Below are 144,179 nucleotides of genomic sequence, written 5' to 3'. Positions count from 1 at the left end.
GGTCTGGCTATAATTACGGTAGTACCATATTCAATCTGTATTGGAAAGCTGGGAATGAATTTTTGGGGGAAAAATACAACCTGAAATGTATTTGCCGCTGATTCATCCCTATAAACTAGGTCTGTTTTGTAAGCTAGAGACATAAAAAGACCCATAACTTTAATGGTAACCTGGTAGCCTATAATGTGCTTTGATTAAATGCTCGCACTCATTTTGTTGCCAGCTTTGACTAATGCAGCAATGTCTCATTTTGGAGTGAACTCTTCAATTATTCAGTCATTACGCTGCCTTACTTGAACCATATCACAATGTGTCCTGGAGCCTGGCGCACATCCATTAGGCTATTTCTCGCTTACACCTCTGTCCTGTTCATATAATGTGAGCATTGTCGAGTCTCAGCACAGCAAAGCCACTCTCCCTCCTGGATGCTTGCTCTTCATGCTTCCAAAGTGTCTAAAAACAGATGGAGAGGGAAAGACAGAGCCAGAGAAGCACTCAGATTTAGTTAGCAGCCTGAAGGCATATATAATGTATAGGAGCCTTACATGGTGCATGAATCATAAAGTGACTCTATGAATTTGTCTGGCTGTAAGCTGCAGACTTTTTTTGATGTAAAGTATTTTTGTGCTCAGCTTGAAATTCATTTGACAACTGTATCATAATGGCAAGATAGACTGTAATCTGTAACATTAATTAATGTAATGTTACATTTAAATTTTAATGAGTTGGAGTAATTACTTTGGGTGATAAGGCTATTCTCTTTTTCCTTATTCATCATATCACTTTTTAGTGAATGTTTTGCATGACTTTGACCAAAGTCAGTCAACATTCTTTCCATTTTACAGTGTTTGCACCACACTGCACCCTGTTTCATTTCACACACAAGTATGATTGTAAATAATGTAATTAATATTTTATTTAATTTCTTCCTGTGTGATCTGATTATACCAACAACTATTCTATTCTATACCTATTCCACTATGTTATCTAACTCAATCTTACTTAGTTAACCCCTTTCTGTTGTTAAAAACACAGTGTAGATCCTAGTATATTAAGTTTTGGCTGTAAGGTTAGATACACACAATATATTGTATGTTTTGTACTACTGTATTTAAGTCTTGGTTATCCCAGCACTTTGTTGTGTCAGTATTTAAGCTGTTTCCATGTGAATAGATTACACATAATAATGCATAGTGTCTCTCTACTGCTAATTGATATAGCACAATAGTGATTCAATTCATAGCCTGTTTCTTAAAAGCATAAATACGTTATGGCTTTTATGTTTCCTGCAAACTACATTAAAAGGGAATGGAAACAAAAATAAGTGAGAGCTTTGGGCATTATTTGATATTATTGATATGATATTGAATGAAATTTGTCACAACAAAGAGCACTGAGCAGCATCAAGGATGTCACAGCACTGGTTTTCCTCTTACCTCCATGTGTTGGTTTCATGACAGTACATTTCTATTGTTTTCAGATTGGTGACACCATCAGAGCCTCCCACAGCCAGCAAGGCCCCATTGAAGACTACAAGGGACATCTGAGGCACAAAACACAAGAGTGAATATAAAAGAATTATATAAAATTACATCAACAAGTGAGTTTAAATGAAATAGATGTGACATATTCTTTTGCCCAATTTTTTCTATAATATTGCAAACCAGCCAAAGCAGTTTCATTAAAGAGTAAAACAATTACACTGCGCCATCATATTTTTGTAACAGCATAATTCAATAGTTTTAGCATACAATGCACAAAATATGTTATCAATTCGCCTTTTAGCATTGCTAGCAGCATGGCTCAATGGATAGCAATATCGATCAGTCGATGCACCATTTTGGTCCAGACTGAAAGATCTCAATAACTATTAGATGGATGACATTTTGTACAGATATTCATGGTGTCCAGAGGATGAATCCTCATGATTTTGGTGATTCTGATCCTGATCCATGTTTTATCCAGCGCCATCATCAGGTCAAAATTCTAGGTAAATAAATACTAGGTTTATGACCAAATCCCTGCAAAACTAATAACATTCGTATCAGCCTCATCTGTACTTCATACTCATCTGTGTTTGGTACTAATTGACAAATGCTAGCATGCTAACATGCTAAACTAAGATAGTGAAGATGTTAAAGATTATCCCTGCCAATCCACCCACGGCATGCCAGAAAAAAACAAGTTACCAGTATTTCCTCCGTTATTGTATTCTTGTGTAGAGAAATCTTTAGACTGCGATCAAAAAATAGTAATAAGACCTTAAAACCTCTACAGAAATATTTTGGGCAATCTTTTAAGGATGTATGTCCTTCCCTCAGTAATGTCAGTTGTATTACTTCTCTCCATCTTTTCTGTTCTTCTCATTTGGATGTAAAAATAAACTGAACCTTAAATCAGAGGGGAGGCCTGACATCTGACGTGTCTTAGTGATCCATTACTCACGTTGTCCCTCTTGCTCCTCATGCGTTTGACAGGAGTCCACCTCATGGTGTCCGGGTTAAACCTCTCAACAGCACAGAGCTCCAAGTTGAGCTCGTCTTTGCCCCCAGCCACATAGATGTGTCCCAGGTAAACGGCGCAGCCGGCATTCTCCCTGGGACTCAGCATGTGGGCGCATATCGACCAGGCACCGTCTACAGGGTTGTATCGCTCCACTGTGGGACATTTAGAGGATAGCAGAAGTCAGAAGATGCCATATATACCATATAATACACAGTATGAGTAACACTACCTTACAGACAGCCAGTGTTTATATTTATATACAAAAATGTCCTGGTTATATTGATCTATAGCAATTTTAGATGTGCATAAAAAGCTTAAAATGTCTGTCAGAAAGCAAGATACAAATGATATGAGTATACTGTCTATTTAAGTCTCTTTAAAATTAGTCCTTGCCTACAAAAATGGTTGAAAATTACATTATTTTCATCCATTTTGTAAGCAAAGACTGTGAACTTGATGGGAACCAAAAAAGGTTGTGGGAATTTTACCGACGTGCACTTCTCACAGACTGAAATAGCCAGTGACAAGTGACAGCACAACATAACCCTTGTTTATCTTTGGCAAGGTCAGGGGGCTTAAGAATGTGTGTGTGTGTGTGTGTGTGTGTCTGTGTGTGTGTGTGTGCGTGTGCGTGTGCATGCGTGTGTGCTACTCATAGAAAATAAAAGGTCAAGCTTGTCGTTATGTGTGACTTAAGTCCTGCCACACGTCAAAAAGCTGTCAAAGGAAGCTGAGATTTTTGCAGATATTTGTGGGAACAAGTCAATTCACAAAATGCCTCCAAGCACAAAATAACAGTTTACTACTTGTAAGTTGCATTCTTCTTTAATTTATTATTCTTTTCAAATGTGTACTACTTTGTATAATTTGTGCCTGCTATAACACCACATTAGCACATAAAAACTCAACAAGTGCTGGCAGACTATTAAAAATAAGTGTATGCAATTAAATTTTAAATTGCGTTTTAAAATGGGAATTCAAAGAAGAAGAGTTTGAAGAAAAATGTATCACCACTAATTCTGAGAATCAATTAATCATTTAAGTCATTTTGATGAATGAATTGACAGATTAATCGATAATAACAACAATCTTTAGTTACAACCTTTAATGAAACATTGGTTGAATTTGTGAGTGCCTGAGGTTTGATGTCAAAGACAGTCTCACCTGAGTTCAGAGCCATATCACCATCATTCCCTCCGATTACATACAAGTGACCCTCCAGCACAGCAGCCGCTGCTCTGGTGCGTCTGGTCAGCATTGGTGCCTGTTTGCTCCATGTGTTCATTTTTGGATCATACCTAGAACAATGAAACACACATTGGCAAGACCAGTTTAACAAATGGTCTGTCACTCAGTCATGATTTTGCATAACTCCATTTGTCATTTCTTTGTTCCTTCCTCTGAGTCAACCACTTCAGACTGCTGTCAAAGTAAAGTGAGATGTCAGGTAATTAAGATCATTATTACTGTCATTCTAGATATATGTAAGATACTCAGCCTACTCATTCCACTTTTATTTTATGTCATGTTATGTTATGTTTCATTGTCAAAGGAATCTTAGCTTAAGCTTTTCTCCTAGTTGGTGGTGAATGAAAGAAAAATGAAAGAGAAAACCAAAAACCAAAAGACAAACCCTTTGACTGCGGGATTAATAATACATAGTAGTGCCACTTAATGTCGATGAGGTGTCTTGAACATTAATTAACAGGATTCACAGTTCATTTTGTAAGACATTGATCTTTTGTACAATCCATGCTACAGTACCTCTCCACAGTATTTATGGCAGCAATGCCGTCATGTCCACCAATAGCGTACAGGTATCCGTCCATCGCCACCAGACACACTCCGCTGCGGGGGCTGCTCAAGGGTGCTACATCTGTACTCCAGCTGTCTGTGTCTGGATTGTACCTGCCGTGATGGAGGTCAAGGAGCAGGGATGTCAAAGTGTTGATGGAAAGTAAAATCTGGTGCTGGTAATAACAGCTTGAGCAGAACCAACACACAAGCTTTTCATAGAAACTTCTGTTTTTCAAGTGTTTTGTATACTTGCAATTGTGTGCTTTTGAGGAACACAGACATACATTCACACTGAGAGGAAGTATTTGAGTTGTGTGGGCATCCGTGTAAACATCTGCCATCTCTCCACCGGAAGGTCATTAAAAATGGTTTTCACTCCATTCAAAGCTATTAGATGAAAACCCACATCCCCCAAAACAACACTTCCCTCTAATTGGCAAATCTTTGCTCGAGTAGAAAGTCTACAATTCTCCCAAAATGTCACAACAGCACTGTAACTGCCCCTCAGAGATTAGGTAACCAAAAAGAGAGCCAGCTGGTTCAGGCCATTAACGGCTGATCAATCTGGAGCAGGTCTTTCCCCACTGGTCTGCAGCCAGCAGGGGATGATCATTATGGGGTAACTGGCATTCAGCTAAGGAGAGTCTGTCTGTGGGAATTGGGAACAGAGCCAGCTCCTTCGAGACATCTGATAGAGGAGGAGGAGAGGAAGTAGGAGAAAATGTGCTATAGGAGAGCAGAGTATGTGTGTGTGTATATGTGTGTGTGTGTGTGTGTGTGTGTGTGTGTGTGTGTGTGTGTGTGTGTGTGAAAGAGAGTTTATTTTTTACTTTCTCGACCTATGAGGAATAGATACCCTGGCAACATGAGAAGATGAGGAAAATCCTGCAAAGTGAGCATTTTGGTCGCTCACTAAAAAGATGGCTTAAGGTTACAATTTAATGTCAAAAGGTCTACATCTAATTTCTGCCTTAATGCTGACCTCTACTGTTCAGTGATGTAAACCACAACAAATATATTATCGCTCTATCCCACACCAAATCTAGTAATCTAAATTTAATATTTTTAAAGAGGTCTGTTTGGCCATTTTGGGTTAAATTTGGGCCTCCTGAATTATGATTTCCCCTGTGTATCTGTAATTCTTCACTGCCAGGAATATGGACATTTTTAATTTGGATATTTTCCTTTATAGTCAGGGTTGATTTACAGTCAAGTGGAAACTCTATCGTGCAGCCAAGTCTTTTGGCCATATAAGTCCATCCTATATGTTTTGTGCCATCATAGTGCTGCTGCTATCTTGGTCAGGACTCTTATGTAAAAAAGATTTTAAAACTCTAGCCCTTTTCTTTTTTAAATACAGTTATATAAACAGTAGGACAGAGGCCTTTCCATGTACAGTAGCACCCCAGATTGAACCATAACCTCAGGTCAAGATTCGTGCCACAGCATATTTACCCCCCCCCCCCCAACCCAGTGTCAGCAATCAGCAACAAGGTCACAAGTCGCTGGCTGAGAGCCCTTTGCTGTCTCCACATGGCATCTACATTACATTTACATGATTTCATCCTCCAGAGAGCAACCTGGGAGGAATCTGTTGAAAGACCCTGACTGTCAGAGCCAGGCAGCTCTTACTTATTAAGAGATGACTGCTATTTCAAGCTGTCACCCCATCTCCAACATGCTTGCTTTCACTTTCTCCCACTGTGATAACCGCTGTGAGGTAATGAAATGTCAGTTTGAAACACCTTATGCCAGGAAATCTACCAAAAGAAACAATTTCAATTATAGCCCCTCATGAAGTCAGCAGTTTGATGTTGCATTTAACCGGAACATGAAATTCAACGGAGCATGTGACAAGACAAACAAAATCTGTACAAATGATGATGTGAGGTTCTTACAGCGAGAAATCCTTCACCTGAAAGAGTGGGGAAATATTTGAACTTATTTCATAGTGTGACATTTTGAGATAAAAAGAGTTGCCAAATTAAGACCACTATGCACAAACTTTTGGTAAAAGACATTTTGAAACTGTACCGTCTCTCACCTCTCCACACTGCTGTAACATCGGACATTATCTTCTCCACCCACTGTGTAGATTTGGCCATCCAGTGTGCCCACAGCCACATTGCCACGATTTTTGACCATGCGTGCTGCTGTTCTCCACTCGTTGTACTCAGGACAGAACTGTTCTACCAAACAGGATGGGTCGTCCTGGGTCCATCCTCCAACTACAATAAACAAAACAGGGCACTCATTATTTCATTACAATTCTCAGTCAAAACATATCTTCTGTCTCCTCTCTGCTGGTGAGCACCAGGCCTATCTCTCTGGTGCTGCCAGAAAAATGTCACTAATGTCAATCCACAACAGACAGTAGCAAAACACGTTTTATGGAAACAAGACAGTAGAAGATGTTTCTTTAACATAACTTCATCGTCTGACTTCTTTTCATCATATGTCACTTTTTGTGTTTCTCTTACATGCAGTAGAAGCAGTAAACAAGGCATGGATCCAATAGTATTGAGCTGTTTTGACTGGTTTCCATGGTGATCCTTGGCAGAAAGAGGTGTGATCCAGTAAAGTGAAATATCACCAAGTGAGCTCAAAATTATAAGTAATTTATAAGACTGCAAAAGCACAGATGGGTGACAAATTAATGGAAAAAAATCAACATTAAGTGTCTTAGCCGCCACGAGCATCCAGAGCAGCTTCGATGCTGTTTAGGCAGAGAAGTAACACGTCTCTGGAGCTCTACTGGAGGGATGAACACCATTCTTCCAAAATATATTTTGTGTTTTGATGATGGTGGTAGAGAGTGCTGTCTAACATGTTGCTCCAAAATCTCCCATTCTTTTTCAGTTGGGCTGAGACGTGCTGATTGCTTAGGCCATATCATTTGATTGACATCATTTTCTACTCATCAAACATTCACTGTTGAGGTTTCTCCTTTAATTTGTCAACTGTCTGTATGTTATTAATGGTCTTTGTTTTATTGAGGGTTCCAAGCATCCCTCCCTTTCTCAGACAAAATGCTCAGCAGCCTTCTTAAATACTATAGATGCTGAATTCAATCACACAGTATGTAGTCCTGTCTTTGCACAGCAGCTTTGTGTGCCCGGTTTCTTGCACCTGAAGGCTGATTCATGCTGCCAGCCTCTGCATGGAGGGGATGTGCAGTTGTTCTGGAGACACTAGATGAAGGTGTAGTTTATACAGAGAGTCACTCTCTGTGTTGTCATGACTGGTTAAGAATTGTTGGTGGTGGTACCTATAATAACTTTCATTATTAACTGTGATGTAGGTAATGATGGAGACCTTTGACAGGAAACTAAAGTTGTGTAAGAATAATACGTTAGCTAGCCGGCCATCCATTAAATATTAACTCTGTAGTACGTGCTGCTGACCGGAACAAACTAGAGCAACTACAGTAAAAGGTGACCACAGTAGTCTCTAGACATTATGGTATACATACAGAGAACATAAGATCCAGCATAAGTTGGTCTTTTAAGACCACGATGTGGTGAAACAGATGCATTCATTTAATGAGCATCGCATACATGTTTACTTAATGAAATGTAGATAAAAATAGGCCTTTTTCACAGAAAACATTCAGTTAAGCTTCCTCAGTTTCACGGACCTGGTATTGTGCACGCTGACTCACTGTCACACTGTCCTGAATTACTGGGACTCTTGAACAGATCCATTGTTATTAGTAACACCTGTGTCTGTTGTGAAAAAGGCCTGTTCCCCAAAGATTTGTAGCAAATCAACTCATTTTAGACCATTTAGTCACAGCAGTTTTAAAGGGTTACTCCAACAATTTTGTATTGGAAGCTTCTAAAAAACACATTAAATTAAGAATGGTCAAAATTGATGCAAAAGAAGCTGAAATATCCCCACTGTAAGCTCCAAACACCCTAGATCCTACAGGTACATTTCCCATGATGCAATTCAATGATACATTTACATGCACACCCATTTTCCACTATTATTCTGAATATGACAATATTCAGAATTTGATATGGGACATGTAAACAGCATATTCTGTTTGGATATTTAGATTTTAGCATTTTCTGATTAAGACGTAGGATATGCTGATAATATTCGAGTTTCAGGAGCATTTTTGGACATGTATACAGCGCATTCAGAATATGCATTTTTACTACAGTTTGCGACGCACGGCCTCAGCTCTGTGAGTGTAAGCACACCAACTAGCCAACAGTTTGCAAGGCTGGTGCTCTTTTTCTGTCCTCACAGAACCAGAACAGCTTCAAATGCAATTCACCAATGCAGCAACTGACCCACAAACATCATGTCATTGAAGACGTCTTTGGGGGGAAGTTTGCTGAGCCGCCTTCGAAGGGAGAGGGGGGTTGCCATACGGCGATGGCGGTGGGACCCTCCTTTGCGCGCTTTGATCAGCATATGGCGGGACTCTGGTTCCTCCAGGGCCGCTCTACAACACACAGTGACAGGGTAGAAATGAACAAATTGCAGTGACTATGAGGTCACGGCTTGCTCCATTCAGCAATTGTTATCATTAAGAAAATATAGAGATACAAAACATGTTCATTATAAGAAATTCTTTTATTTTTAGGTCCCTATCATTATTGACAAAGTACTATAATAATTTGTACTTCTCATTTAGAATTAGCTATTAACTTGAAATAGGATTTGCACAATTCATTATAAAAATATGTGCCACACAGTCATGGTATCACCTCACACTGTGCTAATTATATTGCAGCAATTATACATAGGATGATGCAAAACACGCCTCAAAATCAACTTTACATGTCTGAAATGTACCAGCACAAAGCCTCTGAATCAGGATTAATAATCTTACCCTTGTTCATTGTACACCCCCATGTTTTATCTCCTCAGTACTTTGCTCAGGGTCTGCAGTCGAGATTTGTGCTTCTGCCTCAAAGCAGCACCGTCGTGTCAGACAGGTCTCTGGCCTCCTTTATCAGTACACACCGCTCTGTTCCCTGCAGTCTGTCCTGAAACGTCTAGCTGTCACAGCTTTCTGCTCTGAAGGTTATTGTGCTTGACTGCTCTGAGACATAAAACCTCCTGGCCTTAGCAACACCACCAACCCCCACACAACTTCCCCAAGTGATTCATCCCACCATCCCTGCCGCCTGAAACCCAAGACTCCTCTCACACACCCTAGTTTGAGCTTCCTTTTGACAACTGTCATGCCAAAGGAATTTTAGATTCAAATGAGACTCCATCAGTGTCCTATAAGTGACTTTGTCATCGGTGTAAGTTTAGACCGGGGACAGGCAGCAATGTGTCGAGGAGGGTCAATGGATTGAGGTTTTCCTCCATCAGCACAAGTCTTGTGCTGGTTACTGAGGGTCCCCCCTCTAGTTCATTTGGATGCACCATTAGTGTTGGCAGCAACATGAATCTTCCCCATTTCACATTTTCACCAGAGTCGCTGTCTGACCTCCACCTGTCAGCTGCCTCCTCCAAATCTCTCACCCATTCCATCACTTCTTTCATTTCTCGGAGGTTTGCGTGACTACCTGCTCCAGAATGCTTATATTTATATCTGTGTCCTGTGGAAACACCTCAGATGGTGTAATGATTCATCTCATGTAGGTCAAGGAAGATGGGTCAAAATGCAAATTCTGTGTAGTCACTGCTGTTCTGCTGTCAGTAAATGGCTGCTACAGGGTTGACTAACAATTGTGTTTGGCTCATTAGCATTATGCAGATGACTCAGATAGAAAAGAGAGATTCTTTTAAGACTCTATGTTTACTTAATAAAAGGAGATTAAAAATTCTCAAAAAATGATTTATATAGAATCACCTCATTTTAGACAGTTTAATTAAAGCAAGTGATGGAACATAACTAAGTATTACTCAAGCATTTACTGTACTGAGCATTTCCATGTTATGCTACTTAAGACTTCTACTCCACTAAATTTCAGATGCATACTGTGTGTTGTACTTTTACCAGCAAAAAAGCTTATGAAATATGATGCATTGTTATAGATTAAACGACCCAGCAGTATATGAACTGGTAAAATTAGCTCAACCAACTACAAAATTAAAGTGTGATATTGTTTTAAAGTCACAAATAAGACGGGGAATTTTTGGCTTTACCTTTTTTTTACTTTTGAATTTGGAGTGGTTGCTGGATTTTGTCACATGTTCAACCTTTATTTGTGCAGGAATATCAGGAATAAAATCATAGATAGATAGATAGATAGATAGATAGATAGATAGATAGATAGATAGATAGATAGACGCACCAGGTGAAGCAGCTGCTGTACTCCTACAGGCCTTCAGAGTTAATCCAAGATGAGTCCGAGGTCTTGAGGTATAAAAACAGACAATAGATCCCTCTAATTATCCAGATTTGAGTAGCTGAGACTTCCCCAAAGGCCCTACTGAGATGATTAAAGTTTCCACCTCTGAAAAGTCCTGAGCATATCCATCCAGAATCAACTGCGAGACCCAAACACTTGGCTGGCATTTGGCCACTTTGTAACCTTGGCAGCTTGGTCACACCCGCCCGTCTGGGGCCACTTAAGCCATTCGGCTGTAAAATCCCAAATTTTCAGGAGGTCAAGGGTTTATTTATGTCTGAGAGGATAAAAAAAACTGCTGACAGGCAACCTTCTGGACCATAAACAAGTCCTTCATGTAAAGTGTGACCTCCGTCAACATGGAACATGGAAGAGTGAAAAATATCAGTTCATATGAGTTACTGAACAGAAGATTTCACCTCCTGCAGTGGTCAGAGAGAAGTCATGATGATCTATAGTTAATCTATAGTTAGATAGTTAATCAAAGTATCCTTGTGTTTTGAAAACTGTAATGTAAAATGCTACCCTTTTCAAATAAATAGTCTTGACTCAGAAATCCAAATAAGTAATGGGAGCTGTCGTGAATCAGGATTAATTTGGGCATGGTCAGGTGCAGATGGCATTTAAAATGAGGAGCTGTGTAGAAAAAGAAGTAAAAGAAAGAAAAGTACTTATTCTAAAAGCAATGTATCACATGAAAGTGACAAAGTAGATAGTGAGAGCGAATTAAACTGTTTATTATGCATAAGAGCCAGTGGAAAATAACTGAGGAACAGGTGGTGAGTCAGAATTTTGTCTGCGATCTACTCAGCGTCTATGTCGTGGTAGTGATGAGGTGAAGTCTCAGGCTACACGTGCTCTACACTTCAACATGTTGAAAAATGAGCTTGTTTGCAATCTTGCCCAATTTCTAATAAGAGCATCTATGTCAATTCCATCCTTTGGCAGTCAGTTCTGTACAGAGATACCTCGAGGCCTGGAAGAAATAATTTGTCACCACTTACAAGCTTCATAACTGTGTGTTTCATTCATTTCCTGGGTGTTTAACACATAGAAACAGAAGATGAGATGTTATTTTAAAGCAGGTATGTATAGTAGCTTATACACTGAAGCTATTTCCAGTGAATGCATGCAGTATTTCAAAAGTCCTGTACTCACACTCATAAATCTGAACAAAAGCAAGGTGACTCTCGAATGCCTTGGTGATGAGACTCTGCTGTCTTTGAACTTTGCTATGCGAACACCTCCCGGACTTTACTGGGCGCAGACAGATGATGATGAATTAATGTAAATTTTCCTATTTGATTGTGGGTTTGATGGCACACAAAGCATAATTCTCAGAATGTCTGAGTGTTCCTTTAAGTGAGACATGTATATGGAAGATCTGCCATTTAATCATAAGCCTGGGGCCTTTTTTTATAGGTGTTAATGCAGCTAACATTAAACAAATGTCCCCACCTTTAGTTTTTTGGTTGAGGGAAAAGTTCAGTTCAGGAAGTTCAGAAAATATGTGTAAATGTTGTACTCATCATATAAAGTAGGCATTGATGAAGGTGACCCCTCCGTCATTTCAGTCCGACACGAGTGACCTAGCTTACCGTACAGTACGGTGGTCATGTGTGAGGGAAGACCTCAGTCTTTGGACCTCTCACATGCCAGAGAACCTGTCTGCCACCCAGCCAGCTGATGACACACTAGCCCGCCTGCAGCTGTCTTCACAGACTTCCTGCCAATCACATGTCATAACAATAAGGCGTGTAAGTGATCCATAACCTTAACACGTCACCCCCCCCCACTCCCCCAGTGTGAGAAGATATACTCCTCTGGAATGTGTCTGAGGTGTTCGTGGTGGAACGTGAATGCTGGTTGGGTATCTGTGTTGCTGGGGGAAGATTGTGGTGATCTCAAGATGTTTAATGGAAAAAGGAAGGGATGAGAAAGGTGAGATAAATAGATTTACCTTTTCATCTGGACAGAATGCAAAGAAACTTGCAACCCCATGAATAAATACTGTTTATTGAAGAAAATGGAAAGTCTACTGTCTATGTCAAAGAACAGCTGTCATTTACATCTATGACATAGCACCACCACATAGGTTCTTGTTATGATTTTGGAAGGCCAGGGCCACTAAAAATGAGTGATCTTTTAGTGATTTTATCCTCTGTCATGCTTCAAATGTATACATAGCATCTTCTATTTATATTTCATTTATTTTACTTACTTATTTTTTATTTTATTTGTGCTATTTGCATATACATTACACAACCCATACTGTTCTTTGTTTTGTTTTTTTTATACTGTGTACTTTTTTTTACGCATCTTGTCTTGGACAGTATGTACTGTATATACTGGTTTTATGACAGAAATAAACTAAACCATTAAAGATGAAAAACATATAAAACAACTCAATGACTTGACAGAACAACAACAAAAGGGCAGAAACATCACTGTTTAAGAAAACCCAATTTCACATGAAAGTCCTGGTCACCTGAGGATCAGGCATTCAGTTTATAGGCCAGTTAGTGTGCAGCATTTCAAATGGCACTGTTTACTGCAGATTTTGAAAAGTAGGGTAAGTGCTGACTAAGATAAAGGCCGTGTTTGAGCACTAAAAATATCTTCCTTGATGTAACCTCACATTTAAAGTGGTTGGAGAGGCAGACAACATTTCTCCTGCAGTGCCAATGCAAAAACTATAAGTCTAGACAGGTGAGGTTAGTAAGACATGAAGTGAGAAGGGCCATGGGATCAGTGTATAACCATTCCTGAGACACAATGCTTACTAATGGAAGATAACCTTGTTGCTGTGTGATATATAAAAAATATTTTTAGTCATCATATGCGGTACATGTTTTCTGTCCTTCAGTCCCGTTAAATAAACACAAACTAAGCCAGTGCTGGGGGTGACCATGACCCTGCATGCCAACCATGATCTTTAAAGGCTGTAGAGATGTCACATGTTTTTTGTAGTTGTAAAATAAAAGTGCTGTAGTTGACACAAAAACCTAGTTGAGGGGAAAGTGATATAGAGGTCATGAAATGGACCTCAGGAAGAGGATCCCACAATAAAGTTAACAGCTGCCAGGCTTCACTTGGCGATACCTTTGACAGGGGATCTGGTATGGGCCGTATATATAACATGGAGTATCTTAAAGCGTATTTGTAGATGTTTGGAGCTCCATCACTTATAAACTGTTCCAAGTGGTTGCTAGATATGACAGGCCTAAATATTCCACCATCTGCATGTGTCCTGCTAATTCTTGTTTTTATGGCATTTGACTATATTTGCTGCTAAGGAGACAGAATACCCCAACATTTAAAATTTGGTGATGGTGAATTTTATTTTAGAAAACACTATCATACAATGTAACCACGTGATAGCTTGCCTTTTGAAATTGATTGCAGGTCAAGTCATAAACATTCCTTCATTTTACAAAACTAGTTGAGGATGGAGATAATAACTAACTGAAGTAGTAGCAAGCAGGTTGAGTGGTGCAATGTTTCCTTCAAGATCTTAGATGCTCTGAGGTCTTTTTGACAGTAGTCAAAGTCTTGTCTTTCTCCCAGGCCTGTAGAAAATCATACAGTAAGCCCTGACCTGTTTCAATCACCAGCCTCTGTGACCTACCCATAACCTTCTCATTAAAATATAATAAATGCCCTGAATCTGTTCTCTGCATGTACATATGAATTGCTATTATTAGCACTGAGGAATTATTATTATGGCTATAATCACATTATTGTTAATCCATCAGCAAAAAGCCATCAAGGAAAACCATTACATGACTGTTTAGTGCAGAGTGTGGGCAGCTCTAATGCTGATCAGGAGTTTATTAGTGTATTCCTGAAATACAGGGGCTTAGTAATCAGATTCACGTCTTTATCGACTTCCCAGACAGGTCTCAGAAGAGCCTTAAATCCAGCCCACGTACCACCATAAACCTGCAGAAGGCTCTGCGCAAGTGTTATCTTTAGCACACATTACACGGGTACAATGAGAGAATAAAGTATGTCGTCGATACTTTTACACTATGATATACTGTATCATCAAATTATAATGCAGAATACATGATGAAGCGTTTGCGCCCTCTCGCATACATCCTCCTTCCCAAAATGACCTTTTCTCACCAACAGATAATACCTTGAACTTCAGTGGCACGGCAAATGGGTTGTTCCTGTTGTGAAAAGTCACTGTAGCAGTGTTGCATTCTGGTCTATCAGAGCTGCTGTCAGTCACGAAACTGACATATCTGCCTCATAGACGGTATGATGGGGTTTCTTCCTGTATGTTACACTGTGCTGTCATGTGCCAAAAGAAGAAAATATTAATATTGACTGCGGAGCTGTAGTCTCGATATGTGAAAATTGGACTTCTAGGCCAGCTTAAGTCACAAAAATGAGCGTCTGAGACTTGCATTTGACTGCTGTTAGACTTGACCTACTTGAGATACTCTGTCTGTCTTAAATATTCCAACCACACAGCTTGAAGATTGTTAAAGTTTGCCTGAGGAGTTGTGACTTGACTTGGTCTTGCTCTGACTGACTTGACACTGAATATGACTTAAATGACTTAAGCATCAACCACTTTTTTAGTTGATATGACAGACTTGTTGGCTTACTGAGCAACATTACCATTAATTTGGAGTCATGTTTCCACCAACCTGGCACTGGCATGTAAGCTAAATATTCACTCTCGTTTTGGCTCTGTTTTGGTCTCTTACTCTCTATGTGGCAGTTAAATGCTCCTCTATGTTCACCAGCTAGCTAGTTGCTGAATTAGTCTGTCTGTGGTGTTTGTTGCTGGTCAGATTTTGTATCAAGGGTTCATCAGAGCTTTTTTTTTTTTTTTAAGAAAACAGCTTATAAGAGTGATGAGAGTGAGCTGAAAACTGTAAAGTTGCAGACCATGAAGCCAGAATAATAAGCCAAAACTGCTGAAAGGAACTGCAGAGTCAGATGATTATTCTCTGTGGGCTTGTGGGTATATCTTTCACATTACACATAGTAACTGGTTCCATTGTTAACATAAAAATATTGAATTGTTCAGCTTTAATTGTCGGCATTCAGAGACCCGAAAGACTAACATCTTGACTTGCAAATTGCTTAAGAAGACTTGTTGTCTCAAATGACTTGACACTTTACTCAGACTTAAAAACAGCTCTGCTTGGTGTTTAAGATTGCTAATGTCAAACATATTTAGTGTATTGTAATACTGGAAATATTTGAACATTCATTTGACTGACCAGTTTTAACACTCAACTTAGTATCAATGGATAATCACATGAGTTCACAGCTGGATCAGTGTTAAAACTTAACATATTATAGCCCAAAAAAAAATAATAGCCCTTGAAATGCAAGCTACTTAAAAGCTTGTAGCTATTCCTTCTGTTTTTATTGTTGTTGTCATTGATTTTTCTTGTGTCCCTGATTGCCAGATCTTTCTCTCTTTCATTCAGCCTGTTTGGAAAAAGAAAGAAGATATTTGTTCAGTAAGTACGCTGCTGTGTGATGAATGGAGACACAGACCCGCAGAGGCACACCGTCATGTCAGGCTCACTAATCTCTTGTCTGTAACCCTCCAGCAGGGATTTACCGATGACTCCACTTCACCTTCCATCAGGCAGAAATCATCTGAGAGCTGAAAACAGTTTGCGGGTGTCCTGGCATTACCTGTCTCATGGCTTTTACTCCACCATTTCCATCTTATTTTGGGTTTCAGTTCTGACATGTGAGGATTTGAAACTCTAAATAGGGTTACTGTTTATCTTTTATAGGATATTTTCTAAGGAAAGAATATAAAGAGACTAATGCAACATGCCATTGCATTTATAGCCCAAGCTAATTACAACAACAACAATTGTCCACTGATACATAATGACCTGAAATGCTGATTTAATCATTCAACTTGTAGTCCCTCTTTGGACTCTTTGTACACCTGTAATTAGCGCTCTTATTGTCGTCGCGTTGTCTAAAAGGCCAGTGGATGGTAAGCTACACTATTACCACGGTGGTTTCTCAGGTGTCTTGGAAACTAAGGTCAAACTTACAGTAGTAACACAATCACCCTGCTATTCTTCGTGCAGCTTGGACATCAGTCAATCTCACAATGGTACTGTACAGTATAGTGTTACTAACTCCAACACAGATTTAGAATCTGATATATTGAAGTCATAAAGGTCGTTTCTCAACCGTTTTAGGATAATAACACAGTAAATATAGAATAAAAGTGCAACTGAAGAAACGTATCATATAATGAAACATAAACAAAACACATTTAAGTGTACAACAATAAATACTGTGTGCATTAATATAAGATGGACAGCATGTATATAGCTCTATACGCCAAAGCATTTTGCAATGTGGCTCTCATTAACCCACACACACAGTAAGGTACAGTACTGGCCTGGCCAAAGGGGGTTCAGCGTCAGGGTCTTGCTCAAGGACACCTCGCCATGTGGACAAGACGAGCTGGGGATCGAACCACCAACCCCCAGACGACCGATTCTACCTCCTGAGTCGCAGCTTATGAGATCGCACAGGAAGTTTTATTTAATCCATATAATATATCATATATACAGTATATACATATTTTCCTGTTCCAGGCTCACTGGGGGGACGTAATTATTAATGGAACATAATTCTTGGGGTTAGACAACACTTATTTCCTTTTTTAGCTGGTCTCTCACATGCAGACTGCACCATGTACCGGTCAAGGAGGTGCCAGCTTGCCACATGGCTCTGCACGTCTCCAGCTGGGACCAGGTCCGGCACCCCTGCTGCTCTGCACAGATGGGACGGGCCATCATGCCATCTACTGACACAGTACATGGCTGTTGTGTTAACTTCAGATCCCAGATGGGTGGTATCACATAAGGTCCCACTGTTAAACCTAATGCATGGTGGGCCCAAACACTATTATTATTAGCAGAAGTATATGCACCCAGTGAAGAGACAGCTCTATGCACAACACTAAATGTTTCAGATGATGCAAACTATTTGTTTTTTTATTTTGATTGAAACTGAAAGATTAAGTGCTGCTTTGTCTGAGTCAGCAATCCAACCTTGTTGATACAGCACAATGAAGTCATTATAAACTTGTACATTTGTTCAGGTGCTTTAATTCATGCAGTGATATTAATCTTTGGTACCACCGTATATTAGCCTCATGTTTTCCTAGGAGGTAAAAGGCTGCAGCAGCAGGGTAAAGGTCACCTGTCAGCAAGCAATTCCTAATATGAAAAAATGAAACCTGACAAAGTGCAAAACTGCAAAAGTTGCTGAGAGAGTATATTTGTACATGTCTGTGTGTGTGTGTGTGTGTGTGTGTGTGTGTGTGTGTGTGTGTGCGTGTGTGCTGGCATGCTGAGATTAATTCCTAATGTGTGAAATCAGTGTACACTAAGCACTGCGTCCCCCACCGGCCAATTCCCAGCTTTCAGAAAATATCGTAGCCCTGTGTGATGTGCTGCTGCTTTATGGTATTAAATTAATTTAACCATAACATGAAATTTGATACAGTCTTGCAACCATGCTCAAAAAATGCTCCATCCCAGACTGCCTGGCGACAACAGCAGTGCTTGCTGTAGGTCCAGCATTTTGTGGAAACTCAACTATACCTGCCAGTTAGAAGTTTGAGCGGCCACAATAAGCAGCCTTGAGTTAGTGTTTCTGACAGCAGGAACAGATGATGCAGCACTTCAGACAGAGAGGTAATTAGCCACAGAGGAAAAGCAGACCACCAGGAGAGCTTCAAGAAGAGCTGCCAGCCCACTCTCCTATACATATACAATGTACAATGAAACAAGATGACAGAGGAGGATGTGATGTTCTGATTGGTCTTCTTGCACCCTCAAGTGGTGAAACGCTGACATGACAGGATGAGAGAGAAGACACGGCAGCTGACGTTCATTATGGCAGGACTCTGCTACACATTCAGTACATGTTTTATATTTCGTGACATACCCAACATATATAGTATCACAAAATAAATTGCCGGTCCAACACCACATGGCATGAGAAAGTAAGACATTTGAGAGCTATAGCTTTAAGCCTGAGACATCAAGATGAACGACCTGGCTTATTAATTATGATTAATAATCGATGCTGTTTGAATCTTAGCATCATTTTTCTACTCTCATGTGTTCTTTACTGGAGAGGTTTGTGTATCACCACGAATGAATGAATGTTTTTATTATTGTGTCGTGCACACAACTTGGCCTAGCTAACATTTCCTTACAAGACACCACAACTTCATACAAGTCAGATCTAGAGAGCTGCGTAAACTTCTTAAGAAATACTACGAAAACTGTCCAAAAATAAACAAAAGCAACTCGAATCAAAGAGTTGCTTTCAAAGAATCAAATCCTCAGACCGTCATTGTCTACAACAATATTCATAAATCACAATACTGAGCCATTTCTTGGAAGATTAACTTTGTTAAATCATCATAGCATTTACAATACAGAAGAAAATGGGACTCAGCCCACAGAATCTGTTTCCCTCCTGACTGAATCTCCCAACATCAGCGGCTGGAGGAGGAATACCATTAACAGCACTGCTCTCTTTTTCAGGAAACTTCTGTCTACATTCATACTTGGAAATCTTCCCAGTAAGATATTAGCCACTGAGCAGATCCACACACTCCACTGGGGGTTAAAGGTTTTGCTTATGGGCACCCAGGGTGGCAATGAGGGAGGGGAAACACTGCTCTTTCACTTTCCCCACCCAGATTTGACCTGCTGGTCCAGAAAATGAACCAGGCACTTTTCTAACCTTTAGGCCTGTAATTCCCAACCAGTGTTACTTGTACCCCAGGGTTTGCTTCTGCAGCCACCAGAGGGGGCCTGGAAAGATTGTGGGGTAGCCCAGCTAAGTGGAAAAAGTAGAAATCATAATTTGATAAAAAAAGAAAAACAGATAAATGCTCAGCTTCTGCCACCCCAAGTGGCCATAGTACAACTGCAAACTCACCCAAACAGACTGAAAAAGACCAAGTTTAAATATCGAGATGAATTCCAGGATCATGTACTCACACATGTAGACATGTATGCACCACAGCCACTGTGTTTTATCTCCTTGAATTGCTGTCAAACAACTTCCATGAAGGCCATCCCATCTATCGAAGGGGGTAGGACAATGGGGTACTTGAGCTCATCTGGTTCATTGGTCAAAAAAGTTTGTGAATCTCTGCTTTAGGCCACTGTTGCTTTATTTTGGTTACAAATTATACAATAGGAAGAGTAGGAGGAACTGAAATATATTCTGCTTCTTTGGTTTTCTGGATGAATGGTCAGTAATCTAAACTGTCCCCTGAGAGCAGGAAATTACATAAGCTGTCTATAAAGCACAGTGATATATGGCTTTAACACCACTTATAAACTCCAACATCAACAATCAATTTGGTCGCACAAATTTTCACTGCAGCAACTTATATTTCCACATTGATCGCTGATGACTTTTACAAATCTCGGCCCTCAAAAGATGCTGAGCGGAGGAAAATGATGAATCACCCCTCCCGCAAAGCACCGCTCACATAATGCGTCACATCATGGACGCTGGAGGGTGGAGGTGTGTGGCTCAGCCAATGATAAACTGACACATTGCTTCAGTGAACATGGCAGGAAGCAAATGCTGCACTGCCAAGCCAAACACACTCAGACCCCCTATCAGTTTATGGATGTAACAGATCCAGCAGGCGGACGGAGCCCGTTGGCCTCCAGTGGCCCTTCAGATGTGCCACGGCACATAAGAAACTGCATGGAGCCAGTGTGTGCATGCACGGAGGGTCAGGTTTTCTGAGAGAGCTGAGGCGTGCACACAGTACAGCCATTCAGACAACTCACAGAGGAGAGATGAGGAGAGAATGAGCAGAGTCTTTATGAGGCAACAGCAGGAAAATGTCTGTTATATAACAATAACACCATATGATGGCAAGGACTGCACAGACGCATCAGAAGATGTTGAAGGTCTTCATTTATAGGACAAAACCTTTTTTTTTTCTTCTTCAAAATAATAAGATCGCAATTGTTTTCATATGTTTTCTATATCCTGGAAATACGAATGCGATCACATGTCCGACTTTTCTTAATCCCTCAGATGAATGAGAGGATTCCTTTGGTGTTTTTCCTCAATATGTCTGTCAACCAGCCGTGTACAGTCCAAACTTCCACGGCACTAAATATGGAAATAATCTGCCAATATGTCTGACCAATAGTCAGATTTTAGCCATTTATTTCCTTTTGTTTTTCTAGTCTTGCCTGTTTTGTTTGTTTGTCACTTTCCTTTCCCTTTTTGTGTGTTTTTGCACTGTAACTGTAAAATTTAGTTAGTAAGTCTTTAGCCAGTTCAAAACATTCGACAGTTATATGATTGAGGTCTTCATGAAAACCGGAGAGGGATCTGCTGATGATGACCATGTGATATGGTTGAAACCTCCACAGAAAAAGCTAGTAGGTGGCCCTTGAGTTGGGATTGTTTTACAACCTTCTTTTGGACATATTATCTGTCTCTTTTCATTTTCTTGCTTTCTTTGTGATTGATCTATTTAAATGCAGCAATATGTTCCATAATTTCCCCCATCGGTAGAGTGGGGTGTCCTCATTTATCAGATAGACATGCTGTTTCAGACATTTTTCCGTCATGCAAAACTAAAACTGAATCCCTCAATTTTTGGTGTGAAAGTGGTCAAATATAAAACTGTAGAAAACTGGCACAATGTATAATCTTTTGGCAGATAATTCAGTAATTAAAGATACTAGGCATCTGCATCCGCCTTCCTAAAAAACAAACAAAAGAAGCAGTCAAACCCTTCTTAGGACAGTCAGTATAAGATGCAAGATACTGACACAAAGGTGGAAAGTTCTGGAAAAACTTTGTGGAAAAACGAACGACATCACATGTGGCCGAAGCATGTGGGGTGAAGGTCAGGGAGGATTAAAGATAGATGAGGAACCAGACAGGCGGGGGCGGGGGGGGGGGGGGGGGGGGCTGTGCCAAAGGTGTCGGCTGCTCAGGTGTCACCGGCTGGCCGTGTGAAGAGAGAGCAGAGAACAGAAGATCAACAGCTGTACAGGTATCAGATCACCTGGTGGAAAGACACATTCAGCTCCGTACCTGCACAAGACAACAGGTAAGATCTCCTGTGAGGGTTTGATGGAAAATTAGTGAGCGGGGAAAATAGAAGGAGTTTAAACACCTTATTACAGATACAGACACGAGAAAGAATTACTAAGCACTGTTATTATCAACAAGAGATAAAAAGCAATAACGAAAAACATGAATAACTCCTGTGAACGTTTTGAAGTGATGTACATTTATCTTGTTTGTTTTTTATTAGGTAATTAAACATTGCTTAATGTGATTGCTAAAGAAGAGTATGTGCTTCAGTACAATGTTGAGGTACTTGAGTATTTTCATTTTCTTTGAATGTGTACTCCACTTCATTTCAAAGGGAAATATAGATTTTTTTTCTGACAGCTATAGTAACTGCAGATTAAGATTGTACTTACAAAATATTTAATGTATTTATATGATATGACGCAACAGGTGAAATTACTTCTCTCGATACTTAAAGTATATTTAGCTTATAATACTTTTGTACTTTTACTCAAGTAAAATCTTAATTGCAGGACTTTTAATTGCTTTAAGAAAGGTATTGCTACTTTTTTAAAGTTAAATATACTTAAATATATCAATAGAAATGAAATAGGTGAGGAATACATTTACTGCACTGTATTTTTTGATCACAGGCAGTGAGAAATGACATTTAGATACTTCTGAACACTGTTTTAAGGTTATTAAATGGGCTTAAAACTGAAGAGAGACTAGACTACAGCTCAGGACTATCACATACAGCCATTACATATCACACTGTATGAATCTCTGTTTACTGCTTATTTTCCTGTAGTCTTGTGGCTGATATTCAGGTAGAAAAAGCTAAAGTTAGTTCCCTTTCCAGCCACTAAAGGGCGCAAGAACAGGTATATTAACTGCAGTAAAGTGCTTAAAATTAACATTTCGGGGAGTGACGACAACTTTTAAGCCAATGAGCTGCAATGGCAAAACAGAAGCATACACTTCTTTAGCGCATAAGTTCTATATTTCTTACTATTGACCATCTCAAGCTGAGGTGCACTCATGCATGCATAGGCTGCTAATCTCAGGACATGGCTGTCTGCCTGCTGCCTCCTGTCCCAGAAGCACTCAGCCCAGCAGATGACATGGCCGTGGCTGAGGTGATTAGGTTACAGATAGTGTAAGTCACTGACAAGCTGTGCAGGAAACAGTGGAGGCTTGTTAGCCCTCAGTGACCAGATCAGTGTCATCTTAGTACAGTTTCCCCAAGGTGGATTTATTTAGTTTTCAACATTGGAGGCCCAGGTGGGAAGATTTCATACCTGACTCTATTCATTGACCACAGTGACCTTTCAACTCCAATGAGAAGTAGAGGACACAATCCACTCTCATGTCTGACAGATAGAGGCAGGAGATAATTAGCCTAGCTTAGCATACAGACTAGAGGCAGGGGGAAACCCCAAGGGGAAGCTAGCCTGGCCTAAATAGTTTCAGCGTGAAACTAACCCCCCAAAACCACAAGCTGTTGCTTTTACACTTCAGTATGTAGTCTCATATAAATGAGATATAGCGTGTTAATTAATGGGCTTTAGAGGCGTTGGTAGGCCTGTTTTTAAACTTTGGTCAGAGCCAAGCTAACTGTTTCCCATGCTCACTCCCGTCACTCTTTATGCTAAGCTAGGTCAACCCTAGCTCTAGCTTTGTACTCAATGCACAGACAAAAGCGGTATCAATTTTCTCAACTTACTTTTGGCAAGAGAGCGAATAAGCAGCAATAATCTTTTCATTGTATACTGCACAATGATAATACATTGAATCTGATTGTACCTGGTTATAACCTCTGTTATTACCAAAATATGACCCCATCATTACCTTGTTATTACCAAGTTGTCATGCAAAGTGCTACTGGTCATTGTATGGTCACAAAAACATCAGCAGTACTCTGACATTTGCTTTACCCTAGTTTCATGAATATCATTTTGTGATCTATAAATTGAAGCATTTTTTTTCACTTTAAATGTAAAAATAGATATTTTAAGGACTGCATGTCTATGTGTTGCTGGTTCTGTCTGTGCTGATGGGCAGCTGTATCTGTATCCTGTCCTGTATCAGAAGGAATCAATGAGGAGAATCAGGAGAAACAGCAAGACTCTCCTTCAGGATCTCTTTTATAGGGGAGTCCACGGAGGAGACAGAGACACTCCTGTAAGTCTGTCTGTTTCTGAGCTTTATTAATGGTTATTTAACTGCCCAAAAAACACTTGGCACCTCTTCTAAGCGTATCATTACTGTGAGCACCATTGGTTTTGTAACTGACCATCCTTTTTTTGTGGATAAAAACAATAAGAAAGTTTTTGTTTCTTTTACAGATCCCTGCTCAGCCTGGTAGAGATGCTAAAATGATCCACTCCATCGCCAGTCTGATCAGAGCGAAGAGCAAACTCCTCCTCCTCGAGAATCCTGACACTGTGGAGATCTACAAGGTCAGCATTCGGCTTTTTGAACAGTGTATTAATATCATTGCTGTGAATGATGCTTTAACTTTGTTACAGGTTAAGCGCTCTAATTTAATCTGAAGTATTTCAGATTTCAGTGATGGAGCAGATTTTGTGTTTCTTCTACATATTTCTAAAAGTGGCACTCAAATATTTTCTCCAAAAGTTAACACCTATAGAAATTGGCATGATGTCAACAAGGAACAGAGATTTAGTTTATTTTTACTTGCATATCAGTGAGGAACAGAACAAATACACTTTTTACACAATTCTTTTTTTTCCTGTTAAGCCAACCTCAGGCACCTGACTGACACAAAACGACTGCATACATAATCAGACATGCAAACACACACTTACACGTAAATGTCAAACCAAGAAGGTTGTACATGAAAATTGAGTAGCCATACATGAAGCAAAATGTACACTTAGAAAGCATTAAAATAATTTAAAAAATAATAATAAGGTAAGATCACGCTGAAACGTCAGTGGCAGGTTTGTCAAAAAAAGAAAGAAAATGGCTCCACACTACATAAAGGTTACTCACAGGACTTTTGAGTGGTGTGACACGTTTTAAAAGTTTTGAACATAGCAGATTTGGAGTTTTTTTGAACATCCAAAATAACCTTTGTGCTGAAATGTGTGGCTTCAATGGCCATAAAACAAACCTGCCTCTCTCAGTTAATGGAGCAGCTCCAGGCCCGTGTTGATGCTTCCTCAGCTAGCTCTATATGATCTTAACTTAACAGCATATTAACCCTCAAATTTTGAAAGTATTGAAGTGGTAGCCCTTCCTGTTGTCACAAAAGGTTATATTACAGCAAATGACTCCAGGACCCCAAACAGAACATTAGGGTTAAATGTGATGTAAAATGGATTCACCCTTTAATTATTGCCTGGACCTCATACAGCTGGATGACTCTAGCAGAGCTGGTAGAGACGACGTTTACCTCCCAGCCATCACAACAAAGGTGTCAAGTCTAAGCTCAATGAAAGGGGCTCTGAGTCAGTCCTGCCCTTACCTGTACGACAAAAGAAGAGGATCTTTCTCCTCGGTTGCCTCTCAGAGAACTGGAGGTCACCCTAGAAAACAGGTAATCTGACTTCAGTTTAACTTCCAGTCAAAATGTTTTGAAACATTGTAGGTTTGAAGTCAAACCTTTCTGCTCTTCCCACCGTCCTCTCTCTTCATCTCAGAGCAACCTAAAGGCACAAAAAGAGGCAAAGAAATCCAACGTCACCGTGACAATGACCTACCTGGGACAAGGTCATCGGGGGTCAGGGTTGCGGTCGACTCAGGATGAACTGAAGGTACTCCAGCAAGTCAACGGAGGGGAGAATATCTGTGTCTTCAAAGGCCTGATGACTCCAGGAGGTAGGAGATGTGAAATTTAAAGCTGTTTTGCTAAAATGGCCAAGAATGCGCACAAAAGAGCATTTAACTTTTAAAATACAATTTAAAACACTCTGTCTTTAAATGTCTTTGTTGTTAGAGTAATTTTCAAAAATCTGTTGGAATAATTAAGGTGTTTTCCTGCATTAAACAAGCCAAGAATAATAAGCGAGTGAAATTAAAGGTGTTAGCTCTTTTCCCTCTTCTGCCCTCAAAGCAACATTGTCAAAAGGATGATGAGGACTTTGGCCCGAGGCAGTTCTTGAGTAGAACAAGAATCTAAAGCTGATGTGTGACCTGATACACTACCATCACATAAAAAAGTCAGAAGACTAGACAGGTTATTTCATCTTTAGCAGCTGGTACATGTTGACGCGTACTGTACCGCCGTCACTCCAGGGAGAGAATCACAATGTCAGGCAGAAAAGTACAAGAAAGGAAAGTTATGGATTTCTGCTTGGAACCGCTTACAAAATCTACTGTAGCTGTATGAGTTGAAGGAATAAAACAAAGGAGGAGACAATCTAGAAGCACGTTCCAGTTTTTACATACATACTTTATATTTACTTTTTATTGACTTCTTTTTGATTTTACAATATATTTACTTTTGGAAAGAGATGTTGCTGTGCTGTTTTCAAAATGTATTTATTGATTTATTGTATCGAGGTGGAAACAGAAAGCTTAGAGATAAATAACTTATAAACTGGACAAATAAAACCAAAGCTATCTGTATGGATAGATACGATACCACTCAAGTTAAGCAACAAAATATGCTTTTTGTAATTTAGGTGAATGAGCCCTTTAATCTCTGGACGTATCTGAATTTCTTCTTTTTTCTTTTGATATAACTTCCCAAGACAGTAACAATACCTGGAAATGTTTTTAAAAGGACTAAATATGATGGCAGAGTGACATAACAGCCTTCCTCTCCAGTTGAACTCAGATCTCAAATCTTGCTCTTCCTTAGAGTCTTACCCCACTCGATTGCTCCTAAATGGGATTTGAGAGTCTGATTTTGGTCTTGATATGGTGTAATCAAGTGTGACATGTTGTATGCCAATTGTTCCTAACTACAAAATTACAGACTGCTACACGAACAAAATCTTTGATTTTAAAAAGAAAATACAGAATAATTTCACCTCTTCAGGCCTCGATTGAAATAAAACAATCCTAGAAGACAACGTCACTCTCTTGTTGTTGTGCTTACAGCTCATTGACATAATGCAATACAGCTGTTCTGTACATGTATGAACGAATCGCCAAGCTGAACTGACAATTCTGGATCATCTTTTTCACTGACCGAATCAGTAGCTTTTAGCATCAGAGCTCCCCTCACTGGTGACTGAAACTGCCATTGTCAGGTTAACACTGAAATACAGTATGTTGATGCCTGGTTAAAAGCTTGCTGAAAGACTGAAACAATCTGGATGTGATAACTATGTTTCAAATAGGTGGGTGTGGAGCTATTAACCTTATAATCACAGTTTATAGGCCTGGTTTTGTACTGAACTGGTCAGCAACAGACTGAATTTACTAGTAAACTGAAGACAGAAGCAGCGCCTCCTAAAGTCACAGCATTATGATGAGGTGAACGGAATTAAACAATTCAAATCAACAAAGTGATTTCCACCTCTAATATAAACACTGCTTGGCTATCAAGGCTCACAAGCCAAAAACATGAAGAACCACTGCTGTATGCTACTTCCTGGATGCTGCCACCCCAAGTGTCTCACAGCACCATGAGCATAGTACACAAGGAAAGCCATCCCTGAACCTGTTGACCTTCGCGGCAGATAACCCTGCTGAATCATTTCTCCTTGTATCTTTCAGAGCAGTTCCAGTTTGTGTCTCAGAGACACAGAGGTTACCCCTTCAGTGCTACCTTGTACGTTAACGGCATCATGGTGGCCAGAATCAGTTCCTGCTGCGAGTACCGCTACGCTCCCGGCTTCCAGCAGGGCAGGAAGAGCTGCTTCAGGTTGACTTGGCTGGCTGGTGGGATACCCTGTTACAGGTCAGAGCTCACCCTCTGGCAGACGGACAGCGTAGCATTGGCAGAAAATGAGAAATTAGCAGCAGTCAAAACACATTGGTTAAACCCATTGCTCTGCAGGTATAATGTATTGAGGAGGAAAAAGGATGCATATTGCATGACACAAGGGAATGTTGTTGATGTTGGTGGTGGTACAGGGGAGGAAATATGAGTCACGATGAAAGCATATTTTTCATCTTTTTCAGATGTACAAGTCTCCGAAACAAATACAGCTCCTGCCAGCAGCTGAACAACAGCACAAAGGAGAACTTAATTCTCCCTCTAGAGCAGAGCCCTGGCAACGGTACAAAGCCTGGAAATGAGTGTCTCAATTTTCCATTACTTCCTAAAGCTTATTCATCAACATTTTTTTGACATTAGGCCCAGTCCTTGATTTCAATGGTCTAGTTTAAAGACAAAATGTACCACAAAGCATTTTTTTTCTCTCTTTCATTTTCTCTCTAATGTCTCCAATGGCAGGCACCGTCGAGTCATGTCCATCATCCCCTCTGTTTATCCCAGCCAAACCAGAGAAGGAATCAGTGAGGGGGACAAGAAAACACATCAAGGAAGGCGGCGGAGGATCTACAGACAGCGAAGACCCTGCTGTAGCTGGGATTAAAGAGACCTCCAAGAAGAAGCGACGCAAGGGTCAAACTAATCAGAGAGAGAGCAAAGGCAAGACAGCTGGAAATAAGAAGGAAGAGGGACAAGACAGCAAGGGCTCGGAGGTCTCGAGGAGGCCAACAGTGACAGAAAAATATGAAGACCAGGCATCATCTACCAGACAAGAGCAGAAACAGCAGAAAACAACCCGCGATGTCACAGCACCGCGGACAGAGCAGCCGCCGTCGAACAAGACAAGCAAAGTTCTCGGTGAGCACGCTGACTCATTTTAGCTGGTTTCGTTCCTGTAAGAGAAGACGGAAAAATAAAATAAAATCTTCCACGCTTTCAAGTGGAGATATGGATGACCTTCAGTCCATCTGCATGTGGTATTTCCATTTAATATTCTTTGTGGGGGGAAAAAAAATGGGAAAGAACAAGAGTGTTTCTTTTTAAAGATTCATTGCAGGATGAGGAAGCACTGACTAAGCAGAATGGAGAGAAACAGAAGGCCCTGGGATCAAATGGGAAAAACAGAGATGGGGAAAGACTGAAGGACTTCTATGAAGAATGTGTGGAAATGAGCGCCGCGTTGGAGCAGGGCCCAAACAAACACAACTGGTTCAAGGCAAACAGTGAGTAAAGAAACCGCAGAACAGTAGGAACGAACTGGAATCCCCCTGGAGTGCTGTAACTGATTTACATAATACACTTAAGGATAAAGGTTGAATTTGCAATAAAATGATGCATTGAACAATGTCTGCTTGAAAGTAAGATGGATGACGTGTGGGAGAGGTTATGCAGACATTGTTCACATAGACACACACACACACACACACACACACACACACACACACACACGTCTGCATGCATAAATCTCACTGCAGTAGACCTGTTTTCTCTATTGAACACGAATCCTCAAACTGAATTTTAGATTTCATTACTTGCATTCTCACATCAACAGTGGGTATCAATATCACTGTGTGCACTTGGCTTTTGGAGAGACAGCTTTATTGCACCTGAGTTGTTTTGTTTTTTTGTTCTCTTTGTATGCCAAGTCCTGGAGAGGTGCCGGCTCCAGAAGAGGCTGTCATCGTGCCCCAAAGCTCCAGGCTCAGATGTGGAGCTCAGTGCAGAAAGTGACACCGTCCTGCAGCCTGATGGAGAGCCAGAGGGAGAAGAGGACACGGACAGCCACAGCGCTGGCAAAGAAGAGCCCGTTAAAGAACAAGACCTGCAGGCGCAGGTGTGTGTACAACACAAATTACTGTGGTGAATCTGTGTTTTTGCCAGACACACTCTGGGCAGTAAATCTCTGGCCTTGAAATAATCACATCCCTGCATTATGCAGTGTGCATTCATTTGTGTTAGGACTGGTAATTTATCGCCAAATAATACAATAGTGTTAATAATAGTTTAAAAATAGTTTGTCCTTACATTTCCTGTTAATATAGGTATTTAGTTTTCGGCCTTAACAGGTAAATTTTAAGTTTTCCACAATGGAGCAACAGAAATAATAAAAATAAAAAGTGAAAATTCAAGTCGCGAATGTCATCCGTTCACATGTTAGGATTTAAATAAGATGCAGTTTAAAAGGGATGAATATGTATTTCAGCGTCAGTGTGTTTACACTTTACAATGTTACATATAAAATTGAAAATATAAAAATATAAAATCTACTACAATATCAGGGGAAGGGGCAGTATGTCATTGGTATGCAACATTCATGTGAGTTATAAAAAATTTATTCATTAACAAAAAATGAACTCTGACTTTTCCATTATCGGGAGGTTAATACACAAACGATTGTAACAAATGGTCAGAGAGTTTTTATCTGGGACAGGCAGGCGTTTGGCCCGGTCGTACCCATCATGATGAAAAAGCTTCCAATGCTGCCTGAAAAATTCCTCAAGGTCTAGCAAAGTGGCACAGTGGACGTGGCCGACAGCCAGACCATATGTCTTTCTGGACTCTCACCCCGTCTCTGTGTTTAGAAAACCTCCAGCACCTGTCTCGCTCACTCCTCATTCCCAGCAAACAACACATTTTGGAACTCTGCTGCTCTCACACACAAACAGTAAATACTTAATGTTCGCAATGCTCTATTCTCAGGGCTGTGATGCAAAATGTATGTCTGTATGAGGGGAAAAAATGATCCATCTGTGCTACAAAATGGGATTCCCGTCCTTTATGAAAACTTGCCGTCTGGCGATTGAGGTGAACTAGAAGTTAGATGAGATATTACTACTTGTATCATTTCTTTGTACGGTCTTGCATCCTCATGTGGGAGATTTTATAGTATAGAAATAGAAAATAAGGAATAGAATAGGAATAAAATAAATAAATGTATTGGTGTTGTTGTAAAATGTTTCTAACCCCAACAACATTTTTTCATAGTTCTGTAACCCTTGGCCTTATGAAATCTTTCCGAACTCTCAGATGCAAACCCATCATTTTTTTTCAGTGATAAGACGACTTTTTGGAAATGAAAGTTCCTACTGACGTTTTGCACCAAGCCAAACTGACTCCAAAAATAACTGCAGAAATCAAACACTTCCTTTCTTTTGGTTTGCAACTTCAGCTCGATGCCATGATGATGGTGCTAAGCACATCCGATGAGGTGGAGCAGCTGGTTCTGAGGAACACGGACCTGACAGACGACCTTCTGCTGAGCCTGGCGGGGGCCCTGAAGAGCAGCCTGTCCGAGGTCACTCTACTCAACCTCAACCTCAACCTCATTGGCCCATATGGCGCTCACATCCTGCTGGACGCTCTGAGAGTGAAGCCTCAGGTCAAAGGCTTACAGTAAGTCCCACTGGTCCACGTTACATCAAAATCTGAGGAAGAATAACAATGGAATTCGTAAAAAAAAAAAAACTCTGAATAACAAGCAGATCCAGGAACATCAGCATTTTAAAAGTGTTGTAATATGACTTTGGAAAAGAACATAATAAAACTGAAGAGACAGTAAAAAGATGCAGCTAATCCAAGGACAGCCTCGCAGTATAAAAATCTTAGCATTTCACTGTTGAATTATTACTTTTATGTGAACAAGAAATGCCTCCAGTGCCTTATATTTCTGAGTTATTTTCTTTTGCCCCACAAAATCCAATAAATGTGCAAGAGCTTTCTTTGTGACATTGACTCAGACATATTGACAGATGTAGAGACTTACAGTGCATGCTGACATGTGTGAGATACGTCATGTACAGGACAAAAGAGTAGTGTGTGGCTTAAAGGAGTAGTTTGACATTCTGTATATGCTTCATTGCTTTCTGGTGGAGAGTTACATGAGAAGATTAATACCACTCTCTTGTCTGTCCATTAAATATAGGGTCAGTAGCAATTAGCTTAGCTTAGCACAACTGCTCTGAGCAGTTTCCAGGCAACCAATTGTTAAACTCAGCAGACCTTCATTTGAATAAAGAGACCAAATATGTCCGACTCAATAACAGGGAAATGTGCATAAAAACCACCCATAAGACATGCAGAGATGTAATGGTCCTAAAGCTGCAGAACATGCAGATGCAAAGCATAAACATGACGTTGTCATACAGTGTCTCACTTACATGTTGCATAAGGGAACACTTACTGTCAGGGTACAAGCCCTTTGAAGTGAGCAGTTTATGGAGGAATCGAAATATATCTCCATGGTTACCACTTTTTTTCTCTCTGTACAGCTTGTTTGGAAACAAACTGCGTGACCATGGATTGCTGACCCTGTTGAATGGAATAGCTGAGCTGCAGGAGCAAACAGCGAGAGCCACTGCTGCCATCCAACAGGCAATGCTTTTCCCATCGGAGCAGAATATGCTTCTGCAACTCCCCACTGGATGGAGCTCTTTCAGGGTTTTCGCGCTTTTAGAACTGGATATTGGGGGAAATGGCTTGAGCAGCGACGGAGTAAAGCTGTTAGCATCATATATGAGGCACCACTCGTATCTTCAGTACTTAGGGCTGGCGCAGACCAGCGGCGCCGATCTGGCGGCGTGGAAGGAGCTTTTCGACAGCCTCAAAGGAAACAGCTCACTGAATCAGATCATCCTCGACGAGAACAACTTGGGAGACCCAGGGGTCAGGCTGCTGGCCGACATGCTGAAAGAGAACATGAGTCTGCGGCAGGTAGATCTGGACAGGAACGGCATCAGCGACGTGGGAGGAAACGACATCATGGGGGCATTGCTTTGCAGGACGCAGTTCCCGCTGAGGCATCTGAGCCTTCAGGAGAACAACATCAGTGCTGGACTAATGAGTAGGATACAGGAGGAGGTAAAATGAATCCTGCAGAAGTGGAAAAATACACTTGCAAACCATGAGAACCTATGTAACATTACAAACAAAGCACTGACTTGAGAGCTCATAAGATTCTTTGTGTACATTTTGAGGTCAGAGAGGAAAGAAACTGACTCATTTGACATGTTTGACCTTCGAACACACACACAAAGATCTCTTCCTTCCTAGAAGTGGGTGGCCCCGCTAACAAATACTGCATCTGAGTTTAGCCCAGGCAGGTAGTGTAGGAGGCATGTTTGCTTTAGGGCTGCACTGTGGTCTGGATGCATTTTCAAAGAGATCTCAATAAACTGAACCTTTCTTCTTTGTGGTGAGGTTACATCTTCACCTTGGGTTTTTTCTCTTCTTCCCACCAACGTTACCCCTCATGACTCCACACCTCCTACTTTGCTAAAACCAACTCCAGCACAAGGCTCACTGATCCCTCTGTCATTTTATTGAATAATTTGCTGCCTCCTGACAAAAAAGAAACCACAGTGATTCATTCCACCCACAGTATTTACAGGTCATGGATGACTTACCCACGACTTATTTTTTCCCCCCTAGAACATTTCAGTAGCCATCATCAGATCCCCTTTCTCCACTTCTACAAATCAAATGAGAGTTATGGACAGCTAAGCCATGCCACGTCAACTACCCTCATTTTGTCATTCTTGTCCCTTCATGTGCTAGACAGAGCTTCTATTCAGAATCTAAGCATAAGGGGGAAGAAAAACTAGGGCAAATTCATCTGAATTTCGGGGCCGTCATCTCATTGTTCTATCAACACCGACATTCTGAGAATAACTGTACCTGTGATCAAAGCTTGTCAAAGTGGTAATTATCTCCTCCTCTCAGGGCTGCCAGTAGTGATTCTGCTGAAACCAATCCCTCTATATTTCATCTGCTGTCTTTGCGAAATTCCTTTCTGTGGAACCCCGATAAAGACGCTCTCCGAAACCCCGAGAGGATGACAGATAAATGAGACTGGCGCACCTGAAGATTACATCTGCAGAAGTCATCCTGCTCTACCGTATCAGATTGAATAAGCTTCTATTTGTGGTGTTGTGGCGGCGTACATTTGAAACTCTGTGCTGCAAAGAAAAGATGTCTAGTTTAGGGCGTCTTATTTTTTAAGGTAAATTCTTAGTATCTAAAGTTTTGCAGGTGACACAGATAAGATCTTGTTATCAGCACTTAAAAGAGTCCTAGTTTCTTTTTCTTATTTGACTGTTGATCTTCTAAGATCTCAAGAGCCACATTTGTAGTAGATTGAACACAAAACTAAGTGGTACACCATCATGCCTGGCTGAGCATGAGCTGGCAAACAAGAGCCCCACTGTAATTCACCGACTCCTTTGATAAGGCCTTCGTGCGTCTCTGTTACAAGTAAAACTCAGATCAGTGACCCCATTGTCCGTCCGCTAATGTTATCTGTATTTGGCCTGAAACAAATCCTGCAGTGTTACAAGCTTCTTTCAACTGCTCTTCCAAAAACAAGGCCTTCAATCATAGAAGCTCAATCTGTTAGGAATTTACAGGTTTGCTAGAGAAACAGTTTCCCCTTTCAGGCCTTTGTAGGTTACTGTATCGTATCTCTTGGTGCTTTAGCTGTACAGTCGTATTAGACCTTGCTAGTTCTGCAGTATCTACTGTTGTACAGGCAAGAAATAATCAAGTTAAACACATCATTCATCGATGTTTTGCTGATAAGAAAAGACCTATAAGACTAATAGGTGAATTACTCTTGTACAGCTGAATAGTAGCATAGAAACATCTGATACAATACTGTGCTGTGGGGGAAAAGGAGAGTGGAAAGTCTCGGGAAATGAGTTTCTCGTGACTTAGGGCAAAGGTAAAACAAATGAAGTGAACAGTGGTTACATACCCTCATGGGAAGTTCACTCACTCAGTTTCCCGGGCAGGATGATGCCATTTATTTCCACTTGCAGCATATGAGGGGTCAGTGTCTCTTTGGAGGGCCTTTCAATTTTGATGTCTTTATAATCATACACCTCTGGATACACACAGGTAGGTACAACTTTTTAGCCTTTTTAACCATGCTAGCAGCATGGTTCTAGTGATGTCATTGTCTGTCTGTTTGTAAATTGGTCCACCATTTTGGTCCAGACTATAATAACTTGATGGATTGCCATGAAATGAGGATGAAGCCTAATGACTTTAGTGATGAGGTTGACATCTGTGGTTAATACTAAAATATCTCCAACTATGGGATGGATTGCCATGAAATTTGGTACAGACATTCAAAATCCACAGAGGATGAATTTGAATTACTTTAGTGATCCCCTGACTTTCCATCTAGCGCTACCACCTGGTCAAAGGTTTTCACTTATCCAGTGAATCTATCTCAATATCTACTTGATTGATTGGCACTGCGTTTTGTACAGACATCCATGGTAGCCTAATGACTTTGGTGATTCCCCTAACTTCTTCTCTAGCACCACCATTAGTTTCACATTTGTGGTTTTGAGCAAAATGTCTCAACAACTATTGGGTGGACTAGAATGAAATTTGGTACAGACATTCATGTTCCCCTCATGATAGTAGTCACATTGGTCGTCCCCTGACTTTTCATCTAGCACCATCATCAGGTCAAAAATGTATTAAGCAAGCACTTCTGAAGAAGCATACTGGTAGTCTTGTTACATTTGTATGTGTGCATTAAAATGAATAATAAAAACTACTTCTAAATGATATCTGGGACAAAACAGCCTTTATTGAGACAGTGTTGACAAGGCTGTATTTTAATGCATTTCCAAACAGAGAACACCAGCACATTGAAGTTTCCATACTGCGTCATTTCCACCACCACCAAAATTAACACCAAAGCGTGTAGGGACTGGCTGCATCCACTTGGAGCGTTTGTGCTGTGAGAACAGTCTGAGTCAGTGTGTGACACGAGGGAATGGATGGGCAGGGGTTTGTTTGTGTACATTGGGCCTGTTTTCGGCCTACATTTAGAAACCCAGGTGGAGTTTTTGTGTTTACGGAAGCCCCGGGGGCGGTGGACCTCTGTCGGAACAACAAACTCTCTGTTTGCTCCATTTTAGTCCGTTCTATACTGACCGCAGACACTCACAAATTTGTTTTGTCTAGTCTCGTCCAAATCAGATGTTACTTGTGTAGCTTGACCAATTGGAGGCTGTTTTCAAAGATATGTTTTCATATCGAGACTTGCTGCAAGCCCTGAAACATCGCCCGGCTTTGTGGCTGGCTAAATAGAATCACTATGCCAGTTTATGTGGATGGAAATTTAATAAAGTTACAGCTCTCATAGAAGACAATGATGTGTTCTTGATTCACAGCAGTATTAAGATCCTTGTCTTCATCTTCTCAACTGTTGCAGTAAACAGTGAGGGGGGAGCAGGAAGTTGATGTTGGCTCACACTTGGTGCACGCGGTGTAGCAGAGGATGGATGTGGAAAGGCCTGGCTGAGGATGAGAGTGAAGGTTTCTAGATCTGTGAGATGTAGCGGCGTAGTGAGATCTCTTAGTGGGGCCTCTCCATAACAGATCCCCTTTTATTATCCAGAATAGGAGAGAAATTTATAGACTGGGTACTGCTGTGATGATGATGATGCATGCAAAGCTGCAGTTATTCATATCTCTAACAACATTTAAACCACTGGTTCCCAACCTAGGGCAAGATAAATCTGAGGGGTCATGAGATGATTAGTGGGACAGGAAATAATTAAAAACATATCTTGCTATACAAAATTATGTTTATCTTTCAAAATGTTCTATAAACACTGTTATATTACTATGACAAGGGGTTACAAATTGCTTCATTTTGAGTGCATATAAGTCAAAAGGGTTGGGAACCGTTGATTTAGACTATAATGGGAAACCAAAAAAAAAGCACCTAAATGCAGCATAATGTAAGTAAAATTGTGAATAAATGAAATCCAACTGCATGTTAGCTGGAAGTATGGGATAAATCACTAATTGAAATTATAGCTGGTCAAAAATGTTAATGTTCAGAGGTGAGAAAATTAGTAAAGGGCATAGTCAATGAGGAAAGTCTCATTATAACAGTGGACTGAGTGACTAGCAGTATGTGAGTCTGATGCAACAGTCCTTAAACTCCTCAGACTATAAACAACTGTATGTTCAGTTCATCCTGCATTGTGCTTCATTATGTGACAGAGCATTGTGATGATGGTGAATGAAAAGTTTTAGAGTCCGCTCCTTGAACAATGGCTCCTGCTGCTGTTTGACATTTGGCAGAAAGAGCAGCTTTTCAATATGGATTATTCATCAGCGGTTTGATCCTCCACTCAAATGTCACCACAACAATGCCTCTGACTTGGCAGCAGCGTCTGTCTTTCTGCAGCTCTGCGGGGTAAGGAATTGGCAATAATTACCGCATCTAATGTGGACTTCAGAAAGATTCAGACTGTGTGTTCGAGCGCTTTTGCTTTTCAAATTATTATTATTATTACCATTTTATTGAGAATTAAGGAAAGATGAGAACCTTGGTTTACCACATCACTGGTATATTGTGCTCTATGCTCTGACTTATGATCTCTCCTACGTAAGTTGTCAAGATGCCAAATACAGGAAATGTGTGAACTGCTGCAGCATAACATGGTGCCTCAGATGACTGATGGATGAAACAGACCTGTGGGCACAAAGAAAACATCAAATGCATTTACTTAACATGCAGCTTGACCCCAAAACATGTCGCTCATCAACAACCTGCCATTCATAGAAAACCTAAATGCCCCTCATTGATTGTATGGACAAGACCCTCATGATACTTTGATTTGAGCTGTACAGCTTTCTTTGAAAGCTTTTCATTTGAAAGCTTTTCATTTTTTTCCCCAGTTTTTCTGTCTTTCTGCTTTAAAGGCAGACTCTGACCTGTTTGAAGATAATGTAAATCGATGCCAGACTTTTAAGTCTTTAAAGTGGCATTAACTGATTTTTTGGCCACTTTTTGACCACTAGCACAATAAGCTGTAAACACAACATCACCTTATAAAGTTGATATGATGAATGTGTTAGTAAAAACTTGCCGTGCTTAGAACCACTCAACGAATGTTAGTCCAATATTCCCTCTCTTTTGAACTCTGTTTTCGTCTCCACCAACTCCAGAGGGAAATATCTCTTTAGCTAAATGCTCCACTATGTTAATAACTAGTTGCTAACTTTGTGAGTCTGTCGTTTGGTGCTGGGCAGGGCAAGTGAGAGCGGTGAGACTGAACCAAAGTCATGAGCCAAAAACCAAAACAATGAGCTTAAAGACGCTAAAACGCTCCATAGAGCAGAGGGGAACTGCAGAGTCAGGTGATAATTGTTTGTGTCATTACTAGCGACCACTTTCACATTACACATCTACATTTGATCATTATTAAGGCTGGTATGGACTGTTTTTTGTCTACAACATAAATTTAATTTTATAAATGATTTATTGTTGGGAAAATGTGACAAGCAGCAGTATTCAAACATCTTCTTATATTTTATGTAAAACATTCAAGAAACAATTTGCCTATATTGTATTTAATTTAGGGTGACAATGATTATTTTGATTATTATGATTGATTAATTGTTCGGTCTCTAAACATCAGCAGAGTCCCAAAGTTGACACATTCAAATTGCTGTTTTTGTGCACCAACAGTCAAAATCTCAAACATAATTAGTTTTAAATCACTGAAAACTAAGAAAAGCAGCACATTTGAGAAACTAGAACTGGCGAATCTTTGCCATTTGTGCTTGAAAAATTACTTGAACAATTAACAATCACCTATCAAAATTGTTGCCATTTATTTCGATCTTTAATCTACTATTGTTCCCTAAGTTATTTGTACATCTGAGCTCGTGGTTTGTCAACTGAGATCAGTAACTGTGATGTAACCATTAAACCTATTCAAAACATTCCACTACTTAGAGGTTATACAGTTCCATCTGGAGGCAGCAACATATTAAAAACAGAGAGATGCTATTATCTCACTCTAATTTGGACTTACCCAACAAGAATGAATAGAACTTTTCTCTAAATTTCCTGTTGTAATGTATGGAATGGGTAAACATAGCACCAGGGAATGCCCTTATTGGATCCAGCTGTGCCTGGACAGAGGTTGCTGCATTCAGCTGGCCCCAATTCCCCAAGACATGGGAGTAAAACAAAGGACTCTGTCTTTATCAGACAAGAGTTTCAACCACTATCATGTCAGGAAAGGATACATGTGCTCTTTTTCATAGTTCATATTTTGTTGTAAAAATAGAAAAAAGAGAGGGGTAACTTAAAATGATCAAAATCGCCTCAGTCTTTTGTTTTTACTAATGTCAGAAATTACAGCCACAGTCCATGGAATAAATCCTCATCATGCTTAGAATGTGCACAACCAAATGTTGCTCATAAATGATGTGACTGCTCTATTATCTAAAGATGACTCATGTGCATATGGTATAGGGACGCTAGTTACATTGACACAGTCTGTCTACAGGAAAATCTTCCAATTTCCTGCTGACACTCAACTTCTAATATGCATCATAATGTCAGGGTATACAGGCCAGCTGACTTCTATTACCCACCACTGGTCTGGAGTAAAAACAGTCACAGCGCCTATCCACACCTGTCAATGGTTATAGACGGGGTCCAGGATGGCAGTCATATGTGATGAGTGGAAGAAAATCAACTCATAAAATACTGACAGAAAAACTCCTGCCTCCTGATCTCTTAAAAAAAAAACATCTACTCTGTTTAATTTCTGGTTTCCATGAAACAGGGTTTTGGCTTCACTTGAGAATGAAGGAAAGTCTTTGCTCAGATTGGAAGGAGACTCTTGTTGAACTGTTGTCAGGTAGTAAACTGGTGATAAAATTGCCCTCAGGCGCAGCGTCCCATAAGCCAACATGAAAAGGGCTCTCAAAACTTTGTGTCCCAAGGAACCATATCTGGGAAGACTTTACATAACCATTACATAAGATTCTACAGCTTATGTTAGACAGGAAGGGATGGATGCCGACAGCTATTATTTTTCTTATTGTCAACAAATCACATGGAAAAAAACGAATTGTCTGTGTAGCCAAAGCTTGATATAACTTATCCCTCTATGCCATAGAGCTCTATTGCTGTCCTAAAACTATTAAAAGCACATTACTAAGCTACGCCTTTGCACTGGCTGGCATGCTGCTTAATCACCATGAACACGAGCACGGTAGTCATTTTTTTGTCTGTCCCATTACACTGTCCTGGTGGCATAAATACTGGTGCACCAAATCAACAGTTGAAAATAACTACACCACAATGTACTCCTGTTGTAGCAGCATTTACTAAAAACTACAGGGCCCAGCTGTTTTAGCCTTTTCTTTTTTTAATGAAGCTATATATTTATTACTTATTTTAAAGATTTAAATTTTGCGAATGAATGGGCTTGCTGCCATAACTCACACATTGTTGGTTTCGTTCTTTCATGGGACTTGTTAACAATAAGTAAAATAGAAAGTAGGGGGAAAGGGCCAGGCTAGTTGTTCCCCCCTGTTTCCAGTGTATATGCTAAGCGAAGCTAACCAGCTGCTGGCTGTAACTTCATATTTACTTTACAGATATGAGAGTGGTATCAATCTTATCTAACTCTCTGCAAGAAATAACTATTCCTCTTTGTATTTGTCTTCAATACGGCATGTCTTCAGAACACTTGGCAGCCCCTGGGCCTCAGTTTGAGAACCGCTTCCATAGGCTGCTGCAATAATCATTACAAACCCCATGAAACTTTACACCCCAGATTGGAGATCTTGCGCTCTTCCACAGGCCGTGAGGACATTGCCCTTCTTGTCTGTGAACTAAAACTTGTGGTAACAAAAGCTCACATCCGACGTAGCTCAGACAGGTACATGGGAAGTGCTCTTTCAAGGTGGTGAGCTCCCTTCCTTCCTGTCCCTGAGAGGACGAACTGTGAGGGGTCTCTGTGTGAGGAGGAGGGATCCAGTTGCAGGCAGTTGAATCGGTGCTCTGTTGGGTCTCCCATGGACACTGTCATAGCGTGTTTGCTGAAGGCGGGTCAATGAGGACTTTCTTTGGCAGAGGAATTTCACAGCACACGACAGCACACACACACACACACACACACACACACACACACAGTGAAACCAGTGCAGCCCGGCAACCCACATCTCTGCCACTCTGGTGAGAGCGGAAGTGGATGTTGGTGAAGCAGGAGGTGAAGGAAGGCTGTCACAAAAAGCTGGTCTATCGCTTTAGCTTTTCACTTGATGAAATGAATTGGCAACTTGTTACAGCTGCAATATGTCCGTCATATTATACCGTAGTTTGGTGTAGCCTGACCCAGACAGAGCAGTTGTGAAGTACAAACAGAAGGAGTGTTTACACTACACACTACACAAAGTTTTACCACCTCTCTCACAAGAAGTGTAGTATGAGAAAGAGTCAGTTTATTGGGGAGGTGATTTCATAAAGGTTCTTCATTGTGATTGGGCTTCACCTAAACTGATTATACAAGGACGACAAACGCTCTGGATACCAAGGTTATGTCCTCTGTCCTCAATTTGTGGGTTCCTACAATTTCAGGTTTTTGTGACAGGAAAAGCAGTTTTTATTTGAGGCTGACTGATAAATTTAAAGGCTGCTATTAGCTTATCACAGATGCACGAATGTCGGCACACTCGTCGTCAGGTGAGTAACAAGAAATCGCAGCATATAAATGTCAAACACACACCTGTGGTCATTTAAAAACAGTGTTGCCATTACATAGTTTGTCCACAAGAGAGCACTAACTAATTTGATGAAACAATCTCAACTCAAGTTCCACTTACTTGCTTGTTGTGGAGCTTTCAACCGAATCATGCGGTCTTCGTCAGCAGCTTGTTTGCCCAGTTGCCAGTCTTTTTAAACAGATTTTGAGAATTTCTAGTATTTCTCATCCATGCTGTCTTTAAAGTTGAGTTTAACAGCTCATTTATGACAACTGAGCAAACCCTAAGACGTGTGATATGGTCAAAATCTCCAGAACATGTGAGTAAGTGGACCTTTAGTTGAGATGGTGTTGTCAGCTGCTGTTTCTAAGGTCAAGAATGAACTGTCAAGCTAAACTCACATATTCATTTTTCAACTGTAAGTTTATTTATTTCATTATTGGTTTATTTAACAGGAACAGTGCACATTAATACACTTTGTTGTTACTCACTGGACAGATGAAGTACATGTAGGTCACAATACTTAAGTAATCAAAATCAAGGGATTGTTTAAAAATGTGTTATGCATTTATGCATCAGATTTTCAACTCTGAAATATATCGGCATCAAAAATCCAGCATCAGTAGGACTAAGTCGTGTATGTTCTACCGTAAAATGTTTCACAAGGAGCCCAAACATTATTTCTAACTGTGTCTAAAAGCGTGAGCGTGCCAGTGAGGGCAGTATTGTATTAACATGTTTTAATTTTGAAAGCCAAGAACAAAATAAAAACACAGATAGGCCTTTCTGGCAGCAGTCATAGTATGAAAAGCACATGTGTTACTAATAACATTAACGATGGCTCTGTTCTATTCAGTTGTCCCAGTAAGTCATGACAGTGAGCCAGCAGGCACAGTACCAGGATCCTGAAACTGGAGCAGCTAAATGGAATTCAACCAACTTTTTGTTTTATTTTCATGTTATTATTTACGTCTGTGCTTCTCCTACTGTGACATGTCAAAATGTCTTTCGTGAAAATTGTAATTGAATCTTTAATTGAGGTAAACAGTAAGGTTTACAGAGGGTTTTTGGTGTCTGGTGAAAGTTTCCTGCAGGTGGGTGTGGGGGGGACCGATGGGGGCTCATGGCCTCAGTAAATTCTTGCTGCAGCCCTGAAAAGACTCCACAAGCAACAGGCTGCTTGTGGCTGACAGACGTACAACTCATTCACCGGCGTGTTCATTCATTTATTAGCACACATGATCACCAGCGACGACATAATCATGTTACACTTAACACGTGCGATCCGAGGGGGTCCTGCTTCCCCCCAAAGACACACCTTCAGCAGAAGGAGCCGTCTCTCCGCTACAAATGTGTTTCCCTCGAAGTCAGCTGAGGGCGACAGAGGGAGGTGTTCCCCCTTCCCGGTTCTCAAGATTTTTCCTCAGCCCACAATAAACTTTCATTTTGGGAAGTCGACACACACACACACACACACACACGCATACACACACATACATACACACACACACAACGGAGGTCGTCATCTCGTCCTGCAGCGGCTCCCCGGGAAAGAGAAACCGGACTAGACTTGACGTTCATTGTACTTTACAAAACGCGCGAAAGAAGGAAGGAAAAAAAACTTTGTAGGAAGCGCACAGGTGGAGCTCTGCGGAGCGTCTTTTTTAAATACGTTTTGCTGTCATCTTCTGGAAGGAGACTACAGGGACCAGAAGAGACAAGACAATGAAAGAAAGCAAGCTGTTCACTGCTGGATAATCCCACAGTTGTGGTTGTTGTTATTGGGTTTTTCTTTTTTCTGCTATTTTGCTTCCTGGCACGTTCACTCCTCGCGCGACCCTAAGGGAACACCTGGAATGGAAAAACTTTATCTGCCTCGTCTGGACTGTAGTAAAAACTCCCAAGAAAGAATGAAGTAACCGCTATGGAGCCGGACAATGCCCCGCACTCCAAACTCAAAACCACTGGAGTCGGGGGGTGAGTCGATAAATTCAAACTAAATGTTTTCTCTCTGTTTTCTTTTATGGGTTATCAGGTTCACGAGGCGAGTCGTTCATGTGCTCGTGAACATCGCCTGCGTCTAACGTGTTGTGTCCATTCACTATTCGTGTAAAGTTGCTAGCAGCATTGATTTAAGTTAATATACACATGTAGGTTGATATATGTAATATTTTGCACAAGCAGTCTGTTGCAGAATTTGTTGAGAAGTATCCTGAGAAATAACGCACGTTTAAAGTTCACATGTGAATATTTAGGCGGTTAAACGTGAACAGGTGGTTTACTTTAATAGGTTGCAGATTAGCTTGTGGAAACAATTTTCTCTGCTCTTCACACAGTTCAGTGGTAGTCTGCTGTGCTGCTCTCAGAGTTGTGTCTTTGCAGCTTGTATCAGAATGAGCTGCCAAACGATCTGGGACTGATTTGAGGGAGATGTATGAGAGGAGGAGACAGCCCATCTCCTCCTTCTCCTCCCCCTTTTCTCTCCTCCCTGCTGTGCATCTCACTCAGCTGGTTGGCCTGGCTGTCCCAATGGGAGGGGAAATAAAAGTCAAAATGTTGCATCATATAACCCCTGCTGGACATATGAGAGACTTGCCCACCCCCCACACACACACTTTTCTTTTTGGGTTTCTGCTAATGTCAGCATGAGTGCTGTGAATGGGACGTAAAGAGGAGGGAGTAAAACTTTTAAAAGCTACAACCGGCAGTCAGTGTGTCAGCGGTTGATCAGTGGCTTTCTGCGGCTCTCTGGAAAACCACAAATGTAAAAGATTTCCTGTAACTGCCTTCATTATGGCAACTTGTCACAGAGCCTGGTTCACTTTAAAACGTCACTTGCTCAACAGGCTTCCAGTTTCTTCTACTGAATACAACCAAATCATTAGCTCCAAGAGTGTAAAGACCCGACACTATCCTGTTAATAATACGAGTTCACACTCATAAGTGATAATAACACCTTTTCGAGCCATATCATCTCTACGCGTGAGCAATCTACACTCCTCTCCTTGTCTTGAGAGATAAGTGTTACAGAAAAATCAATGGTGTAAAATGTGCAGTTTATGGGCTGACATGAGAGGATAAATGTCACTGTTGTCATGTCAGTTGAAGGATTACATTGTCTTTTATGGGTTGAGAAAATCCTGCACCTCTGTTTTAGATCCATGAAACCTGCAGTCAAAAAGCGGATAGGACAAGCTACAATCAAGGAGGTTTGTCACGGTTAATGAAAAGTTCACATGTTGCAGATAAAATGCAGCATTCATGTGTGAAACACGTTACTACATTCGTCTAAATATCTTTCACTTGTAGGTTTTAAGGTGACGCAGTGCGTTTTAGGTTTGTCAGAGGCGATCTTTTGGGAGCACTCACCTGGCCCTGCTGAGCAGTAGCTTATCGCGCCAGGCAGCAAGATAAGACAAAGATTGTTGTCTTGAAACGGATGTTACACGCTTCGAACAAATGCAGTTTATGGCAAATACATGTTGAGAGTTTTGTTTATTCCATATTTCATATTTGTATGTTCTAACTTTTTCTATGTTCTGCAACTTCTGAGTGTTAAATAGATAAGTCAGGGATTAATTAGAAATGATTAATAAGGCATAATGATATCACCTGGATTTCACATCATTATGAAGACTTGAATGAATGAATGAATGAAAGCACAATTAAATGATGGGAATTTATAATGCTTTTGACATTTTAGAGACTAAACAGTCAAAACAGACTTATGAAAGATTAATCAGTTGTAAAGAAAATCTATATTATCTGTACCCTGTACCATTTTTTTCTAACCTTTTTGTCTCTCTCTTCAGGAGAGTTCTGATTCTTTGGACTATACTCTGTTGCACCTGCTGTCTAAGGATAGCACAAGCACAAGGTAAGCACCTCAAGGACAAGGGTGGTTGAATGTTTGTTTGTTTCACCTTTACATGCAAACGCATTGTTGCACAGGTTGTCACAAACGGTGAGGGAAAGAGGAAATTCAAATTGATTTCATGGGAGGTTACAGTGACACTTTCAGGTATGTGCTGTGCACTACATCTCAGTGAGACCGTTCAGATCCTAAACTAGGTAATATTATCATCATTATATGAAGTTTGATAGTTTTAGAACACAAAATGCATTGAAAATAGTGAAAATAACCTCTGTAAGCAAGTACATTACCCCAACATGGCCCCCTTGTTTTGCACATGTTTATCCAGGGATTATCTGTGACCGAGGTGATCAGCATCTACATTTTCCATTTACAGCTGTACCCCTGTCAGCATAGCTGTTGGATCTATCAAGGCCAAAACTCTGATTCAATATGTTTACTCTCCCCTGGAAGGCATATTAAGTCTTTGTTGATCGGCCGCCTTTTCTGTGAAGTAGATGTTGTGTACTGAACACTTGAACTGGATTAGTTACAAAGTGCAGACGCTCCTCAGGATATGGCTTCCAATGCATGGAATTGTTTTCTGTGCAAACTGAGAGTCACACTCTGCACTCACTACATCCCATACCCTCAGAAGAAACATAAAAAACCCTGTATCATGGCAATTTTGCTTAAAGTAGGGAATTCCTTGTGTGAGTGTCAAAAAAATATAGATGTATTGTACAATAATATCTAATTTCCTTTTATCATTCTGTAGCAGTTCATTTCATGTCTCTTAGCTCAAACAAGCCTCTCACTCGTCTCTGATGTCTTAATAAAGGTTTCCAAGGTTTCCTATATTCCCAAAGTCTTCTCTGCGAAGTTGGAGTGCACTCTTTTCGTGTTGGCTCACACTCAGCTGTGTCTTGATGTCTCATACAGTCAGCTTTCTTTCTTTTGTCTGATTTTTGCTGTCAATCAAAATCTGCCAGATCTTATTCAATCAGAGCTCTTCCCAGTTTCTAGATGCCTTTTGATAATATAAGCTCACAGCGCTCAACAATAACTGTTCCTGGCAATCACTCTGTAATTCTGCCTTCGTCACTTGATATTTTCCTCCAGTGATGTCTGCTGAGTGTCTAGAGACATAGATTTTTATATGCAAGGACGTGTTAATTTGCAAACTCTCAGATTCCAATGAGACTATAATTGTGTTCCTTAATAAAGCAGCATGCACTGGAAAAATGGTTCTGCTGGTATAAAAACCTGCAGTCTGTTCTTGTATGATTTGTAAGATGAATTCTCTATGTTGTCTACTCGTCTCATTGACTTGCAGTGAAAGTGACTCTGCAATCACAAGCTATTGTATTCTTTTTGTTTGTGTGGTGCTGGCCATACTCCAGTGTATTAGAGGCCCAAGCCAGGATTGGTGTACTGCAGTCATCAGAGTGCCACCATACAGGCCACTACTTCTACATTTTGACCTCAGACACCAGAAGGAAACCTAACTGTTAATGTGCCCAGGAACTTTCTTTTAGCTCAGTTACCATAGCTACATGTGCCTACACATTTCCCCAGGGGAAAGGATCAGGGCCTGATCAAGGTCAGCCACAGTGCAGCATCCCTGGAGCAGATTTGGGGGCTCAGTATGTCACTGTGGATGTAGTCTGACTCACCGGATGTAGGAATGTAGGCAACATCAACAACCTCTGAGCTAGCAGCCTACATGCTGAAAATGGCAAGTTTTGACAAAGATTTGGATCGTCACTGGAAACAGTGTAGAAAGAGTTTTTGAAAGCCCTTCATCATTTTTCTGTAAACTCAGGTTGGCATTTATACAGTTTTATTAAATGTTAAATGAACCTGTTGTGTAACTTCGTGCCAGCACTTTTCCAGAATGAACAAATTAAGTCTCTATTTATTCTTTATTTATTCTTCGTCTCCACTAGAAGATTTTTACTTGTGGGAATGCATTAGTCTGTGCACGTGCATGCTTTCTGAGAAAAGTTGTGTTTTTTAGCAGTCTCCAGGATGTTTTATACTCTGTTCTTAATTTTATTTCCCAGCTCATCAGGAGGTCACAAAAAGCCCGAGGCGGCCAGTCTACCCGCTTAGATTTAGATATGCAAGCCCTGAAAGTAGATCACAAATCACAAAATGAAAGAACAACTTTGCTTCCCTCATATCATATTAACAATTCAAATGAGCGTTTTTATGGGAAATTCAGCTGAAGACCGAAAAATAGTCTTTGTTCTTTTTTTCAGTTTCTGTTTGATGTTTCTTTTCCATGTGTGGGTTTTTCAATCGCGCTGACCTCCCTCTGCCTGCACACACTGAGCAGGGTTTCCCTCCTAACATCTCTAGTGTCTATACTTGTTTCTCCTCAGCTGAGCTGTAATCAATCATTTAGCAGTTTATTTTAGTCTTGCCCACATTTGTTTTGTATTAGTCCGGAAAAGGACGGATATTTGAGATCTATATGTAAGCTTTTAGCTTCGACGTTGCACGTACTCAGAGGATTAACGTACTGTATTCAGGATATGCTGACTGGCCGGGGAAGTTCAATTCTTCTTTATTTTCCAACCTTGCTAAACTCAACAAAATGCTTTTGTTTGACATTACTGACGACTTGCACCGGCGCCTAACAATAGACAATAGTATGATGATGGGAACATTTCCAATCTGTTTTGATGTTCGAACCAAAAACAGATTTAACTTTCTAAGAGCGCTGAATGTTATGCTTGCAAAAGTAATATCCTAGATTTAGCATCTGTTGTTTCAGTTGTTCTTCGCTTGGGGTTTGTGACCACCATGTTGGGTTTAGGGGTTGCAAAGGACATCATTTTTTGGAGTTGAGAGATGATTTAGAGGTTTGTTTTCTCACATTTTAGCTTTACGTCTTATGAAATGCTAAATAGTGTCGATTCAGTATCACAACCTAGAGAGGAATATCATCTTTTTATGTTATCCTTTCTCTGTGCGTAACTACAATGGGAAGCTTTAAGTGTCACACGTTGAAAAGGCAGAGATCCACTCTTGTTAAAAAAAATGTATGTTTATTGTAAAGAATACTCTTGAAATGAAGTCTGTTTTCTTGCTACAGTGAAATGTGGATTCAATTAAACTCTCACACCAAGGTGTGGATCCAATTAGGAACAAAATACAGTGTATACAACACTGTAATGTGTGAAAATGACCCGCATTTTCCTCCCCTGAGATGCAAGTAGCAATTAAAACCTGCAGAAAACACAGTTTTATGAGCTTGGGCCCCTGTCAAAGCGATCATCTTCACTCAACAGACATTTCCAGATAAAGTGAGATGGCTTTTCTGTCTCTGCACTAATACGCTACTGAAAACCCCCCAACTGTCTTCCCCAGAGACCCGTTCAGCCTCTGAGATTGTTCTAATTAAGACTGATGAAACAATTACATCATTTGCGGCAATCCCCAAAACTGGATGTTGATGTGTGGCCCTATTGGAAATTTTATGCAGCCTATTTAAATTGCTTTTGCCACAGGATTTCCATGAGTCTTACTTTAAACTTGTGAACTCCCAGCTTGGCATCACAACATAATTTTCAATTATATTTCTGCACTTTAGTTTTTCCACTTATATACTTTGATGCAGATCCATGCACCACAGTGGGAGGTTGTTCATAGGTGACTTACACAAATTAATATGGTATAGTCTTTTAAATGGCACTGGCAATGGCAGTGAAATGTGTTATACAATTAGCTTTTTCTTTTTTCCTTTTTAATTTTGAGATTTATATATTGTAATAGTTTTTCTTTTATGCCCTTCTGTGAAGCCCTTTGTAGTCTCTTTAAGTGTTGAATTAAAGTTATTTGGAAAAAAAGCCTTTAAAATGGTGCAGTACTTGTTGTGTTACATAAGCTTAGAAATCATGATGGCATGGTATTTTAAAATTAAGTTAGTTCTTGTTCAGTGTTTCTAGATGCTTTAAGTCCACGATCTCTGACTTCTGTCTCTTTTGTTTCTCTGAAGATGTGGATGTTCTGCAGCAGCTTGGGCTTTCTGGGCGAAGGGCAGGTGGGTCCTCATCCTCAGGCGCTCGATCCATCCCTAATGGCATCATCCCCTTCAAGTCTGGAGTCATCCTCACCCCGAGGGCACGTATCCAGGTGCCTCTGCGCACTGTTATCCCTGCTACCTACAGCTCCATCAATCTCTCCCTGATCCTCAGCCTGTCAGTTCACCGCATCAACAGCGCTTTTCTTTTCTCGGTTCTATCTAAGAAAAGGAAAGTGCAGCTCGGAGTGCAGTTCGTACCCGGGAAGGTCCTGGTACACGTGGGGCCGAGGAGCTCTGTGAGTTTCGACTATGATGTCCACGATGGCCAGTGGCATAGTCTGGCCTTGGATATCCAAGGCCACCAGGTGTTCTTGCACACTTCTTGTGGAAAGAAAAGTGTACACGCAGATTTGCGTTCTAAAAAAGAGGAGGCCCTGGATGCCGAGGGCTCTTTCCTGCTGGGCAAAATGAACCACAATTCAGTGCCGTTCGAAGGAGCCATCTGTCAGTTTGACATTTATCCCTCTGCTAAGGCAGCTCATAACTATTGTGATTACATTAAGAAACATTGCAGAGAAGCCGACACGTATCGGCCCATGTTTCCACCCCTGCTACCTCTTTTTCCCATAGACCCAAACATTACTGTCACTCGTATAACTCCGCTGTCATTGACGGAGATATTCAAAAAGGCCCAGAGACCTACTCTGGCCTTGGCTGAGGAAAGCACCAGGACTATGATTCTTGTTCCAACTGACCGCTTGCTGATGCTGAACAAAACATCTGTGTATCAGACTCTGAGTACTCCAAAACCTGGTGCTGTGTCTGTTTCTCCACTGGTTCATCCAGGGTTGGAAAGTCCTTTTAAATTTCCGACTCAAACTGCTACTACATCACTTAGGATCAGCGTGACACCACTAAACCCAAAACCAACTTCACATAGCAGTGCCGGAAAGAGTGAAAAGCAAGGAGATGTTAGTTCTCCGAAACCTTGTGGCGAATATATGGATTTACCTGCTTCCACCAGATCATCGGAGAGGAAACCAAACCTCCAGACCACAGCTGCTTTCACACAGGGGTCTCCTTCAAACGCCTACCGTCCCCATAAAAAGCAGTTGACCACAGTAGCTTCAAAGAAATCTGAGCCAAAAGTGACCAGTGTGCAAGATGTCAAACCCACCTGGTTTGTTCCAGTCACTCCAGCTGCAACAGATGGCTTCCAAACATTTGACCTGGAACCGACCCAGTTCTCACTGCTGGCTGGACCACCTGGACTAAAGGGAGAACCAGGACCGCCGGTGAGTATGTGAGCTTTAAACAAACACAACACACACCTTAAGAACTTATCACACCTTTGTGCCACAGTAAGTGCTTCTTTGTGCATGCACTGCAGGAATATTGGTTTATCTTAAGATTTGTTTACACTCTAGTGTTTTAGTGATTATTTTATGAATGAATAGCTCATGAATTATGGCATTTGACTTCTAATAGATGTTTTTACTCTTGCCATATGTCTATGCTTCAGGCCAATTTCCTAATATATCTTTGGATCACAATGATATACAAGTACAACTGCTTGTTGTTTTGCCTTTCTTTGATGTCTGGAGCTGCTGCTGACGTTGATGCTGACGTGTCTCTTGGTTGTGTGGTTTTGTGAATCTGGCAGTCACTAAGCATTGCACCTCTGAAATGTTTGCTTATTTGTCAATATGTGTGTTGCTGTGTTAATGATTCAGAATTGCTCCATCCCCCGTCCACAGTTTTCTTTTGCATGTGATGCCTTGTCAAATTGTTGCTGATTAATGTGTGATTTCCTTTTTAGCAGCAGTGGTAGAAATAGTCAGGTTCATAGCTGGCCTTTGCCAGTTAGTGTTTGTCGAGCGGAGGGGCTGGCGGTGAGGCGTTAGATTCCTCTGAGGGGGAGTGTGACTGCTCAGAGAATGGATACTTTAAAAGTAGGGTCAAAGGTAAAACAGGATAAAGAACTTATGCACCATTTACCATTCAGAGTAAAAATATAAAGGGCTATACAATATAATACCACTGCTTTATCCCGACTATTGAGAGCTGCAGTATTTTTCCCATTTCAAGCACCACATACTTTCCTGGTAGTGTTGGCATGACGGGCAGGAAATGCAGGAAATTGATAATTGTCCTCTGTTTTCTTTCAAATACAGATTTAACAATTTTTATAAAGGAAAAAGTTAAATCAAATGTATGATTCTTCAGAAATATTCAACTGTAACAATAATAGGCTTGAGTGTAGCTCCGAGGTTTTGCATGACTGTAAAAAAAACAAAAAAAAAACAGACCTACTAGATAATTGCTCTCAAGACAACAAGCCTCAGTGTTAAGAAGACTGCAGAGTAAGACTGACTTTTGAGTTTAAAGCAAAGCGTTAGTGATTAACGTAGTCAAAGTATTTAATCTTGTCATTCATCGAGCGCTGTTGACTGTAGGCCATGTGGTTCTGTCAGGCTCCGCTCCTCTGTTGGTTACCCACATTTTCCATTGTTAAAATGACTTGTCTGTCTTGTATTAGGTCATGTTTGACCAAAAAGAATGTTTTAAGTAAAGCTTTCCTGCTTTGGCAATGAGAGAAACCACTTCTCTGCATGCCCCCGAAGCCGCTCAGACCAGTTTTATGAGAGAGAAGTAACCGATCCTGAGAACTTTCACCATTGTAGTGCTTGCTAATGTTTTAGTGTAACGTCTAAACAGATTGCTGAGTCAGGTATAGAATCTAAATAATTTTCAGGCAATTTTATAATATTGTCCTCTGAAATATTTTAGTGATTACTAGAAGCACATTGTTGAGTTTTTGACCCTCCTCCACTGGGATTAGGGTTGACGTTAGTGGGCCATGGACTGCTTAAGAAAGCATAAGTTTCAAGCAGGAATGTCTTATAAGATAACGTTGCTACAGTCGTATTTACTTTCAAAGACAGCGTTTCAGCTCTGATAGATGACCTAAGTGATGAATTCTTCAACAGGCCTAAACTCTGAAGTAGGGAGGTCTTCAGTCGAGGACAAGAGACTATTTACAGTTCTGAGCTTTAGATTCACTATGTTAGGATGCTTATTATATATCCACAGGTATCAGATAAACATCTCTAATACTGGAGAATTTCTGGAAGAAGTGCAAGGTGCTTGGAAGTATCAGAGTTCTCGAGTTCATAATGGAGGGGTTCTCCAAAAAAACTTTGGGGATACTGACCAAATTTACCACATCTGGTATTGGCCAGATGTCACCAATCCATACAGTTTTTATGTCAGTGTCATAAAATTGAATCTTCCAGTTGGCTAGCCGCTGACTTGTAATTGGTATTGTGAGTGGAAAAGTTGCATTGATGCATCCTTTTGTGCCCTATTGAGCTTTTCTCCCTTATGGAGAGAACTATGTTCTGACCCTCGCAGAAGTGCTACCTTGAAAATTGTTCATCACTGTGCTTTTACCATGTTGCTGCGTTCAGAGGTCAAAAAATTTGATCTTTAATCTTGTTTGTCACATTTCTGCACCTTCAGGGATAAAATAGTAGTTAAATCACAAATTGCAATAATCTCACATCAAATTATGACTCGAATCGAGAGTTTCAAGTCAAGAATAGTTATTGTTTGTAAATTCTGTAAAGATGTGAGCTCTAGCACTGCCGTAGCTGCTGCAGCTCAAACTGCTTATCATGTGTGGACAGCCTGATGGTTGCAGTCTAAAGGATATAAAGGTTGCTGAAAGCCCGTTGGCTTTTCAGAGTGTATGCTGGCTGAAAGAGTATAATTATCGCTGTTGGACCTGTCCGAGTCAGACAAAAGTGCTCTATACGTCTGACATTATTACGGTATCCCAATTTCAGCTGGACTGCCTCGAGCTCTTTTTAGGCCTGTTTCCTTTTCCTCTTCCTTTAAACTCGTGGAGCCATTGGAAAATAAGTAACAATCCTACCACCTCAAGCAAACTCACGTTCCTCAGTTTGACCCCTCATTAGATTTGACCTTTCAGAGCTTTGTTAATCCATGTATGAAATTGTTTTAAATCTAGCTGATGCTCATAATTAATGTGATTGGCTGTGGCTGGAACCAGTGCCGACCTCCCTGCCAGTACAATGAGTCAGACTTAGAGTCCATGCACTGTAGTGGTTTTGGGTTGCTCTAGCCTCTAACAAGACAGTCTCATGCCTGCCAGTATCTCACTGACTGAGTGCTTTGCAGCTAACTTCACGAATGTATAATATAAGAAAATGAGCTCAAGATGTACTTACTGATTGAATATCTAGCCTGAGTGACTTTTACATGATTTTTTTTACTCTGAACACTTGAAACTCTCTTTTACTTTTACTGTTCAAGACTCCCTTGAAATGACACGACAACAGGCAGCAAGGCAGAACCTTTTGTTTTTATAGACTTGCTTCACTCTGTCCCTGACATCTTTTATCTTTTCTTTTTAGGGCCTTCAAGGACTTCCAGGGTTGCCAGGAAAGCCAGGGAAGAGGGGCCCACGAGTGAGTGTCTCCCAACCAGTGACAAGTTTCCCATTTACCTTCCTACAGTTCCTCTTCTTTCCATTACCACTTCAATTCCCCTCCAAAATCTTCCATATGTATTAGAGTGTATCTTAATGATGCCTTAATCATGTCTGATCTGCATTTTAGTGAGATTACACCACTAGCAGTGCGCTGATATGGAAGACCTTTGAGCATTTTGATCAAGCACTCAGTGACATCTTTGAATTACAGAGCATTATTCAGCCAGACGTTAGTTTGCTTTGGCTCTGGCTTTGATCAAGCTGTGCTTCTCTGCTGCCAAGGTCCATTTGCAAAGCAGGAGAGCAAACAACCATAAGCTACAAATCTGTGGGTTGCCAATGTAAAATTAATTGAACACATACGGTAGGTATTAGATGGACATGAAAATAAGTATATATATATATATATATATATATACAGAACAAGTACTATCTATCCCATACGTTAACAGTACTGGTACTTTCATTAGGCATCTAGGTTCTAAGTTAACATCATTGAATGCTTCTAGTGTATTGGACTGAGTCCTCCGGTGCCATATCTCTCAGTTTGGGGCTCAAAGTCAGTCTACAACTGTGAGCTCCCGATGTAACCACATAGAGCGAGTGCAGATGTTGTTTTAAGCTCATGTTTTCAGAAGAAACATAAGAAGAGAGAAAACACTGGGAGATGATTTGTCCCACGGGACGGTTTGTTATTTTGATTTACTTCTAAGACCTTTAACTGATGGTTGTGTGTTTAGTTGCTGTCCTTTTAAACTGCCCCTTCACCTCCCTTATTTCAAAATGAATGAAGCAGAAGTTGAACTTGGCATTATAGTGAGTAAGCTGAAATAAATATGCTAGAACTCAAGGCAGTGAAAAAATGGAGTGATACCCGTTCGGTTGCTCTTTTGCAGAGCTCCTGCTGAAGCACTCCTGCAGAGTACTTGTGCTACCGAGGAGTCTGCGTATGAGCTACCTGCCGCAGCCCGTGAGACTCTGCCCTGCGGTCAGGCCTCAGAGGGGTGGGCTGTGTGGGAACCCAATCTCTTTAAACAAGGAAGAAAGAGGGCTTTGTCCCCATCTTATTAAAGGCATTTAAGACCCTGTCTGGAGCTCAGCAGCTCTATCCAGTAGTACACTAACCTCTATAGAGTTCATTCATCATCAAGCTCTTGAGACCCAACTGCAGGCCACACCGACTCAGAGCAAAAAAGAAAAAAGAAAAAGAAAGCAACTTGAGGGTGCAGTTCAGGTTTTTACTGATTGTTTTCTTGAACCATAGATAGGATAGGATAGATAGATTCCTGGATAGTTCACGTGATTAGAAATAAATACCTCACAGCTACACACACGACCTACAGAAAGTGGGCATAGCTTGTACAAATATTAGGAAAAGAAGTGACATTCACTAGGGCAGAAGATTTTATATTTTAAACATACCGTGCTTCCACATGCAGAAAGTTCATGAACAGTAACTCCCTGATAATTTGTTTTGAAAAGATTACTTGTTAGATAGCGATGAATCAAATTTTATTAAATTTTACTGGAAAGACATAGTACAATAAGATTTGGTCGCCTTTGTTTTGTGAAGTTAAAAAGCCTCAAGAAACTGAGGACATTATTATCTGATTTACAGTGAGCAACTCTAATCTTTGGAAGGCCCTTGTCACTTTCACCTTTTCAAGTCAGAAATAGAAAGAAAACCTGTGTGGGGCAAGTGTAGGCATTCGTACTCATCGCAAAAGCTTTACAGCTGTTGGGATGACACAGTACCATCAGGGCTTTAGCTCTCTGACAGTAAGGTGTCATGTCTGACTGAGCAGACAGTCTCACTGCTGCTACCACCGAGCAGCATCTCTTACACGTGAGAGATCCACGTTCCTCGACACAGCCGTGAGCCCGGCAGAGCGCCGGAGTTCACCCGGCCCTGAAGGGGAGGCTTGAGAGCGGATCAAAGAGGGCTTTGTGCAGAGAAACGGACCTGCCAGTGTGCAGTCAGTATGTGACGCTGGGTCTCTGTGAAACTGAAAACATTTGCATAATTGCTTTTAAAAAATGGTTGACACTATTATGACATGAAATAAAGGAGTCCATGGAGACTCGAGCAATGGAAGCTCTGTTTTTGCCAGTGGTTGATTGGTGCAGAAAACTGAGCTGATTTATATAAAATTTAGATAATTCTATAATGAATTACATGTGTAGGCATGAAGGAGCAGCCTCTCAGAGGCTTGACTAGTTTTTCCTCTGTCATTATTGGTTATACAGACGTTTTCTACTATTTGTAGTTAAGCTAATAGGAAGCACATTTAGAGAGTTGAAGTTAGGTGGCAGGGGATTCACAGAAGATGCCAGCAGTCAGTTTGTTCATCATTGTTGAACTGTTCCCGACAGTAAAACTGTGAGCTTTTAATCTAAACAATGTTCAATTTATTACTTAAATATTAATGTTAATGTACTGTAACACACCAGTCATTTAACAAATACCCAGTTGATGAAAATATTTACATTTGCTGCTCTCAGTATGTGGTAGGTCGACCTACCACACATCACCTCGGGTGCAAAGGAGGTGATGCATTTTATATTTCCATCAGCAGCCATTTGTTTTAAATGAATGCATAAAATAAAAGAGCGCCACCTTCAGAAACATAGATGTTTTTCATCAACAGTGAACCCAAGGGAAAGGCATTTTTATGACTTTTTATGCTCAGAGAATATCTATATACGTTTGTTTCTCGTAAATATACGACTTTCTGAGTTTTTGTCGGAGTATTACCCCCCTTCCTGGCTCCGCATTTATTTATTTTTTTTTACCTACAATGGCCCTAATACGCCGTTGTACTTAACAATGAATTGATTGATCAAAATTAATTGATCGTTAAGAAAACAATGGCTAGCTGTAACCCCAGTCGCACTACTGGCCACACTTTCTCTGCCAGATCAATGATCTTTGGGAAACAATTAGCACTTAGTTAGCGCCAAAGTTCTTGCCAAAATGAAATAAATAAAAGTTAAGATCCTTTAATATACATTATATTGAATAATCATCAGGCTAAAGACATAATGTTTCCTTCCGTGCAGTCCAGTGAAGGTGTTAGCGGGTCTGTTCGGGGTTAATGGCCTATACAACAGTAGCACTCCACGTGTCACTCCTGTAAAAGTCATTGGCCCACATCGTAAACCTGGTCACAGCTCTGGCATACAGGTGCCCTTCATATGCCGGGTTTACATTAACGCTTGTGTATGTTTGTGTTTACTTGCTGGTGGTCTCTACATGGTTTCTTTTCAGGAGCTCTTTTCAATAATTAAGCTAAGAGGTACTTCATTCCTCTTCTCACCCACGCGAAGATAGATGGACAATGTGACTCATTCTTCCCATTATGCTCGTCTCCATCGGGATAACACCCACCCACCTTGTCATCAACGCCGTGCCTCCTCACCTTATGTACTGTGAGAATGCAATTTGTAATATTCTGTCCCGTCCTCCCTTTTTCTCTGTCTCCTCCTGCCTTTGCTTCCTATCTGGAGATAATGACTTCCATACGTTTTAATATCGAGCGAATGAAAAGGGGAATGCTCTGAATAGAGGAGGAGGAGGAAATCTGTAGATGAGCTTCTGTTAAGTGTCTCCACATGTCCAGCAGCGAGCGCCTGCAAGGGGAGAGGTCTGGCCAGTTTGAGGGGAGGGGAGCTGCCTGAGCTGTTTGACTCAGATAAATAGCAGAGACAGAGACGGGCTGGATCACCCAACCATACACTTACACCTTTTGGCCTCCTCCGTCTGCTTGACTCAGAGTAATCCTATCCCTCACTTGCACCTCCAGCTTGGGGGGAAAAGGTCTCACAAACCATGGAAAGTCTGAACAACTCAGAGAACGGGCTGAAGATACAGTAGCTTCCTGTTCAGGCCATCTGAACATGTTTCAGTGCTTTCAATTTTGCTGGGGAAGATTTTCCATGCTCAGCATTTCGACCCCGCTCCACACAAGTAGAGCTGAAGGCTCCTCACTTGGATGCCTCAGGAAGTTGTGGCTTTATTTTTCCAAACAATCCCTCTTTGCAGCTCGCTTGCATTTATAACCAGAATAAAATAGATTTTGTCTCCTCATTCTCTGCTCCTGTACGTACCCACCACTTGAAGGAGATAGTCCATATTGATAAAAACATTTGGCACAGATGGTGTGATGGATGAGTGGCCTTCACTTTGTGGGACCCCAGAAACCAGTGGAAAAGTGTAGGGTTGAGGAAAATCACATCCATATGTCATAACTTGGACAGGCAGCTAGACAGGCGAGGCAGGCAGGAGACACAGTACATCTCACAGAGCACCTATACACAAACACGGAGGGACCTCGGGGCACCGCTGACCTGTCCCGTAACACAAACAGGCAGTGGAAAGGGAACAATATGTGCATACATCTGCGAATACCTCACATATAGTACTAACCCCCCCCCCCCCCATTGTTGCTGAAATGGAGGCCTGTTCAATGACCCAGATGATCACCTTTACTCAGTGTCTTCCTTAATCATGTGTGTCTCTCTTTTCAGGGTCCTCCTGGCCCACATGGAAACCCTGGTCGCCCTGGATCTCCTGGAGTGAAGGTACAGCATCGACAAATCAAGAATTTCATGCCAAATGCTAACTATCTGTATTCAGTAAGAAAAAAACAAACATTTTGTAACATGTGAATGAGAGGATCCAGACTATAGTCATATTTTAATGTTGTCAGAACAATCCCTGATCCCAGAACCAAAATCAAACAGCTGGAACCCGCTATCACTTCCAAATTGATTGACAGGTATTTTAATACATATTTTAATACTACACAAAACCTACACTTCCATATGTATATTTTTTGTCAGCAAATCCCTTGAAAACACTGTTGCAGTGACAGGTGGCATGTTCCTTTATCACCATGATAGTGATAATGTAGTTTATTTTAAGCCAATCCCACACACACTGCCCTGGTGCTGTAAATACCCACTAAAACACCAAATGTATATTGATCTGCCATTGAAAATAGCCCCCAACAAATACACAATTTAAAAAACTACCAGCTTTATTAGAAAATTGCTTCAGCAACTATATATTTGTGAGCTGTTTTCAACGATTTATGTCTTCAGTAGAAACTAATGGGCTTGGGGCTGAGAGCCACAGACTGAGTTGGGACGCCTGAAAGTATTGAGGGATGGACTAACGCAGTGTTTGTTTTAGTCTTTTCATGGGATTTGTTGAGTAAGAAAAATACAGAATAACAGCATCCTTTTCTGATGCTGTCAGTGGTTTGTTTACACCAAGGACACAGCAGAGAAACAGGTCGGTATTTTCAGTTATGATGAACTAACAATCACAGAAATTCCTTTTCATATTAATATTTATAAACTCAAAAAAATGTATATTCGCATATTACTGTAATTTATATGGTCATAAAATTGTATCTCTCAGGTTATACTGTGTTCCTTTTCAACACACTGCTGGATCCTTAAAGTAGAGTTGTAGATATGGGACACCTTGGGGAGGCAAGTACAAAATGATGACGGAAATAAAATACAATAAAATATATGGCAGAGCTTTTTATGGTACAAACGGCCTCAATACCCTTTTATGGTCTGCATCCAACTGATGTAACAAGGGAATTTAAACAACAATGTCAATTTGAAGAGCAAGTATTTCTTGTGGCTTTTCTTTGTCACCCAGTGTTTGTTTGTGATTTCACGTAGTTTGCATGTCTGAGGTCAGATCCTCTTGGCTTTACAGTGCAACTCTCCTAGCTTCTTAAAAAGCCATTTGTTTCCCTTTAGGAGAGAACAGCAGTTTTAAGTCTTTCTGACTCACTCATTTGCAAGCACTTGACATCAGCCTGTGTTCTAGCTGATTTGAATTGTCAACAGAGACGGTTGCTTAGCTCCATAATGTGCCAGTCTGATATCACAAAGGACGTTAGACTTTGCTGGAATGAAACGGAAAATTGCTCGTATTTCAAGTCTGTACCTAATCCATTCGAATGCATTGAATTTCAGCATTTTCCACACTGTCTTTAAACATACATGAAAAAACATAATTGATGCCATGCTTTGGCCTGCTTAGACCAGGCAAAAACCATAACTCTTATATCATACATATGCCTTACTGGAGCCTCACCAAACCTGGCCTGGCTCAGTTTGACCCATTTACACACAAACCTCAAAAAGCAGACAGCCTGGTCTGGCACAGTTCTCTCCTTTAAGAAAAATGAACAAGCCGGATGAAAGCATGCTGTGTGTTAGCTGAATTTTGTTTTGATTATGTCACTTTATCTGGATGTAATGATGATAAATTGAGACAAGATGATGATCAATGTACCTACTGCTGTAAGTAGCCTACCATTAGACTTAAAACTGAAATGAATGAAGGCATTAAAATATGTGTGTAATCAGTGGAAGGTACAAGTGCTTATTAGGGTCTTGAGCTTTCAGAAGAAATTGCCCCATTTAGCTTCTCTTTGAGTTTAAACTCCTCAGAGGATGTAGTTGAGGTAAAAAACATTTTCAACAGTGAAAAGACACAGTGTTCATGTGTGTATGTAGCTCTTGGCTGGAGTTGCACTCCTGGCTCTGTTAAGAAATCAGTCTGGAGAAAATTCCCACAAAGACTTTTCAATGCCAAGTTGTAGCTGACACGAACATGTAGGTTTAAATGGGCCGATATACTGATGATGGGAACTCCTGTCGTACCTCCACCGGTAACCCAGTACAATAGAAATACTCCTTTTGAAGCAGTGCATTTCTTTCTGCCTATGACTGAACTGCTGCCTTTGCAATAAGAGGTCTCAAAATAGCCCCCCTATTTGTTGAAAAAAAAAGTGTTAACTTTGCTCCAAAGTGAGTCACAGTACAGGATTTCTTTCCATGCCCAAACTTCAGTTAGTTAAAAGAAATGTGTCAGAGTACTTGCAATCAGCTGATAACAGCTGTTTGATTACAGTCCAACCAACTCAGTGCTACAACATTCTTCTCCATATTCTTGTTTTTTATATGATAACACTAACACAGGAAATTATCTATATCTCCATGGACCTCTTGCATTATAATTGTGTAGATTACAGGGCCGCTCTTTCATTAGTGCGACTGGATGTCGAATGCTGACCAAGAGTGCACTGACAGGATTCCCACTGCCCGAAAAGGGAGAAGAATGTACACGATCACTCCCCATCACTTCTCGCTGGCTTGGTGTAAACCGAGTCACCGGAGGGCATAAACGGACTGCACGTTTGTGTAAATACAACTGCTAGACTCCGCAATAAGTCGGATGAACTCATTACTCTGTGATAGTGTAAATGGAAACGTCAAACTCCTCCGCGCCTTGTGCAGTGGAGAAAATATGCAGTGAACCATGGTGCAGACTAGGATATATCTTGTGCCAACTGGGGAGAAAAGAGTCTCTAAAAGTATGAAAATGTTCTGTTTTTATGATCTAGGGACAAAAAGGAGATCATGGACTGTCCCTCGGCCAAGCCCCAAAAGGACAAAAAGTATGCAGATTGTCATCTTTCCTTTCATATACCTACTGGATTATTAGCAGACATGGTCATGCAAATTATGTTGGTGTGTTGAATGTGACCCCTTTTGTCCTTTTTTAGGGAGAGCCTGGTGTCCTGGGCCCCCCTGGACTGCCTGGTCAAGATGGACGAAAGGTAGAAAATCTGATTTGTCTCACAAACTCAAACTGTGCATTTGTTTGTGTGTGTGTGAGGAAGTAACTGATATCCGTCAGATATCACGGGCCCCGTCCCATATAAAGTTCATATCGTGCTTGTGTGCTCCTTTTCCGTTCTCAAAATGTTCTCAGACGTAAATTGGACACTCTGAATGAACGAATGACTGAATGAGTGGAGTTCTGTATATCCAGGATCACTAAATCAAAACATACACTCTCAACCCTGGCCTGCCTGAACTGCCTTTGAGGGGGGAATCTGTGAAATTGCAGTGTTTAGAGGCTCTAGCCAAACATGGATGTTTGAGCTCTTGTTTGGAAAGCAGCCTCACATAATGCAGGCGTCAAGGAGCACACCTGTGTTCTGGCTCCCCTGTGGGTTGAAATACTAAAGGCTTGAATATCTGGGCTGTTACATCACCGGTATCACAGGCCTCCAAAATGATGAAGGCAGTCGAGGAAAGCTGAAGTTTACTGAGTGAAAGTTTGACATGCTTCCTCCGAATGCATGTTTTGGACTCTCTGGAGGACGGTGCTTCTAAAAAGTAGGACAAGTTATGAATGTGGTTCTGTGATCTGGTCCTGCTCTGGATTGTTAGTTTACATTATTTGATTTCTTTAGATGCCGCTGAGCTGGGTTATCCTGACAGAGAGTGACGAAGAGCAGCAGAGCGTTTTCTTCATGGCCTTTTGCATTTTATCCTTGGCCTTTTCCCAAAGCCTGTTATCCCCCTCACAGTAATTACACATCTCAAGTGGGCCATAGCCTGTTGGATTTCCTACTATGCAGAGTGTGCAAATGACATAGTACTCTGTAACTGACTGTTTGTTTTGTTTCAAGACAATATTTTTGCATTTGTTTTTTTTTTTAACATGAATATTTTTCAATTTGGTGACTGCAGAGCTTTTTAATCAATATATTACAGATTTATCTGTATAATGGAGTATAATAACTCATACATACTAACATTAAAGAATAAAGCTGGCGATATTCTATATTTTTGTTATTGTCAACAAACCCCATGAAAAGACCATAAACGGCATGCGGTCGTCTATCTCTCAATACTTCTCAGCCCATTGGCTCCCACTTAAGTTGGAAAACAACAAATAGCTCACAGATACTTTATGTATTTTCCTATTTTTCAAAGGCTCACTAAATTCCTGAAACGGGTGGACACTGTAGTTTTTAGCAAACATTTCTCAAACATGACTAAATGCAAATAACCCTAAATAACCCTTGTTGGGGTTTTCGGCTGCAGATTGATACACATTAGTGAGTGTTTATAGCAGCAGGGTGGTGGTGGTCAGAATTCAGAATATTCAGATTCAGAATAGCAATACATTGTGTTAAAAACAGAGCCAGTGGACTGGAAGAGATATGTTTCACACTCTGTTTGCTGTTTCACTCCCATAATCAACAACACGAGTCTCGCAGAATGTTTGCTAGCTGTCTTTAGCAGTGGCTGATTCCAATAAACAGTAGACCTCACAAAATCTTCCACAACAACTCTGCCATCTTTGCCATCATTTACCTCCCAACCGTGGAGAAGGCAACAATGTGCACTTCATTTCCATGCCAAAAAATGAACAAATTCAGCATTTTTCCCAGATTCATCTCGCCTGGGAGCCACACGAATCTGCGAGCTCATGTTTTATTTGCTCTTGCAGATGTGTCCGCCCCCCCCCTCCCGTTAAGACACATCTCCAGCTGACCTGGCCAGGGTTGGGCCAATCACAACCGTTTATGTAATATGGGGCAGGTTTGATTCGATGACTGTACAGAGGAGCGCCATGTAAACAACCAAGATGGCTGCCACTGATGTGGAACGTTCTGTTGAATCCGCTATCATGTAAGAAAAAGCTTTTAAGTGCACAACTGCACTTAAAGCTTTTTTTGGTAAGAAAGATGTCTGTGCGCTACGTCACACTTTTCGCTGCTCTGATTGGTTGTAGGTCTATCCAGAGGCATTTCGGTCTGCGCCTGTGGTCAACGGCCCTTGGAAATCGAAAATGAACTGAGAGGTCCCTGACTAATTTGCATTTGCATATTGGTCTGGTGAGGCTAAGATTAGTCTTGTTAGCAGAGTGGAAAACACTGATAAATAGCACTTAGACCATTATGGAACACAAAAGCTCTTCACTAAAACCCAGATGTATGAAACTCATTCATCAGCTTTTCAGGCAGGGGGACCCACCCTACTTATGTAGTGGCAGGGAATCTCCACAATTTAGATTTGGAATTGAATTGATATGTTATTCAAATAAATGCACATTTCATTGCAGGTTACACACTGTTTTCATTCTGGATAAAATTAGAATAAAGAAGTGAAACTTTTCAGAGGAAATCACTGCTGAGATACCTGACAGCCTGAGTGTTGCAACAACATCTGTTTAGAAAAACAAAGCCATAAAAGCTTGCGGAAGAAATCCTCAGACAGGGCATCTTTTAAATTACACTCTGCAGTTCATCATCACACTACTCTTATTGTGGTCTGTTGTCAGAATTATACTCTGGTGAAGACAGAAAGAAACAAAAACTGTGCATTGGTACAGTAAAAGGTCAAAATAAGGCCAGGTTTCGAATGCCAGAAGAATGCTAATTAGAAAACAACTGTCACACAATAGAAGAAAACCCTTTGTAAGCAACTTTCTGTCTCACTTAGACACACACACACATATACACACAAACCTCTGTCCTCATTTGGGACACAATAGCATGAGTGCAATAATGCCTTGGCGGGAGCTTCAACAATCTGTTATGCAATCGGACGGCACTGACTGTGATAAACCATCTGGTGCGCTCAAGGTTCCTCCGTTCAGTGTCGTACTGGGGAGGACTCCAGCTCGAAAGAGGAAGACCTCTTCTCCCCTTGTGAGTCATGGAAGGTGGAGTCATGGGAAAAAGCTGATATTCATCCTGCCAATTTATGATAATTGAGGATCTTTGCTGGGCGTGGACCGGCATCCTGGCAGAGGTTAAGTGGTTGTAACGGATCCCCTTTTCCTATTCTGATGATCAGTTCAGGCAGGATTCTGGTCTCTCTGATCAAGTCTGTGTTAAAGACTCTCGCATCCCCAAAAGTAACTGCTGACAGCCGTACAAAGTATTAAAATGCAGTTTGTATCCAGCTAATAAAAGGCAAGGCAATCAGCTTGGCTCTGCTGAAGCCACCAAACACCTCATTGCTTGCAGCTGTTCTTAACTCACTTGGATTTTTTTTGATCATACTCCGGCACTGGAAGCCAAAACTCCTTACAGGGCACTTTTGTATTCAAATTACACTGAAATTCCATCATCTGCCACAGATGAAGCTCGAGGTTCGTTCCCTTGTCTGCTCTTGTCCAACCAACCAGTAAAACTCTGACCTGCCGCTGCTTTATGGACCCTTTTCTTTGAGTTTGGTGCTCAGGTCCTTGGCCCCCTGCCAGAGAAAGCCTTTCTCACTATGGGAAATGTGTAAAGATGTAATGGGGAGGTTGCCTGGGAGTCAGTCAGCAGTCTGCACTGTAAAGTAAGAAGAGTCTTGTGTGTATGTGTGTGTGTGTGTGTTGAGTATTACCAGCCCTGGACCAGTGTGCTTTTTACACAGCCAGCTCTGATCATGCTGGAATAGCACTCAACTTTTTATTAGCTGTGCAACCCTCAAGATTTTTCCTTCGTGCTCCTCAGTTTTGTATAATAACATACTCGTACCTTTATTTGCTGAGTCTCATTTGTCCAAGAAAGACGTGTGAGGCTTGCCAGGTGGGAGTAAGTTTTTGTGTTATAATAAAAATAAAAAACGATGGAAAGCGTAACGTATTTTTTCCCTGCCAAGGAAAGTCTGTTACTTATTCTGTAAGCGGGGGAAACGTTGCTGCTGCTGCTGCTGCTGCTGCACTTTGCCTGTTGGCTGCAGGGTTGGTCTGGTGTGAGTTACACTAATTAAAACTGTTTGTTCTTCATACACAGAGAACTAATGGAGAATATGATCCTTTGCCATCTTTGTGTCACACAATGGATTTACAGAACTAAAAGCTGTCCAGTTGTTTGGAGTCTATATACGATACACATGCAGATACACATGCACACACATAGACACTTCAGGGACAGACTTCCGTTCTCTACTTTTACTGTACTCAGCTGTATTGGCGTTGCTGGAAGGCCCAGACACATTCTTTTGTCCTTTCGTGGCTGCAGTTTTTTTGGCTCCAGCAGGAGACTCATCTACTTAGATATTCCCTACTCGAAGCACATTGCGGTCTGTCTGTGGATAAATAGACAAATAATCATCAATAAGGAGTTTGACAGAACTGAAGTGTAACGGCGTCTGATAGAATCACTGTGGCCAATGGACCAGCATCTGGCTTCACTCTGAGCCCAAAAGCTGCAGGAGATGTAACAGAAAATTTGAATCTTAAAAAATAGTTGCCTTTCAAACTGTGTTTATTTATTTCTTCCTTTGTAAGAACTTTTTATTGGACTCCACCACTTCTAAAAGCTCAACTCATGAGTTTTTCATCTCTGTTGCATCCTTCCGTGAATGCACAAGTTTAGCTTCCTGCTGGTGGTTTAAGGGTCAGTTCTCACATCATGATGACTTTAGAGGCTTGAGTCTCAGTTGACTGGTCTGTAGCTGTACGATAGTTGTGATATATTTTAGTTAAGATGATACACTGGACCAATATTGGCCTTTTGATCAACATGGGACGTCAGCCTGCCAGCAAGATTTTACTTAAAAGCTTCAGGCATGTCAGTCTCACTCTGCCTCAGCCTCTCAACCCTGCCTGACCCACCGGTGGGCCCATCATTATTTTTCAAACCCACAAAACCTCATTTTAAATTCTAATCAAGAGTCCAAAGTTTCCAAAGACAACAAACATGTCAGGCTCCTTTACTGTAAAATATGTGTTAAATGATTCACAAGATATCCACATCTACTATAGAATATTCCCGTTTGAAGAACATACTATCTTTGAGTTTAAGCACCAGATAGCTTAAAAGATGTGTTGAAAGCAGCAGATACAGACTGTACTGTATATGGAATGTTTGGAACAATTCTTTCTATCTTTAAAATTAAAAAACTTAAGTTCCCGTTCCTCATCACCGTCACCCAGGCCTGCATAAACTCAGTGAAGTTGAGCCCTGCTTTATATCAATACCACCAAATGTCTCACAGTACATTTGCAGAAGGAGACTTTAATCCTTATGTATACACTCTGGCTGAAGGCTTGAGAGTGCTTCGTATAGGTCTCTTGATGGTGACTTGTTTGTTTACACAGATAACATTTTTTAACATCAGCCTCTGGACACCTGTGGTATTCTTGTTCTCCCGCCGACAGGCCAACACAGCTGGTGGCTAATGACTTTACACTTGAGGGGATAGACGTGTTCTTCCCTCAGAGATGACTGCACATGACTCTATCTGCACTACTAAAGGCTTTGATTGTGAAAAGATTAATACATTTTGTAACCAGCTGGCGTGCTCATTTGAGACCACAGGGCATTAATGTGATCATTAATTGCCCTTTCGGGTTTCACTTGTTCCTGTCTAATTGGTTTACTGGTTTAATTAATGCAAGATTGTTCTGAATTGTTTTGTCAGAGTGCTGTGGTGGCAATGATTAGACAAACTTATGGCCAAGCAGCTGTGCCGCAACAATAAATAAAAACAGTGTTGTTTTTGTGTAGAAATCATAAAGAAAGTCTTTTGTTCAGGGTTAACCGGCAAATGCTGCTGATAAGTGGTGTATTAGTTTCACAGCTATTAAGTTTGTCTTTGCTGTGGACCCTTTTAAGCTAAACCTTCCGGGTCTTTATTAAGCTATTTTGAACATTTTACAAGGAAACAAGTCAAATCCTCTCTAAGGCAATTGGAAAATCGTTTCGGTGTCGACTGAGATGCTCTTGACCACAAGGTGATAAACTTTGTAACAACAAAAATCTTATTCAATTCGACCATTGACTTAATATGTGCTACCAAGGCCGGCATAATCTCTTTCTGTAGACTCATTGCTAGATGTGCAAAACTAACTTATTGTTTCTTCACGAACAGGGACAAAAAGGTCATCCTGGTCCTTGTGGTCTCCCGGGTGAACCTGTGAGTACTTTGTTTCTCCTCATGGCATGATGTCATATTTTCTCTCATATGTCACACAGAATATGTAGAATTTCTTTGTCAATATCCTCACCAGTTTATCACTAAGTTGTAATGTCGGCCTCTTAGGGCCACTCAGTAATAAACACATCAGAAATTGCAATGCCTGTAATTGTAGCGCCCCCCTTAGGCCAAGAAGTATAACGCGAAAGTGCTAGAATGCAATTCATGCAATTTTGAAAATGCATACAATAAACTAAAAGGTGAGATGTATCATTGCCCCCTTTTTAAAATTTTGATCAACAGTGTGAGAGGTGAGAGTGTGAATTGTATCGTAGCAGTTGACATCTGAAAACAACTAAAATGTGATTTCTGTGGTTCCTCTGACACAATCCCGCCTCTTTGAAGTGTTATCATGCTGACTAAATCCACTGCATGCTGTTTGTCTGTCTGATGGCTGCACTGTGTGTTAGCTGCATGTCAGTGTATGTTTACTCATCGAACAAAGAGCCAAGAGTCTGCAGAGACAGTTCCCATAAGACTTAAACATGTCTTTCCATTTATAGTTACAAAACAGGAGAAAGGGAGGGAATGACAGGGAGAAAATATTAACACAGACACATCGGGACGTTAAAAAAGAGGTGTGGGGGATTATGGTTAGAGAGAAGAGACATTAGACATTAGTTGTTCGGGAATCTTGGCGGGAATAGAGGAGTAGAGATGTTTGGCAGAGGTACAAGTGGGCTAAATAGTTTGGACACCCCTAGGTCATCCCTCCTCCTCCTTCTCTCCCTCCTTCCTGAGTCTAAATCCTGTGTACTATCTTTGAGAAGAATGTGCTGTGTCACAACGAAAAAAAAGAGAGAAAACTTTTCCTGTCTCCTCCAGTACTCTCTAGAGACGATGCACTCCTTTCTGTGGAAAATGACTCAAATAGCATGCAGGACAGTCAGTTATGATTGGCCCTTTAATGCATTCTGAGGCTTGTTATTTTTGTTAGGGAAGTCGATCAGATTTTTTTTTCTAATCAATTGAAGATAACTGGCGACACCTTGTGCCAGAAAGACATTACTTCTTGGTTACTGAAGACACTCCTCGTTGACTATTAATTTGGTGGAACTTATAACATATAACTTAACAACGTATAACGTATACATAGAACGTTCAGTGTTTTTCACCAAAATACAGTGTCTGCAACAAGGGTGTTGAATGCATTCTTCCTCATAAATCGTTTGAAAAAACACATTTTTAATTAATCTGAAACCTGCATTTAACTTTTGTCTGAAGTCACTCCTTATTTACTATATAGTGCACTACATTTACCCTCATTTTATTTGACTGTCTAAGTTGTGTGTTGAATGTGAAACGTATGGACTATATGGCGCCTTCAAAAATTCCCACAGTGGTACGAAATAAAGAGTTTCCATGGCATGTACACTACTTTCTGCAAACAATCCCACAATGCAATGCGTTGCATTTTGTAGCTGTGAAAATGACTAATGTGCCACTGTCAGTGATGATTAAGTGTCCAAATCTCAATTTACTGCTCGCTATAATGTATTGAGCGTCTGTTATATAGGGAGAAGTAAATGAGTAAAACAAGTGATATTTGGACACAGCCCACGTTGATTTGTCTACTTCTCTGCCTGTTATCTAGTACATTTCTACGTTTCTTGGCGTGCTACTGCCACCAACTGCCGATCAGTAGAATAGCGTGGTTTGCGCGCACAAAACATCTGCATTATTATCCTCTTCAGTCAGCAGGAATGTGTATAGCATCATGCGCGTGTGTGTCCAACTGCTTAAAAAAATAACGGGTTACTTTTGATTTGTGCTAAACACATTTTTAAGTTAAAGGATTTAATGTCCTCGATTAGAAGCCTTTTATTAAACCAGATTATGTGTGTTTATTGCACGACCCTCTCTTATTTTGCAATCGTAACCTTCCTGCTGTACAATCTATCTTTTATTGCAACAACTTTTACTACTGCTACTATGACTACTGTGGTCATTTACAAGATTTTTTGTATTACTTTTAATAGTTCAGTAACATTTTGATCTCTCATAATACATTTAATATCTGGTTTTCCAATGAAACTGAAAATACTGCCGCCAGTGTATATTGAATGTGGTCATTAGTATACTGTACAAACAGCCTATAATTTCTGGCATGCCTTCACTAATCCTGTTTTACTCTTCCCATACATGTAGAACTAAACATTCCTCTTGGAGGGATGCATTTTGGTTTGGTCTCACCACAAGGAAAGAATGACTCATATATTATACTGTGCGTTGATGAGGATAAACATATTAAGGCTCAACTGTGCTCACAGTAGTCTTAACAGCATGTGGCTCGACCGCATTATAATAGCACTTACTGTCGGATTAATTGAATGGTTAGAGTGGCAACGTCTGCAGTGGCGCCTCTTTCCTTAGACAACACTGACTCGACTAAACAAACGGTCTTTATTGAAAAGCTGAGAGATTTAAATTCTTCTATAGGACCAATTGATTGTTGTTTATTACTTCTTAAATAAAGTGCTTGCAATTTTTACTGTCTTTCTTAGTTTCTTATTATTGCAATCAGTGAGGCTCCACCTGAAACTTTTTTTCCTACAGTATACTGCTTCCCTTCCACCACCCGTCAGTCCTTTCTTCCTTCCTTTTCCCTCTTTTAGTCTCTTGTCCTCCTCTAATGTTGATTTCTCTCCCATCTTTCTCTCTACAGGGTGAACGGGGAGATGATGGAAGCCCTGGGGCCAAAGGCTATCCTGGCAGGCAGGTGCAGTAAATCTAGTGTTGCGGTGCTGGTTGAGCAGGGCCACACACACACACACACCCACATGGAGACACACACTCACACATAAAGAAAGATAAAACAATAAATGTAGGTTGGGATATCATCTCTACTGTGAATGGTGAATATTTTGGCCTTTTAATAAATCAAATTTCAGTTAGTGATTATAGCTTACTGTCAGAATGATATATAAAATGGGGAATTATAGGGGAAACACTGAGTCCTTGTGTGCGTTCCAGCAAGAAAATAATAAAATTTAAAGATATTGGATGCTGTCAAAAAATCTCAGCCGTCGGCGTCTCAGAGTCAGCCTTTAAAAAACCTAATTTGGTAAATCCAAATAAAAAGTTTGTGGCTGCTCAATGAAAGGAAAAAGGCCTCAGAAAGAGCGACAAACAGCTCTAAGCTGTGGAGAAGCACCTGTGGTGGAATTTCAGCAATGGATGCCCCCCGTCCAGTGAGGAAATAAAATGTCAAAAGGTTTCCATAGTAAGCACTACTCTGAAGAAAGAAAAGGTAATAAAAGTGTGACTAATGCCACAGCTCCCCGGGTACAAATAAGCTTCTTCTGTCTTTCCAAGCCGTGCGCGTCATTCCTCGACCCACTTCTAGGAATTGTGTTTAACTTAAGAAGTCAAAGCTGGGGAGCATTAAGGATTCTCTACATTTGAAATCTGTTTCCTCTTAGCTTTAAGCAAATTTAAACTCCAGAAACAGCTGGACAACTACTCGCTCGCTCGTGCTTCATGAATGTTTATGATAACGTAGAGTTCATGCACGGGTCTCGGTGTTAGCCCCTGTGCTTTAGCGCACTTACCATGTCTGAACTCCGATCCCTATAGGCACTTAGTGGCGTGTGATGGATTAGGCTTTAGCACCCCCTACCATCTGTGGGCTGTGAATCACCGGGGCTGCAGGTTTATGTCAAGGCATGGACTTTGCTGTGGGGAGTTCTCCTGAGCTGAGAGTTGATCTTTATAGTTGCAGGGGGAGATTTTTCTGCGCTGGTGGATTTGCTGGCAGTGTCTCTGAGAAATTGATGTGGATGCTGCTTAAGTATTAACACTGCAAATGTCAGCCAAGAGGCTAATTAGAATTTTAAAAAAGGATGCAACAATCTGGATAAAGTTGATACTTATCATCAACTAGTGAGAAGTTTTTAATCTTGAAAAACAAAGAAAAAATGTTATAGTATATCTAACCAATTAAGCACTTTCACAGCGACACAAGTGAAGTTCTGCCACTGTTTGTAACCACAGAAATATGTTTTGTCATCTCTTACATGCAGGGTTTACCCGGGCCTGTAGGGAAAGTGGGGCCAAAAGGAGTCAGGGTAAGTAGATGTTGTAAAAATGACAGCTTTGGCATGGATTTGTTTGATTAAATGTAAACTCTTTATGGCAGCATGTTGGATCTCTGGTAGTAAAAAAGGTGTTTTGAAAGTAAATACTGTATGTCTCACTCTGTACGGCCCAAAGTGCTTAAAGCACACTCAGAATGACTTACTCTGTTTACTTGTATTTCATGTTCCTGTCACTCAGCTTCCACTGAAGGCAACAGGGGAGAGAAGCATTCTCTGTATAGTAATGCTTTTGAACTTTCACTTTCTTAAATGACCTGTGAAATGCCCGCTAAATGAATTACCTAACCAGTGCGGGTACAGTAAAAGGCCAATGTCATAAACGCCACTTGACTGCCCTTGTTAACTCCATGATGGTAATGACAGATGGTGTTGTTAGTATATTTAAAGTACTGTAGGGGCAATGAACTTCAAATAAGTTTCGTGCTTGTTGGTTTTGTTAATGTACGTAGCCCCCTTGGGGTCAGCTGAGGAAAAAAAAGAGCCATGTTTAAATCTGTACTCAGTTTAAAACTCCATGCGCACGGTTTATAATCTGTGCCCACGGTTTTGGAGTGAAAAGCACAATACATTTCAATGTTACACAATGAAAGCTGTAAAACATCCAATGCACAACACAATATAGCTTTAAATCTTCCCTTAAATCTAGATACATTCGATTTAGCCTACTTGCTGCATGTGGTTGCCGTCAAAATGTTCCATTACTTGTTCTCTGAAGAAAGTAGTCGTTTGCAAATCCGTTCACAAATCCGTGGGCACGGTTTATAAATCTGTGCCCACGGATTTGTAAACCGAGAGTAGAGATTTACACATTACACACTTCAGCTAACACCAGGGGGGCTCCGTATTAATGTTGGCCATATATCTTAAAACTATATCTCTCTGCTGCCTAGCATAACCATAATGCATTCAGATGTTAGCTTCTCATTAAATGTCTTTTTTGATTTCTGCACGTTTCGCCACTTTTTTCTCCTCTTGCACTGACCAGGTTTGGCAGAGAGATCTTCAGAGATCCCTGACGTGAGGGTATGTGCCCTTGGACTACATCGTGGAAGCCAGCACCATGCAGTCCATGGGCATATACACTTGCCTCAAGGCTTAGCTCTTCGAGACCACTCGACTGTAGCACGAAGCCTGCGGTGCTGTAACAGATCAAAGCGTCACAGCTGAAGTCTTTGTAGAGATTTTTAGACGTGTTGGTCTTGTTGACATCTAACAGTTCTTCACAATGTCCATCATCTCTGCTCACTCTCATTGTGCACCCTTGTCCACCTTCTTTTGCTTTTCCATCTATCTTTGTTTTATCTGTTCCTCCACTCCCTCTTTTATTCATCTCTCTAGGGTCACATTGGCATCCCTGGGCTTTTTGGCCTTCCTGGTCCTGATGGCGAGAGAGTGAGTATTACTGACTGTAAGAGTAAATGCCCACTGGGTTGCATTATATGACGATGAAATAGATTTCATTCTTGAAATACTGCAGGCACACTTCACCAAGTTACTGTTATAAGCCCAAAGTAGAGCAAGCTCCCTCATACTGTATTGGATCAATCCAGCCAAACTTTCTACTGTCTTGGATAAGGTTAAGATGTAGGAGGTGGATTTAAATGTACTTAAACCCAACCAGGACTCAAATTCCCATGAACCTCCAGGGCAGTGGAGGAAAACAGTGACATCAAATCTCCAAAGGAATTTCATACCAAGTATTTTGAACCTGAATCTGACACTCCACAGAAGACAGATATTTGTTTCTCCATGTTATTTCTCCATTTTCACTCCTTCCAACTCCTTTTGTTGTCTGTTGGTGCATCATAGCCTCACAGGGCTGCTAGTGTGGCTAAAGTCTTATCATGTAATAATGTCTTTGTATTTACATTATGCACCTTTTTATCTCGCTCTCTGTCTCTCAACTCTGTTTTCTTTCCTGTTTCTAGGGAATTCCTGGCGTTCATGGGAAGAAGGGCAAGATGGGTAGGCCGGTAAAGTTTTCTCTCAACATACTTCTCAGAGAACATTTTTAATGCGGCCTCATGAAAGTGAGGGTGTTTTGTCTTGATCTATGGACTCTTAGTGTACTGCAGAGCTACTTTAAAGTGTATTAATTGACCATTACTCTGACAGATACTCTGGTTGAGTGGGAATCCTTAGTCGTAAATCTGCAAAGAAAAGTTGTGGCGACTTCCACACTGGCACAGTGATACTGGGGATTACTGTAGGGATTGTTATAAGGGGAGAAATAGTGTAAGTGAATGTATTGGAAACACACATGTTCATGTGTCAGCAGATTACATTTAAATGCTTAGTCAGAAATGACTGGCCTCATATTGAAGTCAGTGACTCCTCGACTGTAAATCTAGTATTATTAATTTTCTCTGTATGTTATAGAGTGTACTTATTACTGTACTTGTTTTGCATTGGACTGATATGTTAATGTGATGTGTCAGTTGTGGCTTTGGCTCTCCAGAGTCTCTGCCCACAGATCAGGGAAGTCTATCGTCATTGGCGCCTGGAAGTAAATTTCCCATCCTTCCAGGCTTACATGGAAAATACTAAAACTGCACGTAACCACTTGTGTAAATCAGATATTTTCCCAGGCCTAGTCTGGTTGTACATGTTTTCTTTTAATTATTATGCAGTAACGGTCAGTGACATGAGACTGAGGCCAAAAAGTATGCTCGTAATAGCCAAGTCATGAGCAAGCCATTTCTCTTCCTCTGTGGTGAAAAGTGAGGTCAGTCACTATGCAATATGTTGTTTTTTTCCCTGTCCTGAGTCAGCAGCAATGCAGTTTAACAAAATCTGGAAAGGCAGACAAGAGAAGGAGAGGGCATGTTTTATCCAACAGAGATACATGTCCCAAAGCCTTCCATATTTATATATATTTTATCTAATGAATGTTGTATTTTGTACGTAGCAGAATGGCAGGACTTCCATTAGACAGATCACATAATGAAAAGGGTCTCAACAACCTCGCTGAAAGTTGGTTGTTGTCAATACGAGAACAAAGACTTGCATGTGTTTTTCATCAAGTCAGTTATTGACATTTTTGGAAAAAGGCAAATTTTTCCACATTTCCTTTGGGCTTCATGTTGCATCAATTACTGCTTATTACCACATTTGCCTAATGTTCTAAATCAGCAGTCTGCCACACAAACAATCCTATCTCTGCCATCTCTTGAGGTCTTCATGCTTTCATTTGATCTTTTTCCTCTCCGTCTGTGGACGAGAGATTCTGCCGTTTATCATTTGTCTAAGCACAGCGCTCGCCTTCTGTATGCGAGTGCTGAGCCGTGATGTGCAGTGGGTTGCATGTTGACCTTGGCACATTGACAAGCACACGTTGAGCGTGTGGCCTCGCGGCTGCATCACGCCTCTTGTTCTGCCTCCATAATGGAATTACGAGCACCAAGCAAAAAAAACGACGCAGTCAGCAGTTCCTGGGCCAAGCAGCTTTATTCGGCCATTTAGACAAGTCCTGGGGGTTTTTGCTGAGCGCTCCCTGCCAGCGCGTGCACACACAGACACTCGATCGCTCGGAAACACTGTGGAATTTCCTGCTGGTCTCCCAGGAATGAAGCGTTGGGAGCGCATTTGATGGGATTTGCTTGGCTTTACTCTGCAAACTTCTGTTGGGAAACACTTTGGGGGTCTAAGGATAAGGGTGTCGTATGCTGTGCAGATTGTAAAGCCCCTTGTGATTTGCGATAATGGGATATATGAATAAAATTTACCTGACTTTGTTGTTGGTGTGATAACGTCACTGACAAACCATGCGATCTATCAATAAATTCAACATCAAAATGGGCATAGTGACAGTGTGAACATGATAAAGACACTCACTTCCGTCTCTGGGTACATGACTATCCTTTTTCTTTGTGTGCTCAGGGGTTTCCTGGTGACTTTGGAGAGAGGGGACCTCCTGGCCCTGATGGGAACCCAGTAAGTGAAATCATGTAGATAAATGCACCATTTACTCACATTTAGCACAGTGCAATACGTCTTGTATGGCCCTGAAGTTCACAACATTTCAGTACAATGTGCTTTACAAGAAATTAAAAATACACTCATGAAGGCAAATGCAAAAAAGTAGACTCAATCCAAACAAATGTTACGACATCCCTTAACTTTCTTTAGTCTCCGTCCGACTCCAGAGTTACAGAAGCTTGCTTGAATGTTGTTTTACAGCAAGAACTTTTTATTCCTGCGCAAGACTGACTGCGAGGCAAATGTGTGCAGTCATTCAGTAACTCACTCACCCGTCATAATCCATACTGATGTGAGGGCAGCATGAGCAGTTTCACTCGCCTCTCCTCATTCTTTAGATTGACCCTCACTGCTCGTGATTGACAGGGTCAGTGTTAGATTGTGATTGGCTGACCTCCTGAGAGCCTCATTTCCTCTGCCTCCAGAGGGAAGAGGGGATGTTCCATTTGGCTGCATTCATCTCCTTTCATTTGTAGAGGAATAGAGGAGGCGACAGGAAGGCCACACTGGGCTGTGTGTCATCCATCTCGCCATTGGATGCGTAACTTGGAGAGGATGTAGGCATGGCATGTGGCTGCGGGGTAGATCATTTGGACAACAAGCCTCTCTGTTTCAAGTGCCAAGTGCTCACTCATACTCAAATGAGTGGAGAAACACATTACTCAGGGGAAGAACACAATAGTAAACAAACAAATTATAGAAACATACTGTATTGTATTGCATCTTTTCTTTATCTCTCTTTCTTTGTGCTCTCTCTTCCTCTTAGGGTGAACTGGGAGCTCCTGGCCCATGTGGAGTCCCTGGTCTTATTGTGAGTGTTATTGTATTCTTCTCACTGATTTTGAACTTTATATTTTGTGGTTTATACACTTTGGATCCTTTTCTTTTTACGTCTGGTCTTCTCTCTTTAAGTCCCTCTTTGTTTCTTCTGGAAAGCAACTTGTGACTACTGTTTTGAAAAGTTCTATATAAAAAAAGTTTGATTCCTTACTTGCTATTCTTATACATCTCTTCCACATCTTTCTGTTGAGACATTCAGCTCAGAAAGTTTGTTGTGTATTATGAACACTGGTCCTGAATTTAAAACTTTGACTTTGACTTTTTTGGTGCCCACCAAAATGTGTCAGAAGTACTGAGTATCAAAACAGTGGCCAAAAGTGGTCAAGTCATCTTTGTGATCTTGTATTCCCTGATCAAATTGTCTACATATAGGTCTACATATAACATTTGAGAACTTTGGCTTCTTTTGTTAAATGAATATTTCTTAGAAAATAAGTAAAGTATAAAGAATAATTTGACGTATCAGCACAAGTAAATAAAATGTTCAGATAATACCTGCCACAGTTATGGGTAATAGTAGCATAGTAGTTTTGCCAATTTATCGGGACATTCAGCGTTCTAAGTGTATGTTTTTTATGTGTTTGCAGGGAGACATGGGCCCTGTTGGCATGTTGGGCTTCTCAGGACCACCAGGACTCAAGGTAAATGATGTGGTTTTCTGGTTGTGTCTCCTTCTGGTTTTGATATGGATAGAATATGAATAGTAATAGTACATTTTGGCGTTTTAGTGATTGGTCTTAACCAGAATGTCTTCAAGTCACAGTTCAGCTCACTTTGACCACACACATGGGTGGTGTTGGGATTCAGTGATTCCACAGATTGTAAAGTATGTAAACCCTACTGAACAGAGAAATGCCAGGGCTGCTTAATTAATCATATTTTTTTCTTAAATTTCATTTTGCTTCCAAGGGAGTACCTGGAAACCCAGGGGAACCAGGACTGAAAGGTGATAAGGTGATCTGCATATGTCTTTCTCAGACTACTAACCTTCTGTATACAAGAATGCTAGAGGAGACAAATCGCAGAATTGTATCTCTAGAAAGCAGATAACACAAAGCTATAATGCACGACTGTAACACAGCCCCCCTGTAGTGCAAGTTATTAAAATAATTTCATATTTCTGTGTGTCTTCTCAGGGGGATGTTGGCTTATCAGGAGAGCCAGGCGAGTGTGGATTCCAAGGCGACAAGGTAGGTGTATGTTGGTATGAGCTCAGGTGGTACGGCAGGTCCTCCATAAATAATAAGATTGGTGGTTCGATGCCTGGCAAGACACTGAACTCCAGATTTCTTCTGTTGATTAGACCAGTACCTTGCATGGCATCTCTGCCACCAGCAGTGTGTTTGTGTGCATGGGTTAATGAGACCTATTGGAAAGTGCTCTACAAGTGCAGTCCATTTACCATTTATTTTATTACTATCATAGAAATGTAGTTGGCATGTTTCTGTATCTAATCAGCATGTTCATGTATGGGATTTACCTACTTGTTTTGTATTGTTGACTTGTTAAACTGAGCGGGCTTATATGTTGCAGGGTATCCGTGGCTCATCAGGGTTGCCAGGTCCTCGTGGAAAACCTGGACCACAGGTATTTTCTGTCCCCCATTCAAACACTACCAGCAGGGAATAAGATAAAAAAAACTGGTCAAAAATCTGTTGATTAGAAAAATATCCATTGTTTACAACACATGTAGAGTGTCTGGTGTGGAAATACATGCAATACATGCAAGACATGCATGCAGGTACATCCCACCCATTAATACAACATAACCGACGCTACATACAGGTGATGTAGCTCCCAGCACCAGTGCAGAATCGATTGCACAGTTACTCTATGATTAGTAGTTGCACAATGTATCTCTACACTACACAGTATTACTCTGTATAGAGATTATACTTTTTGTGCTTAACTGCTTTGGTTGCTTGTATACTCTCAGTATCTGAAGCACTGTGCTGATTTTCCTGAGTGATCAATAAATGATAAATACATTGCTGTCTAATGGAGCACAGTGTAGGCTGTGAATAGACTTCTCTAAACATTTGTTGTGAAGGCTATTTCTACTTTTTTCCCTCAGCTGCTTCAGATAAGGATTTTTGTTCAGAAAGCTCAGTGGTGTGCTCAAAGCATACAGTAAATCTTAGGATGCACTCAGGAAGAAAATGCTGGTTCTCTTGAAGGAAAATGGGTGGAAATCTTCAAATGTATACAAAAGCAAACCCATGCGTGTCTCAGAGCGTTGGTCTAAGAAATGTATGCTAATCAAGCTGTGGCATAAACAGCCCCTCAAAGAGAAGGGCACCGGCAAATTCCCAGTGCATGTGCTGCCTTAGCTTTAAGACTAATCCACCAGAGTTGGCTCTTGTGCGGTCTTAAGTGTCCTTAATATTTTTAGTGCTCTCTGATCTGATTTGAGACTCTAGCATAAACCCTGCTCTCTGGCTTGCTTTAGCAGCCGTTCTGAATGGCCACACTCTTCCCTCTTACCAGAATCTTACCTCAACCACAGTGGTTGATTTGGTATTGTGAGTACTGTAGCTTTAAGAAAGTGAGATTTCATGAGTGTCATTAACCGAGAAATGCGCAAAGGAGATTATTGCATTATTTAAAAAAGGTGCTATGAGGCAGATTTCAGGGTTATATTAGATCGTTTTGGTAACATACCACATAATAATCCCTGCTGAAACCATTTAGTGAATTTGGGCTATAATATTCTCAGTTTGTTAAGCTATTTTGAAGTTTCTGATCTGTGTGATAACAGTAAGATCATTTGTGATTTCTTAGGGAAAACCTGGTGAAAAGGGCCCTGATGGGCCACCTGGCCCTCCTGGCCCAGAGGTAGGACAGACTATATTTACTAAGTTTTATATTTTGACAAGATGCTTTATGTTATTCTACCATTGTATACGTTAGTACAATGCTTTGTATAAGTATGCTACTACGTGGTGATGAAGCTGTGGTTCATTTCCACAGGGCTTTCCAGGTGACATTGGCCCACCAGGACAAAATGGCCCTGAAGGACCCAAGGTTAGTAGAGTGACATTAACTCTTTAGATATGAATTGTCAGTGCGTAGAGATGAAGTGCAGAGTTCACTCTCAGTGTTTCATCCACAGGGAAAACAAGGGACAAGAGGATTGCCAGGTCCAAGAGGAACACCTGGACTTCAGGTGGGGTTGACTTCATATATTTTGAAAATGAATAAAAGATAAAAAGCAATTTGTCTCCCTCTGACCTGTGGTGACTACTTTTTTGTCAGGGTGATGAGGGACCAGTTGGGCCAGCTGGACCCGCTGGACTCGAGGTGAGTGCTAATTGGATGAGCCCTGCAACTCAAGACCAGTTAGAAAATACAATAACAAAGTTATCCTTGAGGATCACAACATCAAAATACTTGCTACGCACAAGTGTCTCTCTCTAAATTTAGCTTTGGAGGAACAACTATGACCAGTAAGTCCTGGCTGACTGATGTCTCTATTGTTCTGAAGCTGTTTTGAAAGACTTCCTATTGGACACTGTATACTCATATTACCAGATTGGTCAGCAAATTGCTATGCTCTTTTCTATCATAAAAACAATCACAAACAAAAGCAACTGTCTTAAAATGTCAAACCGAAATGTATAGTTGTATCAGATGATTGATTCATTTGCACAGGAATAGGAAGATTTTAACCTAAAACCTGACAATAAATCATTATATTGGTGTCTATTTGGGAGGTCAAATGTGCAATTAAAGTTATTTCAGTGTCAGAGGACATTAATTCAAACAGTCCCCTTTGTTGTTTGTGTTTCACATATCTCCACCACACATAATATTTAAATACATTATCATTTGCATCTGAACATAGAACATAGTGAATAAAGAGGCCCTGCAAGACAAACGTAGGATTTCATAAGAGACAAATAGGATGGCTTTGAACTGTTCTGCAGTATAAATAAAGTCCACAATGACTATCTCAGTCCAAAAAAAAAGTGTTTGTTTGGAGTCTTCCCAGGCTAAACAATAGAGAAGACTTTTCCAATGAAACTCTATTTTTGAGATGGCTGACTCCAGTCTGCCATCTCCCAAAAGTGTAACCCACAAGTGATCGCTGAAAACAAACACTAATGACCCAATGACTTGTGTGAGTAATAAGAAGCCTTTGATGCTGCAAACGGCGCTTTGTTTTATGGATCATTAAGTTTCTTAAAGGGATGTTTTTGTTTTGGCATCAATTGTTGGTTTGTTTAGCGCAACGGCCTCTCGAGGGACGTTAGACTCGCAGACTGCACCTTCTACAGGAGATACAGACTTTATTGTTTTGTTGTGTGGAGCTGCAGTACACTTCTCTGTGTCATTTTTGCTGTCTGTTCAGGGCAGGCCTGGGAGGCAGGGATTCCCTGGACTGACAGGCCCAGATGGACTCAAGGTCAGACCTAATAGTCACACATCCGCCGCCGAAACACTGTCATCCTTAACTGAACATTCTCTCCCCGGCTTTCTTATATGATAATGTATCATCTGAATATGTGTAAATTAGATGTTAATTCTCCGCTACCACAGGGGAACGGGCCTCTGAGCACATTTCAACTGATTTGAACTAAAAACGAAAGGCATGAATAAGTTTGTGATATGCTAATTGTGTGCTTTGCTGTAGGGCGAGACCGGGATAACTGGCGAGGTCGGGAAGCTTGGCGAGAGGGTAAAGGCTTTTCTCCCTCTTTCTGCTGATTTCTGTCTGATGCTCACTGTGTGTCTCTGTGTGTGTCTGTTTTGTAGGAGTCCCAAAGCTGTGCAGCCTATTATGAGAAATCTAACTTCAATAGAGCTAAGAGAAATAAGAGACAGTTAAGACAGCATGTTTTCTCTCCTTTAGGGACTGCCTGGTTTTGTCGGGCCTGTTGGAGAGACGGGCATCGCCGGAAAAAAGGTTAGCGTGGTCTCAATTTGTCACACTTCGCTAATATGACAATTTATTGTTGTGCAACGTCCATTTGAATCTGTTAAAATGCTTTCTGTTGATGTAGCATGTGATTAGAGCTGAAACAATATGTCAATTACAGCATATTTGATAATCGATTAAATGTTTAGTCATTTATGAAGCCAAAATGTCAAACACTTGCAGGTACCAGCCTCTCAAATGTGCAGATTTCACTGTAATATGTCACTGTGATATAAATATACCCTAACCCCTTGTGGTTCTTCAGGGGGATCGAGGGAAGACAGGCGTCCCCGGGCCACCAGGTGAACCGGGGCCGATGGTAAGGAGTAAGTCTGGACCCCGTCTCTCATACCAGGGGGCATTAAATTCTACATACGTAAGGGATGGGGGAGTGACATGTTTGGAGGGACTGATTTAAGTGATAAAACAATAATCATCTAATAGGGAGCTAATATAAGGCCGCCCAGTTTTGTCAGAAATCTGAGAGCGAATTTATGATTTCTTTGATAAATCATAAAGATATCATTTAAGTCATGTTGTATCCATCAGGGTCACACTGGAATACCTGGAGAGACGGGGTCGCCTGGACCGCAAGGGATCCCAGTAAGTTTACTGTTGTCATTGTCATGTTTCACTTCTGACCACACCCAGCATCAGTGATAGGTGATGTCACGGTGCACTAACACAACCTGAAGTACACATCTACATCACTGCAGTTACATGAGAATTGGAATTCAGTAAAAACAAGCTTTTCAGCTAGTGTAAAGTTACAATTAACAAAAGTCCATTATTGATTCATATATTTATAATCGCACTAAAATGCAACCTTTGATAGTTGACATTATATAATAAAACTGAACTGCTGACTACTGTTAAAATAGGTTGTAAGAATATTGTTGCAGTTCTAACTCTGCTTTCTGTGTACCTGCATTCAACTTGGCAAAAGAAGAATGAGAGTTAGACAAGCGCCCCTAGGATCTTAGTTTCGATAATTTGCTCTCAAACTCTTAGAATATTTTTTCACACACATTCAGGGGCCTCCTGGTTCACGGGGATCCATCGGCATCAGAGGGCCCAAAGGCAGGAGGGTAAGTTACTGAAATCTGCTTATAAGATTATATAACCAATAGGTGACAACAATTCAATGATTCAACCTACACTCAATTCATGGATTTAGCATCATGGCTCTAAGGATGGCAGTGTTGATCGGTTGGTCCACCACACTGGTCCAGACTGAAACATGTCAACAGTTATCGGATGGATTGCCAAGACATTTTGTGCAGACATTCAACGTCCCCAGATACTGGCCAAACACTGCCAACTACCTGCAAAATTAAAGACATTCCCATCAGCCTCAGCTGCACTTTGTGTTTAGTGCTAATCAACAAATGCTAACATGCTAAGGTACAGTGAGGAGACGTCCCAGTTTGTCCGGGATTGTCCTGGCTTCAAGCTGGGTGTCCAGAGTCCCGACAGATATCTGTAAAACACTAAAATGTCCCGGTTTTCAACATCCACTGCCAAATTGTCCCGGTTTTCACTACAATTAAAATAATAATTATAACATTGTACTTGTATCCAGCGCTTACATGTGTCGTTGTCAAGGCTGTTGCTAAGCTATGAGTCATAGCAGCTCTTTCTGACAGAACCTGTCAGCATGCTCACTCCTTCCTTTGTAAAATATCCGGCAATGAAAGTGCTGTGTTCATGGCGTCCATGGTTTTGAAAGGTGTGCTCGGTAGGTGTGCTAAGCCCTGAAATAATTGTCCTCCATCCTGATAAAAACGCCTATGGCCATGAAAGAGGACAAGGTAGAGAAACTCAAACTTCACTAATCAAATCCAACCATCCACAGATAATTAAATCACTTACAAGTGCAGAGCAAAAACACCAGTCCAAGGATTGCCTAGCAACGTTCTCCAAAGAAAAAAAGTACACAAAGTGCTGTATATCTCTACAAAGACACTACAGGTTCAATCTGAACATATATTAGTAAAGCACATGGATTCTAACATGATAAACGTCTTGCTACATACAGTAAAACATCCTGGAGTTTCTTTACATGGCAATGTGCGTGCGTTGCTGTGTCTGCCGTGAGCTCAAGATAATTCCAGTGTTTGCTGGCTTTTCCATAATTTAGTTTTTCTACTTTGGGAAAATAGCTCATGGTTACACAGCAGGATCATTGGACTGAATGAATAATTGATCTAACATGAATAAGTGGTATGATTAAGGCATTTCATTCCGTGGATTGGTTTTACACGGCTCTCCTGATATCACAAGCAGTCACAAATGTAAAATGTAATAACTATAATAGCTGAACATTACATCAAGGCTTTGGAAAATAAAATTAAGACCAGTATGATTAAACACCAGTCTCCTTATGACACTGTCTGAAGTAATTCACAGTCAACAAGAATGGGGAAAACCTAGTAACTACCTTTTCCTGTGCTGAATGTTTTGTATTTATTTATTTAATAATATCTTTATTCTGCTGGACACACATATTAAAAATGTGGTCTGTGTTTATTCCTGAAAGGAGTGAAAGCAATATGTGAGCACAATAAATTAATCATAGGGTTCCAAGAAAAGTAGTGACAGCTACCCTGTCATTCAAGTTTGTTTAGAAGTTGAATCTTGTAGGCCTCCATCCAGACTGACTCCACTGAATTTAAGCAACTTTTCAATCTTCACATGATGCCTGTTCCTCCGATTTGTAAGAAAGTCATTACCATCATTCTATCTCAGGGGTTTTCCCTGCACTCTTAAGTAAAAAGCCCTAAAATTGGTGCACTTTAAAAGAAAGCCAGGGGTAGTGGGTGAGCTTCCACCTAATGTGCCTGTTCGGGTTGAATGGGTTATGGAGGGAGGGATGGATGATAAATGTCTGCACTGCAAAACATGTCGACCTTAATAGGTCATATAGTCAATATTGTTTTCGCCTCCAAAAAAAAAAAAAAAGCCGATGGATGGAGATAATTTCAGAATTTCCCTTGCAGTTTTATCATGTGCTTTTTTAAGACAAAGAGACAATAACTTGAAATAAGACCGATCACTCTAGTAGCATGAAGGTGTGAACATTATAACAACAATGATCAGAGAGCTTATTAAATTTAATTAATTTATCTTTTCTTCATGGTTTAACGCACATTTCACAATTCTGATATAATTGTCATCAATTGTACATAGCCACAATTACAAAATAGAAATAGTTTCCCCTATAATTGAACACTGCTACGTCTCAGTCTGCCAACAACAGTCTTGAACAAATGTGTCTATTAATATCAAGCAGCAACGGACATTTCAAAGCCTTACATAGGTAGGAGCTGTGTTCTGCTCAGGCACTGTTTAGATCACTTTTATATAACATGCTTACATGAACAACCAGCAAATGTTGCAGTCAGTCCTTTCATGTTTTCTGACAGTGAATAGTTTGGTTCAACTTTAATGGCAAGGATGAATCAGCTACAGGATTTGTGACCTTTTCCCAAGGCTTCTTTACAATAACCCCAGTGTGTTCAGGCGGTACCACAAGTGTGTGATCGTGGAAAGATGGGGACAAAGTCTACACAGTGCGGATTGGGCTTGCTTCGGAGCTAATTCTCAGATGCCAAGTATTTGCAAAATCGCCACAATCTTTGATGGTGTTTCTCCAATGTGGGCTAAACCACAGTACACAATAAAACCAAGAGAACTGCCTCCCAGGCTCCACGAAATAGGGATGAAAAAAATGGAGATTAAGTGCCCTAATTCATTGACTTAATATATCCAACAGTGCGCCTCAGGTCTGTTAAAGGCCACATTTTCCAAAGCTATTCATCAGTGACAACTTTTATTTCTTTGCATAGGGTCTGAGGGGTCCTGATGGCCCAGTGGGGGAGAAAGGGTCCGCTGGAGTGAAGGTGAGCACATGGTCAGAAAGTCAAAGTTGATAATGCTCCTTTATTAATAATGTTGCTTTACATGCCAAACTGCCTTAGAGCAATGTCTGCCCTTCAAATTCCTAATTGCACACATCAAATCTGTCCCACGGAAAGCCAGGATAACCAAAATGTCCCAAGTTTCTGTAATGGAGGGGAAATAAAAATCATGAGAACTTTTACAAGCAGCTTTGTAATTATTTACTATTTTTAACATGTAGAAGAATCTTTAGAGGATCCTCTTTGTTAACTACAAATCTAACAACAGAACCTTAAATCAAAGAGTCCTAAAATATTGATGCTGCTGGTAGTGCTTGGCAGTCGGAAACATTTTGACTCTGGGGGATTTTAGAAAGCTCAGTTAACTGTGTTGGATGTTTGTCTTTGCAGGGCCCTGATGGTCCACCAGGAAAATTGGGCCTCCCCGGGGAGATGGTAAGAAAAAGTGGGCTTCTTTACTTTCCCCTCGTAACAGTAATGGAAGAAGTATTTAAATAATTCACTTAAGTAAAAGCAGCAATACTAAGTCCTGCATTTAGAATATTACTGTTGTAAAGTATTATTATCAGCAAATGTACTTAAAGTATCAAAAGTAAAAGTATAGTAAAGAAAAATGGCCTCTAATGGCTACGTAAGTATCATTTTACTGTTGTTGCTGATCGAGGTGGAGCTAATGTTACCGATTTTATACACTGTTGTTGGTTAAATCTATAACAATCCATTAGATAAGATCATCATGTGTTTTATATGTAAAATCCTATTCTTCAAAGTAACTAGTAACTATCACAGCTGTCAAACAAATGTAGAGTAAAAACTATATTTCCCTCTGACATGTGGAGGGATATAAGAAGTATAAAGTTGCAGTATTTTAAAACTACTTTGAGTAAATATATTAAGTTACTCTTCACCACTGATTGTTTTAAGTCATTTATTAGTTAAGAAGGCCAAACGTTCACTAGTTTTCTCTGTTATATATTATCATATTATTTCATTGTGAATTGAATACCTTTGGGAAAATAGAAAGCTAAAAAGCTCTCACAACTTGTGATTGGCATTTTTCACTGTTTTTTTTTAAAGTAAAGTAATAATTATTAATTGCAGCCCTATATTTTATCATCCCTGTGTTGTTTTACAACACATCTTTTCTTGTGTGTTTAAGAACACTCCAGGAAGTGAACTGAGCACTAGTCTTATACTCACTATGCCTGTTTACCCCTCCATAAGGTTGACATGGTGTAACAACAAACAGCACCATTAAACACTCACTGTTCACCTCTTAGAGTTGAACTTATTTTTCCGTTTGTGTCGTTTTGCTGCAGGGAAAGCTCGGCGACCCTGGTGAAGCTGGGCCTAAGGGATTTCCAGTAAGTGATTGGGGCTAACAGAGGCCTCTTTTAGGTCAGTCTTGATTTTTGGGGTGGACTCATTTTGGGGAACAGTGGTGAACAAGAGAGGCGTGTGTGGCACACTGTTGCTCGAAGTGGGTGTTGTAGCGTTTCAGCATGGGTATGAATACCAGTAGTGTGTGTGTTATAAACAGCGGTGTTGTTTTCAGGGCGTTCAAGGACCCTCCGGACCTCCAGGAGCCAAAGGAATTGCAGGAGAACCAGTGAGTTTGTTTGCCTACATGAATGTGCCCTATTTTGGATCAATATTTGAGAATCAACCCAATTATCAAAGACCTACTATATGTTTTTTTTCTCTGTGTCGTTTACGCCATCTGGTACAGTTTTGTAAAACTACAGAATCTCTTAAAGAGGATATAGGCAGAAACCATAGTGTCTCATTATCTGTAATGACCTGTGGCTCTCCAGCACCTACTCTGCACCCGCCTTCTTGGCCTTGCATATAAAAGAATTTCCATTTTAACACCTTTTTATTCAGTACTTCCTAGAAACCCATATCCTGTTGAAAAAGCCCAGAACAACCTAATCCTCTTTCTCTCATTCTGCCCAAGTCTCACAGACACAAGCAGAGAAGTAGTGACTCTGAGACAATTTGATTTACACCATCACCTTCCTGGAGAGGCAGCTTTATTGTAGCCTGAATGTGTCTCTATAACAGCAGGCCTGTTTCCGTCACTTGCAGAAGCTTTGGCTCAGTGTTTTGAAGGCTCTTAGCCCTGCAGATTAACTTATCTCCACAAATCCACACTTTCTGCCTGCTTCTTATTTCTTTTCACATTTTTCCTCCTTTACTGTCACTTTCAGAAGTGTTTGTCCAAGAGTAGAAAGCATCACCCTTTTTATTGATGCTTCTGCTTTTCCGCAGGGACCAGCAGGGCCACCAGGAACGATTGGGCCACTGGGGGAGATGGGGCAGAAGGTGAGTTTGATCACACAGCACGTGTGTGAGAACTCCCACTAACTTTTGCACTGAATACTAAAGGCTGTCACTGTTTTTGACAGGGCCCGCCGGGGAAGGCTGGAGAGAGAGGACTGCCTGGTGAACCTGGAGAGAAGGTTTCATTGATTATGAGATATTGGACTGGTGGATGTGTACTTATGTTTTTTTGTTTTACACCATGAACATTTGTGTGGGATGATGACATTACAACAGCCTTTCCTGCAGTAAATGGTTATGGACATGGGGGGCAGCACCTTCTACTCAATGGGAATATATTTGGGCCTCAATCCTAAAAATCTATTTTGTGCTCAATAAATGAATTTGTGTTAATAATAACGTCTGTGGCCTCTTGAACTCTTGGACACTCTCTCAAAGTGTCTTTCGCTTGCTTTCTCTGACAGAGTGTTACAGTGTGCCACAATTTCAGCCAATTGGAAAACTCAGATTGCAAGTAGGATTATCGGTTACTAGGGAAGAAGGGAAGCATTGGGAGAGTGAAAATAACTACTGTTTATTAAACTGGTTGGCTTAGTTTGCTAGCTACCTTCCAATATAGTTAGTTAAATGTCACTCAGGATTTTTGGGAGCAAATATAATGCCATTACTACTCGCCATTACTGAGTAGACAGTTTTGGTAAAACAAGCACGGTGGCAGCAAAGATTGTACATCAAGAGATACAACACATCACCAATGACATAACCATCATGTTTCTTCTCCTGACAGGGGGCCATTGGTCTACATGGAAACATCGGGGAGCAGGGTTTGATCGGCCCGAGAGTGAGTATCCCATGTTTTCTTTCTCTTAAGAGTTAAAGTATTTTGGCAGAACCTCAAAAATGGCAACACACAAACCACGAGGTAAAATTTGTTTTCAAAATGTACTCAAATACAGTTTTGCCAATGTTTGGCTTGCTACACATCTGTTTTTGCTTCCTGTGATTACTGTCCTTGTAACAATAAATCACAGTGCAACCATAATATTTTTATGATTTGTCTATCAGGGAGAGCCAGGCATTGATGGGGAGGCTGGAACAAGTGGACCTGATGGAGCCAAGGCAAGTTCAAAAACGAGAGACGTATTGTGACTTAAAATTTGATTTATTCGTCAGTGCTTTTTACTGTTTAGGACTGGAAAAACGTTACTTCAAGTCCTTGGCCAGCAATCAAATTGTTGTCAATAACTTCAACCCGGATTCATTCTTTCCTGAAGCTTTATGTCTGTGAACTCAGTGAACTTTCCTGTTTACTATTGCAGCTTATTGTAATTAGAGCAAGTCGAGTATTGTTTGTGAGATATTGGCCTTTGTACAGTCGGAGCTGCGTTGTGTTGATGCTTAGTGAAAACAGATAGCGGGGCTATTTTAAGTGCTCTAAAGTCTGGCAAGTATTGTGACAGGAAAAAAAAAAGATGGAAAGCACAAAAAAGCTGCTTATTCAGCAGAGCCACACTACTGGAAGTATGGCTGACAGACCCCACAAACAACTTTTTATTTGTATTTAATCTTTGTTCGTTAATCAGGCGGTCTCATTGAGGTCAAGGTCTCTTTTCCAAGAGAGACCTGAGAACAAAAACACAATCAGCAAAACAGAAACAACATAACTACACAATAATCAAGGAATTAATAACACAGTTACAAAAATCATGAAAAACATCAGATAATAAAGCTTTAAAATCGTCAAGGCTCTAGTTTGAATGCAGTTTGCAATTCCATTTATCAAATCAAATCAAGTTTATTTATATAGCACGTTTAAAAACAACCAGAATTGAGGAAATTACATCAGTAGTAAATAGTAACAATAACAACAATAGATGGCAATGAAGAATACAAGGCAATATCAAAATATGTCCACAAATGTAAAACAGAAAAAAAAACCTTGTAAAATCAATTTATAAAGAGTAAAAGATTATATATAAATATTGAAACCACTAAGAGCAACCAAATGCCAGTGAAAACATGTACGTCTGGAGTTCTGTCTCAAGTCTCAGTGGAGGGGGAACAAAGCGGAAGGCTGTTTCAAAGCTTTGGAGCGGCCACTGCAAGGGCACTATCTCCCCTACCCACTAGCCTCGATCGTTAGAAACAACTGAGGATCTGAGAGGCCTAGAGTTAAAAACAAATAAAAGAACAGGTGATTTAAAAGGTGCATAGTACCTGAAACAAGTTCTGCCAACATTAGTGCATACATGAGGGATATCTAAGGTTAAGTAGTTTCTGGATCGTGCACTGCAGTTACTAGATTTAAATGAGACGTGAGGTAGTTTGGAGGCTTCAACAGTGGAGCTTTATAAATGAATAACATGAGATGGCTATTTCTTCCTGACTTAGGGAAGGTGGTAAAATGTGAGCACAGAGAAGACTGAGGTTTACAATAGAGTCAACCTGAGAGTCTGTTCGGCTCCTCGCTGTACAGGACGTTTTCTGTTAATCAGGAGACTAAACTACTTTGAGTGGTTCTTGGCCACAGTGCAGCTCCTGGATGGAAAACGGCAGCTTGAGGGATTTGCAGCTTGTGCTGTGAAATGTGAGGGGAATTAAAATCAGTGCATTGTCATGGTTCATTGTCGTATTACTTGATGAAATTTAAAATAGAAATTCAGCAAATAATTAGAGGATTCTAATGACTGCCTCCTTCCAGCAGTCTATAACAAATTGAATACTTACTTCTTGTTTCCAGGTTTTATGAGAGTATCAAGTGGTGAAAGCCTGTCACTGTATATCTGTAATATTGATTGCTTCAGAGAGGAGCCATAATTGCATCTTAATAAGACTCCTATTATATTGTATCAGGAAGGCGAGGTTGGCTAGGTTGAGCAGGGAGACCAGGAAACAGGGAGAAAGAAAAAAGATGGAAACTTAAATACAGTAGAAGCTTCTAAGAAATTGAATGTGACTTCAAAACTAAAACCATGTCTTAACACAAGATTGAACTACATGTTTACAGGAGTGTAACACTGTTGTGAAGGAGGACAAGGTATTCCAAATGTTAAAAACAATTGTGTACAAATAATTTGGGAAACAAATGTTTATTTTATTTCTAAGCACTTTTTGGAGATTCCTATCATCATTAGAAATGGCCTTTTAGTGTGCCAGCTGTCCAATTGTGGAAAAAACAACAACACATTTCCTGTAGTTCAATGGAAGTTGGATTAATTACAATATTATTTTCCCACTATCAGCATGAAGGCTCTCTAATGGTTTTGAAGTGTGCTGATGCTGGAAAGTGCTCAGTTATTTTTACTGCGACTGTGCAGACTTCACTAGAATATTCAGTAGGTGGGACAACATTGCACTGGTTTTCATCCCGCGTCCTTGACAGGTGTTTCTCAGTTTCTGTAAGGAATTATTTGTGTTCTTCTGCTCCTTTTATCAATGGTGTTCCTTAGGGCTCAATTATTTGTCCACTTTTTCTATTGACATATTTCCACTTGGACAGATCATTAGCCTTTTTGGTTTTGTTTCTTACCTTTTGTTAAATTGACAGGGCTTCCCTTAAACTACTCTAAGTAAACGCTTGTCTGCTATGAAAGGTTGGTTGGCCAACAATTTCTTTCAGTAAAGTTGCAACAAAACTGAAGTCCTCATTGTCAGTTCTGATAATGAAGCATCAAATGTACAGCTGAGCCTCAGCCCACTTTCAGGCAGGAAGTGATGCTCTGGGAGCATTATACACCCTGAACAACATGTCAAGTCACTGTGACATTCTTTTTTTTCCATCTTAGAAATATTTACAAATTACAGCCTGTTCTGTCTCACTATGCTTTTGTGTCCGTCTGGCTGCACTACAGCAACCCTCTGTTTACATGCCTAAGCTGTCACTGTAGAAACTGCAGCTACTTCAGAATGCTGCATCAAGACTTTTATGTAGAGCCAGCTGTAGAGCTCAGATCCTCCCTGTCCTGGCTTCACGTCTTTGTGGCTTGTGAGTACTGGATACAATTTAAGATTTTATTTATAACTTGCAGTGCTCCCAGAATCAAACTCCCACTCACAATGGTAGACTCTTAATGCTATGCACTACAGGAAGGACTCTGCAATCATCGGCTCAGGCCTGACTGACTTACTGTTTTGCAGTCAAAATTCAAGAAATATGGGTGACAGAGTTTTTGTCGTTGTGGCCCCCCAGGCTTTGCGATAACCTTTCAGCAGACATTTGGTCATTGAATAATGTGGAATATCATAAGCGGCGTATGAAACCTGTAAGCACAGACAGACCTTTCATTGATATATTGGATTTAGTCAAGGCAGTTTGTCATTTATTTATTCATTGTTGACTTGTGAAACACAAAAGGTTTTATTGGATATGAATAATATTTTTTCCAGTCTGAATATTTTATTCAAATGTATTCAAACTTCAACAGGACAAAATTGCCTGTGCCATCAAAATAGTTCAGTATATTGTAACTCAATTGTTTGATCACCTTTTTTCATTGGACTTGTGCTACTCTTTTCAGGGTGAAAAAGGAGATGCTGGTCCAGAGGGCGCTACAGGTGACAGGGGTGAAATCGGTCTCACAGGAAAGGAAGGACCTCTTGGGCTTCCTGGACTGGTGGGTGTAAGGGTGAGTGTCTCAGCTGCCAACTCCCAATTTCATTCAATTCCCATGAAAAGACGGCTCTTTTTGTCCACTTACAATCCTGTTTGATGTTCTTTCACCAGGGTCAGGAGGGTAAACCTGGCAAAATTGGTGAAAGAGGAAAACTAGGAGAAAAGGTTTGTCAGTTCACTTGCTTGGGGCTGAAAAATACACCTTTCATTCTTGAATGTCTGTCAATTTGCTCTCTTGTACAAGGGGTTGAATAGCTCTCTGCTGTAGTGGTAAACAGTAAGGTCAGTAACCTCCATAAGCACAACATTGGAAGTGCTCGTCAAATAGACTTTCAGGATTAAATGTTTGATTTGTCAAACTACCCGCACAACTGTTCAGAGAATTTTGTACACTCACTGCATAGCTGCTCATTTATGGCCTCTCTCCAGGGGAGCAAGGGTCACCAAGGTCACCTGGGTGAGACTGGGCCGATCGGCGAGCGGGGCGAGACGGGGTTTGTCGGACAGAAGGGGGCGAGAGGAACCATGGGGCCAGTGGTAAGACATCCAGAAATGGTTTGAGGGACTTGCTTGGTTGTTGGTGGATGTGGGCTAATATATATATTTCTCCAGGGTGCTCCGGGGAAAATGGGCCAACAAGGAGATCCAGGCATATCAGGTTACGAGGTGAGCACTTCTTCATAAGCAGTGATGGAATAATACATTTCATTGCAGGATGCTATGAAAGTGAGGGATCTACAGCACTTCCAAAAACTTCCAAAAGTCTGCTATGAATTCATAAATGTTAAAAACTGACAATCAAGCCTCTAAAATAAAGGCTTTTCAACTTGTTTAGGAAGCCAAGCGTTTTATTTTTCATGTTCATTCCCCATAGTAGTGCATGTACAATATGATATCAGGTGTGTGGGTAAAAAGAAAAACGTTTCCTGATGAAGATGTGATGTCGAAACATCATAGCTGTATTCAGTAAACCTGTTTGGGGTCCATCTAGTGTGTGGGCCCTTTTTTCTTGGTATTATTTCTAAATTTCTACCAATCAATGCTAAGCACTTGTTTCCTCACACTGACCTGTGTTTAAAAAGCCTAGATTGATTTTTTTTTTTCTTTAGAAGGTGTTTCATCTGGGTTTATATTTCATACACAACATTATTGAATGATCCTATTGACTTGCGAGAAGATGCTATGCTTGTATTGTTCTGGTGTTGATGAATCACAGGCTGAATCTCAATTGCTGGTGTTCTGTGCTTCTTCTTCACTCCGTATTCAGGGGAATCCTCTCTAGTACTCTGATGTGTTAACAACCCCTTGTGTAGTTTTGGTGACTTAACTTTGATTTCTTCTGAGTCTTTGCTATATAAAGGCATAAACCAGGTTAGAATATGACAAACAGTATACAATTTTAATACATTTTTGTCTTAAAGCTGACCACTAGAGGGCAGAACTTAGACATCAAAACAACTTGTTGTGTGTATGGTGGCTATACGAGGACAAATCTTGCAAAGTTAAGAAAAAAGGGAAAAAATTGAATAGCAAAAAGAGAACATGCCATGTCTGCTTGCAGCTAGCTAAATGTGCCTCTCTCTATCTAACCATACCAACAAAGAAGACACTTTATGTTTGCTAGCTAAGAATTTGGGGTGGTGGAGAAGCATTTCCTTTGCAGGAGATTTTTAACAACAAACTTTCTCTTATTTCTTGTACAAAAGAGATAAAAATAGTAATATTACTGGTCTGTATTTGCGTATGCACATAATCAATTCAGGATAAGATTGGGGGTGAGAAATCGATCATTGCAGACTACAGTATAATCACATTTTTGACACACATACCCACAACTTGACTGATGAATCACAAAATTGCATTCTCCATGGCAACAAAAGATACAGTGATGATTGATGTTTTATCCCTCTCAGTCTCTACCTCGATTCCATGTGTTTTGACATTATGAACATAATATTTCACACAGTAAACAGGAGTGAAGGCTGTGAGGTTACAGTCCTGAAATGAGCCACATTTTTTTTTTCTTGCCATAGGGTCACACGGGACCGCAGGGCCCTCTGGGACCTCCAGGGCCAAAAGGTGAAAAGGTACATTACCACATTTTGCTGTCGCTAATAGCCGTCTGCACTTTGATTTAGTCTAATGAGCTCTGGGGGCCTTAAATGGTTGCATTACTTACCAATGTAAAACTGTCATGCAGCTCATTGTCTTTTAGTGCACGGTCAGTTTTTTTCCGAAGCATTGGAACTTCAGTTGTGTCCCTAATTAGTGCTTCCTCTGTCTGTCTTGTTGTCCTCGCAATATTCCCTAAAGTCATCCCTAATTTGATCCATGATATGAACTAGGGCACATCCAGTTAACTCAGGGCTGTCAAATGGATACAATTAGCCGAGCACCTGGACTTTTCTGCTCATGATTCTGGGTATATTAGCACCATAATTTGTGTTTGACAGGAGTAGCACACGATAGAACACACTGCACCAGTGTTTGTGAGACGCTAATTTACATTTCTTTTAGTCCCTGGGCAGGAGACATCTGGATGTGGATATTTGTTATTTTCTCTTTGCCAATATACACGAAATAATGGCTGCACTTGCTTTCAAATTAAATCAGTATCATGCTATCACACGGGTTGTTGCAAAATGTATGATTGTCAATTGAGAGCCAGGTAACCCTGGCACTGAAACATGTTGCAGATGAATACAGATCTGTATCACAGTTGTTAGCTGTTAAAGCACTAATGCTACAATATGTTGCTATTCATCCATGTAAGTGTCAATTCTGCACTAATTATTCTCCTACTTTTAGATGCCTGTTGGGCTCTTCATTTATTTATTGCATTTGACACATGCTGAACACATGACTATTAAAATCATACACACATCCGTGGTTATTGTTTAATGAATCCCATAAGACCCTGGAACAAACATTGGCTCCATTTATGTGAAATGGGATCATTGTGGGTAATAATGCATGTAATGATTTGCCATTCATAAGGGGAGAGCGGGCGATGTGTTTCCATTGTAATACTCTTTCAAACAAAACATGCATTGATTTTGCACTGACTATTGGGTTTGAGGGAAATTCCATTGATTGCGGTTGTGTGTCTGTTTTTATGTTGCTTATTTAGGGTGAACAGGGAGACGACAGCAAGGCAGAAGGTCCTCCAGGTCCCGAAGGTGACAGAGTGAGTTTCTTACATGTACCCGTTTTTCCCGTGTCGTTTGTTAGTGGTGATCTGGACTGTTTGATGAATTTGTTTCCATATTTCTCCAGGGTCCTCTTGGAGACCGAGGAGAGAGAGGAGAGCCCGGTGACCCTGGACACATTGTAAGTGAAATAAAAAAAACTGACATTTTGTTCCCTTTTGTATTCAGGTATGGTGTGAATTATGTTTAGATTATATTCTGTACATTGAAATGTAGAAAATTATGTTTTCCAGGGTCAAATAGGTGTTGATGGAAAGAGAGGTGAAGCTGGTGCCCCGGGGCTTCCTGTAAGTATCTCATTTATGTAAAACGTAAACCTCAGATATATAGACACTGTGTCACATTGTCTAAACACACTCAGTGTAATTCAAATCAAACAGTAATGATCATTTCAGGGACATTTGGGGCCAAAGGGACAACCGGGGTTGAAAGGATCCAAAGGTGATCAAGTAAGGACATAAATAATAGTGACATGATTTTTTTTGTTTGAGAAAACTCAATATGCAATATTATTGGACTGTATTTCTGTCATGCAACCATATCAGAACTGTGGAACATGAACTCTGTATGCTCCAGGGTCAGAAAGGAAAATCAGGGGCGAGAGGCGCGTCCGGTACCAAAGGACCACCAGTGAGTTGGATGCACTTCTTGTCTTAACTATATGATCAGACATAACTCACAGTCGAGCTACATGTTGGTGTTTAAAACTAATGCAAGCTTTGAGATGAACATTTCTAATTGTCTTTTCTAAGGGTCCAGAGGGTCCTCCTGGCCCGCGGGGAGTTGTGGGCAGGGAGGGACTTGAGGGCCAGCCTGGCATGGATGGACTGCCTGGTAAAGATGGAAGTAAAGGAGTCAAGGTGAGGACTCAGTGAGGCACCTTTCAGATGAATGAAAAGAAAACCAACTCTGATTATTGTTCACCAACTATCTTCTGTGTTTAGGGGGAGCAAGGAGAAGATGGAGAGATGGGCTTACCTGGCAAACCTGGACAGCAGGGTAAAACTGGTGTGACAGGGCTTCCCGGAAGTCAAGGCTCCTTTGGACCAAAGGTGAGAATGATGGATGGACAATTTGTACTGTTTTTTTCTTCATTTTAGTTTTTCCTTATTCACAAAGACCTTAATGTTAAGTTATGTCACAAGCATTTTTATAGATCACAATGCAGGCAATTTTATTGCCAATATCAAGTGGAAGTTGCCAACTTGGCTTTAATCTGCCTCGCATGGCACCATAATGCTCCCCTTATATTTGGAGTGTTTTCTGATCTCAAAGGCCAAAATCTGCACAAAGTCTTAACACCATTTTTCAGTAGACCTCATATTTACAACAGTAATTTTGGGAAGCCAATATTACATAAAATTTACATACATATGACTGTGAGAAACACAGAGGCTTTATTTGTTGGACCTTTTGGCAATTTTCATGGTTGGGGAATACAGTTGGATACTGAGTTGGTCATATATTGGTGATCTTTTATTGAATTTGGACAGTTTGATATGAAGTAAACTGTAGTTTGGTTTTACTGCATCTTGTGATAATGGAACTTTCACAACTGCTTTTAAGGGGTCACTACGGTGATAGTGATGTAGGGGAAAAGGCATCCTCCCAGCACTGTTAAGGTCCAGGTACAGTTCTTGGCAGTGATGCTTCCTACTTGGTTAGGTGCCCCACTAAATGCAATTAGCAGTGTCCGTTGGTGGGAAGCCAGAGAGGGATCATGAGATTGTCGCTGCACTCGCCGCTTCTATTCAGAGGTTATTGGGTGAGATGTGAGGAGGATGTGCATGCGTTTACGTGTGTTTGTGTGTGTTCTCCAGGGTGAGAGGGGTCTTCCTGGCCAAACTGGCGCATCAGGAAAAAGAGGCTCTATTGGTGGGATGGGATTTCCAGGAAAACAAGGAGACCCTGGACCTAAAGGGCAACCAGTGAGCACTGATTTGTCAAATAACTTAAAATTCCTCTACATGACAACTTCTTCTGCTGGTTCAGTGATGAAGATTACTTTCCCTTCTCTCTGTTTATCAGGGGGATACTGGTGAACAAGGATTTCCAGGGGTGTTTGGTCTGTTTGGACCAAAGGTATGTGCTCCCATCAAGCTCCATTCACAACCATAATTATGAACTCAGGTCAATCAGACCCATGAAGTCTCAGTTCTCCTGTCTGAATGCAGTTCTTAACTCTTAGACCAGGCTTGACATGGCTGTGAGACAGAAAAATAAATACCCAAAAAGTCTTTTCAAACTCACCTTTTGGTACTGTTGCAAAGTTTGAACATCTACAATTGTCTGGAGGTACATTACATTATGTTGTCTTCAGTAAAAATTGCTATGAAAGCTGTTAGGTATTACTATAACATGCCCCAGGATGACATCTGCTCCAACATAAGTCTTCTTTACTTACAGCACTGCTGCATTATAGATGATTGCCAGCTGAAGACACAGAACAGGCTTTACTAGTCTCTAGTCTACGAGTCTCACTCTTTAATTTAAAACCCTGAGAGTGATGGATATTTTCCTTCTGTGGGAGTTGAACAGGAGTGGGAAGCAGATGTGCTTTGTGTTAGTGTTCAGTATCGTTTATAATAATTGTTCTATTTCAGAAACACTGAGTAAGGACATTTAGAGTAAAGTCATCAGATAAAAGTGCAGAAATAAAGGCTCTGAAACAAAGTGTTTTAACATGTCAAGTCCCAGAGGGATGTTGAATGGCTGTAATTACGTAACAGCAACAATATTTACCTTATTCTGAATAAGAGGAGAGATTTAAGCCGTTTACAATCATTTCTTATAAAACGTTTCCACGTCCTTTGAACTATTACATTAATCAGACTTAACTTTTTTTGTTATGGTACTATCATGATAAATTTAGCAAAAACACTGTTCTACTATATGAGCGTAGATTAAACCTGGTGGCACATGTATCGTTAAGCCGTTGGGTAGCTGTTAGGTAGTGGTATGTGAAAATGTTATATATAGACAACAGAACTTTTTTTGTGTGGTGTTGCCCATAGACTAATGCAGGGGCATTACACCATCTAAAAACATCTGTGACACCGCGCACAAGTATCTGAAGCGGCATTTGGAAGGTTGTGTTTGGGTTTACAACTCTCAAAGAACAGGGGAACACGGGTGGACGTGAGGAGGGGTGAGTAATTGGTACTCACCCCGCTGAGAGTAACAGGCTGCGACTGCCCTCAGTAAAGCAAACGTTAATATCTCTTTAATGAAGAGTGTCATTTGTTAAAATCGCCACAGACACATTCAACCAAGTGACATTAGTTAGGTCTTGTGTAGCGTTGAAACGATTAGTCAATAAATAAAAGAATCGGTAATCCAATTTGTTGCCAATTAATGTTGTGTTGATCAGCTAAGTAATTTATTAAGCACAAATGTGAGGTTTCCAGCTTCGATGTGAGGATTTTAGGCAACCAATTTAAATTGTGATGTGAATTTTTTTAATTCTTTTGACATTTCTCACAATAGATGGTTAATTGATGAATTTAAAAAACGATTGATTAATCAGTAATTATAATGGTTTGTTGCAGCCCTAGTCTTAAAAATATTAGAAGCTGAAGCCTTGAAACTAAGTCATTTATTTATTTTGCATATAGTACAGACTGTTTGTAACATCTAGTCTGGAAATTGAAGTGTTTTCTTAGAGCCACTGCCTAGAGGCCATTAGACATTTCAGCTGTTTTAGCATTAACGTGGTGGATCCCAGATAAATTTGTCAATGTAACAAATCCTACTTGTTGCCAATAGAGGTCAACATTGATCAGCCAGTACTTAATACTGGTTTAACCTTTAAACTTACCAGACCTTATCCACCGTTACAACAAATATTTGTCTTTCAAGGGACCCCCTGGAGACTTTGGCTCAGCAGGGATACAGGGACCTAAAGGACCACGTGGTTTGATGGTAAGATGAAGATGAATGGTAGTTTGGTAACTCAGTGCAGTATTTCAGCCAATGCCAATGCACTGAACCCCCACAAACTGCACACTTGCCATGAAAAATAAGCTGTACTCCATCAGATGCTCCATCATATGTGTCCTCAGTCACTAACATGCCTCCACTTTCCAGGGTATGGAAGGAGCTTTGGGCCCCGTTGGCATCATTGGCCCCAGCGGTCATCCTGTATGTACCTCATATCTCATCCTATCTGCCAAGCTTTATGTGACTTCTCTCTGCTTTTTGGCAGTGATGGAATGATCCTCTGTCTCCTTTCTCTCCATCAGGGACCCCAGGGTGACAAAGGAAGTTGGGGGGAGACGGTGCGTGGCGCTGTTTTGATGAATCCTTTTCTGTCTGTACTGTGAGCACAGAATAGGATACTTAGTATGGAGACGGCACACCACTGAGCCTCCTTTGCCCTCAGCACTTTTCATTTCCTATTGCGCTCCACTGTTTGTTGTTACACTCACAGTGACACTTAGCTGCTGTGGAATTCCTGTCAGGGTGATAAATGTTGGCTGCATGCGCATCTCAAGCTTTTTTAAGAGGTTTGTTGAGCACTCATACACAGGCATAATTCACAATTCACTCCTAAAACGCCAACATTCATATGGGTCTGCTGCGTGAAAATTGGATTTGCTGTGTAGAAAAAAAAGATTTCTGAGTGTAGGCTTGCAGAGAAGAGAGAGGGCGATTCAACATACAGTAGATAAAGACTGTCTATTGAATCGATAGCACAAAGACTGTGTTGCACTGCACACGATAGAATAATATCTGGTCTGCTCTCATTCTCTTATTGTGGGATTGTCCGCTCATGAATATTGATTTCTTTTTCTATGAACTCCAACAGGGGTTGCAAGGACCAAGGGTGAGTAATTATTCACTTCTGTAGCTTAATCATTATTCTCTGTACAGGTCTGTGGTCTGCTTAGTCCTAGAAGAAATGAATGAACTATTTTATCATCTTCTATAAAGGCCAAATGTTAAATAATTTGAAGGCTAATGTGGTGATGTTATTTTTTCAGGGCTCTCCCGGCCCTCGCGGTCCACCTGGACCACCAGTAAGTTTTTAATTTTGTACATTTTACATATGAAAATGTGTCTTCCTTTTATGTAATTCTGTCCAGATTTGAGCGTCAAAACAAGTGAAATAAATCACCAATGAGAACTATGATTGATTGATTTCCAGAAATGTGCAGCTGAATTAGGTGCTTCTCAGATCAAGGAGAGACACAATGATTGTTGCAGTCTTTTATAGTGCAGACTAGTGTTTTGACTTCACCGTGTCTTCATGAGAGTCAAAATGTCGTAATGCAAAATGAAATACATACAGGAGTGTGTCAAAAGATCTCTTTTCCTCCTGAAAATTTCACTTGTTTCCAAATCTTTCTTTTTGCATTTTAAGACGTTTCATGAAACAAGTAACAGTATTTAGATAACTCCACTAGTATCAAGGTAGTGTTACTGATCTACACTGAACACAAGTGAGATCATGTTACACCATTGGCGTTTTTTTTCCCATTGGTGTTATCCTGAAAATGGTCTCTTGGTGGATCTGATGACACCTGAGGTCTGAGGGTGGTCACAATAAGTGTGTTTTCATTATTCAGATCCCAAAGTTACATAAAAAAACAGTGGACTCGGCCGTGGGTGCAGCATCTAGTCTGCTGGAAAATCATCTGAAGACGGAAAACTCATTTGTGCATCTGCACAGTACCTAAACTGTGAGAATAATCTAACTAGTTCTAGATGTGCATGTTTTCCACTGTTAGCCAGCAGCTCTTCTCTTCTGTATTTGACATGTCGCACAATGGCAGAACTCACCACCAACAGTGGACATTAGGATTCACAGAACTGCTCCCTGAACACAAATAAACTGACTGGCTGTTGCTACAAAAGCACAAAAAAAAACCCAAAACAGAAGTGTGTCGATGTTGCACATAATACAGGTTTCTCTCTTTGGTTTTCAGGGTCTTCCCAGTTCTGCCCTCTTACTTGTAAGTGGGTTTCTCTTTCTTGTCAATTCAGGGTTTTATAAATGATGACATGTTATAGTTCAAACTGAAAAGTAAAAATGACCATGGTTGTGGTTACCTTATTGCCTTGCTGTCTTCCTTGGTAGAGAAATGAGGCTCTTGGTACTGCCTTTCAAGTCATCATCGATTCCCATGCTTCACTGAGGCCAGAGGTTAGTTTTGAAACTATGCTTATTGCAAGGAATCGCTGTTGATTGTTGGGTTCCTAATGGTTACTATTAATCTGAATGAGTCTGTATAAAGTTACATAAGTTAGAAATCCAACTAAAGTCCATCAATCTAATAAAGGCTGAAATGTAATAGAAATTACATTTGAAATAATCATGCCAATGTTTATGTCCAAAGCAGAACTATCAGAGCATGGACCTGCCCATGTTAGACCAGAGTACAGAGATCTTCAAGACCTTGCAGCATCTCAGCACTCTGATCCAGAGTCTTAAGAACCCGCTGGGAACCCGTGACAACCCTGCACGAATCTGCCGAGACCTGTACAACTGTGAACAGAGGATGTACGATGGTGAGGAGACATTTAAACTGTTATTTCTGTGCACGTATTCATTCTGTTCTTATTAGTTAAGAGCTGATTCTTCCTCTGCTGCTGCTCTTCGACAGGCACTTACTGGATCGACCCAAACCTCGGCTGCGCTGCTGACACTATTGAAGTGACGTGCAACTTCACTGGTGGAGGACAGACTTGCCTGAAACCTATCACAGTATCCAAGGTTCGGTTCACTTCTGTATTTAGCCATTTGTGTCAGCTAGACCAAAACACCCAGTAGAATGTAAGCTCATATCACTTAGATGCAGAGATCACTTCGGAGCTTATTATGCAGACATCGGATGAATATCAAATGCATGATTGCTTGTGTGCATGTGGAGAATGTTCTCTGCTTCAAGAAGTAGAGGAGCTTATAGTTGAATGTTGTTCATGTGATAAATTAAAGTGCACAGCTGTTCATTCGCTGGTGGTTCTCTCGATGGATAATTCTCACAATGAATCTCAAGGCTTCCCATTTAAAGCTAAATCAAAGGCTCATTCAGCTGGCAAGTAAACCTCCAGAATCTTAAACTCTCCTTTCATTCCTTTGTGTTGGAGTTATAATTCAGCCATAAGCTATTTCAAACACAGACAGGCAGACTAAAGGCCTGCATACACTGTACATGAAATAAAAAAGGGGCAGACAATCATACTTAAAGGCACACTCTGTGATCCAGATGTAACTAATTAATAACAGAACTGGAGTCTGTTATGAACTCCCAAATTGATTGTGCTCAAGTGCTTCTATCTATACTTGCCAACAACAAGTCCCGTTATTTATGTTTATATCAGGAAGATCTTGTGAAGAAACTGTCATTAGAACAGGCCTGTTTTCTAAATCATGATTATTTGAGAAACACTCATTCTTCATCTACTCAAATGTATCAGTCAATCAAAAATACACTTGTGTTACAGTTGGAGATAGGAGTGGGTCGTATCCAGATGAACTTCGTCCACCTTTTGAGCACTGAGGCCGTGCAGCACATCACCATTCACTGCCTCAACACACCTGTGTGGGCAGCAGGAGCCTCCCTGCAACCTTCATCCAGGGCTGTGAGCTTCAAGGCCTGGACGGGGGAGAAGATTCAGGCAGGCGACCTCCTGGAGCCGCTCATACCCCGAGACGACTGCTGGGTATGCACTGTTACTTTTCTGCCATGGATTCAAAGTAGAATTTCTATGTTGGATGAGAATATCGATCCAACGCTCGTGTTTGTGTGAGACAACTCCGCAGGGCGCCTTCACCCTGTGGAGTTTTCTTGTAAACAAACTAAAGTTAAGTTAACATTCAGTGCTGCTCACCAAAATGCATTGTGTGTATCCTTGAGATCTAACAAACTTTTTGAATGAATGTCCTTCCTCAAAACATTTGCGAAAATAGATTTTTTTAAATATTTAAAATCTAGCATTGTTTACATGTTTACTTGCTAGCAGTCTTCTTCTCTGCCTTTGCTGGCGCATTGCTGCAGCATATGTTAGCGTGTTCCGCCACCTGTAGAGCAGTGGAAGAGTGTGAAACCACTGGCAGAGACGTGTGTCATGTCACCCACGAGCGTGCATGAGATAAACAAAACAGGGACCCACTTATAGAAAACACGCTCCATGACGCTACAAAGGTCAAAACCTCCACAGGAAACCTTTTAAGTATGGAGCTGAAGCCAGGAGGCAGTTAGCTTAGCTTAGCATTAATACTGGAAGCAAGGGGAAACTGCTAGCCTGGCTCTGACCAAAGTCTAAAGAATCTGCCAACCAGCACCCCCAAAGCTTACTAATTGACACATTTTATAGCTTGTTTGTTTAATTCGTACACAGCAAGAAATGTAAAAAACAAATCGCTTTCTTGAGCTAGCTCCATACTTTACCCACAACAAAACATGTTTTCTCACTTAGCTCTAGTGGTATCTATGCAGATACCATCCAGGTTTTGAGACATCTGTTTCTAATACGTCTGCCTGCAACCCAATACAGAGTAGATGAATGGAATTTAGTTTGACAGGCACACAGCAGTGTCCCTGTTACTTTGACTAATCCACAGACCTCAATGTCAACGTTTTTGGTATAAAGTAGTTCCAAAAACAGTGAAGTCGCACAATGAAGTCTGTTCAGAGTAACTGGGACGTTGTTTGTTGAATCTTTAAAATGTAAATCTTCATTATTTTTAGCATAATGCAACCTTCACTTTCAGATCAAAGATGGTCGCTGGCGTCAGACCCACTTCATCTTCCAGACCCAGGATCCAAACTTACTCCCCATAGTGGATGTGTACAACCTACCAACCACAGAAACTGGCGCACGCTATCACCTGGAGGTGGGGCCGGTGTGCTTCTTATAGGGCCTGTGGAGGGGCCGGGAATACTCCTCAAAGGAGTTACTGCATGGAGGAGGTTGGACGGGGGAAGACTAATGCTTCTGTGGTTTCCTGATCAACAGACCCCCCATTTTCTCTCTACAAAATATGCTTGGACTGCAGAAACAGGAGGGGGCACCAGAGAAAGAGGGCCCATTGAAAATGCAGAGATAAGACTTCTAGCACTAATCAGCCTATGGAAAACAATAATAAGCTCCTTTTTCAGAGACTTGTTTGTGTGATACAAGACCTGAAGGCCCCTTTTGGAAGGAAGTAATATGAACGTCTCGTTCCGTCACCTCTCGGACCATGTTGTATCATATTTTCTTCACGGTCTGATACCCGATTTTACAAAAACCTAAAACGTTTTTTCCAAAAGAGATCTGTACAGAAATATGAAACAGTTACATCTGCAAATGCAATAATTCCTATTTTAATGTTTAAGTATTATTTATACATGTATATGTACTGTATATTGTAATATAAAGTGCAATAGTTATTGTTCCACAGCCTTTTGGCATATACAGTATCAACATCATATCACTCATTCAGGTATACAGTGTGCCTCAGACACACAGACATGCTGTCTCCAGGTAAGTCTTTTTGAGCCTCTAATAACTGTCCTGTGCTGAGAGACCCCGCGTTTATACAGATATGTTCACACAAACAACTGCTGTGTGGTACTTTCCATGTTAAAGTGGACCGAAGCTTTCCACAGTGTGAACCGAGAAAATGTGTCAAGATGCTACCTCGTACTGCACCTCTCATCTCACAGCCGTTACCTGATAAAATCTGGGATGACACAGAGGTGACACCTGGTGCTGTAAAAGTTGACACTCGTATGATAAACTCATGTCAGCCCTCAGCAAAGCAATGACTGTTCTTTTACTAAAAAGGGAAGATTGTAAAATACACGCAGGCCAAATTCATTAAATTATATTTTCAAGGTAGTATTTTAACGTTTTCAATACTCTTTGTACTATCTGACACTGAGTCTGATGCTATCAGTTTTTATCTCTCTAAATGTCTATAATTATGCAACCTTTATTATCTACAGTGGATTCTATTTAATTTTTATTTAAATTCTGATTAGCTTTCCAGTTCAAAACCAGGCATCAATGTCATGCTTTCTCACATTTTTGGTCATTTGGAGCTTTAAGGAGTCTACAATCGGTTTGTATTAAACTGTGCGAGACAATCAACTAATTTAGGACATTACCATCCTCTTTTTTTTTTCTTTTTTTTTTTACTTTTTGTGTTTGTCACTCAAAGGTGCAGCAATTATGGTTGGTCCCACCAATCTATAAACTCAGAGGATTTCTTACAATACACAACACTAAACTACCATGGTACATAAGCTTACAGTGTTTGGTCTGTACAGACATTTTACGGTGCGTGAATGAAGTCTAATGACTCAGCAGGTAATTCAATAAATGTCTGAAACCTTTGTTGATAAGCAGCTTTCACATTTTTTTTTCCATCAAAGAAAACTTCATAGCAAAGTGAGAAAATAAAATGCATTTAAACTGCCTGCTTGTGGCAGCTACTACCATTGTAAACATAGAAAACTGTGTTCTTGAAGTAATGCCTTGTTCAACCCCCACCCCCGCCCCCCACCCGATCAGTGTTAGTGGCAATAGGGGGATTCTTTCAGCTGCAGCCTTGTTCGATACAAAAACACAGGAACACTTAAGAGGGTGAAAGCATTATATTAGCAGACTGCTGTATCTTAACGTACATGATCTTATCTTGGGCACATGGCATGGCGGCCCCCATCAATGGGTAGGTTGACTCCAGTAATGAAGCTGGCGGCATCGGACGCCAGGAAGGCGATGCTGTGTGCCACTTCCTCCACCTCCCCTGGCCGTCCGAGGGCGTGGGTCTGCTTACACTTAGCAAGAAACTGGTGGTGAAAAGAATTGACAGGATGAGGACGGTCAATCAAATGCTATATATATATATATATATAAGATATATATGTTTGGTATGTTGGTATGTTTGCCTTTATTTAATGGTAGACAGACACATAATGATGGGGGCTATGTTTGGGATGGCTTGCAGCACACGTGCCAGACCAGATCTGAACACAAAAGATCACACTTAGGGGGTGGAGATTCCCCCCAAATACTGTATATAATTCTACTATACAATACATGGTTCAAAGTGTTCCTTTGATGCATTGCTGACTGGCATTTACACTGTTGTCTTCTGTGCTATCAAACGCAGGATATGACAGACGCAAACATGGAGACCAACAACAAATCAATATTAGTGGCAACATGCAGTACTGATGTGACGTGTTACCTGGGCATACTGGTCCTCATCTAGTCCTGCTCTCTTGTGGACATCTGTGACAATCACACCAGGGCTGAAGAGATGCGGCGGGTGCAGGAATACAAAAATACAGTAAATCACAAGTGGTTACAACTGATATCACTGCTTTTTAAATTAGGAATTCATAGAGTCTACGTTAACTAATTGTAATTAAAGTCGATTACTGAACACAATAAAAATAACATACATTTTTCATTCAAACACTTACCAGACAGAGTTCACTCTGACCTGCTTACATGCCAGTTCTGAAATTTAAAAAAAAGTCATGTTATTATATATTGTGAACTTTTACAATGCTGAATACACAGTAAAAGGAGAAAAATGGCTCGCTCACCAAGTGCTATACAACGTGTGAACTGATCGATGGCAGACTTGGACATGCAATATGCCAGCACACCAGGGAACTGCAGAGAGAAAACAGTGTGTCACAACTCTTAAAAGAGATTTAGAGGAACATATGTGGCCAGCTGCTTGATACCCACTGATCTCTGTCCATTGACACTGGACACGTTGACGATGGAGCCTTTGGTCTTGATCAGGTGGGGCACGCAGAGTTGAGTCAGGTGGTATACAGATCTGGAATATGAAACAAAGGTTATGGGACATACTAACTAAAATTACTGGAAATATAACGCTAAATGTCAAGTTGTGGGGTAAGCAACTACTAGTCTTGTGTCATCTCGAGGCTGCAAAGGACAATTACATCCTAACATCTGATGGGATTCATCAGCATGGTAACAGCAGTGTCACACCTACATCCACACATCTAGATTGGCTGGCTGGTGAGTAGTGCCATTAATCTAGTGTTCCTGTGGATTTATGACAGCGTGGCCTGATGTCCTCTACAGAGAAATCTGGGGGCGAGCACAACATCATTTTCACTTCTGAATTGGCATTCTGTATTTATTTTCACATTTGTTGCACAATTGAATGTAACACATCCAATTCAATGCAGTGATAAATGCAGTAGCCTGTCCTACATGAGATAATATGAACTACAAAATTACCCATACCACTTCAAGTGGACACTGTGTCTTTGAAAATCAGTCTATATGTCTTGCCCCTACACATTCACTAGATTTAGTCAAGCATGTATGCAGTTTTGTTAAGGTGCTGTAACTAAAAAATTCAAATATACCACATTTTCTCTATCTCAAGTCCTTTTTGATACATCCTCCATTCACAAATCACTTTAGCCAACTTCAAATTGAAGGCTATATTCAAGAGCCATCTCATCTGGTATATCCCAGCTGCTGTACTACCGTAGACTCGGTAATAATATGTCTCTATGGTGTTTGAAATCCTACCTGACATTGATGTTCATGATCTTGTCATACTGAGCCAGGTCTGTTGTCTCGATGCTGCCCATTGCCAGGATGCCAGCGCTGTTAACCAGGACGTCCAGCCGGCCGAAGTGAGCGATAGTTTGCTCCACTGTCTTCTTCACTGCCTCCTCATCAGTAATGTCTCCGGGAACAAGCAAAGGCTGAACACAAAGACACTCAACGGCTCATTATGTTTTGACTTCAAAGGCATTTTTGCACAGGTTACAAAAATGTATTCACACAATACAGAACAAATCCCTTTGTTAAAAGGCAGTAATGTTTGGATGATACAGTAAGAATGTCTTTCATTTGATTTGGGTTCATCATGTGATAACATGTAACCTATGTCAAAAATGGCCACTTTATATAGTCTACATGTATTTATATTTATTTACATCCATGCTGCATATGTCCATTTGACATGAAACAAAGTTTTATTAGTTTTACCCTTAGGTACAGTGTTCCTAAATATGCCTACATTTAAAACCATTTATAAAATGTGTTTTGGGCTCTACCCACAATGCATTAGGACTCATTACTGATTGCAGGCCTACTGAGACCCACATTTTAACTTATATCCCCTGTCAACTTAATGTGTCTGGCTCTGGTTATTGTACGTTTACGTATTCATACAAACGGGATGTTACGCCAAACTCCATTCAAAAAACAGGAAAAAACGTTCTCTTCATATTCACACTTCTCCTGGTCCACAAAGAACTACATTCAACGAAACTTTGGCAGTGTCAACATGTCTGTACTCTAGTTCAACGTTATCTAAGTCACATAGTGCCCAGCTGAGTGTGAGAGTTACCTCGGCAGCTCCACAGTCGGTGCACTGTTTGGCTATTTTGTTGAGGTTTTCCACGTCGCGGCCGTTAAGAGCCAGCAGGACACCGAGTTTGGCGAACAGGACGCTCGTACCTGCCCCGATGCCCGAGCTGGCACCCGTTATCAGGGCCACTTTCCCCTTCAGGGAAGACACCTAAAATACACATACAGTCGCCGAGTCCAACAGGTGTCCACACAGTACCTTACCGTCAATAAATGAAGTGCAATTTAGTTCACACTGGAGAAGTAATAACAAACATCGTGTAAGAAAGTAAACTTACTTTAAAAGCACTGTCTGTAGCCATGCTTTTTGTAAGGCTTGCATGTAGTTTGCATTAACTTAGCTAAAGGCAGTGCTATATGCTTCGTCCACTAGTGATGACGCAGTTTGACGCAGCAGATACCGATTTGTAGTTCATATACGCTACGTTGCTCCTTCTCTACACTTCCAACCACACCTTCAGCGTCTTGTCTCTTGAAGTGAAGACATTTGAAAATGTCGCAGAAAATGTTTTGAAATCATGCTAAAGACAGAATGTTGATTATAAAAGTTTTATTTAGTAAAAAACATGGGCAATATATTTACATATCCTAAAAAAAACAGAATCTGTATAGCAGTGCTGTAGTAAAAGTCAGGCGTGTTTGGTTTTTGGACCAAATTGTGAATGAATGAAGATGTATATGTGAAGAATAACATACTTCTCCAACACAAAGGCTTTGTCCCATCAAGATGAGTTTAAAGGGGATGCAAACCATTTCTTAAAATTAATAATCATACGTAGCTAGAAAGTGGAGAAAGCATACCCCTGAATTAGGCAAGGTACTATACACTTTATCAGTTGGCTTATTGGAAACATCAGCCTGTGTTAAAGGCCTATCTGCATATTTGAAGAGAAAGTCGTCTATCCAGCAAAGGGGTTGGCATGAATGGTCACATCCTTTATCCGGGTTTCAGTCAGCGGTCGGAACGTCTTCTCATTGACAGGCAGTTTCTCCAGCTCATCCAGTGTTTCCAGGCCATCGATGATCCTACATGTTGAGGAGAACAAGATGCAATTAAATGCAACTTAAAATTACATTTTAATCAATCAATAACTGTCAAGCACACCCTAACTAGCTGTCCATAGAGCCAAAACTATTTTCATTATCTCTTATATCCCTATCATTATTTCTATCTCACTCACTATAAACACCCATTTATTGTAGTTTAAGGTTGCGTACTTTCCAAACACTGTGTACTTCATGTCCAGATGGGGTTGTTTGGCATATGTGAAGAAAAATTGAGAGCCATTCGTGTTGGGGCCATTGTTTGCCATTGAGACCACTCCTCTTACATTATGCTGAAATAAATAAAAAAAGCAGAAGAATACAAAAGTGTCAATGTTACAGACACACCCCTGACGCAATATTAGGTAAAAACAAGCTACAGTTAGTAGGTACTCACTTTTAGGTGTTCGCTGTACTCATCTTCAAATTTGCGACCCCATATACTTGTTCCACCTTTTCCTGTGCCTGAATGGTTTAATAAAAAAAAAAGGTACAGGCAACAACGAACAGGAAGTGAGGATGTGAATTCAGACATTTTAGTATTGAAATGCAGCAGATGCAACAGCACTCCTGTATACCTGTGGGATCTCCAGTTTGAACCATGAAGCCTTTAATATTTCGGTGGAAGACACAGCCGTTGTAGAACCCACTGGCACACAAAGCAAGAAAGTTCTGTAAATAGTAAAAACATGTCAGGATATTCCACGACTTTGTTGGGGAAAAGATGTGTACATCTCGGTTTAGGCGATGTAGAAATTACAGCATTCTTATCACAGGTTGTGTGCAATACGTTTTCAACTCAAACTAACGCAAACATAAAAACGGTGAAAAAAACACAACACAACCATGTCTGTAATAATATATAATATAAGCAAGGAACTGTATAAGTTATAATTATATATGCAGTAATATAATGACACAACTTAGATGCAAACGCAAACCTAAAGAGCTGGAGCATTTCACTTACCTCACATGCTTTCGGTGTGCGCTCACAAAATAATTCAATTTTAAATTCTCCTAGATCTGTGTGAAGGGTAACAGCCTGCAAAAGTCACAACAGAAAGAAAACACGTTAACTTTTAAGATGCACAAGAGCGGCCATTCACGACTGCTTGCTACCTAACGTTAGCTTAGCCTGTCAGCCAGACTGCAAAAATAAGTTCTCATTACAGAGGGGACGTTTCTGGACTGGCTCGTAACAAACGTATCCGCGTTAAACCTCCTCATTAGTTAATAGCTTTTTTTAACTGTTTGGTGGCTTCATGTTGACAGATACCGACTGGAAATTCTTACGATAATATTTACCATTTCAAACGTTGCGTCTACGAACAAGTGTGTCGGAGAAACACGTCCGTCTAGGTGCAGTAGCCCGGCGCAGAATAGTTCCGCAAGGGATTTGCGGTCATTTTAAAAAAGCGCACATACATATAGCAACATTTAAGTGCCATGGACCTATACATTTGTTAATGTTAATTATATTGTGTCAGTCATTTAACTACTCGGCACAGAGCTGTTAAAGCTCAGTGGAAACCACAAGAAAAATTTACACTTGATGCTGTTAAGACATGGCGAGATTAAGCTGCTAAAAATTATTGCCCCTTACTAGCACCCCCCTTTTCCCATTCTCTGAGCAATGTATACCGTTTTCCTATGGTTTATCTGATAAGAGTATTACCAGATTTGTTATTGGGCAATTTAAATACTGTAATTTAGGAACATGCTACACAAAGGCACAAAACTGAGATGATGAATGTCTTAAAACTAGATTTTGATACAGGGAAAGGGCCTGATTATCAGGTAGCAGAGCAGGATGCACCTTAAGGCCATCATCATGGCAGTTTATACTGTGGTTTTGAAAATGGCAACAGAAACCAAGAGAAATTTGTTCAAACAAGTTTATTTGATTTTACTTTTAGTGGATGGTGTGCAGGAGAGGATGGGAAACATGTTCACACAGGATACTCACTGTCACATCATTCATGGCAATACTGATGCATTGATGATTTCCTTATTAATGAAAAACGTATGGCAACCAAACACTGAATGAAGCCAAATTTGTACATTACCCATGATTGGATGTTAGTTGGGAATTGTTGAGAAAAAAAAAAAGATTTTGTACCCACAAAATAAAGATTTTAAAGAGGAAAAACAACAAGAATGAACATCAAGGGGTCTCATCATGCCAACATACATACACACGGATAACACTCGCACACACACTTCATCTGTGCTAATCACAATGAGGACACAACAATCCTGAAACAATACAGCTCAATTTATACATGATCACTGACAAAAAAAAAACCCAGAATCAAGGATAAACCAAGTGGTTTCTTTAAAAACACAAACACATTTTGTTTTAAACCAGCAGTCAATATTAAATACACCAAACTAGAAAAGAATGTATAGAAATGCATATAAAACTGTAACTGTATAAAACAACTGTTTAAATTAATAAAAATACCAGGTGTAATAGAAAATAGGCAATCAACTCAAAAAAGAAGTGAGTACTAGCTGGTTTCCTGAGAAATTTAGCTATATTGTAATAATACTAATAGCTGTCAAAATGATAAAAAGGAGGGAAAATACAGAGAACAAAAAGATTAACAATAACTATGAGACAAAAGGCTAATCTATTTACTGATACCACTTTACTAGCAACCTATACAATGTATTTTTTAATGTACTGACCATTTAATTGCAGAGCGCACTGCAAAACTTTACATGTGACATAAGGATTTCTGATGTCACTCTTAATTAGAATAGTTGATTGTCTTAATCTGGTGTATTGCTGAGGTGTTCTGGATGTCATTTAAAATGCTCCATTTGGGACAAAATTAATTAGTTTTTCTATGAGTAGTAAAACAAAAAGACTTAAATACTAACCTAATACCATTTTAATCTCATGGCTGGCAGTCATTCAGTTGAACCTCCCCATACCGGAAAAAATACAAAGTATGTATCATATACATTAAATTGTGTTGTATACCATTATTTGCATTTACCTTAATTTAATTTGTGGGAGAAGTGCTGTAGTGCAAAAGCATTCTCCAGGACCAAAAGTCTCCTCTAATCTACTTAACTTGAAATTCTCATCATCACCATAGTAAAATTAATGCCCATGCACATTAGAAAACTACATCACTACTAACCTTTACATAGTTTAAATAAAGGCGATATTGCACAATATAGCATAGTTAAACATGTAACTGTAATTAATGTACATAGCTTAAACTATTCCTATGCTTTTCAACCCAGTTACTGTGTATTGCTACTGTCCAAGTTTTCTTTGCAGTTAGGTTTATTAAAACATAAACTGATATTTTCTTTCTCAAGGTAAACACAAGAGCCTCTGTTGTGTGTTGTGCTGTGTCAGAGCTGTGCATTGATCTTCAATTCCACAGTTTTAGCATCGTGCTGCTTACTGTGGCAAAACACAAGTGCAGAAAAGTCACTCTCAGGCAAAAAGTATTAAACATTTCTCTACAAATGAACACACTTTGAAACCAGAGAAATAAATGACAACAATTATATGGCCTGACCTGAAAAGAGACAGAAAAAAGAGAAAAGAAAAACTAAAACATTTCATTGCATCTCCCACTATTATGAAATGAAGTCAAAATTGCGATAAAATACACTATTCCACACACTAAGTGAAAATTCTGAGAAACTAAGACAAAAAAAAATGTCAAGTCAAAATCTCATAAATCATATTTAGTAAATCAAGATATCACTTTGTTATTCTGACTTTGAGAATAAAATATATATATCTTTTTGTCTTTTTTATTTCCCCAGCAGGGATGAGTTTCCATAAGAAGTGAGTGTATCTGGCACAAATAAACCCCCACACAACCAAAATCATCCAATAAAAAAAAACCACTTTCATTCCCAAAATGAGCTTATGTCATTTCAATAATTAAAATCTAAACCCAACTGCTAAAGTTCCAGATCACTTTTACTGGATAATTTGTTCATTTGTTCAATGTTCATGCCTTCTGACTTTTACACTTTACAGTAGCTGTCAGCAGTGCGCGGCCGCCCTGGTTAGCAGAGTTAAAGCTGCGCTAGGGTAAGACCTTTATGTACAAATAAAGTTAGCACAGCCAATGTCACAAGGTGAGGCAACTACACACAAGAATGTCTCTATCACATTTGAGACTCCACATAAATCTTTTATTTGCCCAAATTGATTACTAGTGTCAAGTATGGTCACTTGTGAAAAGTCCACAGGAAGTGATGAAATGAAACATTAGAGCAAAATATAAAACATGTAAAACTGTTGCTCCCATTATCACTCGGGGATGGGTAGTCTAGTGCAGCTTTGAAGACAATGATCTGCATCGAAACATGGTCATGATACGATGTTTTGAACTCTACAGATGACACAACAAAAATAACAGAAATGGTACATTACACAGAAGGAGTGAATTAAAGTTAAGGCAACTGACCTGAAAGCCATGGCTCTTTTCAAAAATGCCTCCGAATCTTTCTTGCCAGTGACAAATGAATTTGTTCATTAAGTGGAATGTTGCTTGTTTTTTTTTTGTTTTTTTTTAAAAGCTTCAAGCTTTTTGAAGTAAAAGCTAAAATTTCAAATTTCAGTATGATGAAGTTTCAGAAATTTTGCACTGTTTTTTGTTTTCTTTTACATAAAATAAATCCAATTAAATTTCACATTAACAGCAATTTCAATATTAGATTAAAGATGGCTGTAATCTCACATTACCCCATCAAGGTAGAAACATCATATTAATCTTATGTTATAATAACAAACTAAAATTAACACAAGGCTCTTAGAAAACATATTTGAAGACGTGTCTGGTGCTTTTACTTGTTATTTGCAGACAATAACACTTAACTATCAGGACATACAAGTAGACCAGAGCTTACTTCATATCCACCACAGAAAGGGTAATAAACCAATTTAGTGTTTCAGGTTAGCGTTACGTTCGTTTCAGATATATTACCAACATTTGGAGGCTTCATTTCAATGTAAATACTGTTATCCTGCACAAACTTAATTTTAATTATTTTGATGCAAACATGACTCATCTCATTCAAAACCTTTTCAGCATTTTCCCCAGATTTGTTCATTTTGTTTTGTGCAATATATTACAAACAATGTGGACGCAGCATGTTGTAGCACAGTATACTGGCAGTAAGGGTTGGGTATCTGCTTGCTGATAACATGTTCCACTAATGTTGTGTAATGGTAGTCCACTGGGTCGCATTCAGTAAAATAATTGCATTTCCTCTAGCGCTAGGTCAAACACACAACACAACTTTCCCCAGAAAGACGCCATCAACCCCCTCCACTCTGCCAAACTGGCTCCATGTAAGGGCTGCAGTCTGGCCTAAAACCACATGTTGTACTGCTACCAAGACTCAGGCCAACCAAAGACAACTCCTACGGCTTTACAGCATTTGCACTAACGGTCTCCTCGGTGACCCCTCTCAGACACAAGGATCTTCACATCAGTCATCATTAGTTATCCCTGATTTGTGATTTCATGTCACTTTCATGATTTTCAAATAAATTTCAAACCAAGCACATATGCAGGTATTTGAGGGCCGTGGTCACCCCTCTACAGCAGAAAAACAATGACAGCTTATGTCAGTGTTGGACAACAGATGCAGAGTTAAAAGTCATGGCACTTCTCTGACTCAAACTTATAGGAATGCAAACTTGACTGCGGAGTTTGCTTGTGATTAGTGTCATCAGTCCCTATATACATACAAATATAACATTTGGTGATATAATCAGATGACTTGTCAAATTGTGGGTGAACATCTAAATAAATGTTCCTTAAAATAAATAAAAAGAGTTACAGCCTCTTGTCTGTCATGATTAATTCCTTGATTAACATGTTATGAAGTGATGGTTGCAGTTTGACAATCCATACACAGAAATTCAGAGGGAGAGGTCATAGAGATCACCTTGCTATCTCGAGTATTAAACCAACAATAGTGGACAAATTATTTTAATAATTTATTCTATCTTGATTAGACAAAAACCTGATGTTATAGTAATTGTGAACAGTGGAAACTTTAAATTCTTTTTCTGTCTTTAGCAAAGTTGGCCCACAGTTTTGCACACTTCAACTTCTCCACCATGACTAAGAAGCATACAATGTAAACACACGCTGCTGATCACAATGGCACTGCTACATTATTGCTAAAAAGCATCAGTACTGGGTTATAATGGAAAGGCCTGAGAAGTTGTTTGTAAAGGAAGGAAAAATCAACCGCACGGCTAATAATTAAAGAGAACAACCAGAAGCTATCAGTATTTTGGTTGTGCCAAACTGGCACTGGTTCTCGATACCCAACCTTACTGGCAGTACACGGCAGCAGGACTACTGCTTCAGCAAGCCCTCTGGGACAGTATAGGCGTTCCTCCTGTGTCAGGGCCCAGTTGGTCAGTATCTGTTTCCATTTACAGCCACAGACCTGTTTAAGCCTGTTCTTTGTCAACTTTCCATAACTGTTCCTTGACCTCCGTGGACAGGGTGTTGAAGAGGTCCTCCTCCACTACGAGACCGGTTCTCTTAAGCTGTCGGCACTCGCCCAGCTCCACGGGCAGACACTCCAGGCGGTTTCCTCTAAGCTCTAGCTGTGTCAGCCCGGTCAGCTCTCCAAACCGCGATGGCAGAGACTGCAGACAATTGTTTCCCAAGTTCAAAGTGCGAAGCTTCTTGCACTGGAACAGCTCATTAGGCAGGCTCTCAATCTGTATTTCAAGGGGGGGGGGGGGGGGGCAGTGTTGTGATGGGAGAGAAATGGAAAGAAATTAGAAGTTGTAACTTTTTGTAAAGTTTTCCAGCAGCAGATAAATTGTTGCAAACAAACAATAAAGAATAAAATAAATTGCAAAGTACAATCAACAAAGATTAAAATGGTTGTGAAACGGTGATTATTGAAGTACTCACCCTGTTGGCTGTCACTGCCAGGTACTGAAGATTCTGGAGGGAGCCAATGTCTGTCGGGATATAGGTTAGGTTGTTATGGCTCAGGTCCAGGAAGCGCAGCTTGCGGCAATAAAACAGCTGGCTGGGAATCTTCTCAATCTTGTTTCTGTTCAGGTACAGTTTCTCCAAGTTGGTCAGTGTGCCAATCTGGATGGGAATATAGGCAATCTGGTTGTACCAGAGCTTAAGGCAGATCAGCCGATGAAGGTGCTGGAAGCTGATGATCTCCTCGATGGTCTTCAGGTTGTTGTCCTTCAGATCAATCTCCTGCAAGTTGTGCAAGCTGAAGATTGAGTGCGGTATGCGTTCTAGATCACAGCGAATGAGCTCCAGCTCCGTCAGGTTCACCATCTTCTTCAGGCTGTTGAGCACCATCAGCTTGGTGCCTTCATTATTGACGGAAAGCTTCTGGAGGTGCATGCCCACATCAGTCACCACCTGAGGTAGCTTGGTGAGATTGCTCTTCAGACGAAGAACTGTGAGCCTCTTGAGCTCCCGGAGCCCATCGATGACGATGTATCGGTTGTTCTCCGCACTGAGATTCCCTGTCAGATGCAGTTCACTAAGATTCTTCAAACTGTAGATCCACAAGGGAATCTCTTTGATGTCAGTGAACTTGATGTGCAGAGACTTCAAGTTCTCACGCAAAAACGCCAATGCAGGAGCTTCGATTTTGGCTGGTGTGTGGTAAAGCCACATCTCTCGCAGGTTGACCAGCTGGGCGATGATCGGTGGGATGGTGATATCAGGGATAAGCTCTAGTTTAAGAACCTCCAGCTCCATCAGGTCAAATACTGTGTCTGGAATGCCACTCAGCATGAAAAGGTGCAACTCCAACTTCTCTTGAGAGTTCTTGGTAATCCTCTGCCTGAGCTTGTCCAGTGTCCACTCATTGTTGAGGTTGAGCTGCCTCAGCTTATTTTCGCTTACTTCCGAGAGGAACACAGCGAAGCGTTTAGAGTACAGAGGGTCATACTGATCTATCATGTGCATCATGAACGCAAAGTCATTCTTCACATCGGGTATGTCACTGTAGCTGCTCTCTTCGCGTATCGACTCAAAGGAGTACTTCTTCAGAGAGCGCCGAAGCATCCAGCAAAGTGTGTACATGCAGATCAAACCATACACCACTACCAAGCTAATGTAGAAACAGGCTAAGATTTTAAAAAGTGTAGCCAACGGGTGAGCACAGCGGTACACGCTGTAACCTGTCAGACTCTCTATATTTACTGAACAGTCGACGCTGAATTTAATATCGTGCACATAATACCCTGTATAGCAGATTATCAAAATAAACTTGATGACTTTGATGATAGTCTGACGGATGTACAGTCTGTACACAATGTCTCCTTCTTCAACGTGTATACGGAACTTCTTCACTTTTTCAAACAGGGCTTTTGCCTGTTCGCCCTCTTTCTTGTCCAAAACCCCTGTTTCTGTTCTATCTACAATGCCCTGCTCAAAGCGTGTCTTTGTCCTTTGGAGCATAGGAACACTTGCTTCAACGTCCTCACTGATAACAGACTCCTTGTGGTCCATTGAGCCATTCATTTTCATTGGTTTTGGGTCACTCTCTTCAACCACCGTCTCCGAGAGTGCCCTAGTTGTCCATGGGGAGTCAAAGCATTTCAGCAAGATGGATACAAAGTGCTCTAGTTTGGAACTCGTCCGTGGGAACTTAAACCAAAAGTTGCTGCAAGCTAGGAAAATAAGGGTGTGAAGTAATACTAAATAGGGAAAATACTTGGCAAACCAGTGCAATCTATTCTCATAGCACACAGCATCCACATAGTTGTACTGGTGGCGGTCCAGATCATACTGGATCCCTTTGGGCTCCAAGTACAATGATGTGGAGAGGGTAGAATTGAAGTTCTTCTTGCAGGTCTGATTGACCACCCATTTGCAGGGCAGGCAGATCATCTTGTCCTGGGTGACCTGCAGTGTCCCCCCAAACACAGAAATCATAAGCATAACAATGGAGATGTAGTCGGTGAATACATCCCACCATGGTTTCAGGATGCGGTATGCTGGCTGTGTGTCCACAAAGTACCGCAGCTCAGTGATGGGGATCATGGTTTATCTGTGGGGGGAAAAAAAGAGTTGAGGACATAATCATAATTGAGTAGTAGAACATACTGAATTATAAAACCCTGTCATACATCAAAACACTGCAAATTTGGCTTTATACAAAATCAAAGGGAGAAAACTCCTTCCCGCTAATGCCTAAAACAACCTTTACTTAAACCACAATACCAAGATGACAAATCAATGCTACAATGCTAACGAAGAAGGTCATACATTCCAGACAGTTAATTTGAGGGCTGCCAGGAGTAATGAAATAGAGATTGTTGTGACAAAAAATTGCCTGATTGACTTTCCAAAGAGGGATTGATTGAACTATTGTTAAAGACACAATTAATCTTGCTTTATAAAAAGTGTGTGTCATACTGGACATAGCATTTCAAATGTTGTGACCAAACCAGCCATCGATAGAATATAAAGTTTATTTGCCTGCATTTTTCAGAATTGAAGAAAAAGGGAAAAAAATACAAATATCACACAGGCAATGATACAGCTGCCTTGAAAGTGTATGCCGGCTAAAACATAAAACTAGTAAAGCAGAACAATCATTTCAGATGGGCTTAATCAAGAAAACCCTATGCGCCTGATTTTCATTGGGAGGGCACTCTAATTAGGAGGGATACACTGATCCAACTTTTTCTATTCTGGTGCTGATTATGACCCCTAAACTAAGTACTTCAAGCTGTATTAAGTACTCTGATAGTGAAAGAAAGTATTTATAAAATTAGGAAAAGCTGGAAAAAAAGACTGTAAAATTGCATTGTTGCACAATAACAACAGTGATAAAGACACATAATACCATAGATCAGTCATTAATGGCCAATACCTCATGTGTCGGTAATGGTGCTGATAATGATCCCGGGTATTGCATAGATGAGTTACTACTAACCAGGGCTAGAGGTGGACAATATAATGATACACACCATGAGACATTATAAGCTTGTCAACCATCAGAGATTTCTATCCTTTTAACACTGCTGGGTGTATTAGCGCAAAATTAGCAATGCTGCAAATTGATGAGCAGGATGGCTTCATGACAAAATTGGATTTTATATGATTTTTGCATCAATGTAATGAAGTTTTCTTCCAGGTAATAAATTTGCTGGACTCAGCCCAAGCCACACAAACGGTGTGGTTATTTGTTTGTGGTCATTAACAATTTTTCATTTATGTTCCAGAACATGTATCATGATATTGCTATCGAGAAATAAAATTACATATGCAGTGATAGGAGCAAATCTTTTATGTATACATGCAACCTCACATCTGCACCAGGCGCACAGGCAGCAAGCCTGGTGCCAAACTTAAAAAAAAAGCACACATGAACAACATAATTTGTGTGTACGGACAGATTAAAAAAATGCTCTTAAAAGCACTTGAAAAATGGTTCTACTTACACATCCGAAATTCTAAAGCACAATAACTCCATACATAAACAGTCAAGAGCGATCCACAACTACTCCTTTGCCGCTGTTGTACATCAGAGCCAGATAAAGCCCTCCAAATCAACCTCTAGCCTTGTGTGAGTGTGACACACCCAGCATGTAAGCTTGAGAAGTCACTCTTCTAAAGATGATGTTCCGTTTTGGCTTGTTTAACCCAAACAACACGACCGCCAGAGGAGCCACCTTGCTCGCCTGCTCTCTATTCTTAGCCATTTCCGTTAATAATACCCAGAGTATTGTCTGTGGGGGCCTTGAGAAGCACCTCCCTTGACCTTCAGGAGGAGATCCTGTTTACCTTATCGAAGCTGCTGTCTCCAACCAGTGTCTCTCTGGAATACTCTGCCGTCACCTTTTGTACCCCCACCGCCCCCAAAAACACACACCTACACACACACAACAAGTGTCTGGAACTGGCATTCATCAGAGCTTGTACTTTGTTAGGAAACCGTAAAGGCAAGGAGTCAAGACGCCTGATCCTTGGCCAAATAAGCATATTTAGACTGGCAGCAGTTCAGAGGAACTTTTGAACAACTATTCCAGTGAAGGAGCCTGGATTGTGTTGATGGTTTAGCAGCATCAAGTACACTCAGTAAATAAAATACTCACCAGTTTGGAGGTGTTATCTGTGCTCCAGTGCCTGATGATGACCCTGGTGGACAAGCCACTCTCTGTGTATCCAAAACTCTTCATGGACCATTGCCTCTCTCATCGTCATGGGGTTGAATAGAAGACCTGAAAGAGGCATTTCAAACAGACAATGTGGCTCTTTACTAGCATCCTTGGGAGAACATACTTTAGCAACAAGCGCAAAGAAAGTTACCTGCATGCGTATTGCTGATCCAAGTCATATTTAAACAACAATACTTTAAGATAAACGACGTGTGCCTTTAAGGCTTATGGGTCTTATTGTGGAGTGTGTAATATATCGTGCCAGATATGATTTGTGTTGTCAGATACATATGTTAATTTAGATGGCTGTACCGAGTATCCACCAGTCACCGCTCGTAACGTTAGCATGGGATGTCTTTGTCATCTGGCTAGGTAGCTGAGCAAGCGTTTCTCCACAGACAGTTAAAGCCGAGTGTGTTTTTCTGTACACCTTTAAATAACATGGCACACTATCTCTTGGGGACGTACACTGTTATCTGACGACAAGCTACTTGTAAGCACCGATCACAATCAAAAACATGTTCTGCTGTTATAACGCGTTAGCAAACTAAGCTAGGCTGTTGTTAGCTAGTGAGCTAACTTAGCCATGTTGACCACCAGCTCTGTCTGTCATCGGAAGTTTACATCCTAGCAAACGCTGAAGTTAATACGATAGTGATATATTGTTAACGTGTATTAAAACTGCTAGGGTGTTCAACTTACTACGTTTGGTGTGCTGCGATCAAATCCAACACTAGTTTAAAATCAATAATTGCTAACAAATTGCGTTCACTGTTGCTAGCAGCTTAGCTTGCTAGCTGTTGTTTTTGCCAGCACCTCCTGGAGAGTTCTCCGCTTCCACCGCCAGGACGACGGGTGGCAGTGTGGTGCTTTTAACAAACGTAGAGGAAGAACGTTCTCCCTCTCCCTTTCTGGAAAAGAGATGTTGATGTTGTGACAGTGAGGGACATACATCCATGGTAAGCTCTTATATATCGATTGATCGTACAACAGCACCAAATAGTGTATTTTAATCTCGGAAATGTTGTCACTGAACTCTTTGCGGACTGTGTGCTCCCCCCGGGCTTTACTGCACCCAAACTGGCTGACGACGAGCCGACAGTCTGTTTATAAAGCTGTTACATGTTCAGCACATTGCGTGTCTACCAGCTTCCCCAAGAAGGACACATGGCCCAGCAGCAACACGAACTTCAAAGCACTGGGAAAGGACTCAAAGCGAATTTACTACACTAATCCAGTCAGTTCACCCAGGAATTACTGTGCAGGTCAAGTCAAACTGAACTGCTGGAACTGCAAACAGCCTCTTGACAAAACACCTGTATTCTTCTGCATGTCATGCAAAGTAGTCCAGGCCCCTGAAGGAGGGACATCCTACTTTAAAATTATGGATTGGTGAGTACCTTCACACACTATCTTACTCATGAACATTTGTATTTATCATTCATTACGTCATCTGTGAGCAAAACATTTCACGTTGCCATGTGTTGCCTCTTTTCAGTGACTACACATTCACACTGGACACACAAAAGCTGCAGAAAAGATACTTGCAGCTTCAGCGGTCTCTACATCCAGACAACTTCAGCCAGAAGTCTGTGGTAGGCAGGGGAATGTAAGGGGAAATAGAGATCAGTTGAGTAACATGGTTTATGAGTCAGCTGAGGCTGTCCTATCTATTAGTACAAGCTTGACACAGGAAATTGGGTTTGACCCTGTGTCCCTATTATGCCACTTGACTGTGCATTTTTGTTTTGTTAGTGTGATTCATTGTGATTTGTCCGAGAGAAGAAACTGTGCAAAGTTGAAAGATGGGTTTGTTAAAAAGAGATTGAGAAATGTAGGCCCTCGTAATGCTGCTTTCGCTATATTAAGCTACCAAGCAAACAAGGTCAAGGCAAGACGCGCAACTTCGAGGAATCAAAAGCTAAACAACTGAGAAGGTGAAAGAGCATTGGTTTAAGAAAGACGGGAATGGAAATATAATACTAGAAATGAATGAGCGAGTACAAACAGATTTATATTTTAAAATATAGTATGATCAATGATATTTTGACTTGTATCAGGAAAAGCACAGGTGTATCTGATGACATTAACGATGGCTCAGGTCCATTAAGTATCCCAGGAGGCGATTCCTTTTCCTGCTGTGACATGTTATGATGTCTACTGTGAAAAAGGTCTATTACAAAATACCGTACACTGTAACTTAAAAATGTAGATAGTTAGCATAAATTACCTCCATTTCAATAATAAATTATATATGTATGTATATAAGTATGATTAAAGATATTAGTATTAAAAACCCTTGTGCCCAAACATGAAAGACCAAAGGCATGAGACAAATAAAGTTTGCGAAACAAATTGAATGGTAAGTTTTAAGTATGGAAAAGTCATTACATGTAAAGTCAAAAGAAAACTCAATTGACTCAACCTTTCTATTGTTTGTGTATTTCATAACTCCTGGTAGAGTGCGTCTACGGTATTAACAACTCAATTTACTTGAAGAGTTTTTAAGGGAGAAATAATGGCTTACCTGTCTCAAATAAGCCGTGTAGTTAAAGCTGAAATCCAAATTCTGACTTCAAAGCATATCTGGGCAGAGGAGGAAAAGTAAGTAGTGGAAATTCTACCCCAAAACAATTGGCAAAATAAATGTAGAACTCATGACTATTTTCATTATCCCCCTTTTATTTTCTTGATTACTTGATGAATCATTTTGTTTCTTAGGTTAGAAGGTTAGAAAAATTGCTTGTTTTATATGGCCAACAGTCCAAAAACCTATCATGACAAAGTCCTCAAATTCTAGTAGCTGGAGCCAACAAACATTTGGCAGTTTTGTTTGAAGAATGACTGAAACATTTGTCATAATAGTTGTTGATTCATTTTCCGTTGATGAATTCATTTACTATTGGTTTCAGCTCACGTCAGTGGATATCAGTGAACTACACTTATCTCAGTGTGTTAGCTCTCGCGAATAAAAAGCTGCACAAAGCAACGTACATGTTAGTGACTCCAGCTGACAGAAAAAGGCAAATGTTGACATCATCTGTCATTTTTGTCATTTTAAAGGGGCACTCGACACACAACAGTTGTATAATGTCTTCTATGACTCTGGAGGAGCTTTGTCAAGTCAGAGAAAATAACCACAATGTCATCAGTGTTATTTCAGCTTAGGTTACGAGACTAGGTTCTATCAAATTGCATTATGGGAAATGTAGGATGCAGTGTTTTGGGAGCGTGACCCATATAAGTAGGGACTGCAAGTCAGGATCTCTCAGCTTCTGCTGCTGTGAGCACCCTTTAAAGAAATTATATAGAATGTCATCAATAAATGATGGTTTATACTGAAAGACACTAAAGGGAAAAGACAGGAAAGAGGTCTAATGTTGGTTTGTCCACTTGTCTTTGAATGGAGCACTCACTCACTGCAGTTTAGGAAATACACTTTGTCTTCTCTTTTGCTTCACTTTTGATTAGTCACCTCTTATATGCAGACAAGCGTACTTTTCTAACGCCAGAATTTTGTTTGGGGAAAAATAGGTTTGATGTACTTGGGAAATCACATTGAGCCCAGAGCACAGTTAGGCTGATGAGACAGGTAGGCACATATTTTACAACTAGCCTTAAAAATGTCAGAGAGAAATAAGACTTGTCTCAATGCATCTGAGCTGTTCAATGTGGAATGTGTTTATGGGCTATTTTACAACAAACAGTTGACAAAACTTTCACATTATCCAGTTTCCCCCTCGCGGAACATTTAAAAAAAACTGCATGGCGGTTTAGAAGAATAAGTATTGTGAGTTCAAGGAGGAGCGGAGGTGTGTTGCTTCACACTTAATTTATTCTGTACACTCAGGTGGAAAAGCACAATGCAGAGTGTTGTCATGATATGATATGAAAGTTAGACTCATATTCAGCAGAATAGGGGAGGGGTAGCCTAAACGGTTTCTTCACACACAACCTGTCCAATATTGTAGTGACTCTGTTTCATTTATCAGCACCTCTGGCCGTTTTTTCTTAATTAGACATCTTCCAGCCTCGGGGGTCTTCATCATATATAGAAAACTAATTTCTTATACGAGGCTACAAGGCAGCCACCTACTGCACTGGTTGTTATTACAGAAACAGCTTCACACGATGGGCCCATGGGCCAGAGCTCGAGACTATTGATTTTCACAAGAGCTGACAGACCTGATAGCAACAAAATGTACTCGGATCTGCCAACCATTTCCAAGATATTTTCCTCCCCGTCTTGTTTCCACACATCTGTCGTGTCAAACTTACACCTGCATCCCTTGAAGGGTCCCAAACTGCTCGACAACAAAAGAGTAGCTGTTTGTCATACACCTAATTGTCACTATCGCCAAGGATTTGGTGATAAAAAAAAATGACAGTGGTATAGATTGGGATGGCAAGGTGTAAAATAGCTCAGATGTTATTCCCCTTTCTGACAGTGAGATGTGTTACTCTGGATAATGTGAATATTTGTTGTTCCGAATGCACAGCGGAAAGAAAAGCTGTATTGTAGTAATTCTTAACTAACATTAAAAATCACAATGATACAGCTTTTCTTTCCCTCTTTCAATGAATGCATATGGACTGAACTTGCCATCATTAGAAGTAAACTTAACAAAACCTTCTTTTGCAGAAAGAACAGGAGTATTCAGAAGGCCAGTCGTCTCTTGTGAACAAAGCATACAAGACTCTGCTTAAGCCTTTGAGTCGTGGTCTTTATATGGTGAGTTTGAAATCCCTGACTTAACTTCTAATGAATAGTTTATTTTCATAACTGCAAGCTCAGTCTGTCTGATCGCCTGCCCTATAAGAACATCTTCACCGTCTGACAGTCAAGAGTAGTGACATGCATTTAAAGGAGCAGTCGAGTTAGATTAACTCCCGTCTTATGTTTCAGCTGGAGCTGGAGGGGATGCGTATAGAAGAGGGCACCGACTCCGGGGCTGATTCGGAGTTTCTAATGGAGCTGATGGAGATCAATGAAGCCCTTGATGAAGCGCAGACTCCAGAAGAAGCCAATAAGATCGGCCAAGACACAAAAGGTAAACAACTATGTCTGGTTGAGTGATTTGAGCTGATTGTAGGTCATAAATTAGCACAGGTGGAGGAGTTAATGTACCTGGTTAATTGGTGCTGGCACATCAGATATGTAACTTTTTCAGATTTTGGACTACTTTTATAAAATTAAACAGTATAAGAAATTAAAATAACTTTTTTGCTGAACTGTTTGCTGGCTGAGACGTGCTTTGTTTTAAGGGCTGAAGTTGTTATCCTTAAGATTTCAGTTTTGATTGATTTGGCGAAACCTGTGGTTACCATGGTAACGTCAAGTGCGGTTTAATGTTACAGTCAACACTCCCGGAGAAGCTACTTTGTCAGAAGGTGTATCTGTTTACAGTGCAACCAAACAAACTCATCATGTAGATATGCAGGCGTAGGCAATTTGTATCCAGGGTGGGAATGGCGGACTCTGCCACTAACGATGAAAACTACTCTATAGAAAGGTAATTACAGAAAGTAAATGCATTGAATGGCTAATGCAGAAACAAATGTAGACCATAAATAGCATCAATAATGGCCTACCATTGATGTGCAATGCACCACAAGGTTGAACATTTTCAGACCAATGAATGATGCATACATGACAGATATATCTCTCTTATATGTACACGGTCTGCTCAATTTGTGTCCCATTTTGTAAACTAAATATTTAATTGTGTCCATGTTCTGGATGGTGCACAATATGTCTCTTTGATTTTTCTAATTTGGTTTGTCTAACCTCACATCAAGCAGTTGTTCTCAGGGGCGAGTGTGCCTTTTGAGTCCCTATGAATAAAAAGCACCATACGTGCCGAACTGGAACTTGTGTCCTCCTCACTTGCAGGGAAACTGGCAGACCTGACAAAGGAGATAGACGCTGCCCTTCTTAAAGGTATTATATTCAGACGTTGCACTGAAACATTTTCTGTTCCTCCCACTCATTCCTTTGTTTGTTTTGTGATCTATGCTGAAGCTTTCATTTAAGTCGCTGAGTGAGTCATTGATTGAACTTCCTTTTGCACTCTCTCTTTTTTTTTTTTCATCAGGAGAGCTTCAAACTGCCAAAGCGCTGCTTGCCCAAATGAAATACTATGCAAACATAGAAGGGAAAGTGAAGGAAAAACTTTCTGAATTCATGTGATTTTAGTGTCACTTTATTGGATATTTTTGCTACTTTTAAAAACTTTTGTACAGAGGCACACAAATTATTGTACATTTGTCTTGCGATTATGTAAATGTATTGTTGAATGATAAAACCTTACTTGTAATGCATAATATACAACTGAATTCATGGTGATTTGTACTTAATCTGCTATTTTTTCATTAAAAGCTGTGTAGATATGAGGGTGTGATTGGATGCATACAGTATCCTCCTTGAATTCCACTAATTTCACAAGCCTAATCACATCCACTTGTACCTAATGTGTCATTAAATATGACAGAGATCTATAATAGGCTCTGATTAAAATGCTGCTCCGAGTGTTTATATGATTATCCTGCCTATCAGTTCAGCATTTGTCATGAGGGACTCGCACACGAACGCAGGACTCTCATTCAGTTCCTCAGGTTACCTTTAGGTGGAGACATAACACCTTGACAACCATCATGCAGAAGAGCAGTACATGTTGTACAAACTGGATATGAGACCAGAAGGAAGTCCTTTATTGAGGGAGACAGCCCATTGAATTATTTATGGTGGCTTCATATGTAGCATTAATGCTATGATAATCAGGAAGACCCCCTGAATGACGATTAGTTGATGAGGCAAAGATCTGAGATCTGTGTAGTTTGTAGCTCATAAATTGATGTACATTGACCCTGTACACCTATGCCTGCAGCACACTGATAGGTGCATCAGAATGTAAATTCATCCAGCTCACTAATTTAAGTTTTTCATGTTTTTCTACACCTTAGAGAAAAATTGTGATAATCTGTAATTACTGTGCAAGTTGGAGCTCCGGACACATTAAGGCTTTTGAGCCGAGAAACGGATACAGGTGTAATCACACTGAAATATGGAGAGTGTCACTTAATCTGATAGCACAAAGTGAGCCATCAGATCACATATCATATGAAAAATGTTATTTGAGACACACTAGCGTCACAACCTAAACCAGTGTGTGTGTGTATCAGTGGTTTTACACGGACACTGTTTTTCTGTGCCCCACAGTCCTCTGGAACATCCCACTGTAACACATCCTGACTGGTTGTTTATTAAGTCTGGAACAACAATGTCATGTGTCTCAGGCTGTTTGGTTTTTTTACCGTGGAGAAGCAGATTCCTTAATACACATGGATAGACAGTGAATTAAACAGGGCTTCTCCCACCACAAGGAGACTAACAGGCCTATTTATTATTCATGTCGTAATCGGAAGGCATCTACGGCGCCTTTAAATTAATGAGAAAATGTGATCGACCAACACTGAGGCCACTGCTGTCTCCCAGAACTCTTTGAAATTGAGTTTGAAAGAGACGAAAGGGGGAAAAAAACTCACTACAGCTGGGCTGTGAAATTGACTTGGATGGGAAAGCTTGGCAAAATGAATTAGGTACATGGGACCACCATGCAGCTTCTGGGATGAGTTAGGTCAGCATCAGGCACACTACATAATTTACTGCTGCTGTTGGAGTGTTTACATAGATTTACTGGTCATGGTTCACTGGGTTAATGCCAATATTCTGTACAATTCTAAATAAAATTCCTATTAGTTATGTTAATTACTGCAGTAGCTTGACATTTTGGGAAATACACTCGTTCAATATCTTGTTAAGAGATAGCTGAGAAGACAGATACCACTCTCAAGATGTGACAGTGGTATTGATCTTCTTGTCTCTCGGCAATACACGTATTTACCAAAATTTCAAATTATTCCTTTGACACTGTGAAGGTAATAATGAGACTGTCTACAGGCATTAATACCTAAATGTTTCCTTTCGTCGATTCGGAATTGTGTAACGGATGAGGCTTATTTTGCATTTCAGTTTTCATACCGCCAAGACTCCTGCCTTTGTATCATGGATGTTGTTTTCTTGCCACCCAAACTGAGACTCCTTCATGAAGACTTCATATCAACATGTGTATTGCCTGTGAAAAATCGAATTACTCTAGGCATATTAGGGCAAATGTTGTTGGAGAACAATTTCACCTGGATTAAGATGTCTCAATAAGTTTACAACAACGTGGCTCATAGTGCATGTCCTCATTGCAGTATTAATCACCTCCATATGGCCTTAACATAAATACCATAATAAGATGAACGTGTTGTTGTGACCCACATCTTAATCATAATGTTCCCTTAATCACATTAAGACTGAAATGTTGGTGGGCCGCTAAAGCGCAATTGCAGGTCTCTTGACAGAAACCTAATGGAAAAAATCCCTCATTATAGTCTATTTGGCTCATGAGTATGACACCATATAAACGTCCACGTCAACCATGGATACAAACAGTAGCCAATGAAAGGTCTAATTGACAAAGGTCTAAATCAGTGGTGGATGACTCACTGGAGCTGAGCCGAGCAGCAGTCTGTATGATCCTCGCCCCTCTGCTCAGCTTCTGTGTGACTCAGCCATTGAGTGTCATACCAATCATCCCACAGACACCTCAAGCCCGCTGACTCGTGTCTCACCAGGTAGTAATGCCATTATAATCTACCACTATTACGCTTTCTTCCCGCCCTTAATCCATGTTTTTATGTTGTTTGCCTCATCTCTTTACCAAGCCGTGTCATCGCCTCCCCATAAAGCTCCTGAACTATAGCCTACTTTGAAACATGTTACTCTTTCTCTCCTGCCTTTTCTTTGCTTAATATCACATTTTGATATGATTTCAATCTAAACAACTTGGTGATTCTTCTACACATGAATGTGACAGTAATGTGCTATTTATACTGATGGTGACAACACAACACCTGCCATGTCCCATACATCTGCTAATATGATATGTGATACAAGTGTTGGAAAATAGAAGCTGGCAGAATACAACTACCTTTTGATTTTTAGATATATAAGCATATATTCATCCACTTTCTCGATATCTCGATTTTCTGCGTACTGTTAACATCTTATGTCCAACTTTAATGGGGAATTTAGTTCATTAAAACGTTGGATGTGATATCTCAAGCACTCCAGATTGCTTTTCCTCATTGAATGCAATTATAAGTCAAATCAAAACACACTTTGACAATAACCGCCTTTCTTCTTGGCTACATGTCTGTGGGGATAATTCCCAGAGGTGTGAGCCTCACTGCAGCAGTCAAGCCGCTCCTCTAAGCTTTTGATATAGGCCGTGCTGAGAGATTTCTAGGGGAATCTCTGCTCTCCTCAGCAATATGAGGCAAAGGCCTGTGCATTTAGACACAGAATGTTTGTGAGTTTGCGCACGCATGGTTGTACGTGTTTGTGCAGACCAGAATAGAAAGCTGCCGTATTTTCAAATCCCTTTGACTTCTCAGAATGGGTAATCGGCCCACCAAAAAGCAGTTGTCAAGTAATCCCCTTATCAATTGCCTTCCCCAGAACCTCTTTTCACATGTATTCCTCCAAATGATATTGGATTTAATCTGGTTTCCTGCACCAATCAAATACAATTGCCGTTGTGTAGCAATCATGTCTAGTAGCCCACATCATATTGCTGTATATTCCAGGATTTACAGAAGGTGGCAGGTTTTTTTTAGTTATCTCTTAAACCAGTGTGCTACTGGTGCATAGTAGGTTTCTCTTGTTTTCTAGCAAAAGAAATTCATGATCCAGCTACTGGTAATGGCTGTGCAAAGTCTGTATTGCTTGTAGATGTCAACATATTATTCTGTGGGATACATGTGTAATAACTGGGTCACTGAGGAAGGTCTTGATATTTCATATTTTACTGCTGCAAATCTTTCACCCGCATGTGTAGCTGTGCAAAAAATAGGGGACCCAGTTAAGGCAAATTGATGTTGTTTGCATCTACAGAGTCAAATAATATCGAATATCTCAAATGTTGACAACATTTCCCGTTGAAAAAGAGGGGTCCAGTTTTAATTAAACACCTGTGAAGCAGCAGTCTGCGGGTGGATCTGCAAGTTTAGAGCGATCTTTTTGGCACTCGGCTGTCCCATTGAAACAGCAGGAGATATTGCTTCAAAAGGCTCCTTTGTGGTTCTTGAGTTTGGAAAGCCTTTGAAGGCGAAGAACCAGGGGTTTTAAACAAGGTGTATGCATGTGGAAACACAGATCAGCCATTCACTTTCAGCTGAGTTGAGTGCAAACCACTTGCCTCTGGTGAGATCGCTCTCCTCACCTTATCTCCTCTGCTATGCTGCAGACTCTCCCCGCTGCCTATCTCACAGCAATCACATTGTCCACGGTTCAGATATGGCCTGTTTCTCATCTCATCTGAATACCTTGCACAGCGTTGAAACACCAGATTCCACTCTGATTCCACTCCCATTGTGGTCCGCACATGGCTTAAGGCAAAAACTTTTACAAAGCTCTGAAAATGAACTTATGGACTCCTTACACTTCTTAGTGCATCTTCTTGTCTGACAGATATCTGTCTGTGTGTAATGTCCATGACATTGTCCATAACTATGAACCTGAGCCTTGTTACCATGGTGTAACAAAAACACATTAGTTTGTCAGTCACCCGTAAAGTACTTTGAGCTGCACTAACCTGTATGAAAGGTGCTTTACAAATAAAGATTGATTGATTGAAATGGATTAGTTAACTGAGCCACTTTCTTGCATGAACCTTAAACCAGCACACCAACCATTTGGGGGCAATGCAAAACACACTATTGACATATTTTCACCATACACAGTTGATACAGTGAGCACACAGTTGCGTGTTTATACATCCGGCAGATATGGAGCAACATAAGAAGTCCTTTGGAGTTCTCTGGCCTTCTGACAAATCATCAATGTCCGCTCTCCTTTTAGCACTGCTTTGGTCTCCACCAACTCCTGAGAAAAATATAAATATAAATAAATGCAGCAGTGAAATGCTCAACTATGTTCACCAGCTATTTGCTAACTGTGTCTGTCTGCTGTCTGTGGCGTACAGTTGGTTCTTGGTTTTTAGAGCTATTTTGCTGAAATCAGCTGCCTGCTTTGGCTGGAAATGAGAGTCGTGAGATAAAACAGTGAAAATGCTGTAAAACAAAAACAATGAGCTGAAAGAAACTAAAACACTCCATGCATGGAGGGAACCAGAGAACCAGGTGATAATTCCCAGTGGATTCGTCACTATGATCATCCCCTCTCACATACATATAGTAGTTTGATCCGGTGTTATCATCAAAATCTTGATTAAAGCAGCTTTAATCCTCCAAAAATCCCAAACTGTCAGTTTACTATGTGGAAGACCCGAAGATTATTTTGATTTTGCATCAAATACAAAATGTCCTCCCTTGCCTGGATAATCACACCAGGCAATAATGTGGTTTCCATGTGTGAAAATGGCTCTACACATCACAAATTTCTCACTGTCACGTCGTTGTAAAATTGAATTGAAGAGCAAACACTTGTTACAAACAGCCTAACATCTTAGAGATCGTAAGCAGTATTGGGGACGCTCACTAAGCTCACCGCTGGGTGTGAATGCTAATGTGCAATCCTCAAGTAAAGAGACATCACACCGTGCCCAGCTTTACTGCAGTTGTGCCAGACAGGATTCATTTCTGAAGGAGGGCAAGACAAGATGATTGCATTGTGGTGCCGGTACAAACCAATCCCGAGCTCTGAAAACAAAATTCTATCATTGAGTTTTATTACTATGCAGGAATTCAGCCAAATCCCTGCACCTGTGGCAGTATATTGCCTTGACTCAATATTGTCCGCGAGCCTTGCCGTATTCTCCTGCGTTTTCATTTCAGGGGGGGAAGAGAATTTGCAGTCACCAGCGCACATTAATTTGTGAGGCCTTGCTTTTCAAGCAAACAAAAGAAGCAACAGTCCCCTCTCCGCTTGTGCTGCTGATATCTCACATAATGATGACTCTCATTACTCCATGCATCCTACCAAGTTCAACAACAATCTAACCTTTTTCTACTGCAGCTGTTTCTATGACAACGCGAGCCCCTGCTGCAACTTTGAAGCGTGATAAACACAAAAGCCAGAAAATGGATTTGATTGATCTTGCTTCTCTCCACGGGACTGCTATCAAGACTGATAGGGGTGTTTAGGCTAACAGGCAAAGATCAAAAGGTGATAATGTTTTTGCTCCACTCACACATTTTCCGCAGTTGAATATTTCTGAACAGTGTGCTAGAATTATGACTGGATTTCTCAAGCTGTCATGTTGGATTGAATGTGCATCACAACATGGACCTTTTGCAGGGAGGTCGCATACAGATTCAACCACATATATCCAGGTGAATCTCTTTCTAAGGAAAAGATGCAGACCTGTCTTTCCATGTAATGAAAACATAGCTGCATTATTGCCTGCAGCAGGTATTGGATCTCTGTGTTATTTGAAGCTCCGGTCGCAAAGAAAAAAAAACATTTCTTTTTTTCTGCCTTGCTTTCCTTATTGCATTTGACAGGACAGTGACCACATAACTCAGTCCTGTCACCCGCTCGAGTTGAGGCCTTTGAGAGAGTGCTGTGCTATTGACCCTTGGGTTTCACTCAGTGCCTCTTCAGCTAAAAACACCCAAGAACGTTTTGTCCACCTCACTACTGCCCCGGCTCGCAAAGGAATAGGATCGGAGATGTAATCCAGATTCTGAAAAAAGTAAGCAACATGTGATGAGGCAGGATGACGATGCACCATCCTCAGTTTGAGTCTCTTGCCAATCACCAGAGTGGAGTGAAATTAATCACTCTTGGGGCTGTCAGTTGGCGTCAGCCAGGAGACATTTATCTTTGAACCCATGTCAGTAATTTGGCAATAACGGTTCCTTTGATTAATTCACTGCCTGAATCTCTGCCAGGAGAGCAGGAGTTCAGAGACAGTGACAGATTGATGATGCTTGTATCCTGTAATTCTGTGGCCCTCAATCTTTACAGTTATTAGGCTTGTGTAAAAAAGACAATACAGATAATGGAATACTGCTAAATGTGATATGTATGAATCATTGTTTGAGCGCCAACCCGTCTTCTAAGGTGCGTTTTCAGCATTAGCGTGGATGTTTGTTGTACCCACTGCGTTGTCAGGAAGTTGCAGATGATTTCAGGCTCGTTATGGAGCAGTACTCGGGATTGTTTGCCAGCGCTAGCTCACTGTGTCGTCAGATCAGCTGCAGTCATGCTGCTTAAGCAAAACTGTTGACACATCTCAAGCTAACAAAGTTCATTCCAGCGTGCATCCAAAAAAATTCAGCCAGGAAGAGAAGACATCATAATATCGTGTCAAAACCTGCAGCAGAAAAAGCTCATTCAGCAGGTGTCGTCCCACATATTGCCACCTCCCCTTGATTTGTCTTTTTGGACAAACTTGATGTTTACTTCTACTCCTCTTGAGGGGCTTGCCTGTAAGGTAAACAACACTCTTAGGATATCTTTTTCTTTTTCATTTGACAGCCCAGAATGCAGTCCTTCTTTCCTGGGTATTGTCTTTTGCACAGACTTCTACAAAACACCTTTTCACCAAGCCAAATGGAAATTAATGACTGTTATCTTCCACACAATTTAATCTATTAGTGGGAAATCTTAGAATCTTAATTTGAGAATCACTGGTGTTATTATTTTAATTCAACCGTATGTCAAGATGAAAAATTACCATCATTACTACATTTAAAAAAATATATATAAAACATAATAAAAATAAAAATAAATATTTGAATAATAAACATAAAAAGCTCTTTAGACCACTTAAGCTCAATGTTTGCAAACTGTCTACTATAATTGGTCTCAAAGAGCAATGTGGTAGGGTTGTTTTGGAATATATATAGAAGTCATTCATGTTACAGAATGAAGAAATTAAAGGTGGTCTTTGTTTTCTCAGTGTGTTTCCATGGGGTCCTGTTTAAGATCTTTGCATTTTTGACAGGGTAGGTCATGGGAAATATATATTTTCCCAGCAGATGGTCTCCTCTGGTTTATCAGAGTTTCCCACCTCAGTATGGATCTCTCCCCATCCCTCTTTCTCCTCCTGCGGTCCTCCCTCCTCCAGAACATCTCAATAAAATGTGTGCTCATTTCTTTTATCTTCCCTGTTCATTTACTGCCTGCCTGTTTAGACAAACATCATCTTCTACCTATCCATCAATTATATGAACACGTACTGTGGGTTTGACTAGTGTGACTCCGTCTGTTTTCTCTGCCTGACACATACTTGCCAGATGATAAGGGAAATATTTTGAAGTCTTGAAGCAGTGTAGTGTGCGTGGGTGTTTTTCCACTCTATATTTCATTTAAGTGTGGGTTTCTGACTGTAGCCATGGAAACCCAGCCGCACCGTGACCCCTCCCATGGTAATATCTTATTAAAGCGAAATTTTGTAATTTAATGTAATGGAATAGCTGTAATTGGATTAGTATACTATTACAGCTATTCCACTTATCTTCACAGCTCTCCCTGAAATCTCTTAAATGTTCCACTTTCCAACACTGGTTAGTCCCCTGGCAGAGCAACCGCGAGAGCTCTAGCAAGCATATCATTCGCACATTCTTACATAGATATGCAATAACCATTAAAATCACTGATAGCAACCTGTTATACATTACTGCTTTGAACAGAGAACACTTTATAAAAAAGGAATGACAAAAAAGGGCTTATTTTCAGATGGGTGACTTTTTGAAAATATATAAAGCGTTCTGAATGGCTGCCACCTGCCACCTGCTTCTCCATCTCTGGCATGTCCCCTCGGCTGATTCCAGCTGCCTGCTGGAGGAATTAAGGAGGAGATTTGGAGAGCCTGGGCAGATGTAACAGCTGAGTTGACATCAGCCTGTGTAGGACAACATGCTGCTCAGATAGAGAGAAATTCGCTGCACTGGTAACTGGGAGGCTTAAGGATGTTTCCTGCTTCATTATGTCTCGGACAAGCTAGCCAAAGTATATTTTCTGCCCAGTGCCCACACATATTCTAAAGGATGAAGATAGAGGGTTTGGTTTGTCCAGGTGTGAAAACTTGCTAGACCTGCAAAATGTAACTACCTGGGTTGAACTTGGGAAAACCAGCTGTCAACTTAGTGGCACCTATCAGGGATTCCAATAAATTGAAGCTTTGGTAACTTGGAATGTGAAAAAACAACCTTTTCCCCAAATGTCAAACGAGGAATGGTGGGATGCCTCGTCAAAAATTGGAAATGAATAATACATACAATATGTTACCCGACTGAGAAATGAGCTACAAAGTCAACATGGTGACATTTAATCAACTATTTAATACTTGTTGGCAGGTCTCAGGGCTGTGCTTTATGTTAAGGGTCTGACTGACATATACTGTCTGTAAGCATGAGGATTTGCTGTCCAAGTGGATCGGCCGTTCTGTCTTTATTCATTCCAGCACTGCTCCAGACTCTGCTCTGTATAGTACGCTGAGCAGGCCTTTTGATAAGGAATTAAATGGCCTGATATTCTACATGCTGCAAGATTTATATCGTCCAGTTTTTTCCCGCATAATCATCAGTATGATTATGAAAATAATGATAAAAATGTCATCCTCTCTTAACTGTTCGTTTCTCTTTTTCCAACCCGTAACAGATCTGCTTATTATCTATATTTTGTGACCATGCCAAGGCAAGTTGTAGTGTACCAGGTTCGCCAATATATCTGAATAGAAAAATTAAATATTCATCAAGGTTAAGGGGCCCTGCATCTCAAAGTGAGAATGCAAGAGAATTAAATTTGTTCCAGTTTATGGACTGAAAATGTTTGCTCTCTGCTCTTTCAGAGCTTCTGGGACTGTGAACAAAGTGATGCAAGCTCCCACCTACGCTCCATTAAAATATTAATGATCAAACATATCTTTATTAATTTCATCCCAATGGACTTTCACATGTATGGAAAGCACATAAATTAGCATTTTCTCACTGCAAATGGGCGGAAACCCTCAATTTTATTGCACAATTACACACTTTCACCTAAACCATATAATTGCCTTTATTTAGGTTTTACATTCTGCAACAACTAACATAATATGGTGCAATAGATGCACAGGGATCCAAACGTTTCTAATGGCTGGCCGGCAGATTTACAAGACCCCTGTTCCATGTGGTTATTTTTCAGAGTGGAGTCACAAAAGGTTTGATACACAATCTCCTGGCGCTGTTAGATCTTAACATTTCCTCACACACATAGATTGATGAGATCTCTGGTACAGGGCAGCATCTGCAACAAACTACTCCCATCTGTGCTTGCACATGCAAAACTAGTGTTACTGACACAGTTGCAGGTTGACAGAGCTTTGATTGGCTTTCCCAAACATGGATTTCATGACACCCCAAAAGCTCCATAGGACCTTAAAGGTGCATCTAGTACTTGATGACTTAAATCCACCTCTGGAGACGAGCAGTAGGAATTACAGCATCACTGACAAATCTCTGCAGCACACCTCACCCTAAATCCATCTCAAACTCTGTAGGGACTGCAATTAACAAACAATTAAGTCACATTTTCCCAGAAGAGATACGTAAGCCAGGTAATATAGCCAGATATAATTTATCCCAGTGGAAATCGTATTAATAGCTAATATAAATTAGTGCTTTGTCATTGACAGTTTTAAATTGAGAAGAATAAACCTCAGGATACTGGTGGTGTCTTGAAATGCCAGTGGACTTTTGGGAATTTAGTGGGTTTAGTTTTTGCTTTAAAACAGAGTATGAGGCAGAAAATGAGTTTTTGAAGCATAACCCTATCAACCCTCTGCAGATATATTGTGGTCGTTTTGTGCTATGGGGCAGTAAAAACCATACTTATTGCCCCGTTAAAGGCATAGTTGGGGTCTCTAATGAGTCAGTCTGTTTTGTCTTGAGCTGGAAGTCTTTTCTGTCATCCAGAAATCTCAACATGACTGGCTGAGATGAACGAAACTTTTCTATTTGGGAGAATATATGCCACATTTTCGCACAGTGAGAGTGCTTTTTAGTAGAGTTGTACTAGCATTGTTAATAAATGCTGATACTTCTTCCAGTACTTTAATAGGCATAAACTGATACAAGTGCTTTTTAATTGGACTGCAAAGACTTTTGTGACTGATCAGTTTGCGATCTGTCCCTAAAACGATCCTTCAATTCCTTTTATGTGCAAATCACAAAAAAAAACAGATCTGCAAAAGCTAATTGAAAGATCAAACACAACATTTCAACATGAGACCTTGTAAGCTGACATGACGACAAAAATCAGAGGCTGCAGTTGTCGCATAATCATTGCTGGTGAGATACCTGCAGACTGAGATGTTTAATCACAGAAACAAAACATCTGCTTTCCCACCACATTCTTCTCTCTGTTTTAACACCTCTTGCATTCCTAACACCGTTTTATTTCACATAACCAAAGAGTTTGAGTCACATCATTTTTGTCTGCCTCTCAGCGTTGGTGATTATGGCTGTATTGCGCTGGTGTCCGCGGCCGCGGCGCTGACCTTAACTTCATTGTTTGGTGGATTAATCTGCCGGCAGGTCATGTCTCTGCCTTCCCTTTTGCTCCAGCTACACAGCGTTAACGATGCGTCAGCTCGGGCAGCACTGTCACCATTTCTTTAGGCTGTGTTGCGATGATTCACATGAGTGAGCCATTAGGAAATGGATGTTTTCATGACCCTGTGAGGAGGAGAGCGAGTGGGTTGAAAGTGCAGGCTTTCTGAAAGCCAGGCATATAACCTCTCTATGTGTGTGAGGCAGATATTGTTCACAAACACTTTTACAGATCCATCTTCTTAATTGTCTTTAGGCTTAATTAAACTCATTTAAAAGTTCTTTAGATCTTTAGTTCGACTTCATAAAAATGTAATCCATTTCATATGAATAAGACAACAAGAGCTGTTGAAGCTTTTTTCATGGATAAACCCTCCAACGAGGATTCAATTCTCCATCTCTTGTTTGGACACCCCTGTTAGGCATTCAGCCTGTTAAGAGCTCAGTGAAAACATGAGAAACACTTAGTCCTTGTGAGGAAGGATCTGTTGTTTACAAAACGCCTGGGCTTTTAAGGATACTGCCTGTTTTTTTCCCTTTGACTCAGAAAAGCTTTGGGGAAAAAAGGTCCAAGGAGCTAAGATCACCACTCTCTGATCTTCTCCATTTAAATGCTTAAAAGGGCATCTTTAGCTCAATGTGTTTAATTCATTACAGCCTCCCTTTATGTTTGACTTTACCAGCATCTTCTACCTTTCTCTTCTGCTGATCGTGGCTGCGGCTGGCCGGGCGGAAATTCACAGTCAGGGCCACATCTCTGGGCTGGTATCCCTCCATCTCTCCCACTAAGAGCTGAGGTTTGCCACGAGGCTGACCCATCACACACTCGAGGAGAAGCGGGGCCAAAGAGTTTATAGAAGTCCACATGGGAGATGCCTGCGGGGAAATTACCCCTCCTACTCCTCCTCTGTGCTTTTGTACATGCTGCCTATCTTCTCTTTCCCCGCTCTGTCCTGTGCTGTAAAGGCGTGGCCGGGCCCCCCCCCCAGGGACCCATTTGCCTTCTATAAAGCCTTTTGCTATGGAAATTGTGTGTCATTTCAGGGCCCGTTAACGGTGAGAGTGTAGACATGCATATAAAGCGCTACTATCATCACACTGGAGCAGAAGAGCACCCAGGGCAGAATCTCATATTCGTTGCTCCTTTGCCAGTCTTTGCCCCTACAACATGACATGCATCACCCGATGCTAGCAGAATAAGGAATGGACAGACTGGGGAGCAGGCAGCTGGGGAAGGGAGATGAGAGGTGGATGGACTGAGAGGGAAAATTGAAGAGGAGGCAGCAGCCCTGAGTGTGTGTCGCAGAAGGAAAGACAGGGAGTGTTTTAGAAAGAGAAGAGATTGGAATACTATATGAGAGAGATGGAAGCAGGAGAAGAAGATGTGAACGGGATGGTGGAAGGGAATCCGAGGAGAGAGCAGCCCGAATCAATATTTATACTGTGAGGTGAGACAATTCTGAAGTAATTAAATTGGTGTGTCATATTTCATTCCATTACTGGGCCGAGCTTGCATGCAAATGATCCAAAAGGCCTCCTTTTCAAGTGGATTTCATTTCTTTCGTGACAGTGAATAGAATCGAGCCAGGCAGAGAAAAATAAAATACTACTTCAGTATTCATGAGCTTATTGTTAAAAACTTGGGGACCATTCAACTGCAATTCAGCAGAGTGTGGGGGGGGGTACAAATCCCTCTTGGAGGCAGTCGGCTCCTCTGTAAACCGTTTTACACTCAAACTAGGTGCAGGGGTGGGGAAGCAAATCAATCTCATTTGAATAATGATTAGTGAAATGAGGCAACGCTGTCGCTGATTGGAAACACGGTCTGATTCCCAACATCGCCTCCCCTCCTCCCCTCCTCCCCTCTCTGAAGTCAAGGAGAATGAATAAAACATATCAAAGTAAACGTTACACTGGAACGCTGCCTGTGCAGATATTTTGGGTCACACGCAGCCTCCTTCAAACATTCAGTACTTACATATCCCCTGTCATTTTCACAAATATGATAGTTAACTATTTGAATAACTGCTCTAGTATTGTATTGGTTTGTTATCTTGCACAGGAAATTGGATGGATGACTCTGGAAGGTGACCGCTATTCTGTAAATCCTGTCACCAGTGTTTACTGTGTTTACTGTAAGTATTAGTTTCAGGTGCTGCCTCCCTATTATAGTGCTCTGCACTTCTGACAAATGGAATTTGGGGGGGAACAACAAAACACAGCTGTGCTCTGTGTAGCCAATTAAAAGTTTCCCTTCCACCTCTTTGCCTCTCAGTATTGCCTGTTCTTTTCCAGTTTCAACTCTACCGTGCAAGAAAAAGGATCAAAAGATAGAAGAGGGCGTCCAAAGCACGGCAGCAGTGTTTTTTTTTAACTAACTCAAATTGCCTTGCCGTACCTTTTTCTACTCTTACCCAGCTCGGTCGATCCGCTGTGAGGGAAAAATGACCCCGACCTGGGAGTGTAGGCAGAGACACTAAATGGCAAGGGATGGAAAGCCTCTGGAGTGGTGCCATGTTCAGAGCACAGGTTCTGCCAATGGCATCTGAAGTGTTGCCAATGGGAAACTCGACATTAACGTCTATGGCGGTGGAAAGAACAACAGCTGCTTATGCTGTGTGTTCCTGTGCCAGCGCCCATAGGGAAAAAGGTTGTCCGATATGATGTGTGTGTGAAAGTTCCTGGAATGTATGTGTGCTCCTATATGCACCTATTGACTACTGGTTGCAGAAAATATTAGTCTAAACAGCAGTGTTAGGTACCACAATGTAATGTAAAAATACTCCACTACAAGTAAAAGTGTTGCATCCCGAAATGCACTTGAATAAAAGTATATTATTGGCAAAATATAGTCAAGTGGCAAGTAAAAGTGGTCATTATGCAGAAATGTTTTGTGTCTGTATTATATCACTGGATTGTTACAACAAAAGCATTGCAAACGCAAACAGCAGTTTCATGTTGTCGAAGGTGAGATAATTATTATTATATAGCCTACATTTTTATTTATATAAATGCAGTAACATATAAGTTAAAGTAATATTTCCCTGTATATATGTAAATGTAGTGGATTTAGTTGCAGTATCTCACATTTCTTCTTGAGTACAGTAAATCTACTTAGATCCTGTGACATTTTTATATTTAACGGTAATAGGCAATTAAATACTTTATTGACGATAGAAAAGTGGTTTGTCAGTTACAATGAAATAACATTTGAAGTAAAGTGTGATGGAAAATGGAGATGTCACAACCAGACAAAACCCCTTTTGATTAGACAAACAGATTCAGGAGAAACATTCGTTTTTTGCAGAGAGACGTGAGAGAGACACAGTCAGGAGAATCCCAGCAGTCAGTGTCAACTGATGGTAGAGGAAGCTGTTACCACCCTCAAAAAATGCAGAAAAGGTCAGTCCATGTAACAACACAGATTCACTCTGCTGGTGTCGATGAGCTGATAAAGCTTCACGCATGGCTTCTCGCTTTGTCAGGAGCGGCCAGCCGGAAGAATGACATATCTACTCATTATTGCGGAGAGCATATGGGAGAGCACACAGCTGCCAGACACAGGGACCGGTGCATGGTGGCCCTCGGCGAGCTCTCTGCTGTTTGCTTGGCCACAGCTGAGAGTGAGCATAAAGCTTGAGCACTCAACTTGGAGCTGGGTGCAAAATAAACGTCTTAATTTCCCCTTAACAACCTATAATCTCACAAAGCCCAACTCTTTTCTGTACCTGCTTCTTTCTTTTCAGTGTCGTGAGGAGCTGCAGCTTCATTGAGTGGAAGACTGAAAAAAACTGTCATTCGCTCATGTTCATAATGTGAGTGATTGTCGCTTAATGGCAATTTTGAACAGTGAGAGGAAAATCATATGACCTTGGTGTATAGCATACAAACCTCCAAACTATTTCTTTCTTGCTTTCAGCCACCATGATTAGAAAAACTCCTAAAATCATTATACTAATATTAGCATTATTAATGCACATTTCTGCAAGCCAACTCTAGATGGCACTGGAGACCCAGTGGACTATTTCCCCCCTGTGTGTGTGTGTGTGTGTGTGATTGTGGAGCATGTGTGCATGTGAATGTGTGCATGCAAGCACGTCTGTGCTGCATCTGTGTGTATGCCTCCCAGATTCAATTATTCATCATTTCCAGTGCAAATATGGTTTGGCTTTTCTATGTCTCTTCTTTTTCTCCCAGTTTTGTTTATTATTTATTATGCTGAGGCTCACAATGTTTGGGTAGCATAGAAAGCTGGGTAGCAATAATGTCACTGCGTGGGTGTCATAATTATGTTCTGCTACAAACACACAGGAAAAGGTATTGGCTGTGTGTTGCAGTACCCAGTGCTGCCGAGTCAGACACATTTGTTTGCCTTGTGTCTCGGCGCTGATAGCCAGTGTTAGCAGACTGCATTATTTCACCAATAAGCGACAGACAGGATTTTCAAATACTATATCTGTCTCTGGCCTGGAATGGATATCTGTCAATATATCATCCAACGTGTTCCCACAGTCCACCATGGTAACGATTCATTTTGCTTCCTCCATTCATGTTGTTTATTTTTATTTTTTCTGTGAGGGAGATTTCCCATACAAAGAATTATTCATAATGACATATTGACTTTGGAGGGAGACTTTCTATCTATGTTAAATTCATGAGTCACTCAGCACCCATGGTAAATACATTTATCGATCATCACAGCCCACCATGGATCTTCAGGGCACACACAGCGATTTATGATGCTGTCCACACACAACATGAAGGATGTTTCTCACTGTTATGAATATGATTAGGACTTTTTGGGGCGATATTCATAAACATTATGAGAAAAGTTGCAAAGAGCTCACGACGCAAACAAAATCCTAGCAAGGTGTCTCAGCGTAGGAGTGATTAACGTTCTCACATTGACTCGGACCAAGGCTTTATCTAAGTGGGGGGGGTATTTTGTTCTTTTTCTGTCTCCGTCATGGATCAAGAAATCTCAGCACGCCTCTTTCAGTCACTCATAAACGCTCACATGAATCCATTATAACACAGTTTAGTCTCTATTGAACTGAGGTTTTTTGATTCCCTCACAAATGAAAATCCTTCTTCATTAAATATTTAGAATGATTCAATATTTGGAGTGTAGTGAACATGGCTCTCACTCGTAGTGAAAAGGCTACATAAACAGTTTTGCTATAGAAAAGCAGGCTGGCGATGATGCAAATGTGCCCCATCAGTGACCCCCGCCACACAAAAGCAGAGATGTACCATGTATCCATTAATACTAATTTGTTGGCTGGCACACATCAGGTGAAACTGAGGCTGAAATAACATTCATGACAAGATGGGATTACTACAGTGACTAAGTAACCCAAATACATCTCTAATGACATCTCTATCTTGTGGTTGTTGGAGTTTGGAGTACTTTCCTCCCGTCTCTGCTTCCTGTAGATATTTGCTTAAAAAAACTAAAGCTCCATAAGAAACCTCCTCCCTACTCTTAACAAATTTTCCACCTTAGGAGCCATCGTCAGAGCTAAGAGGCTTTGTAATAGCTTTTAGTCTAGCATTTAATCTTTTTTTAAGGTGAAATTCTTAAAAGCCTACGTCTAACTGGCCGATTTAGAAGAACAACTTTCAGTTTTTAGTCTGACAGTAAAGTACAGTGCCCAACATCGAGATCCTTAATCTTAGCATGCTGGCATGTTAGCTCCAAGCACTGCAGTACCCAAAGGTGTTAGTAAGCCAAAGTGCTTGTTGGATGG

General features: G+C 40.6%; 5 protein-coding genes across 5 annotated transcripts; 2 read left to right on the top strand and 3 right to left on the bottom strand.

The window, feature by feature from the left end:
- The first annotated feature begins 43,096 nt into the window (after positions 1 to 43,096).
- On the top strand, positions 43,097 to 104,106 carry col27a1b (collagen, type XXVII, alpha 1b). The gene is made up of 61 exons (XM_070905053.1): positions 43,097 to 43,149; positions 44,985 to 45,049; positions 49,032 to 50,353; positions 53,498 to 53,551; positions 58,102 to 58,155; positions 61,011 to 61,064; positions 61,173 to 61,226; positions 67,282 to 67,326; positions 70,052 to 70,105; positions 71,409 to 71,453; positions 72,822 to 72,875; positions 73,412 to 73,456; positions 75,363 to 75,416; positions 76,228 to 76,272; positions 76,889 to 76,942; positions 77,211 to 77,255; positions 77,438 to 77,491; positions 77,835 to 77,888; positions 79,083 to 79,136; positions 79,272 to 79,325; positions 79,414 to 79,467; positions 79,557 to 79,601; positions 80,653 to 80,706; positions 80,935 to 80,979; positions 81,154 to 81,207; positions 81,485 to 81,538; positions 81,769 to 81,822; positions 82,254 to 82,307; positions 85,068 to 85,121; positions 85,530 to 85,574; positions 86,459 to 86,503; positions 86,695 to 86,748; positions 87,411 to 87,464; positions 87,548 to 87,601; positions 88,210 to 88,263; positions 88,488 to 88,541; positions 91,940 to 92,047; positions 92,146 to 92,199; positions 92,464 to 92,571; positions 92,647 to 92,700; positions 94,068 to 94,121; positions 95,165 to 95,221; positions 95,311 to 95,364; positions 95,477 to 95,530; positions 95,639 to 95,692; positions 95,820 to 95,873; positions 95,996 to 96,103; positions 96,188 to 96,295; positions 97,064 to 97,171; positions 97,272 to 97,325; positions 99,102 to 99,164; positions 99,330 to 99,383; positions 99,485 to 99,520; positions 100,051 to 100,068; positions 100,226 to 100,261; positions 101,171 to 101,197; positions 101,323 to 101,388; positions 101,585 to 101,753; positions 101,849 to 101,958; positions 102,690 to 102,908; positions 103,960 to 104,106. Exons 1-61 carry the CDS (start codon positions 43,097 to 43,099, stop codon positions 104,104 to 104,106), a joined length of 5,115 nt encoding a protein of 1,704 aa, XP_070761154.1.
- A 1,708-nt stretch (positions 104,107 to 105,814) lies between these two features.
- On the bottom strand, positions 105,815 to 108,980 carry LOC139284484 (3-oxoacyl-[acyl-carrier-protein] reductase FabG). The gene is made up of 8 exons (XM_070904773.1): positions 108,890 to 108,980; positions 108,592 to 108,762; positions 107,763 to 107,941; positions 106,938 to 107,031; positions 106,790 to 106,859; positions 106,664 to 106,700; positions 106,426 to 106,489; positions 105,815 to 106,024 (listed from the first exon to the last, which is right to left on the bottom strand). The coding sequence occupies exons 1-8, from the start codon at positions 108,911 to 108,913 to the stop codon at positions 105,866 to 105,868; spliced, it is 798 nt and encodes a 265-aa protein (XP_070760874.1). The 5' UTR covers positions 108,914 to 108,980; the 3' UTR covers positions 105,815 to 105,865.
- A 205-nt stretch (positions 108,981 to 109,185) lies between these two features.
- Positions 109,186 to 110,972, bottom strand: ppil3 (peptidylprolyl isomerase (cyclophilin)-like 3). The gene is made up of 6 exons (XM_070904795.1): positions 110,961 to 110,972; positions 110,623 to 110,697; positions 110,234 to 110,327; positions 110,053 to 110,120; positions 109,830 to 109,948; positions 109,186 to 109,637 (listed from the first exon to the last, which is right to left on the bottom strand). Exons 1-6 carry the CDS (start codon positions 110,961 to 110,963, stop codon positions 109,511 to 109,513), a joined length of 486 nt encoding a protein of 161 aa, XP_070760896.1. The 5' UTR covers positions 110,964 to 110,972; the 3' UTR covers positions 109,186 to 109,510.
- Positions 110,973 to 116,109: 5,137 nt separating this feature from the next.
- lrrc8ab (leucine rich repeat containing 8 VRAC subunit Ab) lies at positions 116,110 to 118,696 on the bottom strand. The gene is made up of 2 exons (XM_070904469.1): positions 116,585 to 118,696; positions 116,110 to 116,385 (listed from the first exon to the last, which is right to left on the bottom strand). The coding sequence occupies exons 1-2, from the start codon at positions 118,694 to 118,696 to the stop codon at positions 116,110 to 116,112; spliced, it is 2,388 nt and encodes a 795-aa protein (XP_070760570.1).
- Positions 118,697 to 121,765: 3,069 nt separating this feature from the next.
- hscb (HscB mitochondrial iron-sulfur cluster cochaperone) lies at positions 121,766 to 127,334 on the top strand. The gene is made up of 6 exons (XM_070904679.1): positions 121,766 to 122,211; positions 122,318 to 122,414; positions 125,462 to 125,551; positions 125,726 to 125,870; positions 126,713 to 126,760; positions 126,915 to 127,334. The coding sequence occupies exons 1-6, from the start codon at positions 121,841 to 121,843 to the stop codon at positions 127,007 to 127,009; spliced, it is 846 nt and encodes a 281-aa protein (XP_070760780.1). The 5' UTR covers positions 121,766 to 121,840; the 3' UTR covers positions 127,010 to 127,334.
- Positions 127,335 to 144,179: the final 16,845 nt, after the last annotated feature.

The sequence above is a fragment of the Enoplosus armatus genome, chromosome 4 (assembly GCF_043641665.1).
Source record: "Enoplosus armatus isolate fEnoArm2 chromosome 4, fEnoArm2.hap1, whole genome shotgun sequence".
In the NCBI taxonomy this organism is placed as follows: domain Eukaryota; kingdom Metazoa; phylum Chordata; class Actinopteri; order Centrarchiformes; family Enoplosidae; genus Enoplosus; species Enoplosus armatus.
This window is presented reverse-complemented; position numbering and strand designations above follow the sequence as displayed.

Bases quoted from the DNA above. Each gene is read 5' to 3' on its own strand.
- lrrc8ab (XM_070904469.1), bottom strand. From the start codon at position 118,696: ATGATCCCCATCACTGAGCTGCGGTACTTTGTGGACACACAGCCAGCA. The intron at 116,386-116,584 runs GTGAGTACTTCA...CTTGAAATACAG, and splicing joins TGGCAGTGACAGCCAACAGG to ATTGAGAGCCTGCCTAATGA.
- LOC139284484 (XM_070904773.1), bottom strand. From the start codon at position 108,913: ATGGCTACAGACAGTGCTTTTAAA. The intron at 106,860-106,937 runs GTGGGTATCAAG...TTCTCTCTGCAG, and splicing joins GTGTCAATGGACAGAGATCA to TTCCCTGGTGTGCTGGCATA. The intron at 106,701-106,789 runs GTGAGCGAGCCA...TTTAAATTTCAG, and splicing joins CACACGTTGTATAGCACTTG to AACTGGCATGTAAGCAGGTC.
- ppil3 (XM_070904795.1), bottom strand. The intron at 110,121-110,233 runs GTATACAGGAGT...TAAACCATTCAG, and splicing joins TCAAACTGGAGATCCCACAG to GCACAGGAAAAGGTGGAACA. The intron at 109,949-110,052 runs GTGAGTACCTAC...TATTTATTTCAG, and splicing joins AGTACAGCGAACACCTAAAA to CATAATGTAAGAGGAGTGGT.
- col27a1b (XM_070905053.1), top strand. From the start codon at position 43,097: ATGGAGCCGGACAATGCCCCGCACTCCAAACTCAAAACCACTGGAGTC. The intron at 87,465-87,547 runs GTGAGTTTGATC...TGTTTTTGACAG, and splicing joins TGGGGGAGATGGGGCAGAAG to GGCCCGCCGGGGAAGGCTGG. The intron at 94,122-95,164 runs GTACATTACCAC...TTGCTTATTTAG, and splicing joins CAGGGCCAAAAGGTGAAAAG to GGTGAACAGGGAGACGACAG.
- hscb (XM_070904679.1), top strand. From the start codon at position 121,841: ATGTTGTCACTGAACTCTTTGCGGACTGTGTGCTCCCCCCGGGCTTTA. The intron at 122,415-125,461 runs GTAGGCAGGGGA...CTTCTTTTGCAG, and splicing joins ACTTCAGCCAGAAGTCTGTG to AAAGAACAGGAGTATTCAGA. The intron at 125,552-125,725 runs GTGAGTTTGAAA...CTTATGTTTCAG, and splicing joins TGAGTCGTGGTCTTTATATG to CTGGAGCTGGAGGGGATGCG.